The following is a 105,055-nucleotide window of genomic DNA, read 5'->3' as shown; positions in this document are numbered from 1 at the left end:
ATTACTCAACTGGTCCATTCATTCATTATATTTGTAAAATATAAAATACTATTATTAGTCTATTGATATACACTTGAATTTATTAAAAAAAAAATATACACTTGAATTTCAATAGTTTTTATTGATATGCAATTTATGTTTATGATATTGCTTTAGGTATTCTTTCTATAAAATAAATGATAGTGTTTTTGTGGAGGTGGAGTCATGGGAGTCGTGATTCATCTCCTCATAGTAATGGGGGGAAGCATAATGAGGAGCAAGTATTTTTCTACAAAGCCTTAAACATCACATGTTCGGACAATATTTATACAAGTATTGTAAAAGCAAAAGTTGTTCTTTGCTCACCAACAAGATCTCGAGTTATGAAAACTTTGTTGGTCCAACACTTTAATCCAATAGATCGCTCATTGGTTAGGAATGCCGGTTACATATAGTGTGCATAGTAATGATACTATATGGAAAAGGTGATAAAAGAATTATGTATGAGTGACTAAGTTAATGGGGAGATTGTTGTGAATATGTGTCTTGAGTCAATGCGACATATCGATAATTGGTATTTAAGGACAATGTGATAAAAAATGAGTTTGAGTGCAATAAAGATAGGTCAAACAACTAGTAGGCTTAGTATAATATTATACGATCGAACTAGTAAAGACTGCACACATCAAACAATATGGGCTTCAAAGAGAACTTGCTCAAACGAGCAAGGGAGCACTCGAGCAAGCATCCTTCTAATTGAGCAATTGATCTCTTATGCTCGAATGAGCATGTGGTACGCTCGCTTGAGCGATAGTCTAGTGAGAAAAATTCTATCTTTTATAATTGAAATTAGATTTTATATACATTATTGTCCATTGAATGACAAATATGAAAAAACAGAGGTTTAAGAAGCCATCTAACCACAAAATAGACCCTAACTTAAACACATCAAACCATATATATTCCTTTTTCTTTTTAATTAATTCTTACTACCTATGTACAAGTTTTTGAAAATTTTACAATATCGTAGATAATGAATGAGAGATGATTTAAAGAAGACTCTCATCTAGAGAGACAAGTTTGATGTTCAAACTCACAAATAACTCTCGAATAAAGACTTTTTCGTATGTTGTAACAGAGATAGAGAAAGATCAAGATAAAAAGATCTAGTCTACATGTAATGTATGATGAAGGATCATATCAAACAAGAGTACGTTGGATGGAAATTCATTCAATCAGGAGGGTAATTGTTAAGAAATATTCTATCTATATGAATTACAATGACGATAAAATACAAATACTAATTTATAGAAATATTTTGTCTACCATAAGAAGTACTGTAAAATCAAAATAATACTAAATATCAACTTAACAAACAGAATTTAGTTTAAGTTGATATTTAGTAAAACGAAAATAAAATAGTCTAAAGAATCCGAAAGACAAACATAGTAGGAATTTATCAGACAGAAATTTGAGTGGCAAAGGCAGCAAAAGGAAAGTTCTAGATGAAAGTATATAAATCAATCAAGGACTATTAATAAAGACACCTTTTGTCATTTATTAACGAATGGCTGACAGAAATTTGGTTGGCCGACATCAAAATACTATAACGAATGGCTGACCGAAATCAAAATACTATAACGAATGGCTGACCGACATCAAAATACTATAACGAATGGCTGACCGACATCAAAATACTATAACGAATGGCTGGCCATCTACTCTTAAAAGTATTTGTTCTTATTTTCTCTACATAACATTTTTCAAAGCTTTTAAATATTACTCCCTCCTATTTATTTTAGATGTCCTATTTACTTTTGAGACACTATTTATTTATCATTTTTAAATTGCATTTTATTATTAATCTATAAGTTAAAATATAGTCATGTGGGATCTTATTTGATTCGTTTTGATGTAAAGATTATTAATATCAACTTTTTATAATTTTTAATTATACATAACTTGATATATTAAGGATTGAATAAGTGCGTTACATAGAGTGTATAAAGTAAATGGGACACTTGAAATGAATAAGAGGGAATATATTTCTTTTGTTTTAAAATATCTTTCCAGACAAAAATAATACAATCGTCTTATATCATTTATTAAGAAAACATTATATTTACATTTCCGTTCTATTATACTTGCTATTGATAATACATTTTCTAACACAACCTATCACAATCGGTGTGTATATTGTAGAATGGAGTAAGTACTTTCTAAAAGTAAATATTAATTGATGCTGATAATAACATTTTTCATCAATTTCTTTTTGTTGTCTACCTGAAGTTTTTCTATTTTAGAAAAGAAAATTTTAAATTAGATTTTTAGAGTATAATTTAAAGATAAAATAAATTCATTTACAATCTTATTAGATTGATGTAAAATTTTTTAACATATAATTTTTTATAATTTTTATGATGCATACATAGAGATGTTAAGACTTAAAATTTGTTTTGAATACGTGCAAGTAAAGTGGACAAAAAAAGAACGAATAGAGTAACTCATTTAATAATTACTCCTTATTTATATGATTTATTTCAATTAATAAGTACTTTTTTTTTTATTTAATTTATCTTATATTCTAACCGAAAAGGACATAAGAGAACAAAAGAAATTGAGTACATAGCATAGGAATTGACCAACCTCCAACTGAAATATACCGACCTACCATCTTCCCTCCACTTTCCTCTCTTCATACTTCCATAAAAAAAACAAGTCAAAAGTCATATCAGAAACCTTCAAATTGGGGCAAAGTATTTATCACCACAAAAAGAAGGAACCCTAATTTCATCCTAACACTTTTTTTTTCTGGATTTTTTATTCTTTCTACATTTCATTTTCTATACCAAACAACAACAAAAATTTATGAGCAGCTACCATTACATGTATATTCTTATTTCCTCAACTAACCCACTAAATTAATTCACGTTTTACTATTTTAGTTGGACAAAAAAAGGAAAAAAGAAAAACAGGGGAGCAATTTTTTTTCCTTTTCCAGATTTCTAGGGTTTTTTTTACTGAATTACTTCACGAAATTTCAGGTATTTCTTTCTAATCTGGACTCGATTTTAGAAAATTTTTTGTGGGTTATTGTTCATTTTAATTATTCCTATGTATTTATACTTGGTTAATTGATTAGAAACAGAGGATGAATAACGAAATTAAATTGGGGAATTATTTTACCTTGTTTTCTGATTAAATTGGTATTGAAATCTATCAAGTTTACTTGTGTATATCAGAAACCTTTAATTGTTATATTCTTTTTCTGTCCTAATATTTTGATTGAATTGAAACTGGGTTTACTTGTGTATGTCTGTTTCAATTTTAGTAGATTTTTTCACATATAGCTCCTTGAATTTTTGCTTGTATTTTCATGTTGCTCTTTCTATTAGTGGAATTAGCTATAAGAGGAAATTAAATGCTTTGGACTTGGTTGATTCTTATTTTGGAAAGAAGTTGAAAATGGAGTTTCATAATTGTTGTTACCAAATAAGGGTCAAGTCTTGAACAATGTTACCAAATTTTCTACTCAAATCCACCCGAGATTAGTCTAAAAGGCCTAAAATTTGCTTGTTTAGTTTGTAACTTGTAGGATGATTATGAATTAGGTAACATTGTGTTTGGATGTGCTTATGCTACAACAAACTAAGATGAACAATAATAGATCCCGAGGCTTCAACCATAAGTTTATGCTTTTGGTTGGGTTGGTTCCTCAACATGGTATAGTTGCAAAAAGGTATGTTAATACCCGCCAAAATAATGATCAAATGTAGACATCATAGTAGAAAGATGGTGATGAGAAAATCATTCATATTGTGTATTGTTGGTAGAATATTTTATTCTGTGAAAAGATTGTGATAGTAGATCAGAAAGAAAATGGAAATAAGGTTACCTGGACGATATCATGTGTGTTCTGTTCCACCTAACATGTAGAAGAATATTTTCTGCCTAATTGAAGAATTCAATTGTGCCCTCACCAAACATGCCCTTGCCTAAAATATGTTTCTTTCTCTTGCCATAATCAAATTCAAAGAGTGAACTTTTGTGAGTCATTTCTCTTTTAGGGTAACATGTATCCCTAATTGGCTAAATTTCCTAAGCAGAGCCTCACACATTTCAGGCTGCGAAGCTTGGATAAACAGTTTGGTAATCCCCTATTCCTAACCTATGTTACTCGGACTCTCCATTTTGCTTCACGTACCCGTGCCCAATCCTTGATACTGGGACATTGGTATGGCACTTAAACTCTTCATTTTAGGCGTAAAATTGAATATTTAGACGTATCCGACACTTGTACACGTATCAATATCCGACATCAGTACCCGAGTCCAAGTAACATAGTTCTCAACTATACGGACATAAATAATGGGAACCGAACTCCTTAGCTATAAGATTGCGGTGACTCCTTGGAGTTGGAAATGAGTGAATGATCAAATATATGCAATAATTAGTATTAATCTGGTCATTTTCGTAGGAACAAGGCGAGCTGCGTACAAAGTGACTCTGCTCAAATTTTGTCGGCTATATTGTACTTCTTTTCCAGTTGATTACTTTTAACTGATTGCATAACTTAGTCCAGTTAGTACATCGTTCAAGATTTCTTTGTGGAATCTGACTATCCGAGCTTCTTAATCTATAGATAGTGTGCTTATAATTTGATATGGCTTCTCTAGTTTATTGATCTTGAATAGGATTTTGTGTATGATTGTTCAATTTTTTCCTTTTCACATTTAATTTCAGAATGTCGAGTCTGGAGGAACCCCTTAGTTTTGACAAGCTACCTAGCATGAGCACTATTGACAGAATTCAGAGGTTTTCATCTAGCGCTTGTCGTTCCCAAGGAGAGGATATGGGAATGGGAGCCCGCTGGATTGAAGGAAGCAGGTGCAGCACGTCCAACAGTTGTAGGTACTGTATCAAGGATTCATTACCATCTTCTCGGCAATTTTTTGAATATTCTTTACTTACATCCGTTTTGCTCTTAAACTCAATACAGTGAGGATGCCGAAGATTATATGGTAGAGGCTTCTCCGTGGGGAAAAAATAACATAGAGAAGTCCCATGCTAAAGCTTGTGTTTGGAGGAGTTTAAGCGTAGGTAGGAATCATATGGCTTATGGAAGCCATGACAAGAATACTGGTGCCAAAATGCGTAAGGTAATTAGAAACATAGGTCACCCAGTCTTTTAGCTGCAATTCTTATTTATGTGAAGTTGCAAATGATGTTTTCTATCCAGAGTCTATCGGAAACAACCTCTTTGCTATTACTAACCAGGGTGAGCTAGTGGGACCCACTTAATGGCACTGGTTGGGTAATGGAATCTTCCATTACCCATCATGTGGCTAATAACTATATCCCTCTTTGTTCAAAATTGTTGTCCGCTTCATTTTCTTTTTCTCTTTATCGCTTGATTGTCGCGACATTCACTGTTTTGCAGGTTCTTAACAGCATACCAAAATATGTGAAGATTGTGGAGGTTGGTCCAAGAGATGGACTACAAAATGAGCAAAATATGGTTCCTACCCATATAAAGGTTGAGTTGATCCATAGACTAGTTTCTGCTGGGTTATCTGTTGTTGAGGCAACAAGTTTTGTATCACCTAAATGGGTACCTCAGGTATTTTTCTCATTCTCAGTGATTCAATTAGTTCTTCAAATATGTTGGGATGGTTTATCCCACATCAACAAATTAAAGATGGTGTGCACACTTTATAAGTTATTGGAGACCTTCCCATTGCCATATGGTTTTGGGATGGTATTTCTCTTCTTGGCTTATGGAGTGTGCGCACCTTGTGTTTCCCCGATAATATGCTGACTTCACAATAAGTCCAGCTTAATTTCACAAATATACATGTTAACTTACTTTTCAATTCTTGCAGCTTTCAGATGCAAAAGATGTTATGAAAGCAGTTTGTCATGTGGATGCTGCTCGTCTTCCCGTGTTGACCCCGAATTTGAAGGTGGGTGATTTTATTCACGGTAGTAATCTGAACTAAATAGATGATGATTATGAAAAGTTGTCATTGTTTCTTTATACTACGTTTTAGGGATTTGAATCTGCTATAGCAGCCGGTGCCAAGGACATTGCTGTTTTTGCGTCTGCTTCAGAATCCTTCTCGAAATCAAATATAAACTGTAGCATTGCTGAGAGTCTTGTTCGGTATCGTGCTGTTGTTTCTGCAGCAAAAAAACTTTCAATTCCAGTTCGTGGGTATGCTCGATATTTCTTGTTTGAAAATTCTGTAACTACTTCTTTTTCCCTCCCTTCCATCCCCTCCCTTCGATGAAAAATGAAATTTGAAACCTAGATGATATCAGTTCATAACATATTCTAGGGCCTCAAGTCAACTATCAGCTTAAGTTTGTGGTTGAGTTGGTTCCTTGACAATATTGTTTTCTTTAATGACTACAAAGTTTTCAATTGTTGTTACTAAGGATCATTATATTGCTCTATATAATCTTTGAACCTATGTGCTAATATGAAAATGCATTCTGTAGGTATGTATCATGTGTTATTGGATGCCCAGTTGAAGGGATGATTCCTCCTGAAAAGGTGGCATATGTGGCTAAGGAACTGTATGACATGGGTTGCTTTGAAATCTCTCTTGGTGATACTATTGGCATTGGCACACCAGGTAATGTTGGTGCCCTAACTATCTTCTCGAGCTACTTTGTGCAGGATTGGGTTGTTCTCCTTTGTAGGTCGGACACTGTTTAGCGCTATGAAGTTTGTAATGGCATAATTTGCCCGCTTAACAATTTTTTGAATTTACGATTTGCTTAAAATCGCACAAAATAGCCCGAAACCGTCCATTTGTTTTTGCGTTTTGCGATTCGCAAGGAGATTAATGAATTATTTGACACTGTTTCTCTTTTGCAGGTAGTGTTATTCCAATGCTCGAAGCTGTATTGGCTGTTGTTCCCATTGAGAAGCTTGCTGTACATTTCCATGACACCTATGGACAATCTCTTCCAAACATTTTGGTGGCGCTTCAGGTAAAATCGGATTTAAAGACGTTTGCTAGAGAAAAAATGCTTCTCTGCAAGACTCGAGTTTTATACCTTTTCACCTAAAATACAAACATCATTTTTCCTAACAACGTGCTTGCTGGATTTATCTCCTAACAGATGGGAATCAACACGATAGATTCCTCCGTAGCAGGACTTGGCGGATGCCCTTATGCAAAGGGAGCAACAGGAAACGTTGCCACCGAAGATGTGGTGTACATGCTTCATGGGTTAGGCATCAACACTAATGTCGACATGGGGAAGCTGCTCTCTGCAGGCGAATTCATCTGCAATCATCTGGGTCGCCCTTCTGTTTCTAAAACTGCTATTGCACTAGGACGAGCAACACATGACACCTCCAAGATATGAACTTACATTTATCGGGAAATAAAGTTGTTCATATCATTTTTTTAATTTCAATATAGTTAATGCAGACTGTATATGATGCTTCTATAACCATTAGAAAGGGTTTTTAAGGGACCAGATTTCACAAATTACAAATGGGTTTGGGAAAATGGGGCTTATTTCTTGATGGATATTGGATAGGGTATATAATGATGCATTTTTCATATTACTGATTTTGTGGTAATTGTGCATGTTGTGTACTTGATCATAATGAAGATAGAAAAATGCTTGTGTTGGCTGCCTGACTTTTCTCTTTTAAATATGATTATGTTTTGTTATCTGTGCAATACATAGCAAGCCAACATAGAAGCGCTCGCACAATCAATTTCACACGAAGCGAAGGATGAGGTTGCGATTTCGGTTCACGAGATTAATTACAGATTGAAAGAGTAAATGAATTTATCGGTGAGATTGAAAAAGTTAATGAATAAATTTGTTGATAAGATTAAGAGTGCTGAAAACCATGACATTGCTTAAACTGTGCAAATTAAGTGGAACAACCAAAAATAAAACTGTGCAAATAAAATGAGATAGTAAATATTGCGTTTAGCAATTGACTTTTAGCTGATATGACAAACCAAAAAACTAAGGACAACTAAAAGTCTTGACGAACACACCCTAAATAAAGATGGTCCAATAAAGCATTGTCGTAGGTGGATACTGGGCACTGGGCAGTTGTGCACTCTAAAGATGGCCATCTTGTTAAAGGTGATGATCAAGTATTACCATAAAGTTGCTAAATGGCTCTTTTAAGCTCTAACCTAATCAGGGTTATACACTTGGTTTTGTAATAACAAACACATGATTTATAATTAACACTTCATAACAAACATCATCAACATCTAACCATGATAATTTCACAATTTGTGGAGCTAAAACTAAAATTAGTTGTAACATTTTTTTCTCGAAAGATAACCGTCTTAATTCATTTCCGTAATAAGCACAAAATTAAGATAATTCTAAGAATTGAGATCAATGTGCCAATTCATGAGTAAAGACTAAAGACCATATCATTAGCCAATGCCCAATGGAATAAAAAGTGACACACAATCAACATTATTCCAAGAAAAAATTCCTAGAATTCAAAATCTCCAATTGAGAGAGTTTCAGTATTGCAAAACAAGAACATCTCCAATTTTGTCCATTCAACACATGAGAATGGAAATTTTCTAGCATATTGTATCAAGCAGGACTAGATAAACAGCATATCTGAATCAAAATCAGTCATGCAGAGTACCAAGGATGTCATCTTCCCTGTAAAGATGATACCTGCAACAGAAGTTCAAGAAAATCGTTACAACTGTGCCTTAGTGACCTATTGATTACATACATAAACATGTTTTTCGGTTTCATCAATTAAGTTGCAAATCAACCACAATAAGGCGGTGCAGTGATATCTTAAACCCACAACAAGGCAAAGTCTGATATAGACTTAGTGCACACTAATTTTATTGTGTGCCAATCGTCACTATTCAGTCTTCACTCTATGCTAACCTTATTCTCTAGTCCACTAACATGTTAAGGTCGATGCAATCTAATTGCTCAATGTAATTGCAAATAGTATACTGATAGAAGTAACAACACAAGTCTATACCCAGAAGTCCAACACAACTAGCCTAAGTAGTACTCCCTCTACCCCTTTGAGAATACACCGAATATTTCCTGGGTGAAATTTAGTGGAAAGGGGAATTGAGTTGGAGTATAAGATAAAAAAAACAAGTGGATGATAGAAATGAGTGGTTAAGTTGGAGAGGGATATTCTGTTTCTGAATGAGATTAAAAAAAGGGTGGGACTATTACAAAAAAAGGGTGCAAAATGAGTAGGATAAATTAATATGAAAAGTGGTGCAAATTGAGTGGAATAGAACGGACTATCCAAAGTTCCTCACTGCCAATGCAATTTCTCAATTGAGATAGAAATACATGAATTGCCAAGCATTTCACATGGAATTCTTAGTAACATAACAGTCATCCAACATAACCCAAGATTCAAATAGCATCTAAACCATGAACAATCTTAGCAGCCAATCAGCACAAATTGAAAATGGAATCACTCCTAGAAAATTGTTCTAGTATACTATATAGATCCAAAAACTCCACAATTTTCAACACATACTAACATAATATACTACTAGTATAGCACATGAACACAAAATTTTTCAATCGAATCAGTTTTTCCGGGTCTGGTCGATTGAAAAAAAGGGTCATGTCAATTGAGTCTCAATCGGGTTTAGTTCGAGTTGAATCAAAAGTCGGCAGATCGAGTTAACAAGTTCATCCCTATAATCATATCATGTATAGCAAAATGAATAGTTTGTTTTATCTTTTAATCCAAGTAGTAAAGATATAGCAGACAATGCAAAGTTGAAAACAGAACTCACGTTTTATCTTGAAGCTTAATCTCAGAGCCACCATATTCAGGCAAAAGAACAGTGTCTCCCTCCTTAAGACTCACAGGGATTATTTTCCCATCATTCGACCGAGATCCCGGCCCCACAGCAATGACTTTCCCTGAGTTTAACTGCAACAAATTAACAAGAAACAACACCATTATAACCAAGCTCAATTTTGTTAATAATAGTATTTTCCCTAGAATACTAATATACTGTTTATAGCCTTTTTCAAACATTCTTATGTAAGCTAAGCAATTAAGACTAAACAATATGTTGTGTTTATATTCATCAATTAAACCCAATAGATTGATCAATAAATTGGTTTTAATTTCACGAGATCCAGCAAAGATTAATTTTTTATCCACAATTTCGCCTAAAAAAATTGGGTATATGCGAACAAGAATAAAAGCAACAAACTATATGAAAAACTAGAGAAATAGGAGTTAAAATTTCAACTTTTATAAATAAATGATCAAATTTACAGGCAACCCAAATTAGATTTAAGACTAGTTCCCATATCAATTGTAAATTCACAATTGGGTATATTTACAATAAATGGTAGAATGAACAAACTTTCTGAAAAACTAGAAATATGAAAGGCTAAAATTTGTGACTTTCAAAAATAAATGACCTAAAATGAAGCAAACCCATATTAGATCAAATCCAATATCAATAAATTCCAATATGGGCATTTACAATAAAGTTAAAAACAGTAAGCGTTAAACATAAATCAACAAAACAAGGCTTTTAAATTTAAGTTGTAGGATTAAGAATGGAAGATGAGTTAAATTGAACATCTGAACCTTGTTAGAAGATTCTGGAAGCAGAATTCCGGCTGTAGTTTTAGCTGGAGCTGTAATTTTCTCAATCAAAATGCGGTTAAATGTGGGAATCAACCGCTTTGCCATCTCACAAAATCAAAAAGGCCAGAAAAATAGTACAAATAAAGAAGAAAAAAAGATGGGGATTTTGCAATTGTAGCGGTATGAAACTGTTGGATATGACCTTGAGGTTAAATACTTGATAAAGTGACTAGAACCTTCTTCAAAACTCAAAAGCCAATGGCCGTTTTAGGGTTTATCTGAGATTTATGTCTGGTTCTTTACAATATTACCCTTCAAAATTGCTTTATTTTCTTTTTGTTTGAATTTAATACTAAGTTCTCACTTCTCCATTTTTAGCTGTTTTATTTATTGTCTCTTAAAGAAATCTTTCCATATATATCATAATTTCAGACAAAAATAATCTTATTTATTCTTATTTTAATATTTTAATAATATTTATGATCCCCATATATTTTTTACTAATTTCATTTAATATTTTTATATTTCTTATGGTCTCAACATATTTCACACTAACTATATAAAAATATTTTTTAATTAGTTGTGTTCCTCATATTTTTTTCCACTAATTTTCTTCTAATATTATTTTATATTTATAATCCCCACTTTTCCTCCATCAAATTTATTATTCAATAAATAATATTTTCATTATCTAAAAGATTCTATTTTTCTTTAATTCCCGTGAACATTCTTTATAGGAACTTCATTAAGAATCGGGAGGAGTCTTTTTTTCAATTAAAATTTTAAAAATTAAGCTTCTCTACAAACAAATTTCTAAAATAAACATCTTTTTACCTCATATTTTTGTTCGTTGTTAGTAATAATGAAATAATTTTTTAATTATATTTATTAATATAAAATTATAATGAACACTTGTTTATTAGCAACATTGAATAAAGCTTTATTTGACTTTGTGATCAGAATTCTTTTGCTTGTTGTTACTAACAACAAACAAACTCTTACCTTAGGCTCGTGCAGGTGACGCTTATCTTGAATAATTTTCATTTTATTGTTTTCAATTTTTTTTTGTTAAAATAAGTTCACTTATTTCATTAAGTTCTAGTAAAGGTTTGTGATTCAATCAGTTTTTTATATTTATCTTCTCTCATTACCATAGGAATCTCAAGGCGTGAATTATATCCTTGGAATCGAGCATCAAAACCTATTTCGAGTGAATAATTATAAAGTCATTAGATTGCATATGCTCCCTTTGAGCTATTCCTCGTTCTATTTCCTTATGTGCGTTAACTCTAAAAAAATCAGAGTACTTGTCTAGTGGAATACTGTAGTTTTCAAAACAAAAAAGAAAAAAACATAAATGTGGAAAAATGGCATACATAATACGAGAAGAAAGATTAGTTTACACCAACTTATGAAAATGAAATATGTTTTATTTAATCACTCACATAGATGACAAAAAATGCTAAAACTACAATTACTAATGAATTATAAATAATGTTCCAAATCCATATCTATAAGACTATAACAAGATAAGACTTCAGGGCATTTTCCTTACACTTATGCTTGGTCCTTGGCAGTGCTGATGCGCACGGATGATTTGTATGCATCGACACGGTGAAACCTTTCAAGTACTCATTCGCGAGACATTTGATGGAAAAGGCTCATTTTGGTACTGGCTCATCCTCTATATATTCCTTTGGAACAAATCCGGTTAGCATGTGGAGAAATGTCCCGTATTGCAGTCGAGTTACACCAAGGAGAGCAGCATCAAAATTTTGTGGCGTCTCAGCATGTAACTACAAGTTCTCAAGGATAACAATACAGTTTTTTAAAACAGATTTCGCCTGTTCATTCTTTTCTGTTTTACACAACTGAGCTACATTTTCCTTGAATACTTTATCTACACCAGATTCTGGTTGACTAGCTTTGTAGAGTTCGATTACTTGCAACAAACACTCTGCGGCAGCAACGTGGACCTAGTTGTATAGGAAAGAGAGAGCTTGTGAGATCATGAATTGATATAATAACACCAAAAACCGAGTCACCAAACAAATACTTGAAAAAAGAGAATTTGATGGATGATAATTTCAATGAAGTGGCAACCAAAAGGGAAAAGAGAATTTAGCATCGAGTGAATATCATGTATCGAAAATTAGTCAAAAATAACAATACATCATTCCACGAAATGAGGCGTTTAGGCTTCATTTAACTCGGAAAAGGGTTTTTTTGACAAAGATAATGAAACCTGATCTCAGCAAGACAATATATAATTGAACTGGAAAGTGTTTGCTAGCTTAGGACGTCAAAACAGCACAAATAAAGACACCGTGCATTAAACTAATTGAATTTCTTATTGAATCTATAAATTAAAATTCCATCAAATTAAGAAATGTTTATGAGAGCAATGTCACCAAGCATTTAGCCGCATTTAGAGTTTCAGATTGTAGAAGATCAAAGCCCTAAAAAGAAATGCAATTACCCAATACCTGTGCAATCTTAACATTGATAATACAATCCACGATTTTGCCGGACACAGTGACGAATAGCTGAAGAAGAAACAAAGATGTTAGAATCCAAATTAAGTGAAAGCACAAACTACTATCAATTAATGCCAATAAAAATTCAAGCTGGACCTCATGAATCAATGTCTTTACACCAGCAAGTGAAGCTTCTCCTCGGGTATCAGCAAGAGTAGCTTTGAGTTTTGAACATAGCTTCTTTATGGTCAAAAAAGCAGACACTTTTACTGTTCATGACAAGATTGTAAATGCAAAAGTACATGTTAGCAATCAGATCACATTACTCTAAAAACTAAAAGTAAATCAGAAAATAAAACAAATTTAACTTACCCATCCATGGCAATGCAGGTGAAAAAGCATGAGAAAACAGCAACATCACGTTTTGCTTTTTTTGAAGAACATCATTCATGGGAGCTACATGAATGCAAGATGTAATGCAATCTAAAATCTTACTACGTGGCACATAGTTGTCTTCTTCCTTATCAGAACCTGCAATTATAGGACCATACAAACAATTCATAAGGCCTTTCAAATATTATAATTCCAATCAATAAGGTATGTCGTACAAAAATGATCACACACGTCATATGTCGATCATGAGATTTCTTATGAGTTTTAAGTCAATAGTGTACTAGTTTCCTATATGAGCACTTATAATGTGGATTACAAGACATAAATTAATTATTAGCATGCATGGTTGTATAGGAGCACTATAGAAGCAAGGTTGAGGATCATGAGTCACAAAATAACATGTCCTGGATTTCAAGCTGACAACGTAAAATGAATAATTTCTTAAAAGATAAACTGATATCAAACATGCATGGAGTGATGGGAGCTCCGAGGCAGCATTGTTGGCGAGTAGCATTTACAATACATTAAGCAGAAACTACTTTCTACACAGCACGTAGTTTAAAAACATACAAAATTACACTTCACAGTTCACATGCTACCTGCTTTCAGAGAAGCACTTCCTGATGGATCTTGCATAAATCTATCTCCATCATTTGGATCAAACATCTCATATAACAAAGGGAAAACAGCATTAAAGAACTCAGGCAAATCAAAAGCCTTGATGACCTATAAAAAAGTAAAGGACAAATGTTAGTATTTTATTTCATAAAATCAATTTCACAATAAAGGGGTGTAATGATCCCCTTGCAAACACCAAGGAAAATTAATTAATTTCATACTCCTGTTGGCAATTACAAAATAAAATTTGAACGGCAGGAGTCCTTTTTGTGAGTATTCTAACCTAAAAACAAATTCACGTTGCCATTTATAAATGACAGATACTCCTTTGACGTTGTCCTCACCGTTTTTTGAAGACAAAGCTTCTTATTGGTTTAGAACAGTTAATCTTGTGATGATAGTAAGAACCATCACATAGATTTTCATTCCAGAAAAAGTACGAAGCTCGTGTAAGGCTCTAATGATCAACAAGAGTAACGGCACAAGAATGCAGTTACGACACAACAATTAATGTGGTACAAGATGTTGAAACCAGCAAAGCCAATGGGCTTGGGCTGACTTTTCTCAGTGTAATGTAAGCATTTTTTCGGAGAAAAATATAGAACTTGCTTGACATTTAGCAATATAATTAACGGAAACTAAGAGATTCACTCTCATGTTGTAGAGAAAAATACCAATTACAGCCCAACATAAAATTAGGAAACATGTTCTGACTGATAAGCGGAATAGCTCGGGAGCACAAAGCTAAAAGCAACAGCTTCTCTTAACCTGAACCAAGAGAAGTTTCTCTATTTCAGAACAGAATATTCCGTACCCATGGTCTCTGGGGTAAAACCTTGAAAATTATTTTCTCATTATACATCAATTTAAAAGTATGAATAGCACTACAAAGTTCTTTACTTCTTTTCATTGACATATACTCCCTCCATCACTAAGAGATTGCAACACCTACAGTGGGCACAAGTTTTAAAAAATTGGTAGGGACCACTAAATTGTGTAAGTAGGATTAAAAGTGAGAGAAAATAAGAGAAAATGTGTGAATAAGAAATAAAAAAAGTGGTGGGGACACTACCTAAAATAGAAATGTTGCAGAGTTAAAGGAACGCAACAAAGTAGGGATTATTTTTCGATTCACGACTCGCAAATCATGTGACAGTGATCCTGAACAATCTCCCATTCATCAGATACCAGCTTACCATTCTTCTAAGTTCTAACACGCTTTATATCACATAGAAAAAGTGAGATATGAAGCTCCAACTTCTAGCATTCATATTGTACAGCATCCAACTGAAACATTGACTACATGATTCCCCCTATTTTTTCCTACTACAATTTCATAATAATCCAAACTGACTGTCCAAACTACCCATAGGTTCTTCATTCTCTTTTAGATTTTTAGGAAAGCACAGAATAAACACTGTAGAAAGAGCAACTCATGATTACCTGCTCTAAAGCACATAGAGCTGCATCTTGAAATTTCTTCTGTTTTTTTGAGCATGCAGCTGTAATAACACTTAAGACAACATTAGCAGCTGATGGATCAGCAGAAGATATAGCACTGTGGCAAGATGTGCAGAGGGCAGCCAATGCATGTAAAAGTGCATCCTTTCCCTATTACAGAAAGAAGTCAAACAATCATCTTATGAAATTGGCATGAAACCTCAATGTGCAGATGTCCTTAATTCTTCTCAAATTCTACAAAAGCAAAATTTTTGGAATAATTATTAGCAAGACACTAAACCTCCCAGAGTCGACCAGGAATCTCTTTCAGCAATGAGTCCAGTAGTACTTGACAATGAGTAGACAGTGATTCATGCAACGCCTCACTCAGTTTTGTTATAGCCAATGCTGCCTTTATGGACAAAAGTATTAGCATAAAAGACAAAAAAACGTTAATAACATGACAGTAAATTGAATCATATGAGCTTGTTGATGACAAAATTCAGAATATCCACCTTCCTTTTCGAATTCCAAGACGACGAAGTGATGCTATCTGTAATAAGTGACACCATCTCTCCCAAATACAACTGAAGAGTGACATTATCGCCGCTTGTATTTTCTTCCCACACTTCTTCAAAGAGGCCTGACACATGTTTGTCATCCTCAAATCTGCAATTTTAGGAAATGCATGATTTCAATCATAGATTGTGTCAAGTCTAATTTCAAAAAATATTCTTACACAAGGGAGAAAACACCTAAAACAAAATTATCCAATCAACTGAAATTCATCCATTTAGATTGTTTTGATAATTTTGAAAATGGTGAAAAGAAACACATCCTTTACAGAATCCAATCATTCACAGAAATCTATGATCATTATGCTATGTACATAGTTATATTTCCACGTTCAGCAACAATTTAAGAAGAAAACTGAATATAGAATTTACAGTATTGTTTCATCAGCCATACAAGTATTTCAATATAGGATTACAAGATGGAGCAAATAATAGCAGGTCTCTATGATCAGCTAGCCTCAGCTCCACCATCATATGTGCTGTTTTCTATTTTATATATGTTACCAATATTGTGATCTTTTTTTATTATATTTCCACATTCAGCGACAAATTAAGAAGAAAACTGAATATAGAATTTACAGTATTGTTTCATCAGCCATACAAGTATTTCAACATAGGATTTACAAGCAGGAGCAAATAATAGCAGGTCTCTATGATCAGCTAGCCTCAGCTCCAACATCATGTGTGTTGTTTTCTATTTTATATATGTTACCAATATTGTGATCTTTTTTACCTTAAATATTGTAAACCAGTTTCCTATATCCTTATTCACTCCCACCATCTGTGGCACAGCATAGTTCATTTTATGTAAGTTGCTGCAATAACCGAATACAAAATCTAAAGTCCACTTTGTTGTTATCATCACCATCATTGACCACATTGGTATCGTCATAAATAATAATAACTACTACTAACTACACAATCACTAGACGGGAATTCTCCTTTAAGAATGCCACTCACAGTCCACAAGGACACAAAATAAGTAGAGAATGTCATAGGCACCAAAGACCACAATGAAGCCAACAATCTCATTATTTCTCTACCATGGCCTTAAAATGAAGTATGCAATCACCAATCGTAATCTCCAACAAAAGCACCCAAATTGGAGCCATAAAAGCCCCTCCAAAGCAATTTCTATTGGTTGCTCCTCCAAAATTGATCCAAAGTAGAAGAAAACCAAAACCCTGCAAACCATAAAGCCCACAGCATAGAACCACTTTGAAGTCCAATTCAGAACTTCTTAAACACGATACAAACATTAGGAAACAAAACTGTAGTTGGCCATTGCACCTTCAAATTATCCAGAGTATTAAATCATCCAAAATCATAGTCCGCACAAAAGCCTCAACCATCATATTGATCTTCATCCTCCAAATGAACTTGTAAACACGGAAACTAGTAGGATCTGGTCTTTCATCAAATAAGCAAATATAAGGTGAACCTGATATGGCCTGAGACTCCATTGCATGTTCAGCATGCAATCACTCCTAAGGCAAACTATCACAAAATCCTAACATGAGAGTACCGTGAAGTCGTGAACATTAATGCTGGTTTCAAATATTATGCCAAAACAATATTCAAACCGACACTATAAGACGATTATGAGAGTACAATTTGCAAAATTATTCCAGTCAATTTTAAATAAAAATCAGAAGATGACCTTGTTCTGTCAGGCGGTAAAATGAGTTTCGAAGAAAAGCAGTTTTAATAAGTGAAATAAATTATATCAAAAAATATAAGTTTGCATGGCAAAAAAACGTTAAAATTAGTTAAAGTCAATTTTATACACTAGTAAAGATTAGATGCAGATTCGTTCAGTCTGTCCAAATAACTGCAAATGACCGATATTAGTTTTAATGAGTATTAATCAGTTTTAATGAGGTCAATTCAGTAAAAATAGGGGAAGAGTATGGGACAACTACGCAACAAGTTCAAATAAGTCATTTTTAGCAAAATCAAACATATCCACAAACAAAAGCAAAAAAATGTCTTAACATTTTAATCCATACCTTGAAATGAAAACCACCGGTAAGATTGTCACATGATAACCGTTCACAACATCAGCAGCCAATGAAGAGCAGTTTTTTAACATAACTGCACAGGAAACCTGAGCATTCCTGTCCCCAGCATGCAATGCAGCAACATCATCAATTAATTTTTCAGCCTGCGCAGGCGTTGAATACTTCAAGACCATTGCAAAAGCACTGGCAAAGGCACGTTTTGCAGAACTGCTTCGTTCCTCAACAACAGCAGGGAATAAAAGTCTCAACAGTGTTCCTGTGAAGGGCTTAATCTCCAGGTTGACTCTTTGTACCAGTAAGGTGATAAAAGATGCTACGCCTACCCTGGAAGTCACAAAAATATAAGATTGAGCTAACAGCCAAAAAAATGGATAAGTTAGCAACTAAGTCTCTGACCAAATGCAACAGCAGCAGCATGCATGTCATCACCCGGTTTCAAGTGGCTCCCACCTAGGTAGGATTTGGAAGGTTGGATGTATACAACCTTACCCTTGTAATGACAAAGAGAAAAGCGTTAACCTTGGCTTGGTCATGTGCAAAGAAGATTGAAAAATGCACCAATTAGAAAAGTGGAAGGTTGAAACATGAGAAGCTTATAAGATGAGAAAGAAGGCCAAGGATGACATGAACGATATGAGCCAAGAATGAGATAAAGAACTACGATTTGCAACAGCATATGACAATAGATCAAAATGAATTAAGGAAAACATATGCAAATGAACATTGAAATTGATCTTCTTAGTTGGTAGATTAGTACTATTAGATAAGGTCAAATATATTATAATCTTTCTTATCGACAATTTCTCATGTTAGTTTGTTTTGGATTATGTAGTCAACCCCATATTGTTGGTATTAAGCTTGGCATTGTTGCTTAGACACTTTACAACACTTAATCAACCATTGTAAAGTTCAATATTACAAACCGCATCTCTGATCTAAGATTTTTGACAAATATGACTTAGATCTAACCTTGGGCCCAATTTTTTCAAAGAGAAGAAAAGGAGAGGGAATTGACATCCTTACCCTTTGTTATATTTTGTTCACCTTGTTAGCGTGTCCTTCCAACACTTAAGTTGAATCAAGTTACTCAAAAGACTTCATGATGAGATCACAATACACCCCACGTTAGGTTTGTGCTCTATGCCACTATTCATCAACACGAACATTGCCACTCTCCCTAACTGCTGTCCAGAGTAACATCCCTACCATTCCCACAAACTCAAATACTAGAAAACCACTCACTCTCCTTCACTTGAATGTCCATTGTCCTCTTCCCAAGCCTACAACCTCAAAAAGAACAACCTCCTTCAAACAAGAGCAAAGACATATTTTATCCCCAAACCTATAATTCTAAGGCTAAGCCAGTAAGCCCTAAGATCAATCATTACAACTGATCAGACCCATACCTTGCAACCACCGTTCACAAATGGGGATGGCATAAGTCGAAACTGGGTAGGGTCCAACCAGATCCAGATCCAGACCCTAATTTTGTTGAACCAACACCCTTAATCAGATCAAAAGGGTCTGAAAAATTAGGACCCTAACCCACATCCTTAGTGTATGGTGGATCTAGCGTCCGAATCTCGGTCCAAAATGTTTTTTCTTTTTGAATAAAAAATATAAACAAATGTAAATTTAATGAACATGCATTAATATAAATTGTATCAAATCACTTTTTCACTAATCCAAATGTTGATGTAATAGTTAAATTCACCAAGTCTTCCACCTTTCAAGTTAAAAACAATATCAAATTCATCCAATAATCTTCAACTATTTTAGAAAATAAAACACATTCTTCTATTATAAAAGCAATGTTCAAAGTACATATCTTCCGATTTTCAAGTTACAAAACCAAGATTCAAAATACACAAACAAATATACCAAATTACAAACTAACTAATCACGTTTTAAAAAAAAAAATAAGTTCTGAAGTAAACAAACAAATTCAGTGCATAAACAAAAATGTTATCAAGTCAATGAATGAACATTAAATACATACTCATATTAAATATTTTATATATTCAATAATTCAACCAAGGATTTTTTACTTTTACCAAAAGGCATACTTTTACAAGAAATGATCCATTGAGTATTGAGTAGTGTAATGAAATCAAAATCAAACAAACAAGTTATGTGAGCGATTTACAATTGAGTTTTTTTTTTATATTTAATTTAGGTCTAGGGTTGGATCTTGGTCTACAAAACATAGACTTGGACACAAACCGGATCCTAACATAGAAGACCTAAATCTGACCGGACCAGACCCTAAAATTAGGTCGAAGTTGGGTCTAGACCCATGCCCATCCCTACCGTGAAGTCGTTAACACAAATTTGAAATATAAAGACACACAGAACTCTAACTGGAAGAGTCGCAATCCGCAACCACTTTTGAATACTTGACAGTGAAATTAAAAAACCTAGCTCCAACGTTCAAAACATGGTGGATGAATTACATGGCCAAAGGGATGAGAATTTGAGCAACCACAACCAGTTTTATCAGCTGGTAGTCTGGTTGTTAAGTAACAAGGTGGTGCATTCCGAACAGAACTAATTGTAGGAGAAAAGTTAAAGCTGAGACAATAGAGAGGAAGGTTATGATAGAAAGGACGGTAATGGCTACGGATTAGATCAGAGATGACGATGATGAGGGGGTTGCAGCACTTAAAATTGGAAAGACAACATGTTAGCCAGTTTTTTTTTTTTTTTTTTTTTTTTTTTTTTTTTTTTTTTTTTTTGTGTGTGTGTGTGTGGGGGGGGGGGGGGGGGGGGGGGTTTATTGGAAATGGGGTGAGACTGGAATCAATATTTTTAAATCCAAATAAATTTTCCAATTCCCTTGTTTTATTTCTTCTGATTCCTTCATAATTGTACCCTCACCTATTTCAAAATGTCAAAAAAATGGCCCCAACCACTTTCCATGCTTGGCATGTATAGATCTCTGCACTTTGATGGAAAGGGGGTGGGGGAAGAGGAAGGAGTAGAGATCGTTACATATTTGTTAAGTTTGATCTCATACCTAGTGTTGAGCCCAACTCCAGATCTGATCAACTGAGCAAGCCGAGGAACCAAGACATCTAATGACTGCTTATCGACAACATCAATACATAGCTCAAGAGTTTCCCACATTGCAGAGCCTTTTGCAATTGAAATTCGCAAGTTTTCCAGCTTATCTTTCTGTAACCCAATGTTTGCAGCATGCAACTAGGGTAAAGAGAAAAGGAATTAGTCATACTGGTTTCTGAATCTGTAACGATTCATAAAAGGATTACACTGATGGTACCTCCACATAATTGAGTCCTTGATCTTCCAAGCTTGATAAACTCTCCAGCATACAAGTCACTAAATCCGCTAAATGTGGACGGATAGCAATCCCTGCACCCTGAATTAGCAAAAGCAACACAATGTACATAATAAGCATCTATACTGACAGAATTCTCAATAGGTGGGATCAGAATAAACAAAGATATCAGAATCTCATAATCTACAACATATTATCATTGCAAAAAACTAACTAAGAGACATAATGTATCATCTGCTTTAGCACAAATCAACTCTTGATGTTAGAGGAGAAGGATCATTTTCTTCGTCCACTCAAGAAGAAAGTTGGGGACACAAATTCTCCACAATCTTCCACATAGCACTAGGTGAAAATAAACAGGCAAAAAGAAATTCAAAAGACACAAAATTACACAGAAGGAAAGAAAATAATATATCTCAAAGGCCATATGCATTTCCGACCCTAGCTCCTGCTAAAAAATTTGAAGATATGACAAATCAACGACGAAATTTGACACTAAGTTGCTGACCTTAGCAAGCTTTATAACCACTCCAATAGATGCCTTACGTACACTATCAACTTTACTCATTATCCCTTCTGACAGCAGAAGTGGCAGCACTATATCCATAGCTTGGCTACTTTCAGATTTGTCAGTAAGTGAAACATCACATAGCCTTGTAGTAAGAGAACTCACAGCACGACATAATTTATCACCAGAATTCCTAACAGTTTCCTTTATATCATCCATAGCACGGAATGCAGCTGTCCAGAGCCTCTTTAAATGTTTCCCAACCTGTAAAACATGAAAGGTAAAATTCAAAGTTAAGTCCAATGCAAATCATCCGCATTTCATTCGTAATCAACAAGAAACAGAAGGGACCAACTCATTGAAAAAAATGCAAGCTAGATCTGAAGACAGCAATAACCCTCCCCTCTATCAAAAGAAAGAATAACTTCAAAAAAGTAAATTTAAACGAAAAGATCAGACACTATGAAATGAAATTCCAAACTCAATTGGCAAGTGGGAACTAAACCCCAATTTTAATGACTTCCTAGTCTAGATAAAAATTTGTGTGAACATCGTCATACTCATATCCAATATTCATTAAATAATTCACTGTATTCTTAAAGATGAACTACTACCTACGTAAAGACAGATCTGCAGTGGACCATAGTTTAAAATATTCCACCTTGCAGTTACACTGGTGACTACCTTACAAGATGCGGCCATCACATTGTGATTTCACAACTAATTCACTGTATTACTTCATAGTTTTTTAATCAAATATCATTTTTTGTATTATTGATATTGATTATAAATGAAATGGAGTATTTTCATAATTATTTCCTCTAGATCTTAATCCTTTTTATCTATTTTCTTGGTAAATAACTAAATATAGTATATATGCAAATATCATTTTGAGAACTTTTGCTATTTCAGCAATCAAAATGCCTAATTACAGTCAAACTTATCCTGTTCTCCAACTACATTGGATATTATCAAAGAGATGTTCATCTTTTTGTTTCTCTCAAAAAGCTGAAGTTGAAGTTAAATTGCCATATTTGCAGGCTCAGAAGTTTAGATGACTGATGGATAAAATGATAAAATGGAAACCACCTCAAAAGACAGGTGGGCCTTGTCTCTTGAGCTCGAGAACTTGTTCCGTCCAAGTGTGACAGTGACTACTCAGATACCCACAAACACTAACTTCAAAATATAAATATGCATGATCAACTTAAGAGTTCTTTTATTTATAAAAATAAAGGGATCAAGTCAACACAACGAAACTTTAGATTAGGTCCTTACATGTTCAAACCTGCGTCCCTGAATAATATCTGCTAGTGCTAAGCATGAAGATTCACGAGAACGCCAAAGCCTAGAACCACATTGTGTCAGTAAATCATCTACAATAGGATCGAAGTACATATCAATTGTTTTCTTTGAATCAGCCACAAGAGACTTCCATATGTGTGCCATAGCATCCTGAGAATCAACAATTGCTAGGCCAAATAAATAAAAGAGAAATAAAGTTAACGGATCAAATATGCCGATGATATTAAAATGTAAATCAGAACAAAATGGCCAGAAGATTTCTATGAGAGCATGTAGACGGCAACATGGTCATGAACGGCATCAAAACAACTCAAAAGTCAAAACTAAGGACTGCATAGTGCATACCTGAACATTCTTATCAGGATCATACTGATAGCGCACCAGCCTAGGAATCAATAAACGAAGATGGGGTTGAAGAGCATCCCCAGCGTGTTTTGCAATCCTTGAAAATCCAAAGGCAGCTCCCCTCTTAGAATTTAGAGCTGCCTGATAGTTAGCAAGGTCCATGAACTTATAAATAAGATCTGGCTGGCCCATTTCATTTGCCATGTTGCAGAGCTCCTTATAAGTGCTCAGCTTTCCTCCACTGGGACTATCACCAATAGCTCCCTCTTGAAAGACTTCAGAATCCTCTACCAGCTAGAGGTAGCAGTCAGAAGAATGAAAGTAAAAAATCAAGTAGCGCACCTTTTACACCTAGGATCTTGGCGAAGCATAAAAGCATGTAGTATTACCTTAACAGCCCTTTTTCTCTTCCCTGAACCAGTCAGAGTGCCAACAAGTGCATTTACTAAGTTTTTCTTCATTGATTCATCACCAAGTTCATAAACAAGACTCATTCCTTGTGATGCTAGCTCCTGTGTAAGTTCATTTTGCTCACCCAATAGGTGCGAGAAGGCTTCCTGTTATCGTTCAATGTGAACCGAATGTCAAGTTATTAAAATTGAAAGAATAGAGCAGAAAAATGTTAGAAATTTCCAACACCCAAAAGGCAACACTGACAGTAAACTATTAGCCTCAGAAATATTCTCTACACTAAATTGTTAATTTTGAAAAAAGGTCAGAAAAAATCACAAAGAAAAAGGGTAGGAGACTGGGAGGTCGTACATTTCAATTTATAGACATTTTAAGAGCTCGTTTGGTTGACATAGGAATTAAATTCCAATGGGAATATTACTTAACTTGGAAGTAATTTCCTTTGTCACTAGGAATGTTTTTTGTTTGGTTGAGCATAGGAAGTTACAATTGACAAAAGAATTTGTATTTACAAACCCTCCCCTTGGTAATTAAATTCCTACACTTTGAAGAAATTTGCAGTTCTCATGGAATTTTCAATTCCTATGCTTGCCCAAAAAATGCCAACCAAAAAACTAATCAAAAAAGCAATTCCTAGCAAATAGAAGTTCCACGGGAATTAAGAGGCAACCAAACAACCTCTACTGATTCTTGGAGGTGAGACTTCAATCATAAAAAATTTGAATTATGGCTTGCACAGAAGTAACAGAATTATATGAGCGTGTGGTGCTGCTTTACACATTTCATATCATAGCAATTCAAGATGAAATTAGCACAACACTTAACAAGCATCCCCCACAAGAACAAGTGGCTCAATTTCAATAGATAACAGAAAGTGTTTAGCTAAAATAGTTATAATAATAAAAAAAAGGAGAGTGAGCTATCCACTAGCAAGAAGCAATGTATGTTATTACTTATAGTTAGACTTCTCTTTTCTACATATTTTTTCTATAAAGATAATTGGACATTTCCCTTAGATATAGAAAACTAGATACACATGCAAACCTGGATGTCAGGAAGCAATTTCTGAATGGTCTGATGACGACCACTATACATGGTTAATGAGAGCAACCAGACAGTGCCAGCACAACGCTCTTCTTTTCTGCTGCTATATAAAAGTTCATCAAATATTTTTTTAGTAATTTTATCCCTAACCATGTCACGAGAATCTTTATTAGATTCCATCTCTTCACAATAATTTGTTTTCAACCAAGATGAAGGCATGTCTTCTAGAAGAAAGTTTGAAGTCATAGAAAGAGAGGTATAATTTGTCTTCAAGATGACATCAGCATTCACGGGAACAGCATCCCAAGAGAATGAAAGAGCCTCCCCAGCAGCAAATAGGACATCCTCGACCTGTGCAGCCAAAAGAAATTTTAAACAATTGGATATAGCACCTGTGCTAATTGACAAAGCATAAGACAAGAATGAATCACACACCTTGGACCGGCAAAGACCAAATATTAATTCTAGGGCAACATTAAGACATGTAGGTGATACTTCCTTCATGCATATATGCCCCAGAGAAATAACAATTTTCTTAATTGCTTTTGTATCGTCACCGGCAAGAAGTTTGCTCAACTTTTCCCGCAGGACAATTAGCACAGCAGCTACAATTTTCAGAGCTACAATGTAAAATTGATTCTAGCGGTTCTGTCAAAATTAAAACTTCCCAAAGTATTCTTTACAGTGTTTTACCTGGACCATAATCACAACTAAGTGATGGTAATGCGACTCGCAATCCAATATAACCAAGTGCTTGCATTGCAATGGAAGCCAATGTCGCAGTTTCAGTGTTAACAATCTCAACAAGAGTTTTAATTGTATGCTGAAAAACCATCTCCGGCAACTACCAATTATTATAATGCAATTGTATTTCAGTTGAAGAAAGAATCAGATCCAGCACCAATGGTCAACGCAAATCAATATATTACAATGTAACTCTGCTAAGCAGACAGCAAGATTAACTTCACTACAGCAAGTAAACAGAAAAGAATTTCGCACAACTTGACAAAGCATGTGAGCAAAATCTTCTTTTACCCCCAGACCACATCAATTGCTAAGATGAATCCAAGCAATAAGAAGGTGGCAAATCTTTTGGTGGCAAGAGGAAGGTCATTGCTGGAGTCATGATAAAGTAAAGTGGGAATACGCAGACATGAGTTACTGGTGAAATGATCTCTGATGGAAGCTGGGTGCAATGGTGGAGTTAGAAATTTTCCTTTGGGGGTCTTTAGGGGTCTTGTTAACTGAAGCATAACTAGAAAGAGAGGTTCAAAGTTAAACAAATACAATAATACAATAAGATGACAATTGTGGAAGAAAGCTAAGAGATCAGTTTAAAACCCCTGACTACAATATTTGCAATTTAACAACTCCATCTCAACATCACTAATCCACCTATGTACATATTGCAGCTTTTAACGTTTGGTTTATGAAAATTGAAGATTTCCCCTCCCCTCTTCCTCTGCCTCAGTTTTGGTGGGGAGGACTGGAGGATATGAAATCCAGTTAGCTTCAATCTGAAGTTTATATTATTTTCTCGTTTGTTTTCCGTATTAACCCCATAAATTCCATTAGTCTGGCCAAATGCAAACAAATTCCAGGCAAAGTTTAAAGGATGAAGACAAATATTAGAGAAAAAGTGCTGTCCAAGAATTTAAGAAAGACCACACATAAAACAATAGCAAGAACAGACAAAAGTGATAAGATTCTTTAGTTGCTGTTTTAAAGGTATCAAAATACAGTTCTTAGTTTTGACTTATCGTTTATCACAATTAATATGACACGTGATTAAATGAAAAATGCATGTCAGGAGCTTGTAATATAAAAGAGTAGAACTTCACAAACCTCAGCGGCCCTCGATACACAATCAGAAATAAGAAAGCCTATTGCAGACAATGCCCCATGTTGCATTTCAAATCTGAAACCAAGTAATCACAGCAATGAACAAATATTTACTATACCTCAACTAAGCCACTTGTATAAAAGAGCGCACCTAATTTTCTGTGATCCAGTAATAACAGTTGTCAATTCACTTATCAGCGAAGAAGATACAGCTACAGGACATGCTGAAGAAGCTATACCAAGCAAACGTGCAGCAGATTCACGTGTATCATAATCCACATGTCCCAATAGTTTCTTTAACCAACCAATTTTTGAGGCATAGCGTGATGCCAACATCTAGTTCACAAGGATATGTCAGCAATGAAGGGAGAACACATCAGGAAGAAAGGCAAGGAGAATAAGAGTCATATATGCTAGTTACCTCCGGAAAGTAAGTCGCAATGTTAATCAAAGTCTTGGTAGCATTAGCATGCAACTCAGCAGAACCTTCAACAGCCATAGCATGTTCAATTAGCAAGCATAAGACTTCTACAGTAGGCTGGAATTCAGCTGTTTTAGAATCCTCTTGCAGCATATCAAACTCAAAGCACTTCAAAAGAAATTTAATCATCACATCATATGTCTTAGAGGGAAAAAGGAGTTGTTCTCTCATTTCCATTTCTGCAGACTCCAGCACTTTTGGTTGGTGCTTGATGATATAATCCAACATGTCTTTAACTCTGGGATATTTGAGATCTAACTTTTGGTCAATAGATCTTCCTTCATCAGGGAACAACCCCTGGATAGCCATCTCCCTGCAAGAGATAAATTTAGAATTTAAGAGACATAAATTACAACAAAACAAGGGAAAACGGAAAGAAACAATTTGAGTCATTTATCAACCATGTTTGAACTAGCTACAACCAACTTAAAATGTGGTAAACCAGTCGATCATAAATCACATCACTACTATAGCTTCTAACAGAACGCTAAATACAATTTTTTTTCATCCTATATGGTACACAAATTCAAACCACTAGACTAAATAGGCTCTATTTACACGAGAAATAAGAGACTCAAAATTGAACAGATTATTCCAGAAGAGGAATAACTTCAACTCAGCTCTCTTTTCATACTACAGCATTGCCATGGTCCACAATATGAAGCAAATGTTGGAAAAATTGTGAAGACAAAGATGGAGCAAGTAATTTAATTGAACAGATAAAGTTTGCAGTCATTGAGTCAATAATTAGGCCATGTAATTATAATCATCCAACATAACATAAAAGATGAAAATATAATGGACTGCTCTTTCCCAGATTACTTGGAATGCCAAAATAGAAACACAGAGTATGCATATACAGCACCTGATTGAAATTTCAAATGAAGATGTTCAACATTGAAACGCAAACCACTCATGGTACAAAATGTTCCAACTGCTTAGAAAATTACTATGGAAATACAGATCAAATCACAATAAGGAACGATCACCATAATCAACCGAGCAATTCAACTACATAAAAACTATGTTGATCTCCATCAATGTGATCCTCCAAAGTCCAAACGAGGAATTATCTATAAAGGTTAGAAATGTTTAGTGTTGCTAACTTCATTAAATTGTGGATATGAAGGGTTGTGGCAAGACAAGAAACTCAAGATAAATAAATAAAATTCTCAAAACTTGTAAAGGGTAAAAAAGAAAACTATAAGGGCCTTCTCGTTAATTGACTCCCTCCTATTTTTGCCTCAAATGAATATTTTTAACAGCTACAAAAGTCAAAAGTATAGCATAACAAAGGCTGATGATACAAATATATTTAGCAGTTTCTTCCCAAAGAGTACTAGTTGCTTAATAAAACAACAATGTCAAAGCCTTAATCCCAACAACAATTGCTACTTAGAATGCAAGAATTGAGTCAAAACAGTAGGATTGTTCAAAGTTAATTACGATGGTGCTTTCTTTCAAAATCAAAATTAACAATAATAAAATTGATGTTGCACAAATGTATTAATCATCTAAGCACAAAATTTAGTAAGGATTCAAAAGGCAAGTCAAAAATATATATATCAAACAGAGTACGTTTTTATTTAGGTAACGTTCGATGGTAATTTCTTTCAAAATCCAAATTAACAATAAAAAAGTAAGACATTGCCACTAAAAAAAATGTAAAAGAAATGCCTTTGGACAGTTATCAACATGTCACAGTTGAAAGCTACCTTATATCCAACTTTGGATCTTCTACAGCAATCATACATAGAAAACGACTAGGACAGTGCTGCAAATCAAACAATGACGTCGCCCACCTCACAGCACAAAACCGCACCTCACTCTTGTCCTTCAGGTTTTTTAATGAAAGCGTTAGTTTCAAAAATGGGATTCAAAATAAGGATAGAAGAAAATCAAGATGATATACTACCACTTGGGAGTTATCAAGTAAAAGTTGCCCCAAATCTTTCAATATGCTTGGAGGTGCACCCTGATGTTCACAGAGAAAAAAAATTAGGGAAGGATTATAGGGCACAAGAACACATAGTCCAACATAATTCTATAACCTCCATTGAACATGACCAATGTGAATCAATTTTACCAAGCCACAAAGTTACTATGCAAAATTTCAATGACACACAAGCCGATCTCAAAAACATATGACAGGACAGCCATGATGAAGAGGAAAACAAAAGGTCCACCAATTAAACTAAACCCTTCCCTGCCCAATAAAAATATGTACACGAAAAATGTACCAAATGCTGAGATCACATGAACCAAAAGTATGCTGGTCTACCAATCTCCAACAGTCACTTACATATGTGGAAAAGCAATGAAATGACAGATTGACAGTAACATATCATTAATAGCTAAAAGCTAAGAATATAGGTAGAATAAAGAATACCTTATAGGCAATAGCAAGGGAACTAGTAGCCTCTTGAATAACTAATCGAAGAAACTGGGACTCGGACTTCAAAGCGTCAAAAAGACGAACAGCCATGTCTATCTTATCCCTGAAAGTAGTCAAGGTCAACATGCTTCCAAAAGAGAACTAAGAAGGGAAAAGGTAAGTCTGAAACAAAATTTTCTATCAAGTAAATATGTACCTGAAAAGCTGAGGCATACGCTGTGCAAGCATTCCAATTGCTTGATAAGCAAATGTCCTTGTCTCCCTAGATATAGCATCTTTACAAGCGTACATTTCAGTATGAAAACTTTTATTGCCATTAAAAAAAAGGTTGTAGCATATAAACTTCGCTTTAAAATATAAGAACAAAATGAAGTGTGTAAGATCCAAAGTGTAAAGTTCGCAATATACCTGCTTCCCGATTATTTGTTCCATCAAGAGATTTTAGAATTCCAGACAAAATGAGTGGGCCCATTAGCTTAAGTTGATCCATTTTTGCCTAAGTTGAGGGTGCGAAAGGATACATAAGTATTGGATAGAAATCACCCACAAAAACAAACTGCAAGTTAAAGTGTCAAAGGCATTCAGTAGTATGCAGAGCTTGGACAAGTACAAAATCAAACCTGTTAACTATTTTGAATTTAGCCATTAAGAGATGACAAATTAGTTGGGAATTGAGTAAAGGGAACATGGTTTGATAAGAAACTCAAAAGTAAAACTGAAATCGGTCTCACAAAAAGGTCAATCAAAGAATCACCATGAATTAAATACTTGCGTGAAGCAAGAGTGCTTAAGTTTTGTTGAAGAAGAAATAATCATTTTAATAATACGTCTCATGGTGAGACCGTCTCTATTGGGCTGGCTCATTACATTTAGTTTGTTAAAAGTGATCAATTACAATTTTACACTAATAAATTACAAAAATGGGCTAATTATATGGGCTCGTCTCATGGTGAGATGGTCTCATACATGAAGACGAGCTATAATACCTGTCGATCCTGAGTTCCTACATCTGTAAGTTGTAAAGAGAATAACAGCAACTTACTGTAACATAACCATAATAGAGCAACTGTCAGACATTTAATTCATTTAAGCTCGCTAGTCTCAAGTACATGCAAAACACCAAGACTCCAAGTCCACTCTAATCATTGGCTTTTAACCATCAACGAAAACTCATTCAATAATCAATCAGCTCCTTCATTCACAGACTGCAGAAAGTACACTATAGCATTTAAACTTTTCTTTTCATCATCCACTTTTAAAGTCTATGAATGTTAGCCAAATTTTCAGTTCTTCTAACTATAACCTGCCATCAAGTAGGGATTGCATAACCCATTTACAATCTATTTGTAAAATCCCCCAACTGCATCAAACCTACCTTCTAATGCCGCATTTCTTCTTCCAAATCCAAACGTACGTCTCATCACATTTGCTTATGATAATCATTTATTAAGCATTAAGCAAAGAAAAAGCATATAAGCAAACACAAAACAAGGCTCCAACTGCCGACTTGAGTTTGACTTTTATGCTGAATATGCTAAAAACGATTAAAGCTGTGAATACCATAAATGATGGCCTTTTAGCAAACAGAAGTAATTGATTGCTCTCTCAAGATGCAACCTTGTCAAAGGTGCAGAGGATTAAGTGTATCTTATCACCGTGCTGTAGCCCATAATCACATTTTGGCAATATGGCATTAATGCAAGTAGAATAAAAAACTCAATGTAATTAGAGAGCAGAAAAGGTGAGGAGAATATCAGGAAGGAGACAAAAAAAGCTTGTACTACAATTAATTCAATTAAACATGAAATTTTTTTTGGGACGGTCCAAAAAGGAGAACAATAGAATTCAAGGGCGGAAGGAGTATAAGAAAAGGAGTCCCCGTACCTCAAGTACATATAATTTAATACAATTTTATTTTTAAAAACATGTGAAACCATGATAATAATAAAGATTAAATATAACGTGAGGAAAAAGCTTGTCGTCATTTTCCCTTACATGTTTAAGAACCCAGAAAGCAAATTCCATCCCTGACTGCTTTAGTCTTGGTGTGGTGCCATTTCCTGTCATAGTGAATTATTTTAAGAATAAAACAGGTAATTGACCTCATTGCATCATGAAGAACACAACAGAGTGACAGACTGATGCATATAACTATAATGAATAAGTCTAAACTAACCCAAAAACACAAACAAATGTAAGAACTGACAGCTTCACAACGACTTCTTTGTTTTTTAACAAATAAATCCCCCCCTCTCAAAGTCTTATCATTCTTCTGGAGTGCAGTGAGACTATACCTGTTTAAATCTCATTCATTTAACCAATTAGGGAATTACTGAGCTATTTGTATTGTTGTTTTAGTCAACCGGTAACATAAATTCATCATTAAGGTGTAGGGTAAATCAGTTGCTAGTACCTTAAAACTCATAAGTCATTAAACTTACGATGAACGTCAATCTTACTTCACTTAACATTAATTTTTGGTTCAAAAGACCAGCTTTTCAGCCAAGGAGAGAACATAAATTAACAAACATAATGTCTTTCTAGTAGACCGCATTAACAAGATAAGTGCCACAAACCAGCAAAGAAAGTCAAAACCCACTTGTTTAAGAGGTATGAATAGCCCATGTTTGGGATTGACCGAAGCTCATACCTGTTTGATATTACACAATGACCAGAGTTTGATCAAATTTTAAAGCCCAGATTGAAATGAGCTTAAACATAGACATGGAGATGTGTTCATAAATATGAACAACCTATTATGTTGTCAATGACTTGTTTGATTATGTTCATGAACAAAACAAAGTTCAAAACATATCCAAAAACTCATCTACTTGTTCATTTTAATCTATTTTTCCAAAGATTCAATTATCAAGTTTTTACTAACTTAACAGGCAATCAAAAAAGAAATAGAAAAACAAAGCTCAATATGAGCTTAATAACTAATAACACATAATTTACAAAAGAATCCAAAAATAAGATCCGCTTGATTGTCTCAAGACTCGCGTTTGAGCACTACATTTTTTTTAATGAACTAATCTGGAACAGATTTTAAAGCTCAACCTAAAGCTTGAGCTTGAAATCAACTCAAGTTCAACTAAATTTAACCAGGGTAATACTCAGCTCAGTATTTTAGCAACATCCTGATCCCCCAGCAGCTCATGAACAAATCAACAAAAACGGAGTACACTACTATAACAATAAACTAATAACCTTATTTACAAATCAACAACACACAATCGCACATTCTTCCCCGTATTTGAAAATATCCATTCACATGCTGACAGCTTTCCATAAGCTATATGTTTCAAAAATTAAAAAGAGATAAGGAAAACAAACACAATATATATACATATACCATATATGCAGGCAAAAATGCACTGCAGAGTGGAAGGAAAACTGTTTGCAGCAGCGATAGATCGACAAAACACAGACATCAGCCTAGTCTTCAAAGGATAACTTGCGGGTACAACTTTATTTTCAGAAGCAACATTTTCAGCAACAGCATTTCCTGGTAAACAAAGGTGTCATAAAGTTGAGTACGTATTAGACCAGACTACAACCTTGTTTTCCCATATAATTGCATAGTAGCTAGCTAGAAGTAGCCAGCAGCAGTGCAGCCATATTACAAAACAACTAAAGTATGTTTCTAGCATGATTATTTTAGAAAAACAAGATACATACTTGGGATCAGTAGAAGTTCCTATAAAAGAAGTCGTAAATTTAGGATGAGAGGATATTCCTCATTAACACTTTGCTAGAAAACCATAAAACTATTTGCATAAGTCATATCTCTAGTCTAGAACATAAGGACATTCCATCTCCTGAATTTTATCTTCTTCAGTTCTATGAAATATCATAGCAAATAGCAAGAAATACCAAGATTTGAGTAGTCATATGGGTAAATACACATGCGAATTAAATTATTCTATGAATTAGTATTCAAAATGCATGTACACGACGCACTCATTACTTACCATTAAACAGCAAAAACAACTTTCTGATAAGATTTGAATTATCCAAATCAGCAAGAGAGCCTTTCTTCTTCAAGAGTTCCTCCCCTCTCCTAGCAACAGGCTCTTGACTTGCAAAAATATGTTACATAATCATGTCAGGATTTATAACTCTTCCAAAGGTGTAGTAGAAGAAAAATCAGCTCCAACAAGGTACATCTTGAGTAAGTATATACCTATCTGTAGAGGCAGCTAGATATATAGGGTAAACCATCTCTGCTGAAAGATCCATGGATTCAATGACATTCAGGACCCCCAACTGTAAAAGGAAAGTAAGATAATAACAAATATAAAACACCCGCAGTTGCACATAATGTCAAACAGAAAAACGTTTTGAAAGATAGAATATACTAAAATATAACTAGGAAGAAAGAAGGAATAGTAAAAAGCAAAATGTAGAATTAAGCACTGTATTAAAGTACCTTCATGTTCAAAAGAATTTCATGCTTTAGCAACTGTTTCCCAGTGACCCGTTCTGCCTGAGATAGAGAAAGACCAGCTGGGAATCCACCACTGAAATATTTAACATCAATTGAAAGTATAAGAGGAAAACGAAGTATGAATGAAAACCCAAAATTCCATGGACTTTTTTAAGTGTAAATAGAAATAGACCTCTGAGATGAAGGTTGGTACAAAACCGTATGCAGGCAAAACTCAACAAATAATTCAGAGTCCATAGAACCAGTTATCATCCGATACTTTGCAGAAATATCATCGTCAATTTTATGAGAATAGGCTTCACCAATGACCTAAATCCAACAATTGTTGATAAAGTAAAATGATAAAGCATTCCCCACTTAGCAGTTTAGGGTGAAAAAATAAGGTGTCTTCTGGTGCCCCACATATGATACAAGTGTACAACAGGGAATATTTCGGGGTACAGCACTATTTAGAAAACAAACAAATTATGAAAATATACCTTCACAGACACTCTCAAAATAATTGCTTGGTGCTGAGAAGGAAGCTTTGAAATGTTCATTAAAAGATCAGGAACTATACTTTTCTGGACCTGTCAACATGAACTAGAAATTAACTGGAGTCTGGAGCTTATCACAGGTTTTCTCAAAATGAATTTAAGTGTCATTCAATACACCGATTGAACTGAAATTCAGGCAAAGTAACAAGCTCATACCTCTATCCGAGAGTGCTCAAATGCCATCTCAATGTATATGATGCAAAAATTCCGGACCATTTGAGAAGCAGCTTCTGTATACATACTCCACAACTCCAACAATGGCAAGCCAATTCCTGGCTCATGTTTCACACGCTTATTTATATGGCTCAGTATTTCAAGTACCTATTTCAGGGAGCAACAACGTAATATCAAGTATCAACTAAATACTACATGTGTTCTCTTTCCAGCCAAGCAATACTATGACAAACTAGATAATTGAAAAGCTATAAACACTCAAAACTCCACCACTTGATAATACAAAGAGAACATCGAACAGTTGGTATGTCAAGCGTCAGCCACCTTGTATTACAAAATTGGCTAACTTGGATAAATTTTTTCTATCTAGTGTCAGCCACCAAGAATTACAGCCAACCAAAAAGAAAGAGGTATAAATTATCTCAATCCCATTTTGGCTTACTACATTTGAATATACATAAAAGTAAAAACACATATGGATCATCCTTGGAACACAAGGAGAACAAAAGATGAGCAATAAGAGGTTACTTTACACAATTGTGCAAAACCAATTCAGTGTCTCAGGCACAGATATCCAAACAGCATTATTTTTTTCAGATTATTCTAATGGCTTTATTCACATAATCATCATCACAAAATAAGCATCAAACAATGAATCATTCAAAATCAACAGTTTCAAGTTCCACTTAAGACAACATACACTCTGAACTCATAACAAAATGCGAGGCCACCAATTCATTCTTTATCTAGTCGCTTTTGGTTTGTCTCTCTGTCACCAATCAGTTCATTTAATATAAACATTTGATCTAATGCAAAACTTCTTTGGTGAATCAAATTAGTCTACGTAGTTCACAGACAATCCATACAGCAGTACCCGTTGTTTATTCCTCTATATAAAAAAAAGAAAAACAGCAATTGAAAGTGTTAATCGACTGATCCTGTCGTAGGCAATCTCTAGAACAGATATTGATCACCGATCATTTGAAAAAGCAATTGATTCCTAACGTTACAAATAAACTCTACAAGCCAATAAGGTGAATCAACTTACCTGAACAGTTCATTTTCCAATGCATATTAAAAAAATCGCTGATCATTGTCAATTTTTACCAAAAACGCATTTTGCTCAACTAATTACATTACATCTAAACTTCAGTAACACAATAATAAATCAAAAAGTAATTGCATTTGACGAATGAACACATCCTTTCACCTATAATTCAATTGATTCCTAATCATAATAATCAAAAACCCCAACTTTCAAAAGCTTAACTAGAACAGATATTGATCACCAATCATTTAAAGTAGCAATTGATTCCTAAAGTAAATAGCATGAACTTTTCAAGCCTACTAGGTGAATCAAACTACCTAAGCTGTTCAATTTCCAATTTGAATCATATTATTCACGCTGATCATTTTCATTTCCAATCATTTACCAAAACCGCATTTTACTATAGGGACTAAATAAAATTCACCAAAATTTCACAAACGCCATACTTAATATAAATTCCTAACCGCAATAATCAAAAACCCTAATTTTAAAAAAACATATGCAGTAGACGTCTCCAAAGTCAAAGAATTCAATCCACAAAACCATAATTATAAAAATAAAAAAAATAAAAAAAAACAAGAAGAAGAAAATTCAGCAATTTAAAACAAAAGAGAGTGTAGAATTAAACGACCTTGTTGCGAATAGCAGTGGATGGCGAAGAGAGAGAAGCGAGAACACGAGGAAGAAGCCTAGCCAGTAAGCTTTCGAGTTTAGAATCGTCGCAAAAAGCTAAATTAGTAAGCATTCTATCCAGCATTTCTTCTATGTCGTTGTCAGACATCGCCGTCACAGTCGACAACACTGTCGAAGATGATGGTGGTGGTGACGATGATTCCGCCATTGATTTTCGCTTCAGCTTTACTTGCAGGATGGGTGTTCGTCTTCCAGATAGTTGTGTCTTGAGAAGGAAGAATACTTCGAAGGTTTGTTAATAAAGAACGGGAATTGTATATATATCATTGTAATTTATATGGGTTGTTTGGCAAATGTCATTCGCTCCTAGCGGATTCACTTAGCTTCTTCTATTAGTCAAAATTGAGTATAATTCAACTCGATCGAAAAAATAAAAATTGAATTAGATTGTTAAGATTAAATACACATAAATATTGAAATTAATTCGATATGAGATATTATATTTAAAATTTGTCTGAACACTTAAATATACATCTCTAATTTTAAAACAAATAATGAGTTTTATTTATAACCTTAACAAATAAAACACATTGCAAACCTCTTGAAATGAGACAAGTTTTTGAAACTTTTTCTTAGTCCAACGAATCATTAAGATAAGTTTTTAGAAATTGTATAGTCTAAAATGAATATGTTTGAAAAAACCTAAAGTAGAAAATGAATAAATATTTACTTTATTTTTAAGGTTGGGAAGTTTATATAACTACTATAGTTGTTCGAATGATTAAAATTCATAAAAGTTCCTTATAGCTTATATCATAAAAGAGAAAATTCAAAAATGGAAGTGGGTTGTGGCCTGTGGGCAACCCCGACCACCTTTGGCTCTGTCATGTTGCACGAAAATTTCAACATTGTCCTTGCTTATAGTGACAATAAATGCAAATGTTCGAGCATTAAAAGAGATAAATAAAATCTTACATGTAAAAGAGTTGCTTAGTGGCATATAATGTCCCATATAAACATTTTAATTGAGTTGATTAACAATTAAACAATATCATTGAATTGATAAATGTATATCTAGAATAATTTAATAATTTTTGTAAAATTAAATATAATACAATTTTTATTTTATTTACCATTAACTTATTTATATGTTAGGATTACAACAAGAAATACCATAAGGATCTCCATGATAGTAGCATTCACCCCCATTTTGATAACCATTATCCACACAATAGTTAAAGCATTGATTTCCCTACGACAAATATTTGCATGATGCAAGGCATGTATAAAGTACTTCATATCCTTTCTTTGTTCTTATTTATATGCTGAGTGAGAATTTTTATACAATCTAATAGCAATAACTTTAATCATTAATATCTCGAATTACATATATTTAAAAATTATAAAAATTTAATATTTAAAAGTCTTATATACATTAGCTTTAATTGGACTGTATTTTAAAGTTGGTGGAACTTATTTCATGCAAATTTCAAATTAGGAATTGATTATGTGAGCAAAGATAGACAAGAGAAATATGAATAATTCTTTGGATTGTTTTTGCATAAAAAGTAAAACTCTCTATACATATATGATATGTATGATAAATAAATAAATAAATAAATAATAAACCAAATGCATACAAAGAGCTTTGAAAATTACGTGTATATATAAGAAAATAGCAAAAGTATTGTAAATCAAATGAATATATGGCTCTAACACTAACAAATTTCTTCAAACTAGAAAATCACTAAATGAAGATCAAGCAAAATCCCATAGTCACGCTAATAAAAATTAATTTCAAATTAGGGATAAAACCAATTGCTTTGTTTTTCTTCTTCCCATCATCTTCCTCATCATCACTAGTACTAGAACTATCCTCCGATGAGGGGGGCACGTTTTTAGGATGACTAAAATCGGAAGATACTATAGTATCTGGTGCTGCTTGATCATCTCCAGAATCGGAATTAACAGGCCCAGGGGCAGATTCTTCCCCCGAGGTAGGTCCTACAGCAAAGTCAGGGTTGTCCCTAAGACTTGGGGGCAACCCTTGGCCATGAGTCACGTTGATGGAAAATTTTTGACCATTCATGCATTGCTCCCCATCATAGTCACCCGAGAAAAAATATGTAACACCTTCTTTCATAAGCGGAACCGCTACAGTAATAGGACGTACAACGGTAGAATTGGGATCAATGTTCGACCATATTACATTGTCATCCCCTTGAGCATCACAAGAAGTATATGTAGTAGAGTTGAATGTTTGGATCACTGAGTGATTGCTATCCGTGTTGAAAACTGTAATTTGTGTGATAAAATTGTGTTAGATATACGCAATTATGCACTCTAAGTCACTAGTCAAAAAAAATCTTCTTTATATCTAAAGTTGTATATGTAAACTCTCTTCACATGAAGAGTAATCTAGCTATTCTATTGTTTATTACTATGGTATCATTGTATTAGGGCCATGTTCCTTATAAAAAGTGGTTATGTTATTGAAAGTAATAATCAACTACATTAGTAAATGCCTAAATTGTGTTATTCGCATGTTAGGCTTACTTCATGGGTCATGTAGTACAAGTATAGCAATAGCAATAAAGTTTGACTTTATATGGCCTAAATTCTAAAGACACCTAACATGGAGTGATTCCAACAATGGCCCAACAATACTTGCATTCACAAGACAAGTATCATTCAATTTTCTATTGAAACTTTTTTTTCAATTTTTGATTCTTTATCACTTTTTTGTTATCTCCTTTTACTTTTTTGTTTTTGTGTGAATTTTTTACAAGTTGATATTTTTATATTTGTTTTGAGGTTAATTTGATGTAAAATAATAATGAATGGAGCGACTAATTAATTAATTCATATAATTGATACGTTTATGATATTTTTGAGATTTAAGTCAGCATAATAACACATAAAACTTCTTTTAACTCACTATCTAAATGAAATATTAAGTTTCTCAAGAAAAATTCGATACAATATTAAATCATTAGTACTTTATATGTAAAATTATAAATACTTTATACTTCACTATAAAATTTATTATAAATTGAGTAGAATACAATAATTTGTTACAAATAGAGTAGAAAAGACTTGAGACAAGATAAAAAATAAATAAAAATTTTGCATTTACTTCAATTTAACTCAATAGTGCATATCCTTTCAAAAAAAAAATATAAAAAAATCAATAGTTCATATAATTTTAGATCCAAAGTTAAAAGTTAAAAACTATTAAATGACATCCCAAAAATATAACTTGTTAATGAGGTAATTATTACTTCAACCTATTAATATTAATTTTTGATAAAATAGTTTTTCACTCTAAAAATTTTCTATGTATTGGAAAGGAAAAAATAATGAAAAAAGTAAAATCCAAAACTATAATAAAAATTTATGATTTAGAAACTAAATACTTTTGAAGTTTGTAATAATTAATTTATGAACTTTTTTTGGTTGTTGAAATGAGTTAGTTTATGATTTGAACATCATGATACAATATTTTTAAAACATGCAATACAGAAAACCCATGATCAATTTCTACTATAAACTTTCAAAACATAATCCAAAATTCAAAATTTATCAAACTTTGTTATCAACCCGACTTTATCCAAATTCGAAATGAATTTAAAATTATATAAAACAAATGTATATACAAAATTTGATTTTGAATACATGACCTGAATGAATACATCTAGTTCAAAAAATCAAAAAAAATTCTAAAAATTTAGAACATAAAAAACTCATGAAATTAAATCTTGGATTTATGATGGGTTTATGTTAATCTCATTAAACATAATAATTGATCAATGAATTATATAAAATAAATACTTAAAAAAAAAAGATACAAAGAAAAAAGATAGGAACTTACTGAGAAAATCACCCAAAGAGAAAGATTTAGTAGAAACCCAATGATCAAAATCAAGACCAGGTTTAGCAAGTTTATCAAACCAACCTAAAGAATCCCCAACTGTGTAATTCTTGTAAGCTTCAGTAGTTGGAATTGTTGGTATTATGATAATACACATGAAAAACAGAGCAAACCAGAGCATATCTTGAATTACAATGCTCTGTTTCATCATTTTGTATTACTATCTACTCTTACTGTGTGTTTAAATTTTGTAGTTATTGGTTGGGACTTGGGTCTATGCTTTTATTTATGTAGTACTCTCTAGTCCTAATCCCTATGAGGTAGATATAATATGATAAGATTTGCATTATTTTTATTTTTGACTATGATTTATAATTTTTTTAATTTTTATTTATACATATATTTAATTTATGATTTGGTCTCATTTATATATGTTTTTTTTACCTTTTTTATAAATTATGGTTTCTATACTTTTTTTATTAATTTTATTTAATAAGTATGTTTTAATATCTATGATTTTTTATTTTTTTCTATTAAATTTATTATTCAATAAAATAATATATTTAGTATCTAAAAAATTCTAATTTTCTTAATTCCGGTAAATATTCCTCCACCTAATTAAGGAACGGAGGGAGTAGAAGTGGAGTAAGTCTTAGTAAATAACGGTAATTTGTGAAGTTAACAAATCACCCTCATGTGATAAGATTTGATAAGGTGAGAGTTTAGTGATTTTAATTTATTTTTTTAATTTTATTTATTTTAATATTATTTTTTTGTCTTTTATGATTATTTACAAATCACGATAATTGATTAACAATAATGGAGTATAAGTTTATTAATAGACTGACAGATGAAGTAATCTGTATCAGGAGTACTACAGTCTACAAGAATAAAGAGCATGGAATTTTGTACCTGCCACATTGCCAGCTTTTAAAGGGTGTTGTGTTACCCCAACTCTCAACTCATCCAAATACATGAATTTTACCATTTGGGGTGTTTGGAAGAAAAAAAAAATTATGACTTGGTGAAAAATTATGTTTATTGATGGATGAATAAGATATATTTATGTTGGATTTTATTATCTTTGATATTTATTAGGAATGGATAGTAATTTGATAGGTAGATGTAACTAGGTTTATTGTAAGTGTTTTTTAGATGTTAGCACTTTTGCTTTTTAATTGGTATGTTTGACCAGCTAAAGGTGTTAGATATTTTTTTAGTTTTTAATCAAACAATAATTGTTTAGAAAGATGTTTGATAGAGTAAAAAGCTAACAGACTAATCTTTTTATTTTGGCTTATAAATCAGAGTCATTTACTTTCATTTCTTTTTTTTGTTTTTTGACAAATCAATAAGTTAAAAACTAACTTAAAAAAATATTTGGTATTTACCAAATACTCCATATAGCTTTTCTAATCAATTAATTTCTATTAATTGTCTATATTTTTTTCATGATGAAAATCTCTTAGAGACAAGAGTGAAAAAGATGGGAGAGGAATATGCATATAGATGGTGAATTGGGAAAATTAAACCTCTATTACAAATGTGGAAGCTAGAAAAAATTTTCAACCCTAAATCTATTCATGATACACAATTGCTCTGATTAATCTTTGTTAAGAGATGGTGTTGATAAAACGTCCACATGTGATCTCATATCGGTTTTTTTGTGAAATGTTGATTAACATATAAGTTTGGTGGACTACCTTTCTACTACTATATAGCATTTATAAAGAATCTCATCCATTTTGTGTAATCAACTCTTTTCTTATGTGTGCTTGTAGACACGAACCCACTAATGATTAGTCGCGGACTTATCATCCACACAAGCCCACAAGGATTTGCCATGGTATCAAAGCCATGTTCCTGACTCTTCACGAGTTCATAAAATCTAGTGGGTTTACATGTGTGGAGTTAGAGTGTTCAGAAAATGTCAACATGTGATCTTACATCGGTGATTTAGTGACATAACAATTAGAATATGACTCATATATAAGGGAAAATGTTGAGGAAATACTCATATGTGTTATAGTATAGGAAATTTAGTGAAATGTTGACAGACATATAGTTCTCACATGTGTACTTATATCGATAATTTAGTAAAATAACTAGCATATAAAATAAGATTGATGGACCATTAACCTCATCAAATTTTTGTGTAGATCATATATATGAAGTTATTTAAAGTCAGTGGGATACATGATATTAATAAGTGTTGCAAACGATTAGGAAAAGAGAATATTTCTTTGTTTTTTATCAACTTAACTAAATGATATCTTACACAATTTTTTATTAATATAACCTTAAAAATATATGAATCAAAAACAACTATTGGTATACTTGATGTTTCAAAATGGTATAATACTTGATAATGATAAGTGATAACAAATACTTTTCTCTTAGCTTAATGTAGTTGGTAAGGAGAAAAAATGACCTGCCGACAAAAGTATGGTGCGATGGAACATCTATACAAGTCAACAATTTTGTGACAAGGTGAGATAGAATTTAAATTGTTGATTTCAACACAATTATTAATTTAAATTTTTTATTTTTTTTTTCACAATTTAAATTTATTTTTTAACTAATTACTTTAAACGTTCAATTGTTCATTTTAAAGCTTAACATAACTTTTGTCCACCAATGGCTTAAATTGCCTAATCAAAGTCATGACTACTCTTTTATCATAAAGTTGTCAATTTAAAGATTTTTAATGTCATGATATATATTGCTATACTAGGCCACCCAAAATAAGATCTAATCATTTTTTATTTTATCATATTATTATTATTATTATTATTATTATTATTAGTATTAGTATTATTAGTATTATTATTATTAGCAATTTAAATTCCTTATCCTATTTTCTTTTTTTAACGTACTAAATAATATAGCTATCTAATTATTTCAATATTATAAATATGTAATTACTCGAGCTAATTTACTTTTCTGTTTTGCATTAAATTACGATGCTTTGCTGTAAAAATTTTTTCACCTCAATAATGTAAAATAAGTAGGACAGTACGATAATATTCTCTTTAATAGTCATATGAACGTCTAATTGATGAGATTCTTTGGAACAATAATGCATCGATCAAGATAAGCTGGTGGTGCATTGGTGATTGAAGAAACATGCAAGTATACATCTGAACTTGCAACAAAAGCTGGCAACATATATTAAGTTGTATAAGTAAACAAATTTATGGTGGGATCAGGTTGAAATAACCAATCATTTTAGACCACAAAGCATTTTGGATCATGTGTACAACCCATTTATATTAATCTCATGTACTTGTTAATTGTTATGATTAACCTTGGTTATTATTGGAGATAATTCATTATTAAAAGTTGTTAAATATTACCAAACTTTAAGATATTATATTTGTAAATCTAATGAATTATTTATAATAAAATATCGTCAACGAATCAACTCAATCAAAAGCTTAAACTTATGGCTGAGGCCAAGATATTTTTTATACTCTAACATGTTTCTTTACACAAGAGCCCTTTGGAATAGAAGTGTGTATATCGATACAACACAAGTTCTCCTCATGTCAGGTACTAAAATTCAACTTTGAATGAGGGTGGTTGAGATTCGAACCCATGATGCCATGATTTCTTGTCACGCTGACTTCTGATAATATGTCAAGAAGCCAAATCAACCAAAAATTTAAGCTCAAAGCCTCAGAATATATTATATATAATCTAACAAATATTTAAAATTAAGGTAAGATAAATAATTTTAATAACTTTTCTATTGTATTTGTTTAGAAGAGAGTAGGCTCTATCATAGAACTTACAAATTTGATACTTATAAATCTAATTCTTAGATTAGACTTCTAATTTCAACATTTCATGTTAGAAAGTCAACGAACTTTTCCCACAAACTTAGTCAAACAGTCGAATTAAGCTAAGGCTAAAGTTGGAAAGTGATCACAACTCACATGTAAACTTATTAAGTTATTGTTATCAACTCCTTTCAATTTTTTTTTTCTTTTACTTTTTACATTATTTTTATATAAATTTTAAATTCTTAATATTCCTAAACAAACATCATAGTACTTTGGTACTTCCCCTATTTTGATTTTCTAACTATCAAAGAATTTTGTACAAAATTTAAAATATTGATATTTTTGTGTTAAAATAATAAATCCTTAAAAAGTTTTGTGTAAAATTTAATGAAGCATGGAGTAGAAAAAAAAGTGTGGGTATAAATATACATATAAATAGTTAATTTTTTTTCAAAAATAATACTGTAATGAATAATTTGAAACAAATCAAAAAGGAAGATATGGCATGTATAATGAATAATTAAACAGAAAATATTATGTAATAAAAACTGTATATTAAAAAGAATTTAACAAGATTACACATGAATATATTTTAGTTTCTTATCATCATCATCATCCTACTCAGTATATCTCACTCATAGAAAACTAAGGCCAGGGTCTGAAGAGGGAAAGACGACGACAACTCATACCCATAAAGAAGAGCGCGATCAAAAAAGTCATCAAACTCGAGAAAGACAAAAAAAGACGTGATGACACGTCAAATATATATTTATTTTAGTTTCTTAGATGTTTCTTATTTAAATTTCTTTATCCAATATTAAAATCATTAAGGAGTAAAGTATCGGAGTGCTAAAAAAAGCTGAAAACGTCGGTGGTTGTATGGAACAATGAACTTTTATTATGCGAGTATGTGACCATAATAAATCTTGTTACAAATATCAAGGCCCAATTGATGCTTTTGGTTCCCAAATTCATGTGATATGCTATAAATATCTACAAACTTAAATAGAATTAATTTACAAATCAAAACCTCCAAAAGGAGGAAAATTGTTTCTTTCAAGATATTCTTAGTTAGGCATTAGGCCAATTACAATAAGGATACATTGAGAAATAGGAAGATATAAAAAGTGTTGGCAAATCCATCACACAAACAAAAGGGAACAATAAGAGGAATATAGCTAAATAATTCAAGCAAACAAGTTTGACAATTTGCTATGGGTTAATTTTTTTATAGGTTTTTGACTTATTAGTTCACTTTTTTAAAAAAATATCAATAATTATTACATATTTTTTGGTAAAAATCTCCTTAAACAGCTAACTTATCCAGCCAGCTTAAAAACCAACAAAAAAACTAAAATTTTCTTAGTGTTTGCACTCTCCTCTTAAGTGTTTGAGATGTTAACTCAGCTTCTGGAGTAAGTTTCTCCCCCTTTTTAGTGGTGCTCTCTTTTACACTTTAGCCTGAGTTTTATTTTTCAGATGTGTTCAACATGTTCACACAATTCACGGGACAAAAATTTAGACGAATCTATTCCTTAACATTCCTCAAATTCATAATATATGCTAAATGCAAACATTTCGTATTCTATGAGACCATCTCACTATGAAACCGACTTGTACAATCAGTCCCTTTTCAGTTTGAATCATTTTATGATTGTAAGGAATCATTTTAATGTTGTAAGTAATTAATTTAAGTCTGATAGTATATATTAATTCAGCTCAATTAAAATAGTCTTACCACAAAATCGTCTTATATAAGAATTTGTGAAATGCCATTTAGAGTTTTAGACAGATCAAGCCCAAAATGAGTACACACAGTGTCGAGGTAAAGAAAACTACTTGGTTTTTACAAAGGCAAGGATGTTTGCTTTTAAATACTTAGCTTACAGGGATGGAACTGCATAACTTTGATTCCTGGCATTCTTAATTTTTTTAAACCTAATGGAATCTGCTTTAAGCCTAATGTTATTATATTTTCCTTAGGTTCAAGAAAATTGGTTTGATTCTTCGTAATCATAACTTCGATTACTTACTTGAATTTAACAAGCTAAAATCTCATCGTTTTTCCCAATAAGCCTCACTATTATCCCCTAGATTTTTCAACATATTTCTTTTCTAAACCTGAGAAGCTTTTAGTCACATTGAAGCAAATTACACAAAATAGTAGACGAACTTACAATGAAAAAAGTTAATTCTAATTGACTCGTTATTACAAACATCATTTACAACTGCTTCATATAAAAAGCACTAATAATTGAGATGTTCATAATTCAAAACCAAAAAAAGTAGTACTAAATATTTAACTCCTACAAAAATTGGACTCCACACAAAGAAGTGAAAGAACATGGAACAAATCGTAATTATCAAGCAAGTTCACAACACACAGCCACAGGTCATGGTATAGCAACAGTGTAGACACTGCAGAAAGGTCATCACTGACAACGACTATCTATGCCACATTACAAATTTGCAAGGAGCCTAACAAACAGCTATATGTCATGTAATTAGAAGGGCAAGAGAACAGCGGATTTGAGCACATCACAAAAAATGGTTCTAATAAAAATACTAAAGTTATAAGCTAGAAAGGAAAACAGGGCATTTTTCCTACTCGAGATTGTATGAATCAAGGAGGAACACAGGGAAAAATCCGCTCTAATGCTCGTAGTCGTCGTCAACTTCATCTTCGTATTCCAGGTCCTCATCGGCAGTGGCATCCTGATACTGTTGGTACTCTGACACAAGATCGTTCATGTTGCTCTCAGCCTCGGTAAATTCCATCTCATCCATACCTTCCCCGGTATACCAATGCAAGAAAGCCTTTCTCCTGAACATAGCAGTGAACTGCTCGCTCACACGCCTGAACATCTCTTGAATGGAAGTCGAGTTTCCGATGAAAGTAGAAGCCATAGAGAGGCCAATAGGCGGGATGTCACAAACACTAGACTTCACATTGTTGGGGATCCACTCAACAAAGTAGGAAGAGTTTTTGTTTTGAACATTAATCATCTGCTCATCAACTTCCTTAGTGCTCATTTTACCACGGAACATAGCTGAAGCAGTGAGGTAACGTCCATGGCGAGGATCTGCAGCACACATCATGTTCTTAGAATCCCACATCTGTTGGGTGAGCTCGGGAACAGTTAGTGCACGATACTGCTGGGACCCACGAGATGTGAGTGGGGCAAAGCCAACCATGAAGAAGTGAAGACGAGGGAAGGGAATCAAGTTCACAGCAAGTTTGCGGAGGTCAGAGTTCAGCTGACCAGGGAACCTCAGGCAGCAAGTGACACCACTCATGGTAGCAGAGATCAAATGGTTCAAATCACCAACTGCAAACAAGAAATTTTGTTAATATTATATGGCATCGGAAAAGAATATACAGCTAACATCAAGATACCAATGGACAAAGCGCTAAACATATACTCACAGCTAGGGGTAGTCAACTTGAGAGTCCTAAAGCAAATGTCATAGAGAGCCTCATTGTCAAGTACCATACACTCATCAGCATTTTCAACCAGCTGGTGGACAGAGAGCGTAGCATTGTAAGGCTCAACAACTGTGTCAGAAACCTTTGGTGACGGGAACACAGAGAAAGTAAGCATCATTCGGTCAGGGTACTCCTCTCTGATCTTTGAAATAAGCAATGTACCCATACCAGACCCAGTTCCACCACCAAGTGAATGGCAAACTTGGAAACCTATAAGAACACCCAGACATAGCATAAGCAAATAATCCAACAAGTTTTATGATTATATCAGAGTGTAACTACATGAATCCACTGAAATTGTCTGAAAAAAATGTCAATTATGAACAATTTCACATAAAAATACAAAAAAAGGATTATATACCTTGGAGACAATCACAGTTCTCAGCCTCTTTCCTAACAACATCGAGAACTGAATCAATAAGCTCTGCTCCCTCAGTGTAGTGCCCCTTGGCCCAGTTATTTCCAGCACCTGACTGTCCAAATACAAAGTTATCGGGGCGGAAAATCTGGCCATATGGCCCAGTCCTCACACTGTCCATGGTACCAGGCTCCAGATCCATGAGCACAGCACGAGGGACGAATCTCCCACAGGAGGCCTCGTTGTAGTAAACATTGACTCTCTCAAGTTGAAGATCAGAGGTCCCACTGTATTTTCCAGTTGGGTCAATGCCATGTTCAGCACAGACAACTTCCCAAAATTTGGATCCAATTTGGTTTCCACATTGTCCACCCTGAATGTGAAGGATTTCTCTCATCTTTGACCTGAAACCAAACAGAAAACCATACTTTAGCATAAGATCGACGTGATCAATGACTAGTTCAATTGTTTATCAGCTGATATGCTTCTATCTAATATCTATCTGTCGTTGCCAAAAAATTTAGCAGAATGTTGTAAAAATCAGGTTGACCATCAATGCGCCTTTAAATGAGTTCGAAGTGTATAGGAGACGACTAGATTGCATTAGTTTCTGTGAATAACTTGTAGACATTTATTTATTGATTCATTTATTTATTGATTTATTTTATTAGCAAATAACCATTACGTATTTATCTGAACCTGAAACCACAATGTACATCACGGTTAACTAACCACAATATTATTCAAATATCTCAGATCACAGAAACCGACACCAAAGTTTTCATTTAAAACCATAAACATCTTATTAGGTTTATCACCAACTTTTACAATCAGATCTGAGACTAAAACTTATCAATAATGAACTTCATTCCAATAAATCACGAATTTCTTATTCATGACGTTGTTCTGAAAAGAGGACATTAGCTCACACTAGCCCAACAGTACTTGATAGAAAGCTCAAACTAACTAGTAAAACTTTATTTATTGATTGATTTATTAGTAATAACCAGTAAACATTGAACGTGAAACCACAACGTACATCTGTTTTGCAGCGATAAATTTATCCAAATATCACATCTAAGATCACAGATTAAAAACATGAGCATGGACATTTTTATAGAATATATAAGCTTTTAAATTCAAACGTAATCAAAAGTCAAAATAAGCATGATTAAAAAAGAAAAGCCAGTTTTGAACCTAATAAGCAATCAAATTCAAACGTATGAGCTCAAAACATAAATCGAAAGTAAATACGATCAGAAATTCAAAAAAAAACCAACCATTTTCAAACAGAATAAGCATTTCAGTTACATCGCATATGCTAATAACATAAATCGGAAAAGAAAAGAAGCATAGGTATGTAAAAGGCAATTTTTGGGAAAGAACATAAATCTGAAGTAAAAACAAGCACAGATTCAAAACATATTTCATTTTAGAATTTAGAACTGAATAAGCATTCAAATTCAAATACAGATGTTCAAAAACAAAGATGACTACAAATCGGAAGTAAAAAAGAACTAGCATAGATACAAAAATGGTACATTAGAAATAAAATTCAAATTCAAATTCATAACAGAACAAAAATAAGTCGAAATAAGAAGACTTACAGAGAATGTCTCCGAAAATTTCCGCAGAAAAATGCGAGACTGTTGAGAGAGAAAATGAGAGCAGGAAAACAGAAGTAGAGAAAGAATGGATTAGAGTAGAATATGAAGAACCCTAGATTTATGGCTAAATAAGATGAGATGCGAGTGAGATTTTTTTAGGGGGGTTTCTTAGAATAAAACTGAGTTATAGATCTGACGGTTAGAAACGTTTCCCTCCGTTCTTCAGCATCGCCGTTGGATGCCGACTGGACTGTTTTGATTGGACGATGCGGATTTAGTGTGAGGAAGCTTTGATTTTTATATGCACATATGGGGTGGGGTCCACAATGTACTGGTTGTCAGTTCAAAATTTAAATTTGATAGTGAAATTACCAAAAAGCCTTCAGAATTTTTCTGTTCATGTGATTTTTACATGACGTTATGGCCTTATGGGTCCCACCTTGCTTCAACTCGTCCGTGTTCATTTGAATTATTAGATTAATTTCAAATCAGGTCTTTTAAATCAGTTTAATATTGAATTTTTGGTTCATATTTAGTTTTACATTTTCTAAAATCATTTTCGTTTTCGGTTACAAGGTCGAGTAAATATTGGATTGTTGGGTCTGTTTTAGACACCTCTTATACACTATATTATCGTGCAATATTGTTAATTAATTACTTGATCAAAGTTAATTCACAACCGGATACGCCATATATGCGTTTGTTCAGATAGTGAAAATTGTAATCTGTATTAGATATCTCGAATCTAATGTTAAATAGCGGTTTTCTTCGTGACACTTTGAATTGCCAAACAAGTGGAACCATTGCCAAATAAAAAAACAGTGTAAATTAAGTGAAATATATCAAAATATATGGTAATCTCTTTATTTCTTTTCCATCTTAAAATGATATCCCAAGACCCAACACATCCTTACAAATAGAAATTATATATAAAGGAATGAGACTTGACCCTTAAAACTTGAAACATACTCCATAAATCAATGTGACTTAATATTGAAACAAAGGAGCACTCCTAGTATCTTATGAAGTAGGAAAGGGGACAAAAAAAAAAGGTTAGAAAAGTTATCACATGATAGAGCAATCTCATTCCATGTGACTTGCCAGCTTACTATACTAGTGAGTAATGAGTAGTGTGAGTAGTAATGACCACTCTACTTCAAAGCTCATTCCATTTCTTCCAACAAGTGTCCAAATGGACCAAATCTCATCTTTTTCCTTTTAGTTAAAGTTCACTCACCTTCAAGGCCAAGTATCACTCGTACTTCATCTGTCCCACACATACACTATAGTTGTGCTTTAATTTCAAATCATTTTATTTTCTTTTTAATGTAAATGTTAATTCATTACCGAATATCAACTTTAATTTGTTAAAATAACAACTTAAATTAGTTATACCAACTTTGTTGAGTTAAATTCTCAACTTTATATAGGTTAAAATAGCTTATAGAGCGCGCATTGGTTTTTAAACTTTTTTTAAAAAATTGCAAAATGTTAGTAAGTTGGGTCTGAAGAGTCGTCATTTGTAAGAGACAAGCTAATTGTAATATTATGATGATTGATGTGAATAATATATAGGATAAGTCCTGGGATTTGAGAAGCTTAGGGCAATACATTTGTTGGACATTTAGAGTATATAAAAACCTAGATTATATATATATATATATATATATATATATATATATATATATATATATATATATATATATATATATATATATATATATTACATACTAAGTATAGTAGTCGGACAATATGCAATACATAGAAAGTCCAAAATATGCCTAATAAATAAAAATGCAAATCAAAAAACAGTGGGAAAAGCAGCGGTTCATTGCCTATAAGAGCCGTCGCTTGTTGAAAGCAAGCTCACAAAATGAGACAGAATCCAACGCGGAGTCGGCTTTATTGGCAACGACTCGTTGCCAGGCAAGTCGCCTGTCCCCTGTCATGTTTTTGCAATTTTGTTAGTTTATTTCGTTAGTGCTGTTAGTTATCAATCATCTTTAATGTATGATGACTACTTCTAGTGGTTAATAATGATGAATCATTATATTGATTCATTGATAAGCTTTGGTGAATTAACTTTTTGGTTCATAGGTTTGTTTGATGAAACACACTTATTTCATAAGAAGGCATTGTTTGACACTTTACTCTATAAATAGAGAGAGTATGCAAAGGGCATTCCACTTATCATTCTAAATATATTTTCTGAATTTATCTATGAACATATATTGTTCATAATTCTCTTTTGCATGTTGTGTATAAAGAGAGCTATAAACTCTTTATACATTATCAAAGTTAATTATCCATCTATAACACTTGTCTTTACTTTGCAATGTCCTTTGTGCTAGTATATTGTTGTGTAGGTTGTATCTCATTATGAATTTCATTATCATCCCAAGCATCTTTTGTGGGAGAAATATTACAATAGGAAAGTATATGAACTCCTTCTATAAATATTGAGTTTCCTAGCGACATTAATTGTGGCAATCTTATCTTCATGGTATTCATTTTCGTGACCTGCAAAGCAATGAGTTCCCTTGCCATCCACACAAGGAAAATACAAATCAATTTGTTTTATTTGTATTTGCATTATATTTCCAATGACATCAATTATAGGTTTTTAACTATTAAATATACTAATATGAACCCTAATACAACATCTATTTTCTAATATTTATTGATGGGCTTAGGGCCCTCTTGACCCCTTATAGGGTCAATCCTAATTATATATACCAAACAAAATATGCAATTATAGTACTCCACTAATCAAGCTAAATAAATTCAATTAGTTGACTAGCTTCTTACTTAATTATCATCAAGAAGGGTCAGACAAACAAATTAATATGATGATAAGTGCCTTGCCTTCTAATTGATTGATCTATTTGCAAATTAACTACTTGTGTACTATTATAGCTCAAATTGTCAACTGTTTTTTCTTGAGTGGCATCATTGAATAATCAAGGCACCAAGCAATTATATACACTTAGCTATATTTATTTGCAAAAGGTTAGAGCATGAAAATGGAAGATTAGGTGAAAATTAAATTCTTTATCTTATATAAAAAAAATGATATTTACTTTAACCGAGAAAAAACTTAAATTTTAATTTAGGTACAATTAAGCTTTTTATATCAAACCCATTGAGCAACTAGACAAGGACTTCTAAAGTTGGGATATCAAACATCTACTTCTACTGTCCTTTAGTAATGATAATGGGAATTTAGGTAGAAATCGATTGGAAAACATCTACAACTATTAGCTTAAGATTTTAGTTTAATTGATCCGTTGACATGCTATTAAAAACCAACATGATAAAAGATTACAAATTTAAATCTCATTTGCTCCTTGTCAATCCAAGTGAATATATTAGTGTCATGTATGATAATGAATTCGACATGTATTGCATCAATACTTCTATCTTAAAAGGCTTTCGTAGGTACGAACAATATAACATATCATATTGTAGACCAGACCAACACATATCCTTTGAGTGCACTTTGCTAATTTGTGCACACCCGAGAAAAATCCTAAGAAGCACGCTTAACTATGGAGTTCTTAAAAAGTAGGCTCTCTTCAAAAATAGATGCACCTTATTGATATGTGTTGTTTATCAATCATTTTTAAAGCTCAACCCAAGGTATCACAATGAGGCTATGGGTGTACCATCATCAACGTAAGCTTTTGATCGAATTTTTCATTTATCAACGTTCCATCACGAGACTGTCTCATTATGAGATGGACCCATACAATCAGTCTATTTTTTAACTGATACTCTAAAACTATAAGTAGTAAATGATCACTTTAAAATTATAAACCATCATTTTAAAACTATAAAAAACGATCTCGTTAAAGTGATAATTGGTTACTTTAAAATTTTAAGTAATCACTAATACTCCCTCCGATCTTTTAATTTAGTCCCATTTCCTTATTTGGCAAAACCTTTGAATTAGTCCCATTTCTATTTTTGGCAATCCTTTTTTACTTAAATACCCTTAGTTCACACAAGTAATTACGAATATACCCCCATATACCTTACTTACCCAACTACCCTTCACTACTTATCCTTCACTACTTACCCTTTACTATTTACCCTTTTTAATGGACCCCACACAACCCTTAATATCCGTGCCCAACCTATATGGGACTATATTGAAAGATCGGAGGGAGTATAAAATAACAAGTAAATAATTTAAAACTAAAAATATATATTAAATAATCCAATAAAAATAATCTCAACTTAAAATCCATTCATTTTAAATTTGTGAAATATTTTTTTGATATACAATCTCAAATTATTTCTACGATGTCCCCTAAAGATTAGCAACGTAGTTAGAATATGTAATTCTACTTTAGGATTTTCCCTCCAAAACCATCCACGCTATCTGCAAAATTACAGTCTCACATTCTGAATTCTGACCTTCATAAAATCTGTTCGATGATCAAACATTCTCGTTATCTTCCTCTGATTCCTCAATTCTTTCTCCATTCCAAACAACAGTTTTCATCCCTAATTTCATCATCATCAATCTTTCTTCTACCTTCAAATTCCATCGATTTACTCCCTCTAATTTCTTCATCACAATCTCTTCAACAAACCAAACAATCACACGCTTTAGCACTCGTTTCTGGGCTTCTTCCTTCTAGTATATCTCTTTCTGCTTCTCTTATTCTAAGCTATGCCAAGTTCAATCAACCCAATTCATGTAAATTTCTCTTTGAGAAATCTGTTTCATATTGCAAGACATCATTTTTATGGAATACCCTTTTGCGAAGCTGCACTATTTGTGGAGTTTTTGATGTTTTTTGTTATTATAATCATATGATTGAAATTGGGCTCAGGCCTGATGATTACACTTTTCCTTCTGTTATTAAGGCTTGTGCTGATCACTGTTTGTATAAAAAGGGAATAGAGATTCATGGGTTTCTGATTAAAGTTGGTTTTAATAAAGATTTGTATGTGTGTAATACCCTTTTGTTGTTTTATAGTTGTTGTTGTGCTTTGGCGAGTGCTCACGATGTGTTTGTTGAAATGCGTGAGAAAGATGTTGTTTCATGGAATACTATGATTGGAGTGTTTTCTGATAATGGTTGGTTTAAATGTGGTGTTGAAGTGTTTTGGGAGATGAAAATGTGGTCAGGGTTCCTACCCAATGTGGTTAGTGTTGTGAGTGTTTTGCCAGCTTGTGCTGAACTTAGGGATGTGGGAACAGCAATGGTGATTCATGGGTACGTAGTTAAAGTTGGGTTGATTGGTCAAGTCAGAGTTAACAATTCATTGCTTAATGTGTATGGAAAATGTGGAAGATTGGATGATTCCAAGCGGGTTTTCGATGAAATGGTAGAGAAGAATGCAGTATCATGGAATGCTGTTATTAGCAGTTTTGCTCATGGCAGGCATTATAGTAATGCATTATGTACATTTATGCAAATGATAGAATCAAAGGAGAAACCGAGTGGTGACACCCTCTCGAGTATCTTGCCGGTTCTTGTAGAAATGGAGTACTTTGATGCAGGGAAAGAGGTTCATGGACATAGTATTAGAACGGGTCTTGATTACGATTTCTTTATATCGAATTCTTTGATTGATATGTATGCAAAAGCAGGAGATTCTACTAAGGCTTCTAGCATATTTCATAACATGGGTGTGAAGAATGTGGTCTCATGGAATGCCATGGTTGCTAATTTTGCTCAAAATAGTCTTGAGCTTGATGCAATAGATCTTGTAAGAAAAATGCAGGCGTTTGGTGAAACTCCGAATGGTGTAACCTTCACAAATGTGTTACCGGCTTGTGCTCGAATAGGAGCACTTTCTTCGGGAAAAGAAATACATGCCAGATCCATCCGAAAGCGAGCTGTGGATGATATATATCTTTCGAATGCATTGATGGACATGTATGTCAAATGTGGTGTCCTTGACCTTGCTCAAAATGTATTTAATGTATCCAATCGAGATAAAATTTCATACAACACACTGATAGTTGGCTATTCACAAAACACTGACTGCTTGAAGTCTCTGACGTTGTTTAAAGAGATGGGAGTTATTCGCATGGAGCGGGATACAGTTTCTATTGTAGGCGCTATTTCAGCCAGTGCCAATTCTGCTGCACTGAAGTCGGGGAAGGAGATTCATGCATTTACCATAAGAAGGTTGTTTCACACCCACCTTTTTATTTCCAATTCACTTTTGGATCTTTATATGAAGTGTGGAAAGATTGTCTTAGCTCAAAACATCTTCGAACGAGCGAACAAAAAAGATGTTGCGTCGTGGAATACGATGATTTTAGGGTATGGAATGCTCGGTAAATTTGAAACGGCAATCTCTCTCTTTGAAGCTATGAGGGAAGATACAATAAACCATGATTCAATTTCATTTATAGCCGTTTTGTCAGCTTGTAGCCACGGAGGACTTGTCGATGAAGGGAAGAAATACTTTCAAGAGATGAAGGGTAAAGGACTTATACCAACAAATATGCACTATACTTGCATGGTTGATCTTCTCGGTCGAGCCGGACTAATGCAAGAGATGGTGGAGCTTATTAGAGAACTTCCATTTGAGCCAGATGCCAATATTTGGGGAGCTGTACTAGGTGCCAGCCGAATCCATGGGAATATAGAGCTGGCAAAATGGGCAGCTGAACATCTCTTTGTGCTAAAACCCGAACATTCGGGGTATTATGTGCTGCTGTCGAATATGCTAGCTGAAGCAGAATGGTGGGATGAAGCAACAAGGGTGAGGGAACTCATGAAGTCAAAAGGGGTTAAGAAAGACCCTGCATATAGTTGGGTTCAGACTCGTAATCAGGTTCATGCTTTTCTGGTTGGGGAATCAGCTGACGGGTAGTATAAGCTAGCTAAGGGCTTCTCATTGTTAATATGTTAAAAGGTCGGTAGTATAGTTACTTGTCCGTCCCTTTGATTTTGACCCGTTCTTTATAAAGCTCCTACGTCGCTTGAAGGAATGCGAAAATTCGAAGAGTTGAAATGTGATTTAAGGGGCGGGACAATTTTCCCGCCCTTTGGCATTAGATCCTTTGTACATTGTAGTCACGACATATTTCTCGTTCTTCTATATGTGTAGACTATTGAATAGCCATTTGCAATAACAACATACAGACATGATGTTCAGTTCGGTTACAATAGTATTCCCCTCGGATTACAATAATAAACCTTCGAGATTTTCTATTATATTCTGCATATTTCAATTACTATCTGTCGTCTTCATTTCACACACCTCTGGTATTGTTTGATGGGTGGCCTTGCTTGGTTCATTACACAGTTCCGAACAAAAATCGTCTTCAATCTAATTCCGGAAGCAGAGTTGGTGAAGCCAATTCACCTCTATTGGATAAAAACAAACCAAAAACAAGTCTTTTCATTCTGAGCTGTGCTCTTTATCTGTCTGGCCGGGTTGGTTGGACAGTTGAAGCCTGGGAAATAGTCGATACTCCTGCAGAGACGAAACGAGTTTCCTCCCTGCTACATTTCCTTTGCTTCTCTGTAGTTCCGATAAAGTTCTAAACAACTCTGCCCATGAGAAAGTTCCCCCTGAAGCACTTCGATTCCTGCATTATGACTCCCCGAAGATTAGTAAGTGCCTTCACGAACAAACCCGTTGGCCTATATGTGATCACCACAGAATAACATACAAAGCACAATTTACCTAAAAGCTAGGTTCAGAAAAAATGGGGCAAGGACGAGAAAGAAAAACCTACGTGCAGAAATGTCTCATGAATGGTGACAGATCACAGCTCTACAAGAAGAATCATCGTCAATGATCCATAATCCCAGTTCTTCAAGATGTTTATGCACTGATTCCATGTTCATCCCGGGCGACCATGAGATCATCTTTGTATTTGTCGGTAGCGTTTGATTCCCATCAACTCTCTCAAGTTTCAAAGTAAAGCCGATCTCATCGATAATTTTCAATCTAAGATCGTGATTTACTGCATACTCTTCAACAAAATCCACAAAATTTTCCCCCTTTTTTACCGATGAATCTAGATGAACGAAAGAGTCCATAAAGGCAGCAAATTTCTGCAAGAATCTTTTATGCCAAACTCGGCGAGAAGATGAAGAGCTCCTGACAAAGAAGAAACTGGAGCTCTTACCGACATAGAAGTCGTCTATAGAGTTAGTCGAGTCAAGTTGTGGGTTACTAACGAGTGGAAGCGTGTTGGACGTCATCACCCAACTTCCGAACCCCAAATCTAAGCATTCCTTAATCACATAAGAAATCACGGTTATCTCCTTAATCAATTCGGAACTTGATTTCTTACCAACACTAATGCCGTCAAAGACTTCCTCTATAACAATCATAGGATGCCCTCGTCTCGGAAGATCAAGCAGCAAATCCGATTTTGAGTTAGGGACGATAAAAATGTAATTCTGAATGTTCAGCCTCTCAAAATGGCATATCAAATTCCTTATAACTTCCTCGGAAGATTTCGACAAGCTGATCAACAAGATGGGCTTTTGTTTCCCCATGGTATCAAGTATTCGGCCAATTTCATTGAGTTTCTTTGCAGCTCTACCGGGAAGTATTTGTTTGAAGCAGAAATCATACCATTGTAGGTTACTCAAAGATTGCATTTCCAATATGTTGATATCGTGAGCATTCTCATCCAACAATTGTGAATCTGGCCCAGCTGTTTTCCCGTAGTTAACACCCGTATCTCTGTGAGAGACACTAAGAGCCCTTTCGTGAAGAAAATTCGTGTAGATGTTGAAATAGCCACGGGCATGAATGAATTTGATGAACCACGGGGTCCATATCCTTTCTCCCATCCTTTTGTACCATCCGGTTGTCACCTGCACATAAATTGAGATGGGAACTATTTTACAAACGACGTTGATTTTGAAGGTCCAAGGATAAAGGAAAAGGTGAGAAGAACAAATTTTTTTAGGGTTGATTACCATTCCTTCGAGAACTGGCTTGATGCCCTTTGCCTTATGATCATCGTACCAAAGGCGGAATTCCTTCCAGGGTCTAGGAAAGAGAACCTGACCCCAGGTTCCGACCAACTGGTAGAGGAAGAGTCTGGTTCCGCTGTCCAAGTTGATTTTGTTCCCATGTTTACCTGCAGTTCAATAACGGCACAGAAAATGATGAATTTGTATCAAGAGTTGATTGCTGGTGGCATTTACAGAGGCTTGGAAACAGTCTCTTAAAAGCACAGGCTTTCCTCTAGAAACAATTAAGTTTGATACCTAACATAATTTGTTTCTTTAAGAAGGTTGAATGTAAACGAGAAAATAGACTTCTTCTTTGTTGCCTACTTTTGGTGTAGTCTTTGAGCTATCTGGAAGTAGAGATGTTCAAACCAAACTCGATGACCCGAATCTTACTCAACCTTAAAATCGGACCCAATTTGACATTGCTTCAAAAATAATTTACAATTTTGTAAAAAACAATATGGACACCAAACCCGATTTCAAACCGACCCGAAACACATAACTCGAAATTAACCCGACCTGAATGAACACCTCTATCTGGAAGTATCTCTATTGACAAATATAGCCATTGCTGAACTTTCTATAGGGGTTATTGATTATTAATGTTCAAGAAGCGAGTAGCAAATAGAATATGAAGGAAAAGTAATATAGCCGAGGCATGTAGCCTTTTGAACTGAGTCCAAACAGTTTCTTTAGCAGTTCTCAATTCCAATTTCAATTTTTGACATATCATAGTAATATCCGTCTATATGTCCATCTTTTGTGGAGCCAAAGATATGTAGTTCTTTGGTTTCAGATTGTAATGAATTCTATTAAAATGATTCATCAAATCATAGCTTCTTATCTTTGTGAAGTTGTAGATGATGATTGTTAACAAGAATTAATCGGTAGCAATCTTTTTGTTATCACTAACAAGAGTAAGTTTGTGTATATATAGTCCCCTAAATCCTGTGTACGCAAAAAAAGTTTCTATTCCTACAAAGTCAATCAATTTACTAATTTGAGATTGCCAATGACTTTCTTTTTGTTATCAACGATACGTTCTACGGGTTCCGCCACTAGAAGTTAGGGTTTAAGGCAGTGAGCTGGCAAATGCATATACAATCCTAAAGAAGCTCATATTAACAAAATGTTGGAAATCAATAACTAATTATGTAGTATAATTCTTATGACCCCCTAAAGATGTTTATTATCTGTAACGCGAATAGCATCACTTAAACAGCTTCTAAAAAATAAGCATAATCGACAAACATAAGCCACATCGACGCTCCAGCAAATTCATAAAGTATCTTTGTAAGAAGTTAACCTCTTAACAAAGTTAACAGATAGGTTCACTTGAGTGCTTTGCATTTATATAGATTCATTAGTCTCCCTCGTCCACAAATCTAATGTTTTCATCTAAAATCACGGTCTTCCATCAGGCAACCTAATCCACATATTCTATTAGTCGGAAACCATTGGAATTCTTCGCGAGAAACCCTCTCCCATCAAAGTTGCACTACATATTCAGATAACAACTCATTGAGTAAAAGCAAGGCTGCATCGCATCGGCCGCGTTGTAAAGGTTTTCAAAATAAACGAACCGATATTTCCGCGTCGTAAAGGTGTAAAAAAATCACGTTTGGGCTGTATCAAGGGATATCTTATGATTTCGACTGATATTTAGGTGCTATATTAACCACATCACTTACGTTACCGTATCAGCATTTCGATATCATGATCGGCGACAGTTAACGCAATTTTACACTATGTAACAACTAGTAAACCAGCGATAACATGTGTCCCAATCGCACAGAGAAAAGTGCTAAGAAAGTTATATGTACTCGGGCTAAGCAAGTTCTTACGGCCTAATGCAGAACATCAGCCATTAGCAGCACTAATCATACTTAAGGTAGCTTCTGGTGAATTCCAACACAATAAACAAGCCAAAATTAGATAGCACACTCAATTTAGTTGAACAAACCCACCACAAAATCCACATCAACTTAAGCTAAATTTTGATGAACAATATTACATCATTCTATGAAACAAACCAGTTAACCTAATTTTCAACATAGTCCTTCCCAAACAAGTAGCTTGTTTTCATTTGCAATTCTATAGGGATTTGTGGATTAGGTGACAATTACAAAAACTACCAACCAAGAAAAAAACATTCCATTTTCATTCATCCTAAATTGGTAATCAAAACCCATAATTTCTTACGTCTATTATTACATTAATGGCTTGCTTGGTGATCGGTATTAAACGGTGGGAATGAGAATGGGTGGGAACGAGAATGATTTGTAGCATAAATTTTCACCATGTTTATCATGTCATTCCCATGGTAATGAAAATTTAATCATAAAAAAATAAAAAAATTTCATTATAATTTTCCATTACCTCTTAAAACTAATACCACATGTTCAAATGTTAATGCATTGAATTAAATTTTGCAAAGAAAATAAGGGTTGAAGGAGTATAACCATGACCATTAAACTTGAGACATTCATAATTTTTCATTACCATTCCTACAATTTACTGATTACCAAACGAGCCGCAAAAATCAAGTATTCCAATACATTCACCAAACTAACAATAATCAAATAAATCACAAATCGAGAATGGGTCTTGTCTCAGTTGGATAGCAAATACCAATAAAATTACTAGGTTCAATTCTCACCTAGCGTTCTTCTTCACTTAGCCTACATTGTGATAAAAAAAAAAACATAAATCAGATAAAGCAAAAGAAAGTACCTGGGACAAACCTTGGTCTCTGAAGAGAAGCACCGTAAATCCAAGGGCTAAAATTGGATTGATTATAGTAATATGTCAAGATCAAACCTTTAATAAACTTATAATATAAAGGTGAAACTTCCAAATCATCTTCAACAACAAACACAAACTCATCATCAGATGAAGGCCACCAAGCTTCCAACCATTGGGCCTGTAAGCCCATATTAACAGTCCTGTAATGGACCAATTTCTGCCCAAAATCCCACCTAAACCCATCAACAAAATCCAATATGTTGTGGGAAGTTTCAATCTTTTGGCCCAAATCAAAGGAAGTGGTATTAGGAAAGTGATCAATGAAGATGTGAAGATTGACAGTGTCCCCAAAATAATGGGCAGAAGATAGAGAGTTTAGGCACCTAGAGAGGGAAGAAAGGCGGTTAAAGGCTAGAACTTTAATGGTGAAAGTGAAGGAAGAAGTAGGGTTTTGCGGAGAGAGAAAGTGGGTTGTTGGGTTAGAGAGAGAAGGAGGTGAAAATGAGTAGTGGGTAAAGATGAAGAGAGCAAAGAGAGAGAGGAGAAAGATGGAAATGTAAGGCTTTCTTGGAGGTGCCATTGAAGAGAATGTTAGAGCGAGATGGGATCACAGCACAAGATCAACATCAAGATCAAGAACAAGAACAAGAACAAAGCGAAAGTGTGGAAATAGAATGGTAAGAAAATGTGGTTTCTCAAAATTGGCTTGTTTTTTTTGATGGGCTATGAATCAACATTTGTTCGGGCTCCAAGCCCGGCCTGACCCGTGCTTATGAGTTAGACCCGTCAAAACGATCTATTATTTTCAGATGTCTTATTTTTCAACTCTAATTGTATTTAATTTCCGGAATGATATGACAAATAGATATGAATTTAAAACATAAATTGACTAAAAAATCTTGAGTCAATAAAATGATGACGTGGAACCGAAAAATTTAATAAGTTTGAAAATTGGTTCATTTTCAGATTATGAATTAAATATTCAGTTTACTCATCGATTTCGATTTTCGGTAAATTTCGGATAAGTTTAAATTTGGCGAGTTATTCGTGAATTTGAGGCAAAAACTTAAAGTCAAACTATTAGATCAATATTAACATAGTGTTCTCTATATTTTTCTTTAACTTTGCTCTTTTAATTTTGAATGTCTATTTAATTTTGCTTTATTTTTGTTTTTTACTTTATTTTTATATTTTATTCCGTCTTCTAATTTTAATTACAAATTTATATTCACATTTTATTTTATCAATATATTTCTTCCATTTATTTATTTTTATTTTATTATTCCAATAAATTCTAACAAGAGGGCAATCCAAATCACTAAATATCCAAGTAATCAACAATTCTTAATAATACCTCAAGGCTGATACAACTACTAGTCAACTATCTGGATAGGGTTTTTTGTTTGCTCTAAAAAAATGTACCTAATTAGCTAATCCCCACCTAAATCAAGCTTAATTAAATCAAATATCAAAGATTCTTCAATATGGAGTACTTACTTGATTTCACAATATCAGTTATATTTATTATTTTACACGATAATTATAAAAATAGTTAGAAATAAAGAAAGTTGTAACATTTTTATAATTTATTATTATTATTTATTCTTTCAACCAATTAGGATAATAACTTTTTATAAATTTTTTTTAAATATATATAATATAACCAACAAATAGAAACATCAAAAATAAAATACATAATCAATATTGTAAAAGGGGGAGGGAAATAGTATTAGTAATTAACTAATTATTCTTATTTTTGTCTAAATAGTGAATAAACTTCTACAACCCATTTTTTGTTTAAGCATGTTTTGACAGATTTTCAGATTAACAAAGTTTAACGATGAGATGTTTTTTTCCCTTTTCAAAAAGCAAACATCTTTCTTTCACACAAACCCTTCCTTCTCACTCCTTCAAACCCTCTTCATTTCTCTCTCTTCATTCTCTTACGAAGAATTCTGCATGAAATTAACGTTGTAGAAGAGTTGAAAAAACCCAGAAAAACTAATTTTTCTTCCTGCATTTTCATGATCTGTAAGTTTTTCCTTCTCAATTTTTTACTTTGTGCTGTTTAATTTTTAATGGAAAAATGGTACTTTAGGGTTTATGTTGATTTCTTACATTACCTTGCAATTGGGATCATTTTTTTGGAATTTCTTGTGGTTTAACAGTTTCTGATTTGGTATTAGTTACAGTCTGTCTGAATTGTTTCACTTGTAGATGTTATAATTTAGCTTGTAATCAAATGCTACAAGCCTGCAATTGATTTTGTCTCTAAATTTGAGGAAAAAAAAAAAAGAAAACGAAATGGGTGAGAGAAATCGAGTGATGTGTAGCTAGTTGTCTTTTATTTTTAGGGTTTAGTTTGGTGAACACTGACCCACATTTTCAGAACTTTAGGTTGAGAAGTCTTTGTTACAATAAATCTAGTTTGTTGCCTGCATAGTATTTGGTATGTTGATTCTTCAGAGAGTTTTTATGTAGTAATGGTGCTGTACTTGATGAACTACAGAATTGTGAGAATCCGGCATCATGACGAGGTTGACTCGTGGATTTGCTACAATGCAAAAGGGAAATTCCACTGATGTGCAATTTTTATCGAGTCGGTTTCCAAATTACAAGATAGGAGTTGATAATAAGGTTTTAGAGGTCAAAGATGAGCCAAATATGTTGTCAATGAAAGAGATTGTTTCCCGTGAGACTGCAATGTTGTTGGAACAGCAGAAACGCTTGTCAGTTCGTGATCTTGCTCACAAATTTGAGAAGGGACTGGCAGCTGCTGCTAAGCTATCTGAAGAGGTCTATCATTCCTATTTCCTTAAAAAGCTTCAATTTCCTTTCTGCAGTTTTCCTGCTCTTGGAACCTAGTGTTTAGTTGTATAAATTGTTTTAATTTTTTGCTGTTCTACTCAATGCTGATGACATTTATAGAGCTTATAACAGCTGCATGTGGCTTGACCAATATAACATAATTCGCGATTCACTCAAATTTACTCAAGAATAGCCCATAACCGACCATAATTCGCTTTTTTTTGATTCGCTAAGAGATTACCGAAGCATGTGGCATTAGGCTTGACTTATAAATATTCAAATTTAGAGATTATTGACTATTTTAACCTTTGCACCCACAAAAAAAGGAAGTTATGTTAAGCTTAATCTTTATCTTCAAGGACCTAAATATGCTATTGGAATACAGGACAAACGTAAGGAAGTTGCTTCTTTGGAGAAGCATGTACTTTTAAAGAAGCTTAGGGATGCCTTGGAGTCCTTACGAGGTCGTGTGACTGGTAAAAACAAGGGTGATGTAGAGGAAGCTATTTCCATGGTAAGCATGATCCGAGTTGACCATTGTGTCTGTTCCCTTCCCCTTTCTCTCATATTTTAGCTGCTACTGAAATTTATTACCCCTAGCTTGTTTTCAAAAGTAGTTGGTGTAATATGTTAGAAACATGTAATAAGTTTTTTAAGAAGCTTGTGCATTTCTAGTATTTTATTCGACAAAAAGCACTTGATTTTGTTTCTGTTCGTTAGGAATAACTTCCAAGGTTCGATTGCCAATGCTTGGAAATAAATGCTAAGAATTGGGTGCTGAGCAATGGGGTATAGCAATTTCTCTCTCACCTTAGATTTTATGCTTAGGCACTAGTGGGTTCTATTCCTAGAGAGTGGAGAGTGAAGACTTTGACTTTGAATTACTAAGATAAGATTTGGTCATAAGTGTTCCAGAAAAAATGGTTAAGTATGATTGTTTATATATGATTTATGAACTAGGTGTGCCTAAGTTTGGGGGTACAAGGATTTTGAGAAAACATTTGATTTGTAATGTAATCTACATTTTTAGGCTTATCTGTTGTTATTATATTTTACTGATCAAGAGATCACTATTTTTCCCGAAAGTTCTCTATAAGAATCAATTATATTGGACCTAATTTTCTATTGTTCAAGTGAAGAGAAGACATGCTTACCTTTGAGTTGGATGAAATTGAAAGGTGATTGCTTCTATTGCAATGAAATAGTTTTTGTTTCAACAAGTTGATTCCTTTTCTTGTTTTGCATGTGTACGGAAGACATAGAATTTGGAGCGTTTATTTCTAAGTTCTAATGAAAATGTAGCTGAAAAACGAGTTATATAATTCATTCTTCGACACCTTCATTTCTAATTCTAATGCAAAAGAAATAAACAGGCTTTTGCATCTTGGATGTGCGGAGCATTTTTCTACTTTGGACGATAAACTCGTCACTGGTTGACCCAGCCTATGTTGGTCGTGGCTTGGGCCCCTCGAAAAATAAGAATCCAACTACCCCAACTTCATACCCCATTCCAACAAAACTGAATTTGGAGCCTTTTTCCGCACAAGAAATGAGGAAGTGAGGAGTATGAGAATCCAATTGCAGACATGTTGTTTGCATGGTTCAATTGATGTTGAGCTTAGAGCATTTTGGTGATCTATAGAGTTTTGATTTATGAGAAGATTCTAGGAGTAATGTTAAACTAGCATCTGAATCAGTGTTACAACTGTCACATCATCACATCTTGCAAATATATGGTTACTGTCACGGTAGCGGTTGCGGTCGATTCGAAAGATTTTGCGGTTGTCTCAACCTATATTTTCAGCTGTATAACTTTCAAATCTGATCACCATACAGTGATGTGGGCTATATTTCACACTGTTCATACTGGAAGTCAGGAACATAACATGCAACATATACAGGTGGTACAAAGATCGTACTGTTAATACCACGAAATTATCAGGTTTTGAAATTTGGTTTGTGGTTAGATTAGAAAAATAAGTGTGGTGAGTGGACTTGTAGCACTGATAATGTTTTTGTATTGCATTAAATGGATTGATATGTTATTTAGTTTTACACTTTTACTTGTGTGTACAAATGTAAAAGTTCACCATTAGCTGGTCCTTTATCTTGATCCAGGTTGAGTCTTTGGCCGTTCAGTTAGCAAACAGGGAAGGAGAACTGCTCCATGAAAAGGAAGAAGTGAAAAGGCTAGCTCACTTTTTAAAGCAGGTATAGGTACTTTTTAATTTAATGAATAATGGATTACCTATTTGTTAAAACCTAATGAATAATGATATCTTCTTTAGAATGAAACTTGTTTACTAGGTTGTTTAAAAACCTTCCTTGCAATATAATTTCATGAATGCAAATAGGGGCGGGTGGGGACCATGGAAAAAAATCGCGGTCGCGGTTGCGTTTGCGGAAACGTTCGCAGTGACGCGGAAAACGGTTATAACGGAGAAATAACGCGAATCACGGCCAATGCGGTGTGATTTTTGAAAAAAAATCACATAAGGGTTTTTGAACTTATAATTGCATTTTTGTTGTTGAACTACTATTACTATGCAATAATATGCAACTAGCTATTATAATTGCAATATTGGAGATTCTTTTAGTGTATAATTAATTAACTTATTAGTTATTATTAATTATCTTGTTAGTCAACTAAAATTATGAGTAACTATAATTTAAGTAATCGTAATAATAAAAGTTAATGCGTATTAATAAAATTTTAACGGGAAGACAAATTACGTTGTAACGGTGAAATATCGTATAACGGTAAAATAACGGGCGTTACACATTATATAACGGTCAACGCGGCGATTTGCCCGTGAAATTTTATGCACCATTATATAACGGGATTTAACGTCGCGGTAACTTTCAAACAGGTTATATAACGGTTGTTACGTAACGTAACGGGGGAGTTTTTATTCCATGGTGGGGACTTTCCCCCCAAAATTTCCAAACTAATATATTTTGGGCTAATTAAAGAGGCATTAAAATGAGGGAGTTAAGTCGGTTTTAGCCTTTTAGGCTAACTTATATATTGAGTTGTTGAGAGTATGTTGTGGGTTCAAATCCCCTTGCAATATTTTTTATCAACTCAACCTTTTTTTATCACATAAAGCAAGGTAGCTTAAATAGAACCCAACTAAAAGATTAAACCAAATGAAGTTTGTTTTGTTAAAGCAACCAAAATCATTTTATTGTGTGCTTAATAGATTTGCATCCAAAATCATTTTATTGTGTGCTTAATAGATTTAATGGGCTTTAAACCATATAACTGACAATTTTCTATTTTTATTATAATTTTTGTTGTGGTAGAAAATTTTTATGGGTTCAAATCCTCTAAAAAATATTTATTTTAACAAATTAACCAAAAATTACTAGTTATGTTGATGATGATGAGACCAAAAAATTATCAAATATAGCTTATCAAACTTCAGCGCCATAAAAATCATGCTATTGTGTATCTAATCAATTTAATGAACTCTTAATCATTGTGCATGACAATTTTATCATTTACTTAATAATTTATGCAGTGATAGAAAAATTTTGTATGATAAAAGATAGATTCATTGTTTAATTAACATGCACCCCCCTTCCGCCGCCCCCCGCGTACAATTTGCTCACATTTTGCCACTGAATGCAATCATTCTCGTTCGTTTGCTAATTTTCTCGCATTCTAGAAGTCAATATTCTTAAAATGAGGAGGTCATTTGATTCCTTTGAAATGGCTTACTTTTATTTCTATCCATGTCTAGCACATGTAATCATTTTTACATGATGAGTTTATTCTCTGAACTCAAGTCTTTTTTGGGTGCAAGTTGAACTTCTTTGATTTCTGGCTGTACATAAAGAAGTATGAGTATACAAATGTGCTTATAGCAGATCACTTTTTTTCTTTTTTTTTTTTTGGTTAGGCTTCTGAAGAAGCAAAAAGGCTTGTTGAAGAGGAAAGATCTATTGCTCGTGCTGAAATTGAAAATGCAAGAGCAGCTGTTCAACGTGTAGAAGAAGCTATTCAGGAACATGAGAAAATGTCCCGCACTTCAGGAAAGCAGGTCAATTAATGTCATTGCTTTTGATGCTCAAATCCCCTTCCCCTCCCTGAGCGTGTTAGCATGCATTAGTTTGTGATGTTCTTAAATTTGTCCCCTTTTGTTTGTATTTCTTGGCTGTAGTTAAGCACCTCATCTTCTTTGCCACACTATACACTAACTTAGCTTTGTCAAGTTAGTCTTGTGTTTATTTAAAAGGAAAAATTACCGGAATAATACAATCTTTTGCTTATTTCCCTACAATAATACCAACTTTTGATTAATCATAAATAATACCAACTTAGGGGGTGTTTTCCTATAAAATCCTAACATGTTAAAAATCAAACTATAGGAGATTATTTGTCAAACAAAATTAGTAAATTAGTTAATAAACTAAAGTTGGTATTATTCTAGGAAAAAAAACCCCTAAGTTGGTGTTCTTCATGGTTTATCAAAAGTTGGTATTATTGTAGAGAAATTAACAGAAGGTTGTATTATTCACTGTAATTTTTCCTATTTAAAAAAAGTTTTTAGGGGATGTATTCTCATTGTCCTAGGTTTCTTAACTTAAGATTCTAATTGGTTTGAGATATTTTGTTATACATGCTATTGTGGACTGTAGAAGTATATGGTTTTGTTGCTGGCTGAATTTCTTTCTTCATTCTGAATATGCAATGTGTATGATCAGGACTATGAAGAGTTAATGAACGAAGTTCAAGAGGCTAGACGCATCAAAATGCTTCATCAGCCAAGCAAGGTAATCTCCTTTGAATTCTTTTGTTCAGGAATGCATATACTTCGTCTCCTTGGCCTTCTTTACGTAGTTGTCGTGATGTATCCAGATTTTCACATTTGGAGTATTGATATTTTTATGGTCATATCAACAAAACACGGTTTGATGCATGTTTATTGTACTCCATCCTTTTGCAACAGCTTAAAATGGCTCTTTTCCCATGCTAGGGCCCTAGGTGTCCTCTCACTATAAATCTCTTAGACTAGTGTTTGTATACTCGCAAAGGTGAATAGAAGAAGTAGCGGAAATGGCTAAACTTGCTAAGCAGAAGTTGTAATTTTAATGTAATTTTAGTTAGCATAGAGTTTTACTCATCATGTCATGTGACAGTTCATTAGACCGTAACTGGCTGTCGCCTGTCATTTGGAAAAGTTTAACTTTCTCGTAACTTTTGTTCTATAATCATTTCTTGTGGCTTAACTTCCCTTCCATTTCTTTTCTCATTGCAATTGATATTAATAATTGGGCCATAAACCTCTGGAAGGAAAAGTGGTGCATTCAGTTGACACTTTACAGTGACTTCATGCTCATCTTGGTTGAACATTTTGATATTTGTCTATATGGGTGGTGTTTTTATTTGAATTCTGATGTTGTCTTTGCAGGTAATGGACATGGAATATGAACTTAGAGCATTAAGAGCTCAGCTAGTGGAGAAATCTAAACATTCTATTCAACTTCAGAAGGAGGTATTAAATTTTTTTTCTCATTTTCTATTTGGGTAACACTTCAAAGTGTGCGCGTAGTGCATTATTTTTCTGGTATTATTCGTCTAATTTTTGATACTGTGAAGTACACCTTTACTACTGAAGATTGAGCTTCTAGCTGATACCTAACAAAGACATGCTAGAGCTACTGATTTCCAAATTACACCTGTAATGCTGTTGCTTTCTCATGAACAGCTATGAGCCTCAGTGCCTTGATATGTTGTGAGCTACTTGTAATAAGGGATCTTTAATGATGGTCACAATTTGTTCATATTACCATAATATGGAAGATGATGTTTATTCTTGCTCTGAATGGATGAATGCATATGGGGAAGAGAAGAAAGAAAATAAATATATTATGTCTAAAATTTGACATCACAAGGAATAAGGGTGGGAAGTATAATCTACTTACCGCGCTTCAAATTTGGAATTACAATTGAGTTTTCTATACCACAGTTGAATGTCCTGGGACTTTCTTGTGTTGGATTGCTAATTTTATTATTTCCTTCCCTAGCAACTCATAAATTTGAATCTTCTACCTCTTGCAGCTGATAGTGAAGAAAAAGCTTGAGGAGGAAGTGACTAATCTATATGAATTAGATGGGCAAGAGCTCTTGGGTTCATTTCTACGGATCCAAAAACGATCTGAAGATGCTGCAGTGCTCTCTGATTGCTCGATTCAGTGGTACCGGGTATCATCTGACAGTGACAAAAAGGAGCCTATTTCAGGTATCAATTGCTAGTTTGTTACTCTAATCAAGGAAGCGATGTTGGTTTTCTTGGGCATATGCAAAGGGGATTCTGTTTGAGGGAGAAATCATGCAGCTTCTTGAAACTATTTAATAATTTTTTAAACATAAAATACAAATTTAGAGTGATCAATGAAGTGTCAAAAAATTATATGGGAAAATAATTGTGAATAGGAGGGAGTAGTTTTTGTGGGTGGTTGTGAATATTCATGGTTCTTGAGAAGTCAGAAACCAAATCTAAGTGGGACTTATTGTTGAATTGTCTCCCAGGGGCAAGTAAGCAAGTTTACGCTCCAGAGCCATTTGATGTTGGACGAATTTTGCTTGCAGAAATCACCGTCGATGGTGGGAAATTCTTGGTGTACACCACTGGTCCTATTGATCCTGGTTTGTTCATGATCCTTAATATGGCTTAATTATTTACAATCTGATTTGCTGATGCACTGCATTAATTAATTTTTTAAGTCTCGTGGCAACCTAATCATATTTTTCTAAATATGTTTTTTCTTTTGCTCATCAGCACCAGGTTTGGGAAGTTATGTTGAGGCGCTTGTGCGATGTTATGATACAGAATTCAATGTTAGAAACTTTAAATAAATGCGTCGCTGCTAACTTATTTTCCAATTGTTGGCTCTTTGCTTTAAACATTTTTTTATCAACCCCCTGTGCCTAAGAATAATTGCCTTGGCTTATACAGGTAGTTATCACTCAGATGAACGGCGTAGATCAACCATCACAATCTATCCATGCTCTGCATGTCGGAAAGATGAGGATGAAGCTTTGTAAGGGGAAGACAACAGTTGCCAAAGAGTTCTATTCCTCTGCAATGCAGGTGCACTTCACAAATTTTCATTCGTGTACTAAACATATCTCTAAGCTTTCCAACTTCCAAGTAACATTCTTTAGCAGTTGCTTTAAAATTGATTAGCGTTCACTTCCTTTGAAAGTAAAGTAAGATCTTTATTCATAGACTTAAGGATTTTACCTTTTTTTTACAAAGCCTTAAAAATTTGTATACAATTCTTATTCTTTATGAAGTATAGCGGACAGCTGTTGCATATTGGATACGAGGTCAATTGAATTAGCTAACAGTATTGTTGTGTTCATTTAGTCCCCCTTTACCTCGCCTGGAGAGCTCTTTAAAGGCATTCGGTTCATGTTGGCATTTGATAATGATTGATTTAGGCTGAAGATTGGTAAAAACGTTGCTACAAATATGATAATTGCAGAAGCTAAAACTAATTGTTTATGTGGCTCAATCCCCTAAACAACGGCTTGGGGAAGCAAGAAGAGGGGAGAAGAGGAAGGTGATAGGAATAAAAAAAAGAAAAGAAAAGGAATGGATGTTTAATTCTTGATGGATTATGGACGTCAGAGTGATGGTCGGGATGCCACTAGGGATTATTGAATGTTAATGTATTAATAGGTGAATTTATGCTCGGTAGTTATCTTGATTATGAGTAGAAGGTCTTCAAGGATAAGAACAAAATTGCTAATCCTTCCATCCTTCAATAAATGAATATAATTAATTTGGTCTTTCTCTATGAATGCAGCTAATTATAGTGTAGTATACAACAACGACTAAGTCTTAATCCCGACATGGGGTTGGCTATATGAATCCATGAGACCATGACTAATTTACTATGACATGGGGTTGGCTAAATGAGCCAATACGGCGGTTACGGTTACGGTTTTGTCTTCGGTTCCACGGATCTGTCAGTTTTATTTTTCGAACCACCCGTTGTTCAGGCTGGTTCCTGGGCAGGTAACCCACCCCATGAGCATCACTACCCCTACCTTTCCGCTGCAATATTTTTTGGGCTTTTTATTACGAGTACCACTGAAGGTAATCTGAAGAAAAAAAAATTAACCAACTAAATCAGAAAGTGCCCTATGATAAACTTTTCGATTAAAATGTGTACTTTTGTTTTTATTTTCCAATCTTCAGCTTTGTGGGGTTAGAGGTGGCGGCAACGCAGCAGCGCAAGCACTATTCTGGCAAGTAAAGCCAGGCTTGAGCTTCATTATAGCATTTGAATCAGAAAGGGACAGAAATGCTGCCATTATGCTTGCCAGGAGGTTTGCTTTCGACTGTAACGTAAGTTCCAAGCTGCCAAAACTAACGGGCGCCATTTATGAACTACAATAATGATCGCAATTTTGAAAATAACAACTATTAATGAAATTTGCTTCTGTTTTTTTTCCTTTCGCAGGTCATACTTGCCGGTCCTGGTGACAGAACACCCATAGGATCATAAACTTGCATCATCTTAAATTTTCGGCTAAATGTAATTAACCAAAATTAGGAAGGTGTTGTATATTATCGATCCTGTACTAATAGAAGGGTTGTAGCAGAGGCTTCGACTATGTCATGTGTGAAATCTTTTCGTGTGCGACCACTCCGTCATCGTCTCCCTTCCATAACCAAGAGGGCATCCATCTTTTTGGGTTTACCTCTTCATATTTTTTTTGATTTATTTTATGGGAATCCAGGGTTGGTATCTTTTACTAGCATCAACCATGTATTTTTTAAATTCTTTTTTAGACTGGGCTGATAGCTCCTGATTGATTATTTGTGAGTGGTTTTTGTGATTTGATATAGAAAAAAAAAAAAAAAAAAAGCAGAAAAAAAGTGTGTTTAATTCTTGTTTTTGTTGCTGATTATATGATTTTTGTTACAAGCTCTTGTTAATTTCAAGGATTTTATTCAGCTGAACGAAATTGAATTGAACTGAATTGAACATTGTTGAAATGCGAGAGTAAAACTTTATGATGGATATATAAACTTTTAACGTATCTTGATTTATATTCTAGACTCGATGTGATTGATCTAAAGAAATAATATGAATTCATTTTGTGTCGAAAAATTTCTCTTTTGATCTTACAATATAATAAGGTTTAATTTTTGCTGTATAATTTTTTTTTTTTTTTTTATGTATACGAGATTATCTTTTAGCACTTTTGATCTATTTTATTACCAAGCAAAAATAGATTTACAAATGTTGAATATCAAGTTATCCTTTGTGAACTACTCCTGATTTAGACATTTTTTATCCCAGTTTTCATAGAAGTCTAATACTTTTATTTCATCCATATTTTACATTTTAAGCTTTAAAATTTAAATTTTTGCTCAAAGAAATAAAATTAATCAAAATTCTCGTTTAAGGTTACTTTCTATTCATTGTATCGTCCATATAGAATTAATACGTAGGTCATTTTTGTTTCATTTGAATGTAGAATACATTGTCGGCGAGAGAAATTTAGTTCTCAATCATCCATTAAAGAAAATTTGAAATCTTTACGTCAAAAAATTTAAAAAATGAATCAAATAATTCAACTTTTAAACTTATTCTATATGTAAACTTGAAATTCCTAAACCTGAGGTTTGGGGTTGTTCGCAGTTACAAAAAAGACAAAATAGTTGTTCGCAGTTAATAACTGCAAACAGCTATTTTGACTTGTTTTTGTGGAACTGCGAACAACTATTTTGTCTTTTTTAACTTGTTCGCAGTTAATAACTGCAAACAGCAAACTTCAAATTTGAGAATTTCACGCTTACTTTTGGAATAAGTTTGAAAGTTGAATTATTTGGTTTTTTTTTTTAATTTTTTGACTTAAAGATTTCAAATTTTCTCCATTAAAACGAATAGAACTATAACATCATCGCTTCTAATCAGAGTTTAACATTTGAATCTAGTTATGTTAAAATTTTGATTTAAAATATTAACAAGCGGTTCTTACTTGTGATATATTATTTATTGCCTTTATCATCGGTTTTTATTTATTTTATTATTTTTTTTTTAACTTAATCCTACATCTACATGGACTATAGAATCGAGAATAAAAAAAATGTAACCACATGAGTGGAGAATTTGATTTATTAGACATTATTAAGATAAAAATATTCTTATAAATCTCAGCTTAGTACAGAAAACTATTTTCTTTGGCATTTTTTTACAAAAATCTACTCTTATGTCTATGTTTTTTCGGGTTAATTTCGGGTTGGTTCAAAATTGTATCTTACGTTCACATTGATTTTTATAAAATTTAAAATTTTATTTTGAAGTTAGATCAAGTCGAATTCAATTAAAAAGTCAAATAAATATCAGGTGATCGGGTTAGATATGAAGTCAGCCTTTGATTTTACTAGATTGAAGAAATCAAAGTCAGTTTTTTTAGTGTAGTAAAATCAAAATGGTCAGAGTAGTTATCTTATTTTGATATGCTTCTTCGTCCTCAACTGGTTGCCTACCACCCACCAAACCCATATTAAGGTATCTTTTCCTCTAAACTTTCATCTTATTTATTGATTTGCATAGGATTTTTATTCTGTAATTGATTTTTATTTATTGATTTACATAGGATTTATATTCTGTCTTGCTTTTAGTATCAATCTTAATTGATTTGTTTATTGCTATAAATTCAAATTGTAAGTAATTTATTATATGATTCTTTGATTTATGTGAAAATTAAAAGTACCATGAAAGCCGAAATGGATATTGAGAACTCATTTTGAATATGTTTGAGAAATTCAGGGAAAAAAGAATCTGTGGTTTCCTCATTGAAATTAGACTAGACTCTTAATTTTTTATGGTTTAAACAATTATGTGATTCAATTACGCATAGTGGAAGGTTAAATGTCCAATTAATTATATGGGGTTTCATGGAATTGGACTAATGGCCTTAGAACACTTTTCGATTAGTTTAACTAAACTAATATAGAAGTGTGGCAGTGCACCAATCTGCATGTAGCTATTTGCACGAATCGGTTTGTAATCTGTTTCGGGTTTGTGAACTGGGTAACAGTGTATAAAGCAATTCGCACGAATCGGATTGTAATCTGTTTCGGGTTTGTAAACTGGGTAACACTGTATAAATCAATTCGCACAAATCGGATTGTATTGTGTTTTGGGTTTGTGAAATAGGTAATAGTGTATGAAGCAATTCGCACAAATCGGATTGTAAACTGTTTTGGGTTTGTGAAATAGGTAATAGTGTATGAAGTAATTCGCAAAAGTCGGATGGTAATCTGTTTCAGGTTTGTGAACTAGGTAACGCTGTATGAAGCAATTTGCACAAATTGGATGGCAATCTGTTTCAGGTTTGTGAACTAGGTAACACTTTATGAAGGAATTCGCACAAATTGGATTGTAATCTGTTTTGGGTTTGTGAATTAGGTAACAGTAGTATGAAGGAAGACGCACAAATCGGATTGTAATCTGTTTCGTGTTTGTGAATTAGGTAACTTTTTTTTGTGGGTATAATGTTTACACTTCGAATTTGTAAATGTGCACAAACTTATTGAACTGGGTGTTTTTTGATCATTTAGGAGCATCCTTTGGAAACCCTTTGAAGAAATGTTTATATAATTCGCAAACTTTTTTATGGACTAGTTTGTTGGTACTAGAAGGCTGAACTTGATTGTTTTTATATAGATTAGGAGAACGAAGGCCAAGCTTTTCGAATGGCGGAGGAGAAAACGTTAATTGAAATTCTCGAGGAGAATAACCCGATTGACATAGTTAAGTACATAAACTTCGTCCGTGCTCCAGAATGTGGTGCCATAGCGACTTTCTCTGGCACAACGCGTGATACTTTTGATGGGAAAACTGTGGTAGAGCTAAGATATGAAGCTTATGTTCCCATGGCAATCCGATGTATTGAGTCCATATGTACTTCAGCTCGAGAAATTTGGAATCTCAACTTAATTGCTGTGGCTCATTGCTTAGGCCCCGTTCCAGTTGGTGAAACAAGTGTATTCATCGCTATCTCATCGGTTCATCGGGCTGATGCAATGGATGCTTGCAAGTACTTGATTGATGAGTTAAAGGCATCGGTGCCTATTTGGAAGAAAGAGGTTTATGCCAACGGAGAGATTTGGAAGGAGAACTCAGAGTTCTTGGAGAGGAGGTCAGAGCTCGGGAAAGAGAATGTTGAGAAGGGGTGCTGCCGGAGAAAAGTAAAGGTGACGGAAGATCATGAGAAGAACATATGTTGCCGTCCTAAAGTTAGGGTGGATGAAGAAAGAGAGAATGACACAAAGAATGATAAATGATAATACAACATTTGAATACTTTTACTTGGAAGTAGTTTTCTTGAACCATATTATTAAGAAATTCTTGTCATTTATTTTGCTTTCATTGTAGACAAATCTTTTGTAAACTTGTACTAATGTTGATTGATCAATAAATTTATGTCACTAATTAATACATCGCAAAAATGTGTTTCTAAATGTTGTTACGTTACTTACTTAGATAATGAAAGTGATGTGGTTGTTGAAACCCGTCAAATATCAACCAAGTCTATGAGATATCTTTTGAATCGGGATCAAAAATGGTATGCTTACACTTCTATGATGCAAGTGGTATTGGAATCTGAAGATTTGAAAACTTTTACATTCAATATATACAATATGAATTGACCTTGTTATTGCACTATGGACCCGACTATTCACTTAAATTCTTAGGCCTAATATTTTGGAAGATTACTAACATTTTAACCTTTTGAACTAGAATCACTAAAAGTGTTGACTTCATCGAACTTTTAAGTCATAAAAACTTCACTCAACACTTTTTGAACTGATGACATCTTTAAATCGCAACAATTGAAGTCAGATAACTTGTCATTCCAATATAAAAATGTTTGCTTTGACACTACACTTTTTGAACCCAAAACACCTAAAGTGTTATTGACTTTATCGAAGCTATACATCATAAAATTCAAAATTGAATAACTTGTGACTCCAAAATTCAAAGTTTCCGAAATGAATACGTTTACTTTTTCGTTTTTCATACATCTCTAAATCTAACTTCAAAAGGATGCAAAATAATCTATATAAAGCTAAATTAAGTTTTATATATATAAACATAAGAGTCGGAATCTAGACACATATAGCAAACTACTAATTAGCAAACCCTAGAGATCATGATATACCATGATCTTATAAATGTCACATAACAGATTGTGCAACAAAAGAGAAGATAGAGAGAATAATTAAAAGTTAAACACAAAGCCATATAATATAACACAATAAAATCCGGTCGGAATCAGATTCGATCTCACTTGACATCCATATGTTTAGCAGGGGGAAGCAGAGCAACATAATCCCAATCGATACTCGAGAACTTTCGATAAACTGCATTTCGACTGTTAGCATCCATTTGAAACTTAATCAACATCCTTGCACATTCTCTGCAGGGAAGTAGCAAATGAAGAATCTCATTGCCAGTAAAGCTCAATATACATATATAAATCAATAGATGATAGAAATTACTTGAGATGTTCTTCAGAGTAGCCTGTGTAGTGCCTAAGAGTTTCAGTCCAAACCGGCGTTCTGCCTAAATTATGCAGGGCGGCATACACAGCCGCAGCAGCGATTAGTGATGGACGGAACGAATGTACTAATTGATACTGCATCACACCGTTTTCTGACAAGTAAAAGGACATGTTTTCCACCTGCACATTCGACAAAAAGGTAAGGTCGAGTGCATTTGACTCTCCAAACAAGCTATATGGAAGTTATTTTAGTTACCTCCTTATCAGAAGGCGATGCAGCTTTAATGAACCTAACGAGAAACACATATGGCGTAGCAACTGTAAGGTTCCACTCCAACTTATCTAAGATCTCTTTCTCCATTGCAAGTATTTGTTCTTTGGAATATTCATTTTTCGATATAACCATGAAATCATTCACCTGAAATTGCAAACAAATCAACCATTAACAACCCTTGATTGAATCCAAAATTTGCTTTAAAACCCAAGCAAAAAGGTTCTGCACCTCAGGTGCCCAAATCTCTTCGTATTTGCAGGCTAATAACATTGAGCTAATGCCAATCAGCTGAAGTTCCTTCCTAGAAACGACCTTCGTTGAAATATACCTATCGACAAGATCGATAGTAAGATAAAGAGTTTCGTGCATTAGTTTGAATCTTTTATGAACTTCGACCACCCAATCGATGAGAATCATCCTCATCTTCTCATTGATATAAGACTGCCATGGCATATAATCACACACCCTGTACTCGTCTTCTACAATCCTGTAAAACTTATAGATTTCCTCCACGTATTCGACCACAGCATACTCGTTCTCAGCGTCTGCAGCATCGATGTCCTTCACCTGATCCCGAGGCCTATCTAGAAGTCCACAAGCTGCCTGTAAAGATGCACAAGTCTCAGTACACAGCCCACAAAATGGCCTAAAGTGCACAATATTCATGTAAATTGATCAGATGATCACCTTGCTTCTGGCTGTAAGAACTGAAGATAGACTATGTTTTTTCTTCCTAGTACTTCTTTTATTACTAAGAGGCCTTTTCTTTTTCTTGTTCTTCTCTTCATCGGCTTCTTGTTCGTCATCAGAGCTTATTATGATCACAGTTTCGGGGACTGTATTGTATGTAACCTTCTTCTGTGCACGCACCTTCAGTTCTCTAGCTGCCTCTTCTTTCATCTGTAGATCAGATAACGCATCAACCCCATTACTCTTACGGCCAGTTAGGTTATTGGTATTGAATGATGATAATCGAAATGCAAATATAATGTAAATTGGCTAGAAATACATGGCAAGCTTTACTCACATGCTTATCCTATTGGAAAATCACCCATATGTGATCTCACATCGAAGAATTAGAGAAAGGTTGACTAGCATATATACTTGATGGGCTAATCCTAATACCAATTGGTTATAGGATGGAACCTCATAGAATTCTTGTGCAGTTAACTCTTCTCTTATGCGTAGTATTTTTCTCATTTACTACGATTGATGGGTTGTTTTAGGAGATAAGGGAAAGTTTGCTAAGAAAAAACATGTCCGAGGATAAGAGTTTCATTTACATGGAAATGATATAGCGCATTAGATCAAAATTTACACTAAAAATTTTTTCATTACCACAATTTAATACCATCAACCAAACGAGATGTTAGTATCCACAACATCAACATTTCAATAAGCACATTTTTTAAACATGATCTTAATTTTCTTATAATTGTCGAACCTTTTCCTTTTTCTTGGCAGCTGCTCCTTCATCTTGACTTACCACTGACAAGTTTTCCAGGCTCCTGGAAAAATACAATATTTACATAAAACACTAATTAAGGTTGTCATCATAAAACACAAATTAAGGTTGTCATCATAAAACACAAATTAAGGTTGTAAATACTTAAAGAAAGTCAAAGATTAGTACTTGGTGATGGGGACATTATTGAAATTAGCTACATTGCCAATATCTTGAAGAGGTCTACGATTTTCCATTTCTTTCTTGTGCTTTGGTTCTTCTGAAAAAGATACAAAATGATTAATTTAATTCCAATACCCATTAGTCAATCAATCAAGCATCAATATACAACATGGATTATTACAATGTACACAATATACACCATGGATTATTACTAGAGGTCAAAACCCGATGACCTGAAATTTACTGACCTTATAACCGAACTTGATTTGACTAGACTTTAAAAATAATTTACAATTATATAAAATACAATGTGGACATAAAACCTGATTTTAAACCGACCCCAAAACCAAAATGAACACCTCTAACTATTACAATGTACACAATATACACCATGGATTATTACAATGTACTTCCATCTTTTGTTCATCTCTGTACTTCATCTTTTGTTCATGAATCTTCTTTTAACATACCAACAAACAAGTACACATGTCCCCAAGAAAACCCATGAATTAAACTGCAATACCCATTAATCAATTTCACATGAACAAACTAAAATTTGAAGAAAAATCCATGAATTTAACTGCAATACCCACAGTCCATACACTGAATCAAAATTGCCCCCAAAAAATATTAGCAATACATCAACAAGAAACCAGAAATTGAAGTTACAACTCAAAATAATCAATCATTGATCAAGATAAAACTTCTGTAAAATGACAAACTAGATAACATATAAAATAATTGATCCCCATTTGAAATTTAGACAAAAAATCAAACACCCATAACAAAAAGACAATAACTATGACAATCGGAAAGAAAATGAACAAAATTTACCAGGAACTTTAATGGGTAAATCGGAAGGAAGAACGTCGTCTTTTTCTTGGGATTGTCTTAAAACACCTCCAATACTTGAAATTACAGAAGATAAAAATGTATGGAGACGGCCGTTGCCCGTCTCTTCTTCTTTCTTAACCCACGCCACTTTGAATTTGTTTATAATTTTAGATTGAATTGAATTCAAGGGTTATAGGATAATCTTGATAAAAATTGGGGAATTTTGTGCTCTTTTGGGTATGGAATTAATGGTGATAAAAGAAAAGGATGTTAAGACTCTGCTTTGTGTGGGGAAGAGGGAAAACGCTCCTTAATGTAAGCTTTTGATGGTTTCAAATTACCGCCGTTGGATGGAGTTTAAATGTATCCAATGGATGGGAATCATAGTTTTATTTTTTTTAAAAAGAAGTTACCGTTTGGATTTATCAGCTTTTACCGATGAATTTAATATAGAAGTACTTCCTTTTATATCCCCTCTAATGGTTTTATTTATTTTTTTATATTTGTCAAGATAATATTTTAATGCTAACTATTTCTAATTATGTATGATAAAAAATTATAAAATTTTGGAAAAATTAACATTAATAATTCAATTTTTCACTAATCTGCTATGAATAATCCTACTTTTAGATTATTTTCTAATAATCTAACCTTTGTCATACATTTGCCAATAACATACAAAAATACTAATCTAAAGATGTGATTATTCACAGTGGAGGAGCAAAAGGTTGGATTATTAATGTCAATTTTTCTTAAAATTTTTTACTAATAATTATTGAATTAAGACGAATCAAACAAGTTTTTATCTGATTATGTCTTAACTTATAGATTAAGAATAAAGTGACTATGTCTTATACGTTATCATATTGGATGCTATTAGGATCCTCTCCATTATTTTTCTCTATTACACGTACTAAGATTTAAACACATATTTTAGAACAAAAATAAAATCTCAAAATCCCCACATATTTCTTACCATTAAGCAATTCTGACTATTAGATTGAGTAATGAACTTTCCATTACATTTTAAGTAGTGGAGAAGATCCTAACTGTATTGGATAAGAGTTTTTTATTCCACTTTTGTAACAAGTTTTGATTTTCATCACCTACAAAAAGATGAGTGAACAAGAAAAAAGTGATAATTTAGTAACATTTAGATGAAATATTGAAAATCATGGGGGCGTAAGTAAGGGGAAAAATTACCAAATAAGAATATTAGACATTTAATGTTGATAATGAAACATTTAATTAGAATACAAAAACTCTATATTAAATTTATTTTGAATACTTGTTGGTTTTTAGAAGATTAAGTCACTTCTATCACATATATAATTTCAATCACAATCTCATTTCAGTCCGTCTTATATGAAACCGTCTCATCATGAGACGAGCTCATATAAGTAAACTCATTTCTCTAAGTGATCACTTTGAAATTGTAATTGATCACTTTAAGGTTATAAGTGATAATTTTAAGATTATAAAAAATCGTCACTTTAAAAATAGATATACATTGAGCCAATCTAATTAAAATGGTCTCACCGTAAAACCGTCTCATATGAAGTAGTCTTAAAATGAGTGAGTTTTGATACCTAAGTAATGACAAAGTGTTTCGAAAAATATCGGTGCATGTTTTTGAGTTCAATCCATAATCTATGTAGCACTGATTGGTGTAACGGGTTCTACCAATGGTATCGGAGCAACTATATAAAGATTGTCACAATAGTCGGTTCAATTAGCAGGGGTTTGATCTTGGAACATAGTATGTGATTAAGAACAACTTCTAGGTGCAGCAATATGTTGCACTCCTAAATAGTGTTGAGTGTCATACTCAAAGGAAAAGACTTTTTAAAAATGATATTTTTTCTAAAATAGCCTATTTATTCAAGAACTTTATAGTTAAACGTGATTAAGTTTAGAGTCGCCTTATGATAGTACCTTCGGGAATTTTTCTTGACAAAATGTCGAAAAGAGCCAGTGTACAACCTCTATAATTAAATATCAATCATTCAATGTTGTTACAACAAAATTACAATATTATTTCCTCTATTTTACAATAAACATACAGAAGTATATGAAGATCTCACTTTTCTTGTAATTACTCAACTATTTCATTAAGATTGATAAGTAAAATTAGGATCGTAAACAAGGTGATTATACAACTTCATGGGTGAACTTTGAGAAAACACAATTGTGTACTTGAAAGTTGTATATGAACGAATCGACAAAAAATTTTCTTAAAGACAAAATTGTACGTGTTCTCTTTTACTTCATTTTCTTAATGGTGTCAAGTATATTCACCCCTTCGTTTTTATAGACAACTTAACATAACTTAATACATATTGTGGCGCTTTTGTGCAACCTGACACAGTTAATAGTTTCACCATTACTCTTTTTAGATAATATCTTAAAATACATCATTTTTCATTTTTATTCCTTCAGTTTCTCTTTTATTGTAAATTTACTATATTTAAATGTAATATTGACTTTATAATGTTTTGCTTTTTATAAAAACACAATAATTTAAGGATAAAATTATTTAAAAAAAAAAAAAAAAAAAAAACTTTCCACCTCCTTACATTAAATGTAAAGCCAATAGAATTCAAATAGCTACACATAACTCATAATTTTTGCCTTATGGATACTCATAACTCATGGCACTAGGATGTTAATATGTTATTGGAGTCGCACTCGTTTCGATCCTAATTTAAGTGTTTAATTCTTCTTTTTGAGATCCAATGGATCAAGCATGAGTGTGGGTTAATAAAAATAAATAAATTGTTTAAATATGAGCCTAATACCAAAACTTAGACCAATCAGACCCATATTCAACTCACGATAAATTTTAGTCTTACTTTTAAATTTATTCGAAATCTTTTTAAGACCTAAATCCAACTCATCACACATTTTAGATCTAAAGCTTATTTGACAAATAATTATAAGTTAGAATTATTAACTGAAATGCGTATGCTGAGGTGGATATGCGTATGTTGAGGTGGATGTGTGGGCACACAATGATAGATAAAATTAAAAATCAAGAGTTTAGGGAGAAGTTAGGGGTTGCACCGTTCTCTGCAAAGATGCGTGAGAACAGGTTGAGATCGTTTGGACATGTGTAGAGAAAAATGTATGACACACCATTGAGAATAGGGATGCAGGGAGGGCGGGTCTAATAGGAGACCCGCCCCATCCCCGCCCCGCCTCAAGATATGTATAAATTTTGGGATATGTGTTTGTTTGAAACTTTGGATATGTAATTGTTTGAGACTTTGGATGTGTGTTTGTTTGAGACTTTGGAGTTTGGATATGTATTATGGGTTTTAAGGCCCAAATGATTGAATATAAATATGTGGCACAGATGGGTATTAAGCGGGGATTTGACGGATGGTAGGGCGAGAAAAATGGGTATTAGACGGGGATGGATACCTAGATGGGTGGTGGGGCGGGGATGGTTTTAGGTACAAACTCATCGGGAAGGGGACGGGGAAAAAATTATACCCGCCGCGGGGATGGAGACGGGGATGGGTATTGCATTAACAGATGGGGATGGGGATGGGAATTCCAATCCCCGCCCCGTCCCGCCCCGTTTACATCTCTAATTGAGAAGGATCAAAAACATTATTGTGGAGGGTAAGAGAAGTCGCGGAAGACCTAGGAGAACGTGAGAAGAACAGATTAAAAGTGACTTGCATGACCTACACCTCTCGGACGACCTGACCAGCGATAGAGGTAGTTGGCGACGTCTTATTCACGTCTTAGATTACTAAGTCTGTTCTAGTTACATGTCGTTGCCTTTGTTCCTAGCCGTTCACATATCGTTCTTTTTTCGCTTCTATATTTCTACCTTTCTATTTCTTTTTACTTTTTTTTTCTATTTTTTTATTTTATTTTACTTTTTAGATTTTTTTAGTTGTATTTTTTTTTTCTCTTATTTTTATTTTCTTTTGATTATTGGTATTGATAATAGTGTTTGTAAGTTGCAGGCTTTACGAGTAGTTGCACGTTCTTGAGTCGAGGAACTCTTTAACTGCACTCTTCTTTATGAGTATGAGTTGCCGTCGTCCTTCTCTCTCCAAATCCTAATTATAGTTTTTCTATAAACGGATACACTGAATATGATGACAATGATGAATTATTAACTAAAATTATTGACTGATTTTAGCTGTTAATTAATCATTATTCAACGCCGACAAAATCTCATTAACTTATACTAGTAAGTGATGGCCGATGAATATCGTTTAGTTGTTACATTGAACAATGCCTAGTGGTAACTTATTCTCTCTCAAATTTTTCCAATGGAAATCATCATAGACAATGACTTGTCAATGTCAACAACTCAACATAAGGTGGTGTTCTCAATTGAGCAAGCAAATAATAACAATCCACTTCTATGAATTTCCTTATGCCCAAAATGAACACCCATTTTTTTTGGTTCATCCCACCATTTTGATCTACAAAAGTTATTACAAAAGTCAATATTAGACAATTGACACCAACTGAAACAGTTATAAAAATGTCTTTGTTAAAAATTACTATTTTAATAAGTAAAATGAGTTTGTCATTTTAAAAGTAAAATTTTACTACGATTTTTAGATATCAGATTTATTATTTTTGAGGACAAAATAAATTATACGACGAAAAATACGGGAATATTAACCACCTCATATTTGATGAATATGTGTAGGAAGCCATATTACTCTTACTTTGCCACCCGCACCTTATGACTTACCCAAGTAAAAACCTAAATTGCTAAACCTGCTTTGTTTCCTATTTCTTCTGACACCCACGGTGCCTTCATCATCTCTTCCTTAATTCTTACTTTGATGAATACGGGAATATTAACCACCTCATATTTGATGAATATGTGTAGGAAGCCATATTACTCTTACTTTGCCACCCGCACCTTATGACTTACCCAAGTAAAAACCTAAATTGCTAAACCTGCTTTGTTTCCTATTTCTTCTGACACCCACGGTACCTTCATCATCTCTTCCTTAATTCTTTCTAGTTTCTAAGTCAAACAACCTTCTTCATTTCTTATTCAGCCTCAAGTTATTGTTGGGGTAGAAGAATTCAAGTATTCATCACCATCTTTCATCCCTTTTGTGTTAAAGACTTTTTGGTAAATCTTCTTTTGGTGTTTGAAGTTGGATTTTGAATTTTGATTGAAGAAATTGCTCATCAAGGTAATTCACAAACTAATCTATTGAAGCATAAATTGAATGTTTTAAAGTAATTTCTATTAGCATTAAAGCTAGATTTTTTTCTAATTGGGTGATATAATTATGATATCAAATTATTTCTCTAGTATCAAATTGATTTTCTTATCAAGTTTTAGGTTCTTGTTTAATGTTGATTTATTTAGGTTTAATTTTCTAGTATCAAATTATGTAATATGGATTTTGAAATTTCAGATCAGAAAAGGTTCCTACTGTTTTGCAATTTTTGGTATTGTTATATTCGTTTTTAGCTTTTGGCATCTTCATATGATTTGTAGAGCTCTAAAATACGGTCGCGTAGGCACTCGAATCGCCCCAAAATGAGTTCGTATGAGAGAGTTATAATCAAAATACTAACAGACTGTCATAAAAATCGCGAATAACCAATCATGAGATTAACTGTTCAAATTGGGATCAATTTATGGTTATTATTCTGTCTTTATTAATTGGTATTGTTGAGTTATGGTCCTTAATTGATTATTGTGGGTGTTGGTATAAGTATCAAATTTGAGAATATAAGTATCAATTGGGTATTTGATTAGTTGATATTATTTGGATAGGATATAAGTTGGATATTGGGGTTTAAGATTGGTGTAAAATTAGTTAAACTCCAATGATAGTAACTCAAGTTCTTATATGTTGATGGTTGACGATGAATTGATTTATATTTAAGTAATGATTGTTGATTTCAAAGAATTATTGTTTTGTTTTATATTGAAATCGACATTATAAAAATGTCTGGTTTTGGGAATTGGCAACAGATATTTATATCCGGATTATTGTGAAATCCTATAGCTTGATAATAGGTAATGGTTATTCGGATCGGTCTCGAGCCTCCGATCCCGTTTCGTTCTTGCAAGAGCCGTATTTTCGATGATGACAATCACCCCTGTTCTCAGGATTTAAATCACAGTCTACTTCCTGACGATCCATTATATTCCCACGTTTTAAACTGTTATTACATTATTGCTTTTAATGAGTTTTGAATAAATATGTTTGGTATATAAAGTTTTGTTTGTATTGCAATGAAAGCATATGTTTCATTTGCCATATTATTTCGCTATTAACTTGTAAAGTTATAGCCGTATTTTGATTCGTTATGTACTAAAGGTTCATAGCCGTATTTATGTCGATACCAAACGGTCTTTTAAAAGAGTTTGGATTTGGATAAAATAATGTTTATTAATGATTACCAAGTGAACAAGGAATTTGATTGGAGATGTTTGTTAATGACTTGTATATAAATATAATAGTTTGTTGGATTACTCAACAATTCAATTGTTGACAGTTTTTGATGGGGCCTATCTCTTACAGGGGATAGATCTACTTTCAGGTTGCCAACTTTAGTGCGGATGGATGTGCTGCTCGTTTATGTGTCATGTATTGCAATAGCGAAGACATCGTTTTTAGAAAGTTAACTTATAATGATATTTTGACAAATCATGTGTTAGAAAAATTTAAAAAGAGTTTAGATATTTTATAAGGCAAAATTATAAAAAACTACCTAATCTATACCCCATTTTGTAAAAAACTACCTTACGTAAAAATTTTTGCAGAAAACTACCTTATATAATACAATTGTTTGCAAAACACTACCTTAACAGTTTGTGACCTTTGACCGTTAAATATAACCGTTGACCCTCACATGACACTCACGTGATTTACTTCGTCTTCATTTCAATTCAGCCTCATTCGAGAATCCTTTCTTTCTGCCATTTCCATCTTTAACCGTTTAAGCAAATACAAAGACAAGAATAAATCGACTCAAATCAAGCAAATACAAAGAAACCATGTAAATAAACTTCAAGAGAACAAAAAAAAAAAGCAAAATCAATAGCAATTTATATTTTTAATATTACAAAAACCGAAAAAAGAAGCAATTAACTAACCTTGAAGATGACGCTATGGCGGCGGTGAATAGTGCTGATGAATTAGTATCAAAAAAAGGCCTAAAATGCAACAGTTATAGAGCTAAATAGCAAATGTTTACCTTTTGTACAAAAGAAATTTAAGATGCAATTTTTTTCAGTGAAAATGCATCTCAGAAACGAAAAAAAAATTCCAACTAAAATTGAAGATTACACATTGAAGATTCGAAGTCCATTTGATTAAAACCAAATTAATCGATGCCCAAATCCTGATTAAACGACAGCTGGTGGCCTTGACTTCATGGCAGCAGCAGCCAGAAGTGGCGAACAACGAATTCCAGGGGTGTGCAGGCGAAGAATGGCGACTGGCCAGAGATACCGGCGAGGGGTGGATGGTGACGTGGTATGGGTCATCCGGTCGTGGGTGGGCACGCACCAGTGACTGGGTTTTGGTTGTTGAATTCTAAAACTCAAAGTGAGAGGAGGGGAGAACATTGAGCCGCTGCACAGGAATCACGTAACTGTAACCTCAGGGTCAACGTCAGGGTCAACGGTTATACATTTATACTTAACGTTTAAAGGCCACAAACCGTTATAAGGTATTGTTTTGCAAACAATTGTATTATATAAGGTCGTCTTTTGCAAAAAATTTTACATAAGGTAGTTTTTTACAAAATGTGGTATAGATTAGGTAGTTTTTTATAATTTTTTCCATTTTATAATGTACTAACTTAGATTATAATTGGTTTGTAATTAATTGTATTACAGTTATGTAAAGTTTTTAAATATTCTGATATTAGTTGCTGTGGCTATCGAGCCACATATCGGATTCAGCCCAGACTTCTATAAGTCTTCCGTTATGCTTTGTAGACAATATTATTATATTATTTACGCTGGTTTGGGCTGTTTCACCAACAAAACAATATCTAAAAGCAACTTATAATATAATTTAAGTTAAATGATCTCATAATCTACTAATTTTCATGTATTTTTAAAAAGCTACAATAAATGTACAACATGCTGAACATATTAAGATCATCATTTTATATACTTGATGCACTTATTCTCTAATAAACAACGATTAACTAAGAACTAGGAGTAAGTTTTATCAAATATATCGATAATATTGTATTTAATAGTTAGTAAATCAGTTAATATTTACAGCTGATCAAACCAATCAACAACTCAATCCAACAATTACTTGTCAATAAACTAATATTTTCTTATAATTCTCAAAATTTAGTTAATTGATTAATATTTTAGTGAAGTGTTGTTACTATAATACTATTACCAAAATTATAATTTGGTTCTTAATTATAGTTTTCAACAAATTTTTTTTTTAATTTGTACTTTTTCTGTAGAGAGCATGGAATTTGTTTCTTTTGAATCATGAGGACTTTTAAGAGTCTTGGACACCCCAAGTAGGGACAAGTGTTGAAACTTGAAACAAAAAAAATAAAAGAATTTATAAATATGGACAAGGAGCCTAGGAGTTCTTGGGCCACATTTTGAGTTGTCGTCTATTAATTTAGAGAAGTCACATGCATTCTTTGGCTATCATAATGTCACGTGCTTTTTTCACGCATAATCATGTCCTCTTCGCCTTTTTTTCCCTTTCTTTTGCTGTTAAAAAATTAAAACTAAAATTTTAAATCCCAATCAACCAAAATTTCATTTTCTCAACATCTAATCCAATAATTTTCCATCATCCTAATACAGTAACACCCACAACCTAAATGATAACATTAATGATGGTTATTATAATTTCTTTTTTAATTCATATTAACTCGTGTAACATATTTTCTTTGTTATCTAATATTTGTTATATATTTTTTCATGTATATCAAATATTTTTATGTTGAATAAACGAAAAATTATGAAAATTACATATTAAAAAATTAGGTTTTAAGAAAAATAAAACAAGATCTCATATACTTGTATTATTTTTTTATACATGAGTCAAAGTTATTGAAATAAAATTGATGACAATAGTGCTACTATTAATTTTTGTGATTATCAATATTTTTATTTTTTAAAAAAGCCATGTTTCCATAAGATATTACTTGTACATTATTGTGTAATGTTGATTATTTTAGCTTCATATGCCTCCCTTGTACGCAAAGTGGTTCTACATTTAATGGTTTTATAGGCATCTTTCGGCTGATAATTACAAAAGTAATCATTTTTTGACTTCTTATCTTGATTTTGCATCCGTAATATTGTTTGACAAATTAATATCAGTAATGGAGTACTTCTTCATTACTCAAGATGAGATAAATACTCCTATAACAATTGACAAATATAATGCATACACTAATGGTTAAAAACTCCTAATAAATCACTAATATAAAAAGATAAAAAGAAAATCTCAAAATACCTTCCCTATCATATCATGCCACATAAGAGTGATTTATCAAGTTAACAAATAACTGTGATTTATCAAGACAAACTCCACTAATTATACTACGTTTATGTACTCTATATTTCTATTTTGGCTATGGCCACACAGTTTATTTAATTTCATTTACGTATTTAATTTACATTTTTCTCATTTTCTAATAAAATACCTAACGCATTTGTTTTTTTTTATTTTCCCGCTAAATACCTATGCAACAAATTTAGTTAAACAGAGAGAGTCTTAGTATAGCAGTATAATAATTAATGATGAAAGAGAGATCGAATCATACTCTCTCAATCTCACTCAATTTGAATTATTTATTCTTCTTATTTTACATCATTTTCATATTTAAAAATGAATTCAACACTTTCTTTTAATCTAAATCATATACGATAATTTCTTTTAATTTCATCTATATAATTCAATCTCATTATTATTTATCACCAAATATGTATATTTTTTTTCATAAAAACTGTTTTATGCTAATTTGAAGAGTGAGAGCATTATAATAATATTATTTACTTGTCATAAGCATGTTCCAATATGACAACTTTAAATCTAAATGAATGACTTATCATAGATCTTGGATCAAATCAAATTCTCGTCAATTGAGTGGTCTTGATTTGAACATTGGAATCAAGTAGTGTTTATAAGGTTGGATTTTAAGGAGAAATTGATGTTTCTATAGCGGTAAAAATTGATGAATAATAATATTTTTTTTTTTTATGAATTAATAAATTCTAATTTGACTGGACCAATATAATTAATATACCAAACTTACATTATTCAAGATGTTTGACCTAATCATATTACTTAATATGTTTATTAATTCTCTAATTGCAATCCTTTTGTTTTCAAAGTTGGATACATTAATTAATTACTTTGTTGCTATTTGGTTCATCAACAATTTATAATTCCATGCATTTGATTGGAAAAAGGTGTATTGTTTATTGTTGCATTAGCTTCTGCATGCATGCAACACTATTTAATATTTAGAGTATAATATATGATTATATATATTGAATCCAAATTTAAGTTATTGGCTCCATCAAAGACCATCTTAATTATAGGATCGATAATTGGGTTTTATCTTAGTTATAACAAGTATTATTTTCTCCAAATAATATTTTGAATTTAATTTTTTTAGTTATTTTTTTTTTAATCTATTCTTGCCTATTAATTTAAAAATGTGATACGAGATGGAGAAAGGGAGTGTTCTAAATCCGAATTTCTTTAAGAAGAAATGTTCTCAGTTCTATTGTTTTTGTTATTTTTTATTTTTTTTTTTATGAAAACTTTGTTCCTATAATGTATCACGTAATTGAAATGTTGGAGGATACATCATATGTATTATGTACCATGAAGTATGAATATACTTCTAATACACCTTAATTACAATGCAATGCCGTATGAGCGCTAATCTTACCTAATAATTGAATTATTGATATTTTCTATTATATCTCATCAGCTTTGACATATTGGTTAATCCGACATCAGTCACATCCACTAGTAGTAGTACATTAGACATTATTAGCAGTATCTTTATAGAAACGAAACACTTAATTCGCATTATTTATTATTTTTTTTATATTTTACAGTATTTTTCAATGCACCATTATTTTTTAAAATCATCTATATATTATAACTTTTAAAATTTTATCTATATAATTCAATTTCTCGCTTTATTATTCATCAAATATTTATATTGTACTTAAAAACAATTTATTTTCTATTTGATGCTGATTCAAGGGCACATCTACTAAGCTTTAAGCTCCATTTAGTCAATGGTACTAGATGGTGTTATTGAAAGGAATATGTCTTGTATGGATTTAGTAAACACTAAAATACTCTCTTTGTTAAGAGTTTGTCACATTAATTTTTTTTAGTCCTCTTTTGCTTTGCTGTAATTTTCCTTTATGAAAATATTCCTATCACTTTTTTATTTTCATCCATTTATTTCAACACTCCTTTAATGTTATTCACATGGCTCAAATGTTCATATCATTTCTTAATCTTTGTGCAATATACAATTTGTGTTAATTCCTTAGTGACAGAGAGAGTAGTGTACAACAGGTCACTAGCGTTAGACATACGGGGTATGAGTTAAAAAGTGTGGGTTACTGGAATGGATTGAAAAATATAATTTAGTGAAAAGACAATTAATAGCGATATTAATTAATTATTGTCGATTTATATTATACTTCTTCTTAACGATGTGCTTTAAGTGTTAATACTAATAATAGTAATAATAATAATAATGGAATTTGTTATGTTATTTTTTTGTTGTAATAAATGTCTTAATCTTCAACAAATGTTTCTTTTTCCAAATTTTCAATTGAACTTTATGAAAAAAAAAAAGTTAGACAAGCATAAGTACGACTCTATCAATAGCATTATCATAAAAGGGTCTTGGAAAAATTTTCATTGTATTTAGTGCTTAGTGCTTATGCATCAAAAATTATTAATTGTAATGTATATTGAATTTAATAACTTGTTGGATTCAATATGTTCTAAGAAATATAAAGAAATATAAATTGTGATAACGGCTTATATGTAACTCTAGGGCTATATATATCATTTACGGATAAATAAAAATTCATCTTTCAATAATAATATGTAGAAAAAATATTTTAGGAATAAATAAAAGTTCACCATTTAATAATAATATGTAGAAAATATAAGGGAATATTAAAAATGTAGAAAAGAGATTTAAGTGATTTAAGTTTAATTTTTAGACAAATTAATGATCGTAAATTTTTTAGAGTAATCAATGTAAAAATTAATAGGATTTTAAGTAAATACTTCATTAACTAATTATTAGAATCAAATTTAGATACGAAATTAAACTTAAATCTTCTTTTTACCATTTGAACACATATTCAAAATTGAAATTTTATTTTTTCAAATCACTAAACTCAAATTCTTGGATTAAAATCGATTCAAACTCATAGCTAGATTCAACATGATTCTCATTCTTAACTCTTTATATTTCTGTTTAATACCCTTTTTGTTTACGCAACTTTATCGATATTTAATTTTAATACAAAGTGTATTTTATTACATTATAAAAATTCTATTTTAGTTAAGATTCATACATTTATCCATGACCAAATCTTGAACATGAAGAACAAAATCTTTTGCATCATTGCAAATATTTCCTAAATTTGTATAATTATTTTTTCAATTTAAAAAAAAAAAAACAAAAAAGGCAATTCTCCTAGTCATTCTAGTCCTAGTCACCTAGTAATCCACGACAAAAATAAACAACCACCTATAAATCTTTTCATTTTTTTCACTCCCAATCGAATCCAATTCTCACTCCATCCAACTTGTTCACCTCCATTGAAAAAAGCTTCCATTTCTCTCTCTTACCTCCATCAATGGCGATAGAGAGAGAAACTAACACTTGTAATTCACGCCAATTCTCACTTTTCATCAAATCTTGTTGTCCAAACCCAAACAACCCATCTCAACCCATCATTCCATTACCTCAAACCACCACAAAGCCTCCAAAAACTAAACTATTTTCTTCAAAAACCTCCATTGCTACCCTTCCTGATGATCTTCTCTATGAAATCTTATCTAGGGTCCCACTTTCTACTCTCCCTTCGATTGCCGCCGTCTGTCGCCGTTGGGCCCACCTGCTTCAATCTTCTACTTTCTCTCTCCTCCGTCGTAACTACCGTCTTCTTCACTCTACTATATTCGCGTTTTCTCTCTCTTCTGTTTCTACTCTTCGTTTGTTCGTAGAACCTTCTTGGAAACTTCCACCGCAAAACGACGTCGTGATAGGGGGTGTACATTTTCACACGGATTTCTCGCACGCCCGTGTTGTTGGTATTGGGAGGAAGATTTTTATAATTACCCGGTCTAATTCTTTTGTTTTTGATCCTTGGACTGGGTTAGTCAAAACCCGGTCTGGACCGTTATTTCCTAGGAAACGGTTTGCTGTTGCGGTGGTTGATGGAAGAATCTACGTGGCGGGTGGGTCCCTACGTGCTTCAGCTGTGGAAGAGTATGATCCCCATGTGGACGAGTGGCGCGTGGTGGGTACCGCCCCGAGGAGGAGGTACGGTTGTATTGGTGTAGGGGTGGATGGCGTGTTTTACATTATAGGCGGCTTAATGATCGGTGGCGCGTTCGAGTTACGCGCGGCCGAGGCACGTGTGTGTGCTAGCTCTATGGACTTGTATGACGTGGAAGCACGTGGGTGGTTGAGGAGTCGGGCGATACCCGGTGGCGGGTGTGTGGTGGCGGCTTGTGGGGCGGAGGGGTGTGTATACTTGCTTGCGAGCCACGCGGTTGAATTGTCGTTTTGGCGGTTTAATGGGAGGAGGAAAGGCGAGAATGGCGGTGGGTTCGGAGAGTGGTGTCGGATGAGGAGTCCGCCATTGCCGGCGCAGGTTCGACTCGACGGAACGGTGAGGTTTAGTTGTGTAGGGGTGGAGGATAAGGTGGTTTTGATACAAGTAATGGGGTGTATTGATGATTTGTTGAGGAGAAGTGGTAGGAATGGTAGAGGGTATAAAGAAGGGCTAGTTTTAGTGTTTGATTGTGTCACTGAGGAGTGGAGTAGAGGGCCTGATTTACCTGAAGTGGTGCAAAGGGCAGCTTGTGTTTGTGTTGAGTGCTAGTAAAGATTTGTGTAAAATCATATATAGTCTTTGTATTTTTGGAATTTGTATAAGTAATTTGTGGATTGAATCATGTCTAATTGTCTACTTCTCCGTTCGATTGTACCTGCTATTGATAATGATATTTTTTCACACGATATGTTAAATCGAGTGCGAGTATTATAGAACGGAGAAAGTATTATATACGTTTTTTCATTGTAACGATCAGGAAGCCACTTTTATAGTTGTTTCATGGTTAACATAGATGGGTTTGATGCCATTATGATTTATTTACAATGGTGATAATCTTAATGATCTTTACTTATACATAGTATTTTGCCCAATGTAAATAGGGCTTTAGGTTATATACTTATATCCATATTGTGGAATGTGGATGTTACAAATGTATGTTTCATTCATTGAGAAATTTGGTACTTAGAAGTTTATTGGTATTTTTAGTACTAGTATTTGGTATGAACTAATAGTAATTTTGAAGTATCAAACCTTGAGGAGAGGGCTACTAGTCTAGTACTTTGACAATTGATATGTTAATCTTCATGTGACAATTGATATGGATTATCAAGTGGATGTATAAATAATTAGGCATACATAAAAATATTATAAATAAATAAAATAGTAAAGGATTAGTAATCTAAAGCAAGAATTTAACAATTTGATTTCATTATTTTCCAAGGGAAGACATTGTTTAAGAATTTTGATACCACATTTATCACAACTTAATAGATTAATTTTACTGTTTGTAATGATAAAAGTTGAAAAATTATTTTCATTTGTGATCCAAAAATCACGTGACTTGAATTATAGAAACCAATTCGAATTCAATTATTGTTTGACTAAATTCACTTTTGAGTTCACAATATTATAGTTTTGAGTCATTTTTTGTATTTGAATTAATTTTCTATGTAGATCAATAGATAGTAGTAGCATTTGACAAATTCTTAAATAAGACAATTTTAATATGAAATCATTTCTATTAAGTTGATCTAATATACGTTTTTAGTTTCAAAATAATCACTAATAATCTTCAACTAATCACTTACAAATTGAACATTTTTTTTTAACATTTTCTTATAATAAAAGTTTAATGTTCAAGAATAATCAAGAGCATCACCCGATTAAAAATGATCCAAATCAACCATAACCCACTTGCACCAACTAGACCTCACAAATCGAGTGCGATTACCATTGTCATTTCAACCCTCATTAAATCAGATACCTTTCTATAAACCCTTTATTATTTGTTCAATCTCCACCATTTTTGTGCAGAAAAAACTCAGAACAAAGACATGGATTTCCAAGTGGTTGTACTAGCTGGTGGCACTTCTAAGAATCTCGTTCCTCTTGTTTCCAAGGTTTTATTCACTTTTACTTCAATCCCATTTTCCCAATTTTGATTTTGACTATTACCCTTTATCTTTTAGTCCTTGTTAAATTTGTAAATTTCAGGAGGTTCCCAAAGCATTGCTCCCAGTTGGGAATCGCCCAGTATTGTCTTATATCTTAGACCTTTTGGAACAAAGCAATCTCAAGGATATTATTGTGGTATGTTCTTATTATGTGATTGTTTCAATTTTAAGTATGGAAAGTTTGCTCCCTTCTATTGATTACGATTTTGGGAAATATCCGTTTTCAAGGGTATTTTGTGGTATCTTTTTTATAGCTTAATGGGTTCAATTTTTATTTGGGAAATTGGGTTGCATAGTTTATTCTTTTTTCTTTAATTTGATTAAATGTTGGTGAATTATTTGTATTTTCAGGTTGTTGGTGGTGAAAATGCTGCTGTTAAAGTTGAAGGATGGATTTCCAGGGCTTATGTTGATCGTCTTCGTGTCGAGGTGATTTCCCTCATTTGACATTTGATATGGTGTTAGAAATTATGGGGTTTATTCTTTTTTCTATGTTTGCAATTAACCAAGCATGATTTAGATGTTTTATGATGTTGCTAATAGTTTGACATTGGTATATATGGTTAAAGAATTGATGAACTAAAGTAATTAAAATTAATTGTTTGGTGAGTTTCAACAAATTGGATTTCGGGCTAAAAGACTGTGTCTTCTTTTAGCTGGGTTCTTCTGGATATTTAGCATTCAACCCTTTATGGATGCTGTAGGATACACTTTGGCTTTTCTTTAGTTAATACAATAAACTTTTAGTTAGATTTCTGGCATTAAGGGCCTGCTATGAACTCTCACCAATTTATTTATGTTCTTATAAGTCCTCTTTAGTTCTAATATGTTCAATTCAGGTTGTGTAATAAGTTGTCCCCATCACTTCTCTCAAAAATTCACCACGTAATGGAATTTAGTTATAATGTTTTTAGTTCAATTCTAACTTTAAAGTGAGTGTAGTTCAATTTTGATAAGCAGAATTTAGTTCTCATAAGTTGGGCCCGTAAGATAGTTACTTGGCAATGAAGTAGAATATCTTTTATGTGCCGTACGGCTTGCTCTAGTTCAAGATTTACACGCATCATTAGTATGGAGGCTTAGGAGGGATGTGATTTTGCTTTATGTCAGATAAAATCATTACTTTTTTCGATAAAAGAAAATGAAACAAAGACTTTGCATTTTCTTGCAATGGGATATTTGCTGATATTAAGGATCCTGATATACGTGATACATAGAAGCTACAAGTGTGTTTCTTGTTTAAACCCAAGTCTGTCGTTTAGGCTTGTTGAAAGGTGAAGTCTTTGTGTACCATTTTATGATCATTCTAAGATGCATTGCTTTCTTCTCATTTGACGCTTTGGATAATGAAAACAAAATAAAGGACACTTTGGTTTACTTGAATGATATGCGAAATTTCATTTGTGCAGTTATTGGGTATTGAATGTTGATTGTTGCATTGGACTATAGGAGTAGTAAGTTTGTTTAAGAGACTGCAGGTTGCAACATTGTTGTCATGTGTTGTTCTTTGAAACTCTGAATTGGGATTGGGAATAGGAGAGTTAAACCCTTGTGGTGGATTGAGTATTTGCAGCTTGATAGTGTGTTGATACTGGAGGTCAAATGTGTCTATCTAGCATATTTTCTTGTAGGAGTAAATTTGGTGGCTATAGTCCAGATGTTATGATATCCCTAGGCAACATAATTATCAGAAAAGCAAGGCTTCAAGGGATTTTGTTGGCAATGTAATGGCCTATGCCTGTTGTTTTGTATGCAATGCGTGAGAGCCATTAGGATATTAAAAATGTAAACAAGTGCAATATGCTGCTGTCAAGGTTAATGTTCTTTTGAGATTTCACGTTATGGCAACCTTTTTTTCCTTAAATATTTGCTAAATTTCATCTTGATCATAAGGGTGTAAGCATTGTTATTGTTGACACCTTGTTTTCCTTTTAAATTTACAGAGGAATCGATCATGAATTCTAGCATGTCTCTGAAAGTAACCTACTCTTTTTTTGTTCGACTCATTGAAGGAATCTTGTATGCCTTTACTTTACTGGAAAGCTTGAATTGGTTGGTATACTTGGTGTTTACTATTATCAGTGGGAATTGCAGTAAAGGAATCATCTATAATCTGTCTGAAATCTCCTAAAGTTTTTGAAGCTGTTGTGCTGGAAATTTCATTGATTGCACTCGGATATCGGACTATCAAGAGGATCAATTTATATATTTTTTAAGATAAGATCGTATATATTAGATTGCTTGACAATTTTGTTTGGGTATTTTGAGTCAGATATGAGCATCTTACAAATTTTCTAACTAGTTTCTGTAAGTTAATTTAATACTTTGTGTTCCACTGTTTTACAGTCTTGACACGTGATGGCTGTCTGGATTGTGAAACCCACTATAGAAGGACGGGGAGAAGAAGTAATGAAGTAGATGGATCAAAATTAGTAAAGATATCAAACTCGAAGTCTTTTGAGAGGCTGATTAGAAGTTTGTTGGTTATACTTTTGGGGATTTGAGGAAGAGCCGGAAGAGGTCTAACTGTCCGGATTAATGTAGATATTGGATGGAGATGGGAATCAAGTGGCTCCCTCTGTACTTGTTCTGAGTCACTTGATCTAAAGAATAATAGTATAATACCGAGAAGCCATGACTTTAAGCGGGGGGGTTGGAAATTTTCATGTCAGCACTACATAGAGCTTTTAGGTGAGGATGGTGAAAGATTAACCAAATTTGAGGGTGTTGGAAGAGTTTTGCTATTTCGACAATGAGAAATGATTATTTTGGCTTAAACACAAAGTTAAAACATTTTTTGGGTCGAGTATTCCACATATACTACAATTTTTACTGATCTTTGAGGGCGGGCTGTGGTCCGCTGGTTTGTCTTCGCCCACTTATAGTTGTTTATTACCTAATGGGTTACGTTTGCTTATATATCGTACTGTTGACCTTGCCAATGGACTGTCCTAGAAAATGTCTTCTAAAATGTTTTCTTTTCTGATTTCTTTTTTGTTTTCTCGTCTTTTTCAGTTGGGGAAATGAGATGCTTGTAGTATCTGGGATTTTTGCACAACCCAACTAACCACATTTTCAAGGTGCTGGTTATTTTGGTAACAGATAAATTATGTGATTTCTTGATTTTCTTCAGGTTGTTGCGGCTCCAGAGGACAAGGGAACTGCTGGAGCACTGCGCACACTTTCCCGCCACTTAAAAGCTAGTGACATCATGGTAAGCTTTCTGTGTATGGTTTGCCTGTGTTCTTGATAATTTTTGTATGCTTGTTTTTTGAGCTACACAGCCTACACTATCATTCTTTTGCAGGGTGTTTTTGTTTCTATCACACTCTAACCTATTGTTATGTTATTTTATAGAAAACTGTTGTCATTGGTATGAAATTGTTCCGCTTTCTAGCAAAGTTTCTGCCAAGCATTGATTATTCATTTTCTTATTTAGCTTAATTGACTGTAAAGGTGGTGAGTGGCGACCTTGTTTGTGATGTTCCTCCGGGGGCTGTAGCTGCTGTTCATGGACGACACGATGCTGTTGTGACAGCAATGCTTTGTTCCACCCCTGTTAGTGGGCCAATAGAATCTGCATCGTCCAGTGGAAAGGATAAAGCAAAGAAACCAGCAAGTAGTAATCTTGTAGGGTTGGATGCCACAAAACAGTTTTTATTGCACATAGCTGCAGGTGTCATTTTAGATGTCTACTTGTTTGGATAACTTGTCAATTAGTTGAAATATTTCTTTCTATATCGTTTCCTTAGTACTGGACGATTCTTGGCAGGCACCGAGGTTAATAAAGATATGCGAGTTCAAAAGAGCATACTACGTGCCGCAGGCCAGGTATTTTACTTGTTTCCTTAGGACTAAAAAAATTGCCACCTACTTAAATTTATGGCCTAAAAAAATTGTAGTGCTGCTATTTTTTTGTCATTATTCTCTTGCTTGATCCTCGTGTCAGTATTCTCTATTTTTCCGTTAATGTCCATTTGTTTGTGCATGATTAGCTAGCTAATTCGTGATTCGCTCAAGTTTGCCCAAAAATGGCCAAAAACCGACCATAATTCGCTTTTTTCGATTCGCAATTCGGAAGGAGATTAGTGATCATGTGACACTGAGTCTTTATGTTATAACTCTCCTTTTCTTTTGTGGCCTTAGATGGAGATCCGAACTGATCTTATGGATGCCCATCTATATGCATTCAAGAGGTTTGCAGATTCGATCTCTTTCTCTTATCCATTTTTCTTTTGGGAGGAGAGTGGGTTGTCGGAGTAGTATGATTTTTTGTTAATACTTTTGAGAGTTGGCCCTCACATAATCTTTATCTCTTTTTCATTTAGATCTGTTCTTCAAGAAGTTCTCGATAAGAATCTGAAATTTACTAGCCTACAGCAGGATGTGCTGCCCTATCTTGTACGGACACAGCTGGTGAGTTAGCTATCTGCCATAAGATTTGTCTTGCCTGCCTTCGCAGCTTATACAAGCGTCCTCATTCATAATTTTTTAATGAAATGCTGTAGCGATCAGATGTTTTGGCAAATGCGACTATACAAGCAGAAGAAAATGGGAATAGGGTCTCTCCGTCACATAAAAACCAAGTAATGCTGTCCCAACTCTTGGCTAATGCCTCTACCCCGAGCTTCCATGAGCTGTACGCATTAGGCCATAATGGATCTGCTCATTCTCTGAGAAAAACCCACAAATGCTGTGTTTACATTGCCAGCAACGACAAGTATTGTGCACGTTTGAATTCCATTCAAGCTTTCTGTGATATCAATCGTGATGTGAGACTATCCACTAAGTATCTTTATCGACAGTGTACTACTTTTGATTTGTTTATTGACCTGAACTCTATTAAATTTTCCTAGGTTATTGGAGAAGCAAGCCATCTATCGCGATACCCATTCTCTGCCCACAACAACTTTATTCATCCTTCTGCCGAGATGGGATCAAAGTCTACTGTAAGATCGGTTATCTTTGTCTTTTTTCCTTCCTTTTTTATTTGCCAAGAAATGTGTCTTGTTTTCCTTGACCCATTTAATGTTTATCATTTGATTGATGCCATTACATGATCGATATTTTTGAATTCCATTTAGGTCGGACCACATTGTGTGATTGGTGAAGGTTCACAATTGGGAGATAAATGTAGTGTTAAACGATCTGTCATTGACCGCCATTGTCGCATAGGTTCAAATGTGAAGGTATACTTATTTGTTTTCTAAAAAACCGAGCTTCTTTATGTTGCCAACTTGCCATGTTGCTTATCTTGGGTCGTTCCTCTATATAATGCTCTTTTTTAGTTGACTACGTTATACGTGTAATAGATGACATAGTTTCAGTGACTTTTTCTTTTAAATTCAGATTGTGAATTCAGTGGTTATGGACCACGTTACCATTGCCGATGGTTGTTCGATACAGAGTTCTGTTATTTGTAGTGACGTACAGCTCCAAGAGCGAGCAGTTCTAAAAGACTGCCAGGTAAAGCTCCTTTGTCTTTTTTGTGCTTTATGCCTTCCAATCTATCGTATTTTCTATGTTGATGGTTTAGTTATTATTTTTCTATTCTTGATGGACCGAAGATTTATAGCTCTTCTGTTTTGGAGCATGATGTAGCAAAGTAAAGTGGTTCATTAAATCATGTGCTCTTGTTATTTACGTGAAGTTGGTGACATTTTATATTTGCAACAGTAAGGTTGTATACATTTGAACTCCCCTAACCCTTCCTAAAGGCGAGCCATTTGATGGCATTAGGGTTACGGGATGTGATGGTTTGATTATTACTCCACGGTCTCCTCTCGTGTAATAAGCAACACTTATGTTTGATTCGAGGACTGAGATTTTTTGACGGAATTGTGTTAAAATTACATAGTTAACTAAATTTTCCTCTCTACCATACCGATGTACTAGGCTTCCAAAAGCAAAATCTTTTTAAGCCTGTAACCGTTATGCCTTACTAATATTTCCCCCTTTTGTCTCTCGTCAAAACTTGAGTTCATGCAGTCGACCTTGTCTTTTCGATCAAGGTTTTGCCATTGTTATAGTGTTGTTTTGTTATTGTTGTCATTGTTAATACTCAAGTTTCAAACTTGATTCAGGTTGGAGCAGGTTTTGTGGTTACTGCAGGCAGTGAATACAAAGGGGAGTCTTTGGCGAAGAAAGAGAAAAATGTTTCTGTATGAGCTATGTTTTGGGCACCTATCCTTATGTTTTAAGACCTTAGATTACTGAAGAAACAAATGTGAGGGTGGTGGTTCGGATTTTGTTGTACTTCCAAGTTACCAAAGTTAATACCAATTTTGCTCCATTTATCCTAATTCCTATATCTTGATGCCATATATTAAGTGTTCTGCACATGTTGTTAACATAATTCGATGTTCATTTCCTTATCGTAATGCTATTAAATGATTTTTAACTAAACATGATTTTAGAAGGTCAAATGTATGTAACATTACCTTTCAAACAACTAAGATGTTGAATTAGATTGATTGTTAATAGTGTAATAGTAAACATCATCTGTTGCTTTTCACAACAATATGAGGAAGTCACTAAATTTCCTACTTCTATTGGTTACATTATTGATCTGATTGCACTCAAGTTCGATATTATGCAAAATTTTGTAAGTCGCATCATGTTGTCTAATATATGTTGGTGTTTGGACAGTACATGAACCATTATTAAGATAATAACCGAGGTTAATCGACTATTTATCTCCGTTTCTTAAAACTTGCTCAATATAATCCAAATACAAGACCGAGAAGTATTTAAGTAAACTTTTATCCTTAAGGGGCCGCTTGGATTGAGAGCAAATATTTATGAAGTAATAAAAGTCAAACTAGAATAATAAAGTTAATTAGATAAATGATTAAAGAGATTTGATTGTTAGAAGTAATGAAAAATGGAGAATATAGAAATTAGTTTCCTTATTTTGGAATACAAATTTACCCTAGAAAATGAGAAAGATTGAAATAAATAAGATTATTTAGCATTTTAATTCCAAGTATAAGATTGGGATAAACTTATGTCCCAAAATAAGCTTCCGTACGTCCAAGCTTAGCCTCGGGTAAGTCGCTGTTAGTAACAGCGACTTAAGGGGAAAAAAAATAAAATAAAAAGTTGAAAGTCGCTGTTAGTAACAGCGACTTTTAGCTTTTTAATTTTCCAGAATCCTTCTTCCTCCTCACTTCATTTCGCGATTTAGTTTTTCTCCCGCAATTCTCTACTTTCTCCTTCTTCATTCGAACCTTGTAAGGATCTTCATTCCTTCAACTAAGGTCATCAAGTTTCAAGTTTGTACCAGTAATTAGTGCTGTAGTCTTCTTAGATCGACCTAAGGTAATTTTTTTTGGTTTTTTTTTCAATATTCGAAAAATTAGGGTTTGTTGTGTTTTAATCAATTTTCACATTAATGTAGGTTGACAAGCTTCCAATTACGTGATTCTTCTTGATCTACAGCTAATTGAGGTTCGTTTTTATTATAAATTTTTTCATTTGTTGGTGAATTTAAAATGTATGTCATGTGTAGTGGGCATTTACACTTGAGCTCTACGATTATGTCAAATGTAGTTGTTATTTACATTGATCCTTACTTTTAAAAGTTTGTTCCAGAATTATTAGTTGAATGTAAAATGTATAGTGGTCATATATTTATGAAGTTGATGGTGATGTTGATTTTTTATGTGTTGTTGTAGAAATGGCTTCATTTTTTAAAAGTTAGACGCTGTTAGATTGTATCATATTCGTAGGAACGTTGAGTACAGAACTGAGACTTCAAATCAAACCGTGCTCACGTTGAAGTGTAAGAGAGGGTGTGGTTGGAGGCTTAGGGCTAGGAAGACCTCCTATTCACCGTCATGGGAGATAATTACTTATAAAGGGAAGCACGGGGGCTGTATTTTAAGTACTGAAAACGTGTCAGCTGGGCACATTCATTTGACATCTTCCGTGATTAACAATCGTATTAGAAATTGTGTTGCTCAAGACCCATCAATTAAGGTTTCTGTTGTCCGGCAAATGGTCAAAGACCAATTCGGTGTGGAAGTGACCTATAAGCGGGCTTGGTGTGCTAAACAGCAAACCCTTCTCTCCATCTATGGTATGTGGGAAGATTCTTATCCTCTTCTTCCACGCTTCCTGAAGGCACTGCAAATTTCAAACCCCGGTACCGTAGTTGAGTGGTTCTTTAAGGAAGATAATGATGTCGGTGTGTATGTCCGTCCTAGTATTAGAACTTTCCAACGCGTGTTTTGGGCTTTCCAACCTAGTATTGAGGGATTTAAGTATTGCAAACCCGTTATTGCCATTGACGGAACACATTTGTATGGTAAGTATCGCCATACGTTGTTGACTGCGATTGCCCAAGATGGGAACAAGGGAATATTCCCGCTTGCCTTTGCTTTGGTCGAAAAAGAATGCATAGCCGCGTGGTCTTGGTTTATGGGCTGTGTTCGTAAGCATGTGATGCATAGTCCAGGGTTATGCGTTATTTCCGATAGGCATGCGGGCATTCTAGCAACTATGGAGGAGCCGGAATGGCAACCTCCAAACGCCCATCATAGGTTTTGCTTGCGGCATTTGTTAAGCAACTTCAATCGTCAAATGGGTAATGTGAAGTTGAAGAAAATGTTTGGTAGGACTGCAGAGCAAAGACAACCCAATAAAGTCGTCGAGGGATTGAAGGCCATTGGTGTTGTTAATCGTGAAGCACTATTTTGGATTGATGAAGTTGGTGATATGTCTAAATGGTCAATATGTCACGATGGAGGGTATAGCTTACCCCTTTTGAAATTATTACTTCATAATACTTTAAATTGAAGCTAACGTAATATTTTGATTTAGGTGTCCGATACGGAAACCATATACTCCTAGGCACGCAGTTTCAACACTTCATTTCGGAAGTAACTGCGCCCCACACCACTACGTACGCGTACGAGTCATCTGCTCATCAACCCGACGTTCATCTTGAGGAGGTTGACTTAACGTGTCCGGACTACGGTGGCGGGTCCTCACAGGGTGCCACATCATCAAACTATCAATCCCCTCCCCTACCCGAGCGTCATGCGACTGCATC

General features: G+C 33.5%; 12 protein-coding genes across 18 annotated transcripts; 6 read left to right on the top strand and 6 right to left on the bottom strand.

The window, feature by feature from the left end:
• The first annotated feature begins 2,620 nt into the window (after positions 1-2,620).
• On the top strand, positions 2,621-8,144 carry LOC130797080 (hydroxymethylglutaryl-CoA lyase, mitochondrial). The gene is made up of 9 exons (XM_057659570.1): positions 2,621-3,023; positions 4,723-4,890; positions 4,979-5,138; positions 5,420-5,599; positions 5,862-5,942; positions 6,030-6,193; positions 6,481-6,617; positions 6,863-6,978; positions 7,111-8,144. Exons 2-9 carry the CDS (start codon positions 4,724-4,726, stop codon positions 7,357-7,359), a joined length of 1,254 nt encoding a protein of 417 aa, XP_057515553.1. The 5' UTR covers positions 2,621-3,023; position 4,723; the 3' UTR covers positions 7,360-8,144.
• Positions 8,145-8,269: 125 nt separating this feature from the next.
• Positions 8,270-10,882, bottom strand: LOC130797081 (10 kDa chaperonin, mitochondrial-like). Its single transcript, XM_057659571.1, has 3 exons — positions 10,592-10,882; positions 9,777-9,916; positions 8,270-8,664 (listed from the first exon to the last, which is right to left on the bottom strand). Exons 1-3 carry the CDS (start codon positions 10,694-10,696, stop codon positions 8,616-8,618), a joined length of 294 nt encoding a protein of 97 aa, XP_057515554.1. The 5' UTR covers positions 10,697-10,882; the 3' UTR covers positions 8,270-8,615.
• A 1,069-nt stretch (positions 10,883-11,951) lies between these two features.
• Positions 11,952-36,941, bottom strand: LOC130797079 (uncharacterized). The gene is made up of 35 exons (XM_057659569.1): positions 36,584-36,941; positions 34,887-35,051; positions 34,674-34,763; positions 34,367-34,503; positions 34,177-34,267; positions 33,931-34,013; positions 33,719-33,825; positions 33,100-33,252; positions 31,740-31,804; positions 30,153-30,240; positions 29,941-30,019; positions 29,739-29,847; positions 29,265-29,324; positions 29,065-29,183; positions 27,290-27,662; positions 27,020-27,204; positions 26,872-26,944; positions 25,720-25,870; positions 25,462-25,631; positions 25,027-25,377; positions 23,961-24,128; positions 23,572-23,865; positions 23,200-23,376; positions 21,922-22,185; positions 21,396-21,494; positions 21,132-21,316; positions 18,104-18,439; positions 16,035-16,188; positions 15,821-15,931; positions 15,523-15,690; positions 14,061-14,187; positions 13,441-13,599; positions 13,225-13,337; positions 13,078-13,137; positions 11,952-12,567 (listed from the first exon to the last, which is right to left on the bottom strand). The coding sequence occupies exons 1-35, from the start codon at positions 36,791-36,793 to the stop codon at positions 12,388-12,390; spliced, it is 5,454 nt and encodes a 1,817-aa protein (XP_057515552.1). The 5' UTR covers positions 36,794-36,941; the 3' UTR covers positions 11,952-12,387.
• A 1,291-nt stretch (positions 36,942-38,232) lies between these two features.
• On the bottom strand, positions 38,233-40,787 carry LOC130797078 (early nodulin-like protein 18). The gene is made up of 2 exons (XM_057659568.1): positions 40,457-40,787; positions 38,233-38,880 (listed from the first exon to the last, which is right to left on the bottom strand). The coding sequence occupies exons 1-2, from the start codon at positions 40,665-40,667 to the stop codon at positions 38,333-38,335; spliced, it is 759 nt and encodes a 252-aa protein (XP_057515551.1). The 5' UTR covers positions 40,668-40,787; the 3' UTR covers positions 38,233-38,332.
• A 5,789-nt stretch (positions 40,788-46,576) lies between these two features.
• Positions 46,577-49,876, bottom strand: LOC130797077 (tubulin beta-5 chain-like). The gene is made up of 4 exons (XM_057659566.1): positions 49,694-49,876; positions 48,090-48,490; positions 47,669-47,938; positions 46,577-47,570 (listed from the first exon to the last, which is right to left on the bottom strand). The coding sequence occupies exons 2-4, from the start codon at positions 48,481-48,483 to the stop codon at positions 46,894-46,896; spliced, it is 1,341 nt and encodes a 446-aa protein (XP_057515549.1). The 5' UTR covers positions 48,484-48,490; positions 49,694-49,876; the 3' UTR covers positions 46,577-46,893.
• A 4,146-nt stretch (positions 49,877-54,022) lies between these two features.
• LOC130797075 (pentatricopeptide repeat-containing protein At1g18485-like) lies at positions 54,023-56,536 on the top strand. The gene has a single exon (XM_057659564.1). The coding sequence runs from the start codon at positions 54,131-54,133 to the stop codon at positions 56,534-56,536; it is 2,406 nt and encodes an 801-aa protein (XP_057515547.1). The 5' UTR covers positions 54,023-54,130.
• A 200-nt stretch (positions 56,537-56,736) lies between these two features.
• Positions 56,737-62,173, bottom strand: LOC130797076 (uncharacterized). The gene is made up of 4 exons (XM_057659565.1): positions 61,381-62,173; positions 58,609-58,772; positions 57,408-58,503; positions 56,737-57,257 (listed from the first exon to the last, which is right to left on the bottom strand). The coding sequence occupies exons 1-3, from the start codon at positions 61,970-61,972 to the stop codon at positions 57,421-57,423; spliced, it is 1,839 nt and encodes a 612-aa protein (XP_057515548.1). The 5' UTR covers positions 61,973-62,173; the 3' UTR covers positions 56,737-57,257; positions 57,408-57,420.
• A 935-nt stretch (positions 62,174-63,108) lies between these two features.
• LOC130797074 (stomatal closure-related actin-binding protein 1) lies at positions 63,109-73,125 on the top strand. Its single transcript, XM_057659562.1, has 13 exons — positions 63,109-63,423; positions 63,902-64,188; positions 64,586-64,714; positions 66,319-66,411; positions 68,106-68,246; positions 68,911-68,979; positions 69,618-69,701; positions 70,268-70,448; positions 70,739-70,855; positions 70,989-71,047; positions 71,166-71,300; positions 72,417-72,566; positions 72,682-73,125. Exons 2-13 carry the CDS (start codon positions 63,922-63,924, stop codon positions 72,724-72,726), a joined length of 1,470 nt encoding a protein of 489 aa, XP_057515545.1. The 5' UTR covers positions 63,109-63,423; positions 63,902-63,921; the 3' UTR covers positions 72,727-73,125.
• Positions 73,126-74,601: 1,476 nt separating this feature from the next.
• LOC130797073 (molybdopterin synthase catalytic subunit) lies at positions 74,602-76,706 on the top strand. 7 transcript variants are annotated; one of them, XM_057659558.1, is made up of 4 exons: positions 74,617-74,742; positions 75,520-75,569; positions 75,646-75,709; positions 75,798-76,706. In XM_057659558.1, the coding sequence occupies exon 4, from the start codon at positions 75,933-75,935 to the stop codon at positions 76,521-76,523; it is 591 nt and encodes a 196-aa protein (XP_057515541.1). In that variant the 5' UTR covers positions 74,617-74,742; positions 75,520-75,569; positions 75,646-75,709; positions 75,798-75,932; the 3' UTR covers positions 76,524-76,706. The 7 variants fall into 7 exon arrangements, with proteins under 7 accessions (XP_057515543.1, XP_057515541.1, XP_057515538.1 ...); XM_057659555.1 differs by having other exon boundaries at positions 74,618-74,742; positions 75,904-76,706; XM_057659556.1 differs by having other exon boundaries at positions 74,620-74,742; positions 75,507-75,569; positions 75,904-76,706.
• A 503-nt stretch (positions 76,707-77,209) lies between these two features.
• Positions 77,210-80,750, bottom strand: LOC130797072 (G2/mitotic-specific cyclin S13-7). The gene is made up of 8 exons (XM_057659554.1): positions 80,479-80,750; positions 79,651-79,741; positions 79,462-79,525; positions 78,705-78,917; positions 78,246-78,620; positions 78,000-78,161; positions 77,742-77,923; positions 77,210-77,659 (listed from the first exon to the last, which is right to left on the bottom strand). Exons 2-8 carry the CDS (start codon positions 79,716-79,718, stop codon positions 77,527-77,529), a joined length of 1,197 nt encoding a protein of 398 aa, XP_057515537.1. The 5' UTR covers positions 79,719-79,741; positions 80,479-80,750; the 3' UTR covers positions 77,210-77,526.
• Positions 80,751-93,242: 12,492 nt separating this feature from the next.
• LOC130797071 (F-box/kelch-repeat protein At5g26960) lies at positions 93,243-95,035 on the top strand. The gene has a single exon (XM_057659552.1). It carries the CDS (start codon positions 93,341-93,343, stop codon positions 94,592-94,594), a length of 1,254 nt encoding a protein of 417 aa, XP_057515535.1. The 5' UTR covers positions 93,243-93,340; the 3' UTR covers positions 94,595-95,035.
• Positions 95,036-95,698: 663 nt separating this feature from the next.
• On the top strand, positions 95,699-102,308 carry LOC130797070 (uncharacterized). Its single transcript, XM_057659551.1, has 13 exons — positions 95,699-95,946; positions 96,041-96,136; positions 96,352-96,429; positions 99,134-99,214; positions 99,457-99,676; positions 99,773-99,831; positions 100,147-100,196; positions 100,329-100,416; positions 100,509-100,772; positions 100,857-100,949; positions 101,085-101,189; positions 101,350-101,466; positions 102,084-102,308. The coding sequence occupies exons 1-13, from the start codon at positions 95,881-95,883 to the stop codon at positions 102,165-102,167; spliced, it is 1,401 nt and encodes a 466-aa protein (XP_057515534.1). The 5' UTR covers positions 95,699-95,880; the 3' UTR covers positions 102,168-102,308.
• The last annotated feature ends 2,747 nt before the right edge of the window (positions 102,309-105,055 follow it).

Source organism: Amaranthus tricolor, chromosome 12 (assembly GCF_026212465.1).
Source record: "Amaranthus tricolor cultivar Red isolate AtriRed21 chromosome 12, ASM2621246v1, whole genome shotgun sequence".
Lineage (NCBI taxonomy): Eukaryota > Viridiplantae > Streptophyta > Magnoliopsida > Caryophyllales > Amaranthaceae > Amaranthus > Amaranthus tricolor.
This window is presented reverse-complemented; position numbering and strand designations above follow the sequence as displayed.

Excerpts from the sequence above, each read along its gene's own strand:
- LOC130797074 (XM_057659562.1), top strand. The coding sequence starts at position 63,922 with ATGACGAGGTTGACTCGTGGATTTGCTACAATGCAAAAGGGAAATTCC. Across the intron at positions 71,301-72,416 it reads TCTATTCCTCTGCAATGCAG|CTTTGTGGGGTTAGAGGTGG; the intron begins GTGCACTTCACA and ends TCCAATCTTCAG. Across the intron at positions 72,567-72,681 it reads GGTTTGCTTTCGACTGTAAC|GTCATACTTGCCGGTCCTGG; the intron begins GTAAGTTCCAAG and ends TTCCTTTCGCAG.
- LOC130797072 (XM_057659554.1), bottom strand. The coding sequence starts at position 79,718 with ATGGAAAATCGTAGACCTCTTCAAGATATTGGCAATGTAGCTAATTTC. Across the intron at positions 78,918-79,461 it reads CTGCCAAGAAAAAGGAAAAG|ATGAAAGAAGAGGCAGCTAG; the intron begins GTTCGACAATTA and ends TCTGATCTACAG. Across the intron at positions 77,660-77,741 it reads TACTCTGAAGAACATCTCAA|AGAATGTGCAAGGATGTTGA; the intron begins GTAATTTCTATC and ends ACTTCCCTGCAG.
- LOC130797073 (XM_057659560.1), top strand. The coding sequence starts at position 75,933 with ATGGCGGAGGAGAAAACGTTAATTGAAATTCTCGAGGAGAATAACCCG.
- LOC130797081 (XM_057659571.1), bottom strand. The coding sequence starts at position 10,696 with ATGGCAAAGCGGTTGATTCCCACATTTAACCGCATTTTGATTGAGAAA. Across the intron at positions 9,917-10,591 it reads TTCCAGAATCTTCTAACAAG|TTAAACTCAGGGAAAGTCAT; the intron begins GTTCAGATGTTC and ends AATTTGTTGCAG. Across the intron at positions 8,665-9,776 it reads ATTAAGCTTCAAGATAAAAC|GTATCATCTTTACAGGGAAG; the intron begins GTGAGTTCTGTT and ends CTTCTGTTGCAG.
- LOC130797075 (XM_057659564.1), top strand. The coding sequence starts at position 54,131 with ATGATCAAACATTCTCGTTATCTTCCTCTGATTCCTCAATTCTTTCTC.
- LOC130797070 (XM_057659551.1), top strand. The coding sequence starts at position 95,881 with ATGGATTTCCAAGTGGTTGTACTAGCTGGTGGCACTTCTAAGAATCTC. Across the intron at positions 99,215-99,456 it reads TAAAAGCTAGTGACATCATG|GTGGTGAGTGGCGACCTTGT; the intron begins GTAAGCTTTCTG and ends TTGACTGTAAAG. Across the intron at positions 101,190-101,349 it reads GCATAGGTTCAAATGTGAAG|ATTGTGAATTCAGTGGTTAT; the intron begins GTATACTTATTT and ends TTTTAAATTCAG.
- LOC130797071 (XM_057659552.1), top strand. The coding sequence starts at position 93,341 with ATGGCGATAGAGAGAGAAACTAACACTTGTAATTCACGCCAATTCTCA.
- LOC130797076 (XM_057659565.1), bottom strand. The coding sequence starts at position 61,972 with ATGGCACCTCCAAGAAAGCCTTACATTTCCATCTTTCTCCTCTCTCTC. Across the intron at positions 58,773-61,380 it reads GAGACCAAGGTTTGTCCCAG|GTAAACATGGGAACAAAATC; the intron begins GTACTTTCTTTT and ends ATTGAACTGCAG. Across the intron at positions 58,504-58,608 it reads AGCCAGTTCTCGAAGGAATG|GTGACAACCGGATGGTACAA; the intron begins GTAATCAACCCT and ends ATTTATGTGCAG.
- LOC130797079 (XM_057659569.1), bottom strand. The coding sequence starts at position 36,793 with ATGGCGGAATCATCGTCACCACCACCATCATCTTCGACAGTGTTGTCG. Across the intron at positions 29,325-29,738 it reads CCCTTGCTATTGCCTATAAG|GGTGCACCTCCAAGCATATT; the intron begins GTATTCTTTATT and ends TGTGAACATCAG. Across the intron at positions 26,945-27,019 it reads ACTGGATCACAGAAAATTAG|ATTTGAAATGCAACATGGGG; the intron begins GTGCGCTCTTTT and ends ACTTGGTTTCAG.
- LOC130797077 (XM_057659566.1), bottom strand. The coding sequence starts at position 48,483 with ATGAGAGAAATCCTTCACATTCAGGGTGGACAATGTGGAAACCAAATT. Across the intron at positions 47,939-48,089 it reads GAACTGTGATTGTCTCCAAG|GTTTCCAAGTTTGCCATTCA; the intron begins GTATATAATCCT and ends GTGTTCTTATAG. Across the intron at positions 47,571-47,668 it reads CAAGTTGACTACCCCTAGCT|TTGGTGATTTGAACCATTTG; the intron begins GTGAGTATATGT and ends TCTTGTTTGCAG.
- LOC130797078 (XM_057659568.1), bottom strand. The coding sequence starts at position 40,667 with ATGATGAAACAGAGCATTGTAATTCAAGATATGCTCTGGTTTGCTCTG. Across the intron at positions 38,881-40,456 it reads CTCTTTGGGTGATTTTCTCA|TTTTCAACACGGATAGCAAT; the intron begins GTAAGTTCCTAT and ends CACAAATTACAG.
- LOC130797080 (XM_057659570.1), top strand. The coding sequence starts at position 4,724 with ATGTCGAGTCTGGAGGAACCCCTTAGTTTTGACAAGCTACCTAGCATG. Across the intron at positions 5,600-5,861 it reads CACCTAAATGGGTACCTCAG|CTTTCAGATGCAAAAGATGT; the intron begins GTATTTTTCTCA and ends CAATTCTTGCAG. Across the intron at positions 6,979-7,110 it reads ACATTTTGGTGGCGCTTCAG|ATGGGAATCAACACGATAGA; the intron begins GTAAAATCGGAT and ends ATCTCCTAACAG.